General features: G+C 39.2%; 2 protein-coding genes and 1 long non-coding RNA gene across 8 annotated transcripts; 2 read left to right on the top strand and 1 right to left on the bottom strand.

Annotated features, from left to right (window-relative positions):
- Positions 1-12,319: 12,319 nt before the first annotated feature.
- LOC130917465 (kinase suppressor of Ras 1-like) lies at positions 12,320-89,034 on the top strand. 6 transcript variants are annotated; one of them, XM_057838907.1, is made up of 20 exons: positions 12,320-12,587; positions 14,452-14,516; positions 17,935-18,071; positions 40,823-40,970; positions 44,367-44,697; positions 52,002-52,144; positions 52,223-52,289; positions 60,351-60,434; positions 60,506-60,567; positions 61,130-61,242; positions 63,479-63,644; positions 64,015-64,072; positions 64,149-64,203; positions 65,801-66,025; positions 67,871-68,067; positions 68,135-68,231; positions 70,124-70,257; positions 70,329-70,460; positions 73,344-73,479; positions 78,782-89,034. In XM_057838907.1, exons 4-20 carry the CDS (start codon positions 40,862-40,864, stop codon positions 78,902-78,904), a joined length of 2,232 nt encoding a protein of 743 aa, XP_057694890.1. In that variant the 5' UTR covers positions 12,320-12,587; positions 14,452-14,516; positions 17,935-18,071; positions 40,823-40,861; the 3' UTR covers positions 78,905-89,034. The 6 variants fall into 6 exon arrangements, with proteins under 6 accessions (XP_057694890.1, XP_057694891.1, XP_057694889.1 ...); XM_057838906.1 differs by lacking the exon at positions 12,320-12,587 and having other exon boundaries at positions 12,639-14,516; XM_057838908.1 differs by lacking the exons at positions 14,452-14,516; positions 17,935-18,071.
- Positions 89,035-95,884: 6,850 nt separating this feature from the next.
- On the top strand, positions 95,885-131,010 carry LOC130917999 (galectin-9-like). The gene is made up of 8 exons (XM_057839831.1): positions 95,885-96,026; positions 106,641-106,729; positions 106,867-107,074; positions 111,123-111,242; positions 111,335-111,478; positions 111,674-111,762; positions 118,441-118,597; positions 130,626-131,010. Exons 1-8 carry the CDS (start codon positions 95,994-95,996, stop codon positions 130,770-130,772), a joined length of 987 nt encoding a protein of 328 aa, XP_057695814.1. The 5' UTR covers positions 95,885-95,993; the 3' UTR covers positions 130,773-131,010.
- Positions 97,697-100,161, bottom strand: LOC130918000 (uncharacterized). The gene is made up of 3 exons (XR_009063546.1): positions 99,966-100,161; positions 97,955-98,049; positions 97,697-97,868 (listed from the first exon to the last, which is right to left on the bottom strand). It is a non-coding gene; the product is annotated as an uncharacterized LOC130918000 (long non-coding RNA).
- Positions 131,011-136,764: the final 5,754 nt, after the last annotated feature.

Below are 136,764 nucleotides of genomic sequence, written 5' to 3' on the forward strand. Positions count from 1 at the left end.
TTTTGGTAAGCGGTGCTCTCAACTCCGCACCGTAGTGTGGAGTGGACCGGGGACAGAAACATATGTCATGCTCGTGCGTTTTCTCCACACAAGGCGTGCACAATGGCAGTACACACACATGCGAGATATTTTACGTGCTACTACTACGAGGCTACTAGGTCCATAATTCTCAGTTTAACACCCCCTTTTCACACCACTAAAATAAATTTCACACGAATATTCAAAAGCGCTCTGCACGGCGGCAGCTCAACAGCAACAATGAACAATAAAATGACTACAATGCAAGCATGTCTTACCTATTTGAAGGCACCAAAGGTAGATACAGTTATAATCATAATAACCTTCATTTTCAACCTCGAATTGAATTTTAGAAAATTTCGCTGTTTTTGTAAAGGAAAAAATTACAAATTCGCTTTTGCGCCTCGTCTGTATACAGTTAACTTTTCCAATAGCGTCTTCTTCAATGTTACCCGGTGGCAAGTCGGGTGTCAGATAGTGACCATGTTATTAACAAAATTAAAAAAAAAAAAAAAAACTTTTCAACATATGGCGGAAAACACAGACAAGACTGAAAAACCAGTTTCTGCTCTTGCATCCCTCTTTAAAATAAACTGCTGTATTTTAAGCCAAAAGATAGATTGATAGATAGATTGATAGAACAATATGTCTTTATGCTGCCATAGGAGATTCATGACACATTAAGCCCCCAAACTATTTTCAATTTGTCTGTTTTACCCTGGCAACCCCAGTTTACAGACATTGCGCAACTGCTTTTGTTTCAAGCCAGCCATAAAAAGGAGATAAATAATCGATCCAAACAAAGAAAAATTGGAAGAAAAAAAAACATTTAAAAGGGTAAATATATGACAAAGAACATCTCGACCACTCCTTGATGTCTGCGATTTCTGCATCACAACCCTTGTTATATTACCATGTTTCACCCAAAAAAATCCCCTAAAAATCTGTCAGATTCACAGCTGTGTCTTCACACTCGTTGATACATGCAAGTTTTTGGATTAAAACAAGGCAAGTACGCGATAATATCTCGTTAAAATCGTGGTGTCTTTAATTATGCTCTCTCATGCTCTCACCTCCAGTTTGGGTTTCGCTGTTTAATTTATCATTTTTTAAAAGGCTCTCCAGTTCAAAATTTTTCTTCCCACAGAAAATCGAGATTTTAAGCTTTCCAATTATGTATCACACGTGCATATCGGACAGTTTTGAAATTTGGCCAAATTGGGGGTCTCAGAGCGGAAGCTCAAATCACCTGAGTGTTTTCCGCCACATATATTCAATCCCCAAAGTTAAATACTTAATTGTTTCAATATGTTTTATTAATTTATTTTCTCCGCAACACCAGAAGGTGCGACAGCACACTCAGCACCCTTCTTCCCACGCCACTGGTAGTACAAGTAACATTTTGAAATGTCACTGTTTTTGTTTTTTGGTTAAAAAAAAAAAAAAAGCAAGTGTTTTTGGTTGAAAGGACATTTTTCGAAATGGAAGAAAAACCTACGTCGCACAAGAATTCCAGTCGATGCTGGTGGGCAAAACGGTTTTGGCTGGGCGGCGCACTGAAGAAACGCAAATGAAAAAAATCCCCAGAACATTATAGATAATTGCTTTAGCATGCAAAGAGTGGAGATTTTTGTTATCATATGTTTGTTAGCTGTACTTGGTACTTTCATTTCTATATCATTTTGTCTTTCTGACTAGATTTCAGCTTCTCTTAAGCAAGGCTTATTCTTTCCCTGATAAATGTATTTATTTTAGGTGATGATTGCATTCTTTTTGTTCTTGATTGTGTGTCGTCATCTCCTGTTTATTAAGAGAATTTTTTAAAACGTGAAAAGAGAAAACCAACTCTTTTCTTCTTCAAAAACTATCATTAATGAAAGAAAAGCCCACAAACACCACATAAATACCAATCATTAATTCGCTGAATTTAATCTTCATTGCATTTCTTTTAAACAACATGTATTTCTTTTTTTAACAAACTTCCAGCAGTCGTATCACATGGTGGTTGTAGCTGTTTTGCTCATGCAGATACCAAAGTTGGAGCGATTTACTAATGATCTGTAAACAGGGTTTGAGAGCCATCTCTGCTATGATCACATGCTTCCACGTGAAAGACATTTAAACAAATACAGGAAATGAGTCATGGCTGTGTTATGAACGATCAATCTGAAGGCCAGGAAGGATAGAGGAGATAGCAGGGCAAAGGTTGACATCCGTTTTTTTTGGAAATACTTCTAATACTTGCCATTTTAAAAGTCGATATTCAGTCCGTTTTAGTTGTTATTGTTTTGAATCTCTGTTTACAATGCACGTTCCACCCACCATCATCAGCCAATTACCAGGTCAGTTCTTTGCAGGGGTGAAAGTTACTAGAACTTCTTGCTGGAACTTCGTGACATAGTGGTTACCATGGAGACAGATTAATGGATAATTTATGATGTAATAGGCTACTACAAAGACGGCGTTCTATTTCACCTACAGTGTGTGTTGGAGTTTTTGTTTTGGAAATAAAAGCACCCATGTGTTATAATGCAAATCCCCGCAACAAGATGGCGCAATGACACACAAACACATTTGAAAACTAAAAGGTCCAATAAGCCTCGGTTTAACACCCCCTTTTCACCACACTCAAATTGCACACTAATATTCAACAGCGCTCTGCACGACGGCACCTCAAGTTTTTGAAGTTATCCATGGTCTAAATCTGCAGCTAACCTTTCCTCGCTGGGCCCTATTATAAACTATAACAATCATCTTCATTTTCAACCTTGAATTTAATTTTTAAAAATTCTCTTTTTGTAAAGAAAAAATCGTTAATTCGTTTTTGCACCATGTTAATGCCTCCTTTGTCAACTTTTAACTTTTCTGTTTCAATATAATGCCTTATCCGACATGACCCAGTAGCAGGCAAATTGTCTGGTGGTGATCCATAGACTTCAAAATATATTAATGGGGCGCGGGGCCAATTAATAGAGGGCCTATCTTCGTCAAAGCTGACCGAGAGAAAACACAGACAAAGAGCTTTTTGCGTTGGAAATTCTTGTGAATAAATGCTTAAATCCCTGAATTAGTTCAAAGCAAAAAAAAAAAAAAAAACCACAAAAAAAAATAACAAAAAAAAAAAAAAAAACGGACAGTTAGCATTTATTTTACGTAAATATGTCGAATGTGCTGCTAGTTCAGTCACAGTGGCAGCCCCCTTGTTACAACAAAGAGCTTTTTGCGTTGAAAATTCATGTGAATAAATGCTTAAATCCCTGAATTATTTATAAATATGAACGTAAAACAATCTTGATTCTTGGTTAAAAGCATAAAAAACCAGGCAGTTAGCATTTATTTTATTTTAATTTTTAATATTGCGAATTATGACGCCAATGCCATAGGGGTTAATTTCTCCCATTGATTTTTTTCACAATGTTTCAAAATGCATGCATTGTACGAAAAATATAATAATTACCTTGAATCCTCGAACAAATCACTCCTGAGACAATCCTTCCTGTTTGGATGTTGTACAGCTTTTGTACTTTTTTAACCTAAATCCGCCGTTGGATCGCTGTATGTGTTTGAAAATAACTGCGATCGACTGAAGCGGAGTGTGGGACGCCTCCCTACTTGAAGGCGTGGCGCAGTTTCTGGGGAATGTGTCCCGTCAATATCATTATGAAGTCTATTGGTGTCCATGTTATTGACAAAAAAAAATTTCAACATACAGTGGGGCAAATAAGTATTTAGTCAACCACTAACTGTGCAAGTTGTCCCACTTGAAAATATTAGAGAGGCCTGTAATTGTCAACATGGGTAAACCTCAACCATGAGAGACAGAATGTGGAAAAAAAACTGAAAATCACAGTATGATTTTTAAAGAATTTATTTGCAAATCATGGTGGAAAATAAGTATTTGGTCAATACCAAAAGTTCATCTCAATACTTTGTTATGTACCCTTTGTTGGCAATAACGGAGCCCAAACGTTTTCTGTAACTCTTCACAAGCTTTTCACACACTGTTGCTAGTATTTTGACCCATTCCTCCATGCAGATCTCCTCTAGAGCAGTGATGTTTTGGGGCTGTCGTTGGGCAACACGGACTTTCAACTCCCTCCACAGATTTTCTATGGGGTTGAGATCTGGAGACTGGTTAGGCCACTCCAGGACCTTGAAATGCTTCTTACGAAGCCACTCCTTTGTTGCCCTGGCTGTGTAATTGGGATCATTGTCATGCTGAAAGACCCAGCCACGTCTCATCTTCAATGCCCTTGCTGATGGAAGGAAATTTTCATTCAAAATCGCTTGATACATGGCCCCAGTCATTCTTTCCTTTACACAGATCAGTCATCCTGGTCCCTATGCAGAAAAACAGCCCCAAAGCATGACGTTTCCACCGCCATGCTTCACAGTGGGTATGGTGCAATTCAGTATTCTTTTTCCTCCAAACACGAGAACCTGTGTTTCTAACGAAAAGTTCTTTTTTGGTTTCATGTGACCATAACACATTCTCCCAGTCTTCTTCTGGATCATCCAAATGCTCTCTAGCGAACCGCAGACGGGACTGGACGTGTACTTTCTTCAGCAGGTGCACACGTCTGGCAGTGCAGGATTTGAGTCCCTGGCAGCGCATTGTGTTACTGATAGTAGCCTTTGCTACTGTGGTCCCAGCTCTGTAGGTCATTCACTAAGTCACCCAGTGTGGTTCTGGGATTTTTGCTCACCTTTCTTGTTATCATTTTGACACCACGGGGTGAGGAGGGAGTTGAAAGTCCGTGTTGCCCAACAACAGCCCCAAAACATCACTGCTCTAGAGGAGATCTGCATGGACAAATGGGACAAAATACCAGCAACAGAGTATGAAAAGCTTGTGAAGAGTTACAGAAAACGTTTGGGCTCCGTTATTGCCAACAAAGAGTACATAACAAAGTATTGAGATGAACTTTGGTATTGACCAAATACTTATTTTCCACCATGATTTGCAAATAATTTCTTTTTAAAATCAAACAATGTGATTTTCTTTTTTTTTTTTTCCACATTCTGTCTCTCATGGTTGAGGTTTAACCATGTCGATAATTACCGGCCTCTCTAATATTTTCAAGTGGGAGAACTTGCACAATTAGTGGTTGACTAAATACTTATTCACCCCACTCTATATATTTAATCCCAAAAGTTATTTACGCCAGTGTTTCAATATTTTATTTTTTTGATATATTAAAAAAAAATTTTTTTAAATAATATGCCAAAACCCTTTTCCCCCCCTCCCTAACAACAGAGGGTGCTGCAGCACCCTAAGCCCCCAACTTAAACCCCCCTCGTTATACCTATAACACACAATAAAACACGACAGGTTTTACATATGCAATAAGGCAACTGCATTACACTTACTGTAACAAGGCATACATGACAAAACTGATTTTTATTCATATTATTATTTTTTTCAATGATGTTCAAAATAACAGTTAACTAAAACACCACACAGTAACCCCAACCTCCATTGCCTCATTAAAAAAAAATGTTTCCCCTCATTTCCTAAATGCAAAACCTCAATTTCACTTACTTAAGAACTTAAATAGGATGTACATTAAAATTGAAGATAATGTAAAAATGGATTTATATATTATTTTTAAAAAAAAAAGTGCAAAAGACTTACATTATGCACAGTGAAATGGAATATATTTTGAAGATATCGCAAACATTGACTTTTTTTTTATATTACAAGGAAATAAATAAGTAACCCAACATAGGTAAATGAACAAAAATAAGTCCGAAGTGCACATTTAACTATATTGCCAACTGTATCACATTTGAGACAAGCAACAATTCTGGACCTCATTGCAGTAAAAACATTTGTTTAAAACCTTATTGTGTTGAATCTCACTTTAGTTATATTTGTTTCACCACAACAACTGCATGTAATGCTTAATGTATCAGTTATTATACAAATCAGAGAACCTATATACATACATATACACTGCTGGCCAAAAGTATTGGCACCCCTGCAATTCTGTAAGATAAAGCTCAATTTCTCCCAGAAAATGATTGCAATTACAAATGCTTTGGTAGCAATATCATCATTTATTTTGCTTGCAATGAAAAAACACAAAAAGAGAATGGGGGGAAAAAAATTAAATCAATATCATTTTACTCAAACTCCAAAAATGGGCCGGACAAAACTATTGGCACCCTTTGAGCAAATCGTGTGATGCTTCTATAATTTGTGTAATTAACAGTGGCACATTACAGGTGGTGGCAATAACTAAATCATACTTGCAGCCAGTTGAAATGGATTAACTTAGACTCAACCTCTGCCCTGTGTCCTTGTGTGTACCACATTGAGTATGGAGAAAAGAAAAAATAGCAAAGAACTGTCTGAGGACTTTAGAAGCGAAATTGTGAGGAAACATGGGTAATCTCAAGGGTACAAGTCCATCTCCAAAGACCTGAATGTTCCTGTGTCTACCGTGCGCAGTGTCATCAATAAGTGTAAAGCCCATGGCACTGTGGCTAACCACCCTAGATGTGGACGGGGAAAAAAATTGACGAGAGATTTCAACAAAAGATTGTGCAAATGGTGGATAAAGAACCTCGACTAACATCCAAACAAGTTCAAGCTGTCCTGCAGTCCGAGGGTACAACAGTGTCAACCCGTACTATCCGTCGGCATCCAAATGAAAAGGGACTCTATGGTAGGATACCCAGGAAGACGCCACTTCTGACCAAGAGACATAAAAAAGCCAGGCTGGAGTTTCCCAAAACTTACCTGAGGAAGCCAAAAACGTTTTGGAAGAATGTTCTCTGGTCAGATGAGACAAGAGTAGAGCTTTATGGGAAAAGGCATCAACATAGAGTTTACAGGGAAAAAAACGAGGCCTTCAAAGAAAAGAACACGGTCCCTGCAGTCAAACATGGCGGAGGTTCCTTGGTGTTTTGGGCTTGCTTCACTGCCTCTGACACTGGACTGCTTGACCGTGTGCATGGCATTATGAAGTCTGAAGACTACCAACAAATTTTGCAGCATAATGTAGGGCCCAGTGTGAGAAAGCTGGGTCTCCCCCAGAGGTCATGGGTCTTCCAGCAGGACAGTGACCCAAAACACACTTCAAAAAGCACTAGAAAATTTTGAGAAATTTTTTTTGGGAGAAAGTTTGAGAAAAAGCACTGGAGACTTCTAACATGGCAGGCAATGAGTCCAGACCTGAATCCCATAGAACACCTGTGGAGAGATCTGAAAATGGCAATTTGGAGAAGGCACCCTTCAAATCTACACCTGGAGCAGTTGGCCAAAGGCGAATGGTTCCAGTTGAGCATTGTGAGAAACTCATTGATGGATACCAGAAGCGGTTGTCCGCAGTTATTTTGTCTAAAGGTTGTGCTACCAAGTATTAGGCCGAGGGTGCCAATACTTTTGTCCGGCCCCTTTTTGGAGTTTTGTGCAAAATGATAAGGATTTAAATTTTTTTCATTCTTTTTTGTGTTTTTTCATTGCAATGCTTTGACTGAAGGAAGGAGGTTGTTCCCCAAAATCTCACAATACAGAGCCCCAGTCATTCTTTCTTTAATACAGTGCACTCGTCCTGTCGCATGCGCAGAAAAACACCCCCAAGGCACGATGCTACCACCCCCATGCGTCACAGTAGGGATGGTGTTCTTGAGATAGTACTCATCATTCTTATTCCTCCAAACACGGTTAGTGGAATTGTAACCAAAAAGTTCTATTTTACTCTCATCCACCCACAAAACTTCCTCCCATGACTCCTCTGCATCGTCCAAGTGCTCATAGGCAAACTGAAGACGGGCTTTGACATGTGCTGGTTTAATCAGGGGAACCTTCCGTGCCATGCATGATTTTAAACCATGACGTCTTTCCAACAGTAACCTTGGAAACGGTGGTCCCAACGGCTTTCAAGTCATTGGCCAACTCCTGTTGTGTAGTTCTGGGTTGATTCCTCACCTTTCTGAGGATCATTGAGACCCCATGAGGTTATATCTTACATGGGGCTCCACTCCGATTGAGATTGACCGTCATGTTTTGCTTCTTCCATTTTCTAATGATTGCTCCAACAGTGGACCTTTTTTCACCAACTGCTTGGCAGTTGCTCCGTAGCCCTTTCCAGCCTTGTGGAGGTGAACAATTTTGTCTCTGATGTCTTTGGACAGCTCTTTGGTCTTGATCATGTTACAAGTTTGAGTTTTACTGATTGTATGGGGTGGACAGGTTTCTTTATGCAGATATTGACCTGAAACAAGTGCATGTGATTCAGGATAATACAGTGGAGGTGGACTATTAATAGGCGGACTAACAGGTCTTTTAGGGTTACAATTCTAGCTGATAGACAGGTGTCTAAATAGGCTACTGTCCCAAATATTAACTTTCATTTTCTCAGGTGTTCAAATACTTATTTGCAGCTGTATCACACAAATATATTGTTAAAAAATCATGCATTGTGATTTCTGGATTTTTCTTTTTAGATTATTCCGCTCGCAGTGAACATTTACCTACGATGAAAATTTCAGACTCCTCCATGATTTCTTAGTGGGAAAACTTGCAAAACAGCGGGGTGTTCAAATACTTATTTTCTCCACTGTACATGACATGTTCTGATGATATATGTCTACTTCACACTATAGGGTGTATACAAATGCTTCTCAAATGGCTCAGAGAGCAGCTAGGTGAAATGTGTTTAGAGGTTTGCCATAATTACATTGGGGAAATTAATTGACCAGAAAAAAGATAATGTAACTGTATTAAAACACACTCTAACTCACATAGAACAAAATATGATATACGTTTCTGTGTTTTGTACATTCCAGTGTCATATGACAAGTCATACTGGTTCTGTGTTTGGTGTAAAACAACTTTTCAACTATGTGAACATATGAGGTTGAGTAACAGGAAGCAGCTTTTCTTGGAAACATAACTTCATGGATCACATGATGGTAACTCGTGTTTGTCTGTCGTGTTATATTCTTATACATACATATGTATAGTCATAAAAAGAGCACTTTGCACCAACCTGGGACATATGGTGAAACTGCAATTTAATATGTTCTATAATTACCAGAATTAATTCATTCATTTAATATGATGATATGAATTACAATACATATACTATTCAATATGTATAGTCCTAAAAAAGACCACTTAGTGCCAACTTGGGACATTAGGTGAAAATCAGCAATATAACACGTGCTATAATCACCATAATTAATTCATTAATTTAATATGACGATATGGATTACAATACATACACTATTCAATATTACTGTATGACGTTTCCAGTGTTTGCAACATACAGTACAATCAGTGCCTCAGCATGGGCCGGCTGGGGTGCCTAGAGCGTCATCTTGTGGAGGGGGTGCCAAATTGCTATGGGAAAAAAATAGTCGGGGGGAAAAATATACTCATGCTACACTCCGTGAACATTTTCTAAAATATATTACAACTATATCTCAATATGCAACATGTAGAAAATATATCAATATATTACCCACAGGTGCTTCATAAAAAAAAAAAAAACACAATTATTGACAGACTGTATATGTCAATAATTGTCTTCATATATATATATATATATATATATATATATATATATATATATATATATATATATATATATATATATATATATATATATATATATATACACTAGTTACACCATCAATCAATCAAAAAAAAATTGACAGTTATGTAAATATGTTTTGAACCAGAGATATCGAGAAAAAAAACACCATATATTCTCATCAGTTTACTACTTTTATTTCTTGCTCAATAGTTTTATTGATTTCAGTGTGCAGTGCAATGCAATGCTGACTGAGAAAAAAAAAATACAAAAATAGTTGTTGTTTTTAAATCACAAACATGGCATAAAGAATTATAAAAATATCATTGTTAAAAATTATTATCACCGTGGTTAGTGTAGAAACATACAGTATAACCTCTTTTAAATTCAAGGTAAAGGAGTCAGTACAATAATGGAAAAAAGGCTTTCCGAGCAGACCTAAATTGTTTTGTTTTCACACATTGTTTCCATATTGTTTCCACAGAAAGAGCACACATCATTAACATTTCATAATGACTTCTGGTCTGAATGCGTGACTGAGTCCAATCATGACCTGGCACCTTGAAACTCTTGTTGCTTACAGCCTTATGTGGGCCTTTTCCATCATGTACAATACACAATACAATAAATCAATACAAGCCATGTAATGTGTAAATAAAAATTATATATATATATATGTATTATATACACTGGTACCTCTATTTACAGATATAATTAGTTCTGGAAGTAGTTTCTTAACTTGAAAATTCTGTAGGTAGAGACGTGTTTTCCATGTAGATGTGATGATGTGCATCATGGCTCGGTCAAAAGAGCTGTCTGAAGGCCTGCAATCAAGGATTGTTAATTTGTATAAAACTGGGAAAGGATACAAAACCATCTCTAAAAGTCTGGATGTTCATCAAACGAGAGTCAGAGAAGTTGTCTACAAATGGAAAGAGTTTGGCACTGTTGCTTCTCCCCCAAAGAGTGGCCGTATACCAAAGATGATGCCAAGAGTTCAGTGCAGAATACTCAGACAGGTAAAAAAAGAACCCTAGAGTGTCTGCGAAAGACTTACACAAATCACTGGCACAGTCCAATATCTCCATGCACACATCAACTATAGGTATGTAAAACTATGGCTAAGAATGGTGTTCATGGGAGGAATCCACGGAGGAAGCCACTGCTGTCTAAAAATCATTGCTGTTCGTTTAATGTTCGCAAAAAGTTACTTGGACACTCCACAGAACCTTTGGCAAAGTAGTTTATGGACTGATGAAACCAAAGTTGAATTGCTTTGGAGTAACACACAATGTCATGCGTGGAGGAAAAATGCAACAGCTCACCAACATCAACACCTCATCCCCACCGTGAAGCATGGTGGAGGGATTATCATGATTTGAGGTTGTTTTGCTGCCTCAGGGCTGGGACAACTTGCAATCATTAATGGAAGAATGAATTCAAAAGTTAATCAGGATGTTTTGAAGGAAAACCTGAGGCCGTCTGTCAGACAGTTGAAGCTAAAAAGAGGATGGATGCTGCAACAAGACAATGATCCAAAACACAGAAGAAAATCAACTTCAGAATAGTTTCAGAAGAATAAAATACACGTTCTGGAGTGGCCAAGTCAAAGTCCAGACTTGAACCCCATTTAGATGCTGTGGCATGACCTAAAGACAGCGTTTTATGCCAGACATCCCAGGAATCTGACTGCTCTACAGCGGTGTTGTAGAGAATAATGGGCCAAGATTAGTATTGATTGATGTGCCAGACTGATCTGCAGCTACAGGAGGCGTCTGGTTGAAGTTATTGCTGCGGAAGTGGGGGCCTCAAAATATTTAAATATGATGGTTAACTTACTTATTTCCCCCCTTCTGTCATTGTTTGAATACTATCCTCATTAAAAGATGACAACCTAGAAATGTTTGGGTTATTTTAGTTAAAGCAGACACTGTTTTAACATCTGTGTGATTTTGACAAAGATCAGATCACATTTGATTGTGATTTTATGCAGAAATGTGAGAAATTCCAAAAGGTTCAGATACTTTTTCAAACCACTGCAAGCTGCCTTTCATGGCTGTGTTGTTTTTAGCAAATACGGCAGCTTTTTCTCCCGAGGCTTTACTGACAGCAAATAAGCATTCTATTACATTCAGCTGGCCTCTCATTATCATCCAAAGGTGCTAAATAAACACGTTACATCATAAACATACTTGTGCAACATGATAGAACACTGACAGTACCAGTACCAACATTTGAGAGTGTTTTACGAACAGGTCAGTACAGACATGGATTTGAAATTCAATATGAAGATGAATCTGACACAGTTTCAGTGTTAAAGTGGATCAAATAATTACTGTCTGTGATTTTATCTCGACTCTATCAATAATAGCTTGCAGCAATAATTGGAGAGAAGTGTTGAGGTGGTTGCAGCTTAACGTTGCATTCGTAGGAATAATTGAAGGAGAATAAGTTTTCTTTCAGCCAAAACTGGGCGTGTTTAATAAAGATGCACCGATACCGATACTAGTATCGGCAGGGGGCGCCGATCCGGCCAAAATGGTGGTATCGGTATCGGCGAGTACCAACAAAGACGGCGCCGATACTATTTACCGGTCCATTATTATAACATTTGACCGCAGCCTTTTTTTTTTCTCCTGGCGCTCACTACACTTTGTCTCTGTGTTGTGTGATGACACGTGAACACCAAACAGCTATCGCTATTGGCCTGCTCCAGACCAATGAGAACGGGCCAATATCCACTTCTGACCAATGACATGGCCGACATGGCGACATGGCCGACATGGCGGCATGGCGGCGGTCGGGAAATATTATAAAATAGAAATCCCGTCAATTAAAATCAATGGCTGCATGCAAGATTTGCGGCCTGAAAGTTTCGAGATGTGGAGTTAAATCAGCCAGTTTCAATACCTCGAACCTGATAAAACATTTGAAGACGAAACGCGAACACAACGAGTTTGAGCCTGCAAGAGCAGGACTGCTATCCAGAGGAAGCAGGGCGCTGGACCGGAGCAACTATCTCTGGTCAGTTCTCTTCGTCTACTTTACTTTTACTGTCTTTTAATGAAAGAAATGCCACAGTAATTTGGGAAGTGTTTCCAAAGTAGGGTTGCCACCTTTCAGAAATAGAAATAAGGGACCCACCCCCTCCCAAAAAAACGAGGCTAATAGAGAGACGGGATGCTGTGGTCAATTATTATTACTTATAATTGTGAGCGTCCGCAAATGCGGAAACAAGGTTGGACCTCGAAGCGGACAACAAGCGGGGGATAAGTAGAAGGGTTTAATGATTGCAAACAAAAAATAACACGCGATCGTGGGATAGTAGAAATAACAAAAGGAGTCCGTGACAGCAGGTCGACGGAGCTCAATACTAAAAACTCGAAGATTAACTAAGACAATAGGCAGCGAGCCAAAAAGCCAAAATAAAAACACTCAAATACCTGCACAGGGTAGAGGTTACAAACGAGTGCAGCACACTAACAGAAAAAACCCAATGCAGGGGCGTAACAAGCAAATGTAGCGAGACTATAGTGCGAGATGTCAAATGGCGATCAGCAAAGCAAATATCTCGGCAGCCTTCTCTGAGCTCACCCGTGCTTAAATGCTGCGTTGATAAGCCCGCATTGGATTCAGGTGCGACGTCAGGAACGCCCCCACTAACAGCCCAGCAACAAAACACAATCTAACCAGCAGCAGAATGTGACAATAATTTCATGAAAGTTGCACTGTTTGGCCTTTGAGAGGTTTAAAAAAAGTTTACTCAGTTCATTCAGAGTTTATTATTATGAACTTATTTTTACTTTGTACTAGTCTTTTTCCTATTTTGCAAAGGTAAGCAACAGCCTGACAAAGGCTTGATAGCAATGATTTCACATCCAATTATGTAGCTCTTTGGGGAAAAAAAAAAAAAAAAAGAATTAAAAAAAAAAAATATATATATATATATAATCGGGTGGTATCGGTACGGTATCGGTATCGGCCGATACTGCACAGCCAGGTATCGGTATCGGGGCCAAAAAATGTTATCGGTGCAACACTAGTGTTTAATTTCCACCGACATGCGGATACATCCTCTCTCATTGCTGTCTTCACAGGCAATCCCACAAATCAAAGTAATCAAAGTCAAACAAAAAAAAGTCATAAAAGTAACACTTTAGACAATTAAGTCCCATCCTGCCATCTTGTGGTGAAAAGATAATATGTCAATAATAACAAGCAATAGGAACATTATTTCAACATCAACTGAGGACACAGTTATGAATACAAAACATTTCTCCCAACATTTCTCTCAACAAGAAGAAAGAACAGACCTACAAAAGTTCATTTTGTGGTGGCCCTTTATTTTGGAACATAATTCATCAACGGAAGTTGTGTGTACGTTTGGCCAAGCGCGTCACCGGCTACGTCACAGTCACGTGACATAGACTTAATAGCCGTGCGCGTTCGGCTGAGTTGAGAGTTCACGAGAGTTCACAGAGAGCAACAGAGTTACAGCGGCAATTCGAGCTAACAAGACTCTCAACATTTCATACCGCCACAATTTATTTATTTTTTCAACCATGAACTTTAGTTCAAAATGTTGCATTATGAATTATGAACTGAACTGTAGAAAATGAACTTTCCCAACACTGGTTAAGAACCACTGGCCTAGAAAAAGGAAGGTTGGAAATGCGGTCGTTGGCCTCTCTCTGTAGTTTCCTCTTTTTAGCAACAGATGTCACTAGTTTCCTGTTTTGTAAGCCTACACCCAAACAGTTGAAGTGTCAGGTAAATTACATTTCTTAACTGTGGCTTATTCGGCCTTGAATCAACAATGACTATTTTATATTACCTTAAGTGATGTCTGTATTTTGTTTTATGTATCTGTTTCATCTGGTCTAATCAGATTGCAATCATTGCACCCACGTTCGCCATCTGCACTTTGAGTCTCAATCAATCAACTACAAATAGGTTGGTTGCTCTTTTCTTCTGTTTCGTGTGTGTAATTATTTTCATAAATGTATTACTGCCAATTTCATTTATTGCCTTTTCCTAATATGCATTTTGAGTCACAGCTGTTTATTTGTTTATTTGTTTTTACCTTTTTAATGCTTGTTCTTTTATGTTCCTATACTAGTAGTTTATGTATTCTGTACATTTTCTTTACAGTAAATCTGTTTGTGTGTTTGTTACAGTATAAGTCAGGCTCATGAAAGTTTTTGGAGTGTTTGTCAAAAAGACTTGTGGTTCTCAAAAGATAAACGTGATTATGAGTTAAAATAATTTTGTATTGAAACCCCTCTTGATGTTTTCATTTTTATACAATTTGTAAAATTAGTAGTAGTAACTAGTAGGTCGCCATTGTTGTTGACGTCGCAGGGCGGTTACATCACATGGTTACGCTGCCGGGCTTCCAAAGTGTGGCTCTAGTGACATAAACATGTCATCTGTTTAACCCATTCAACTTGACCCCGAGACGAATATTAATGAGCATGACAGCACTGTCGAGATTTCACAAAAAGAAGCAAAAGCAAAATGAACAGGAAAGACGCGAATGAACGAGACGACAGTTGGGAAAAAAAAAACATTTTGGTGTTCTGCCAGAATGTGCGACACCAGCGAAACGTCTACAAGAGGCAACTTTGACACCCAAAGTATTACAGTGTGCTTTCGGCTTGTTAGAATAGAATAGAATAGAATAGAATAGAATAGAATAGAATAGAATAGAATAGAATAGAATAGTAATTATACAGTTGTACAATGAAATTGTGGAGCATCTCCCTGAACAGTGCAGGATAAGTTAAAATCTCAAAAGTGACTTGCTAGTATAAAAGTATAAAGTCTAAATAAATATAAAGTGTGTATGAGATAGTCCTATGTTCAGGCGGTGCAAAAAATCGAAGTGAAGTAGCTGCAGCTTGACAGTGAAGGCATAGAATATTGCACATTAATATTGCACGTGAGTAAGTATTGCACATAGAATATTGCATGTAAATGAATATTGGACACTGGGTGATGTGGTGCTACATATTGCAGTTCAGGGTGGAGATGGCTTTAGCAAGAAACTGTTCCTCAGTCTGTTTGTTCTTGCTTTTAAACACCTATAGTGTCTCCCAGAGGGAAGCCGTTTAAACAGCTGGAAACATCTTCTGATTGCCTGTCTTTCTTTGTAATGCTTTGTCACCCCGTCGTGGCGTTTAAGTGTAACTAGTTTGTTAAGCTACAGCTGTTATCACCCAACAACACGAGCTCATAGCAAGCACGGAGACGAGCTATCCAACCAACTACCAGCCATTGCTTGCTATTTCATCTCCCTGTTTGTGTCATGATAAAGCATCGCTCTTAAGTTATGGTTTTTTGTTTTAGATGCACGAGCATTGTTTAGCACATTGTGGTGTCTGTGTATACATTCTTTCTTTACATTTATAGTCAAACGTAGTTGGTGGTGATAGAAATTAGCAGTGGTGGAATGTAACGAAGTAAAAGTACATTTTTGTGTATCTGTACTTGGGTACAAATATGAAGTGGTACTTTTAACTTTTACTGCACTACATTTTAAAGCCGGTATCCGTACATTTTACTCCACTATTTTTCAAATCGTCGCCCACGTTACACGTTACTGTGGTTTGTTTTCTTTTTTTCCTCATTGTCATCTATAGTTTCGTTTTCATGCCTCCGGTGCAATCGATAAGCCTCGTGCGGCTATGCTGTAACTGAGCACTAAAGGCAGCAACACGAGTACAAGAAACTTTAAAATGCCCTCCTGTTCAAAATTTTTCTTCCCCAAGAAAATTAAGATTTTAAGCTTTCCAATGATGCATCACACATGCATATAGGACAATGTTGAAACTTGGCCAAATTGGGGGTCTCAGAGTCATCTGAGTGTTTTTTTAAAAAATTGTTTTAAAGGGCTAAAAAGTAAGAAAAATAATTTGGAAATACAATTGCATTGCCAAAACAAACAAAATATTTACGTTTTGTACTCCGCAACACTCTGGGAACAAGCGGAAGAGGATGTACTATAACAGGATTGTTTGGAACTTTTGCTAAAAAACAAAAAACAAAACAAGCAAAAAAAGACTATATTTATTTTTCAGTATCGGATCCGGTACCGGAATTAGTAGATTCTCAAAATCAGGTGACTTGTGCTCGGGTGCAAAAGTATTCGATCGGGACATCCCAAAGTTATAGTACAGGGTGACCCAAAAAAAAGTTTACACTCAGTTGACTGCTTGTTTAAAAGCCATTGAAACATATCTAAATAGGTTGTCATGCTTAAGTGATTCATTAAGGTCACTCAGTGCAGCTGGTAATCTTTCGTCTCTACAATTCCTGTGCTTCTGCTGAAAATGAAGAAAACTTTAGCTGTACCTGAATTGCTGCGTGCCGGTCTGACAGCTACTGAGATTGCAGCAAATCTGAGAATATCCAGATGTGCAGATGTGCAAAGTTAAAAAGAAGCTGAAAAGATACTGGAACAGCATCACGAAAACCTGGGTCTGGAAGTGCCGATCTGTGCGGACCAAAAAGTTGATTGACAAGGTGATATGTGGCCACCCCAGAGTACAGATCTCAATCCCCTGGATTATAGCATATGGGCAACTGTGGAGGACAGTGCCTGTAAGAAGCCACAAACTTCTGTGGCAGCCTTGGAGAGGTCCATTGTTAGATCTTGGGAAAAGATGACAGCATCCTACATAAAGAAGACCTGTCAAGCGTTTCGCAGGCGCCTGGAGGCTGCTGTGACACTTAAGGGAGGACACATTGAAAAATAGAGTGTACTGTACATGTTCTTTCCAATAATGTATAGTTTGTGATTAAATTCTAATTCTAAGCTGAATAAGCATGGCATTTAAGTTGTATTATGGCAGTGTAAACTTTTTTTTTGGGTCACCCTGTACATTCTAATGATAACAGTTCATATCGATGATGTGCTGAGAAATAAATATATAGTTTTCAAACAATATAAGCACTTACTCATTACTTGAGTATACTTTTTTTACTTGTACTTGAGTAAATTTTGTGGATGACTACTTTTACTTTTTGTAATATTTTGAAGTCACGCTTCTATTACTTGTGTGAAATTTTTGGGTCTGCCGACTGCATGATGTGATGTGACGTGATTCGTGATATGATATGATGTGAGGGGTTGCTTGAAAGAGGATAGTGTGGAATCTCGCCACCAGCATTGCTGTGTGATGAGCACTCAACCAAAGTAGAATGTGTTGAGTCAGCTGCTCTGCAAGCCTCTGTCCCTGCCCTCATTGATATTTATACACACCCAAAACTACCACGCACACTCACACAGAGCTCAGCAGTCTTGACAGCTAGTGCCTTGTAAACAATAGAGCACACAAACACGGAGGGCAAGTTTGAAGTTGTGCTACAGGTTCTTTCCTGACTGCGCACTGAGAAGGAAATGGCAGGTGCTGACTGAGAGAAAGCGAGACTTCGACGGACCATTAGCCGAATGGGAGAAAGTGGGACCATCATCAATTCTCATTTGACTGCCTCCGGGACACTGAGGTAAACTTATTCTAAAGCCACATACTGTATGTAGTCAATGTATGCATGAAGTAGATTAATCATTATGTACTGCAGGAGACAGACATGATTGATTCTTTTTTTGTTTACTAGCATTCAAAATTCTTTATGAATTTGTATTAGCTTTCATTGCCTTAATTTCTGTTGCTGTCAGTGGCACCTTACTGCCCAATAAATTTACCCTAATGACTGTGTTGCCTTAATAATGAAACTGATGGCTAGCCTAGATAGCAACGTCGTTTGGAACTCTGAATGTATGTCTTGTCTTTCCTTTAAAACCTTTTGATTCATGTTAAGGCTGCAACAACTAATCGATTAATGAATTAGTTGCCAACTAACTTGATAACCGATTTTTGCCAGCAGCTACGAGCAGTCCCATTTGGGTCCTTGTCTGTGTGTAATGTGAGGATGTGGTTACACAAAGAGAGAGAGAGTTCACTGCTACACTCAGGTTGGGTTGCTTGAATCCATAATATTAAGAAGTGGCGAGAGTTTGTTTTTTGTGTTGTTAGATCCAGTGTGCCTCCGTCAGAGGGGAGTAAATGAAGCCAATGAGACATTAAGCTAGTTAGCGATTATGCTAATCAGTGTCTTAAGTGTTTGCTTGTATTGTGTTCTGGAGAAGCATATAAGCACTTGAGTTACTGTTAGATAGTAAAGTTGTCTCATTTTCTTTTTTATAAAGAAACTGATGAGAATGGCACCAGCCGCTAGGGGGCAGCGCCTGCCTGTATTAATGTAACTAAGTATGGGGAGAATTAGTGGTTGTAAGAGACTTATGCAGTTGCATTTTATTCGTCGTGCTCCATTTCTGTAAATTTATCTTCTTTTAGTGTCAACTGCGGATCTTTCCTGTATTTTGTCTTATATACAGGAGTGAAAGTGGCCCGGAATGCTGTTCTGCCATGACTTTTCGAGACGGAACGCTGTTCCGGCATACGGTGTTTTGATCCCTAAAATATGACGGCAACTGTCAAAACCCTATGTATAATGGTTTGTTTAAAGTATTGTATTTTGTCAAATGATGCCCTCTGGTGGCGGCGTTGGGTGTGGCTGGACTCTTAGATTTTATGACTGAGAACCAGACGTGTCTGACATGGCTCAGGGACAGCTAAGCTCTAGTTCGGCCCACATGAGGCTGTAAGTTGTTTCAGTTTGGCGAGACTGTTTGTTTAGTTATGTGTAAATATGTTAGCATTCGTAGCATCAAAGCTAACGGACTTTATTTTGCAGATTGGGCTGACATGATTTACTAAATTTACATAATGATTGTACTGGAGGAACGTTTGATTTATATCTTAAAGAAAAAAGGAAATGTAAACGTTTACGTTAGTTTCAATTTTAATGTACATCCAATGTTCTTAAATAGTTAAAATTTAGGTTTTGCATTTACGAAATGTGGGGGAAAATTAGGAGATGGAGGTTGAGGTTACTGCTGTTTTTGCTAAACTTTTATTTTGCAAATCATTGAAAAGAAACAATTTTGAATGAAAAGCATTATTTGTTTGTGTGTGTTATTGGAATAACTTTGCCAAAAGCAGTTTTATCAGCATTTCAGTGGTTCATGGAGGGTTGATGACCCCCGACTTACGACCCCCCCGGAGTTCCGGCAAGAAATTCTAGCTACTTTCACCCCTGGTTATATATGTGTAGAGAGATATAGCGAGATGGTTCTGCTTTCTTGTATTTAGTTAAGTGTTAGTATGTTGTTGATAATTGGTTCATGTTGCAGGTATTTAAGGGCTAAGCAACATTACTCCGTGTGACCCTCTACTTCCAATTTTCTAAAATTGCGACAATCAACTAAAAAAAGTTGACTGTGACGGCTGACGCTTCAAGGATTGGTGGAAATTGGACTATTTCTTCACTAAAATATGCAACAACTGTGTCTTGCCTCATTTGCAAAGAGACAGTTGCTGTTTTTAAAGATTTCAATGTGAGGCGATATTACCAAACAAGACGCTGACATGTACGACAAGATTACAGGGAAGATACGCAGCGAGAAATTGAAGCAACTTGAAGCCAGTTTAATTTCACAGCAGTAGTATTTCGCAAGAGCCCGAGAGTCAAAAGACAACGCCGCAAAGGCTTAGTTGTGAGATTGTTGAAATTATTCATTAAAAAAATAAAGCAAATGTGACACACTGAATGGCTTGCTAAATTTTGCTTAAATATATTTTTCTACGTAAAGGACGTCAGTCAAGGTCGGCCCCCCACATTTTTACCACGCCAAATCTGGCCCCCTTTGCAAAAGGTCTGGACACCCCTGGTTTAGAGTCTCCTTTCAGCACAGACACAGATTTAAACTGTGAATTGTCATACAAGAGAGTGTGCTTTGGAATTGGATTGTATTTATAAACAACTGTTTGATAAAGAAAACTGATTCATTACAGTCTGCCTCCTCCTTTTCAAATTTTGTTCTTTAGTTTGTTTGAAGAAAATAAATGAATCATTGACACAATTTATATTAGTGATTTGGGCATGAGAAAAAAAAATGTCAATCAGCATCTTTTTTTTTATTGGAATGGACAGGACTTCTGAGAAATTCTTTTTATGTTTTATAAATTTATTAAAAAGTTTTATGTACTTAAAACAGTACACTTGTAGACTACAATTAAGTCAGGAAGTTGTAATAAAATATTATTTTTGAAGGAAATAGTCATCTATTTTGTCTTCCTTGTTACTTACAACATTGAAAAAAGTGACATTTATCAGATTAATTGATTAGATTGTAAAAGTAATTGTTTGGTTACAGCCCTAATTCATGTTTATTGGTAGCTGAGAGGACTATAGGGTTTTACTGCAGCTACAATTGAGAGGGGCTAAATATTATCATTATAACCCAAATTACTATTGCTTTAATGTCAGATTAGTTGATATTGCCTCTGGTTGATTGTAGATATCTCCCACTCAAGACTAAAGCACTAAAGAAAAATGATTTAACAAAACTGAGGTATTTAAAAACAATGAACATGACTGAAAGACAATAAGATTTTTTTTTCTTTTGTATTGTACTTAAAACCAGTGACATTTCCCATCTACAACATGACTCAGAGGTTTCAGGTATATGCATAAATTCCCCTTTCTGCTCCAACTGGTGACATTTTTAGTATCACAGTACAACCTCGTGTCACTCATGTCTGTTATTGTTGCTCTTATAATCTCACTTTGTCGTGCAAACCAGAGTATGTGCGTTGTGTGTTTGGACCTCAGCAGAGGCCCCTGTCCTGACTAGAAGCTGTTGTCATGTTTCTGTGGTAGTGGTGACACATTTCAGAGGGTGACTCATTCTGCACAAATGTTTGGTCAGAGCAGAAGAGTGCATAAGGCGACATGGTTCACTGGCACTTGTTGTCAGGTACTTTCTTGAGTGTCTGACTAGACAGACAGACATACAGTTTTCACTACAATGAAAGGTAACCCAATAGAAGATATATGTTAGTTAAGCAACGTTTCAACTAAGTATTTAAGGTATGTGTCACGAAAGCTCTTCTTTTTCATGTATGTTGAGGTCTACAGAGGTGGGTAGTAATGTGTTACATTTACTACATTACATTAACTTGAATAACTTTTTGAGAAAAATGTAATTCAAGAATAGTTTTACCATGCTGTACTTTGTACTTTTACTTGAGTAGATTTATGAAGAAGAAACGCTACTCTTACTGCCGCTACTTTAGGCTACAGTAGAGTCGTTATATTTTTCCTTTTGATTCTACATATTAGATTTGACTTTATTTTTTGCCAGAATGCCCACAGTGGCTCTACCAGTTTCATAAAAGGGATGTCGCAACAATAATCACATGACTCCATTATACCAATTAGACGTAACAATACAGTCATATGACCACACACAAGCCAGCCGTCGAAAGTCATTTGATTACGCCAACCTGTTCAATCATCGGCGTTGTGAAAGCGCTGTAAAAATTATGCTATTTTTAATCAACATGACTCAGTTGTGCGGATTTTAACCTTTCGCCCGGTTTTTATTTGGCACCAATAGACCACGGAAAACTGAATATATAATTGTTTTAATTTCATAACAATAAATATGTTTTCATCACTAGAGGGCACTCATGCTCTTTTGGATGGATGATGTTTCATTTCTGGAGATTTTTCTTGTGGAACATAGATTTTTGTGTCATGGCCTAATATGTTTATGAAATAATGTTATAGCAAGGGTGTTGAACTTGGTGCCTCCAATCCGGGATTTTTTTCTGCCTGACAAGCACCTTGTAGCTCATTCATACTGTATATTGAAACACATGCTTTTATTTTGATATTGGTGCCATAAAACCACAAATATGTGATTTGTGTGATGAAGTGCGTGCACTACTGCACTCTGCTCAGTTTCGTGTCCACAGTCACATTCATACACCCCCCCCCCCACCCCTACAGTCAATGGCAGCAGTTAACAAGGAAATGACACAAAAAATGTCCCCAAACCAACGGAAGATGACCAATGAACATTAAGCAGCCTTGAAAAATCCCCCAAATCAGTAGTAAATTATCAAGTTTACCGGAAGTGACCTTAAAGCGAAAGTTCAGGATTTTTGACATTAGTCTTAATCTTCGAGTTAGCATGGGTTTAGTTAGTTGGTTGAGTTGATTTCAACAAATTCCATTTCTTTTGCAAGTTATTTGTTAGTTTCAGAGCTCCAGATTGGCTAAGCTAGCGCAAGTCAATGGCATCATTATAGCACGCCAATAAAAAACAACTAATGCACACATGAAAATCATCGATGACCCATGCAATCAATAATGATGGCTATGTTTTCAAGATAAGTTTTTAAACCTACCATTGCATGTCAATAATTGCAGTATGATCAGCAACATTTGTAATCCAGAAGCTCTGCGGAGGGGCAGGGCAGAGTGATATTACATCGTTATTTTTTCACTGCTGTTTTTTTATGTCGTAATCAGCAGCAAATGACCAGTTTATATTTTTCCTCGCTCTTCATAGGGAATTTGTGGAAACTTTCTTTTGCCCGTTTGTTCTGTATGTTTCCACAGCCTCTAAATGCACGTTTCGTCATGCTGCCAGCCATCAGTTAATTCAGCAGATTGATGCTGCATTCAAGGAAGGTGAGAAGTCAGAGTTTCTAACCTCTGATCTGGAAAATATCATTAGTACGCCTCCACTATTTGATCGCTTATGAGAAGTCAAGTTTGCTAGAGCTCAAAATGTATTTTGAAGGCCAAAATAAAAAACAACTTGTGGCGATCAGCCATCTTAGCGGTTTACATTCGCTCGGTATGCTTTAAGGTTGCAACTGGTACCCTCCGAGCGGGATAAGTCCGATATCCCACCTTCCTCGAATACAGTGTGAGAACGAGTGACCAAAGCACTCCTCTTCATTGGGGTCGTATTAGGCATCTAAAAAATAGTCCTGCAGAAAGAAATGAATTACGGCAGTTTGGTGTGACATTGTTTTGGCCGCATGGGTGTTTTGAAACAATGATCTGTGTTTGGAATATTTTGACTATGTTGGATCTTTTCGTAGAGCTGTATCGTTTTGTTGTTGTTGTTGTTGTTTTTTGCATGCTCTAACAGTGCCCTGAAACTAACAAATAACTTAACGAAACGGAATTTGTTGAAATCTACTACACCAACTAACTAAACTCCTGCTAACTCCAAGATTAAGCCTAATGTCAAAAATCCTGAACTGCCGCTTTAAGTACCCTAAAGTTATAAGAAAGTGACGCAAAATGAAGTCATTGCACGCCATTAACAACAATGGATGTCCATTTGACTTAAACTGGGAGGATGGGCTGTGAATGCTCATCTATTGGTGCCATTGACGGCGCTAGACATCCAATGAACCTTTAGCGCCGGTGTACTTACAAATGGGTATCCCGGTGTTCTGTCGATTTCTACTTCCCGCAGCGCATGCTTATGGTAAAGTGAATTAGATATTTATATTGATAAAATAACATTTTAAACACCGGACCTACTGTTTTTTTTTTTTTTTTTGCTATGGTTTTTTTTTTTGCTATAAAGAAATACCAGAAAGGCGTCAAATGACCCCGATACCAAACTGACTACTTAACTTGTCAAAAGATAGACCACTCAAGCAAGCAATCAAGCAGCCTAGGTGTGAAGGGGGAGCCCGCCCGCCCCCGCCTGTCTCATCAGACCATAGGACATGGTTCCAGTAATCCCTGTGCTTTGTTGACATGTCATCAGCAAACTGTTTGCGGGCTTTCTTGTGTACCGTCTTGAGAAGAGGCTTCCTCCTGGGGTGACAGCCATGCACACCAATTTGATGTAGAGTGCAGCGTATGGTCTGAGCACTAACAGACTGACCCCCCACCTTTTCAATTTCTGCAGCAATGCTGACAGCACTCCTGCAACGAGTCACATGACAATTTGGAGGGAAAATGACAAGCAGTACTCAATTTGAACATTTAGGGTAGTACGTTTTTTCATAGGGGTGTACTCACTTTTGTTGCCAGGGGTTTAGATATTAATGGCTATATTTTGAGTTATTTTGAGGGGAAAATAAATTAACTCTATTATATTACCTGCACACGGACAACTTTTCATTGTGTCAAGTGTCATTTTGTCAGTGTTGTCCCAAGAAAAGACATACCGTATTGGCCCGAATATAAGACGGCCCTGATTATAAGACGACCCCCTCTTTTTCAAGACCCAAGTTTGAAAAAAGACTTTTTGAACACAAAATTAATTTTCATACGGAAAATAATGACAGTACATCTGAAACAAATGATTATAACAATATATTTGAGAGAAAAATCATGTTATTTTGCCTCATTCAAATCTCGATATCTGAACATTTAAATAGGTAAAGTGCAATCACATTCATACATGAATGGCTTCTGGTTTTTGAAATGTAAATAAACCAGTCTATTGTGATAAAACAACAAAATTGCAATAACTGCATTAACCATCAAAGTAAGTCTAACTGTAACTGTAGTCTTGAAACAAATCTGAATAAGGAAAAACATTGCAATAAAATAATGCGAACTGGTTAACTTGAGAGTAGCTAAGATTCTTCTTCTTCGTGTCAGGGGTTCGCTTTGGCCTGGGGATTCAAGTTCAGCATTCGCTTCAATGATATCTGGCGTCATCTAGCGTCGTGAATGGGTATAATTTCTAGACCCTGAATATAAGACGACCTCCACTTTTTCAGTCTTGTTTCAATGCAAAAAACACTGTCTTATATTCGGGCCAATACGGTACTTAAATATCTGCTGAAATGCGAGGGGTGTACTCACTTTTGTTATACACTGTAGATGACATTGTGCTGAGAAAAAATATATGCAATTTTTTTTTTTAATCAGTCACTGCAAGCAGTTTCATTGTATTCTTTTCACCTAATACTTTTTTACTTGTACTTTAGTCATTTTTTTTTAATTGACTACTTTTACTTGAATAGAATTTTTGGCTCTGATGAGACCTCTGATGAGGCGTAAACATCATTCATATGCACACCTGCTGTATACAGCATAGCAACCTATTACATACACATCATGTTGTAGTGGAAGATGTGTGTGAGTTGAAGGCAGCGAGTTGAGCCGGTGTGTCGTGCGTGTCAGCCACTCGTCCGTATCCTCTCCCTCCCCGGAGAGCGTCCCCTCCGGAACACAACATTCCCCACATTAGTTAAGTGGGTGAATTATGTAGAGAGGACGTAGTGATCACTACAATTTCAACATTTGTGGGCCATTTTACGCACACACGTGACCTAAACATGTTTTCCCTTCGCATACACATGTAATGTAAACATTTGTTGGACTTTTCAGCCACCACGCAGATACCATTTAAACATTTGTCTTTTCATCCATATACTGTACACAAGTAATGTAAACATCAGTCAGAGAGTGCAAAAGATGACAGGTGTGAATCTCGTTGCGGACTTTGGCCTGGTTATCGCAGTTTTTTGGATGCCGTTTCACAATGAAAGCACAAATAAAAATCTACTCCTAACACCATTCTGAAATGCACTAAAGTGGTTTGCACTATACAACAGAGCACTTGTCTTGGTGGGTGCTAGGGCTGACATGCCAGACTTGGGAAAAAAACAAAAACTTTCCAGGGAGAATGACAAAACTGTCAAAAGGATTCATTTACTCTATGTAGACTTCTGTCATGCTCTCATTATCCAAGTCTGCATGTGCATTCCTGTCTTGTAAAACTGTAGGAGAGGTGCGTATACCCCTCAGGGCTTAGGCATGTTCCCACAGCATTTGCATGACTTTGACAGTCCAGTCAAATAATGAAGAGGCAGAGGCAAATAGAGCTTGTAGGATGTTAGCAGAAGCACATATTAAGCATTAGAGTGGAACAGTGTAGTCTATACTGCATTAAGATTTGTAGTTGCTCCAGTTTAAACACTCAGTATTCATAACTGAAGTACGTATGGCACCAAAAAGCATGTTGATTTCATATTTCACGCTGGGTTTTATGCTCCTGAATGAAATGGACTGCTTGGATGTGTGTGGAAGCAATCGTTTTATATATTTAATTTCTGAATCCCGCGCCATGAAAATGAGTGACTTCCGGCTTCAGTCTCAGGTTTAGGACAAATGCGAATGTGACGTCACCCGGGTCAGCATCTCACAATACAGCATTGCTTCATAGCGCGCACATGGACTGCGGATTCAGCTGATTTTGCAGATTAATTTGTTTATTTTTTGCATCACCCCAGCCAAATGGCTGCAGAAAATTGTTACTGCACCAAGGAGAGGCGTGTGAGCCTTTTTGGGTTTCAATAGGTTTCCATTCACCGCGGATACGTGTCAAAACAAGCCCTACTACTGTGGGACCATTGGACTTACGAGGAATGGGTAAACATCGTGTTTTGTATTATGTCAAATACTGGGATCATGGCAGATGTTTAAAACAGAGGTGGCTTGCATTTTGTGGCTGACATCCTCCTTGTCCACTGAGAATGCCACTCGGTCGACGACTGCCGGCTTGTCGCACACATCTCCGCTGGGAGAGCGCTATACTCGGTTTATTGCCCTCTTCGTGTGCCCGGTGTTCTGTCAAATTTTCAACCCCATCAGAAATTGCAACTTCGTATTAAAAATGGCCACGAATACGACGATTACAAAGTATACACTACAAACTTTCTTTAAATAAAGGACTATTTACATACGTTTGATCATGGACGGAAATGTAGAAAAGTTCTCCTCAGACACATCCTGCCATGTCAGCTGCACAACAACTGCACTCCGCTCTCTGTTTACGTCTACGCTGTGTAGTAAAACATTATTTTACGCCATATACGTGTTGACCATGTGGCAGCTACGCGCTCCTCCGACGTCGGCCTGTTTGTCCGGTGGTACTCTCAAGCTGATACCCCGGCGAGCTCTCCTGTCCGCAGCAGGGGGACGAGCTATAACTTGCTTGCCACCGGACGGGTTGCCGATCGGCGAAGACAATCGACAACCCCGCCGCCATGTGAATTGATCCGGGCTAGTTTTGTGTGATTTTTCGCTTCGAAAAGCGAAAATAAGACTTTGAGACGTCACTCGGTTCGGATTAACATGTCGGCTAGCTGTCACGCTTCTTGTTTTGTTTACATTTTCTGAAGCCAGGGCAGGGAAATGACAAAAGCCTGACTAACCACGATGGCATAAAATATCGTTCGGGAGGTGCGACAGTAAAGGTGAAGTTGACAGTTTTGACCATGATGGAGTAATTTTGCCATGTCGTAATGAATAAATGCATTTATATTATTTCATATTCCATTTAGCACAAGACTGTTATTTGTCATGACCATGCCATTTACTTAGCTATTGGGGAAAATACTTAGATAAAAAAATAATATCCTTTAAAAATATTGGAGTAGAGAGACTGAAACAATGACATTTTGCCGCTCTCTTCATCGCATTTTCCTCATTATGAATAATTCCCCCTCAATGTGCTGAATTATAAATTAGATGAAACCATGACCCTGCCAACGCCATCCTCCTGTTGGGGACGCTGGAGCCCTATAAAGGCAAACGTGACTAAACGGCGGATTAAAAGATGAATTTCTCGTCATCTGCGCTTTGCCAAATTTTTGTACATAGTCAAATGGTCTTAAAATATGATTGTAATTCACATAATAATGCTATTTAAGATTTTTTTTTTTTTTTTATCCTGTCGTACGCACTTTAAAGGTGCACAATGTAGGATTTGCACTTCCATTAATCATGAAATGGCTATAATAATAATACGCCCACTTGGTGGGTGGGCGTTAACTAGGCGGGGTTTGAGTTGAGCGAGTCAAGCTGCATTACTCTGGAGTCAAGATCGTGCTCCTTCCTAGCATAGCAGCGATTACTGAGGTTCTGCTGCATGAGCTTTCTCTGGATTTAATAACGCGCATGTAAGACTTAGCAGAACGCGTTGACGCAGGAAATTCGAACCATGAGCACGTGGCTTACAAAACACAGCGGTTTATAGCGAGAGAAAGCTCATGCAGAACCTTAGCAATTGCTGCCATGTTGGGAAAGATGGAGCACTATCTTGACTCGCTCAACTCAAACCCCACCTAGTTCACGCCCGCCCACCGAGTTTGATGAGTCAATGACAGATAAGATTGTTTCATGTGGCCACAAGGGGAACAAGAGTGCAAGGATGAAATATATAAAAAGTGAAATAAATAAATGATTAAATAATTCATTCAATTATTGTCCAAGCCGCTTATCCTTAAGGGGGAGCTGAAGCCAATCCCAGCTAACTATGGGCAGCAGGCAGGGAACACCCTGAATTGGTTGCGAACCAATTGCAGGGCACAACAAGACAAACAACCATTTACACACAAACTCATACCTACGGACAATTTAGAGTGTTCGATCAGCCTGCCATGCATGTTTTTGGGATGTGGGAGTACCCGGAGAAAACCCATTCAGGCAAGGGGAAACCATGCAAACTCCACACCGGAAGGACGGAGCCCGGTATTGAACCCTTGATCTCAGATCTGTGAGACGAACATGCTAACCACTCTGCCACTGTGCCACCTAAATAAGGAAAATAGACTTTATTCCAGTATATATTTATTAATTTCAAATGATAAATATTCAATTTTTATTTATTTATTTAAATAATGAAATAATACCATCTTGGGATAGTAAAACCCCTAGCAAATAGTATGGAATCACCAGTCTCGGACGAGCACTCACTCAGACATTTTATTATGTAGAACAAAAAGAATATATTAAGAATAAAAAACTTGAAAAATTTACAAATTAGTTCAAAAGTTCAACTCCACTGCATTCAGAAACACTAAAATAAATAAATAAAATTCATTGTGGTGGTCAGTAAATGTTACGGTACTTTCATAGAGCAAGTGCAGGGAAATAAATATAGAAGCACTCCATTCTGAAGAAAAAAATATGGAATCACTTCATTTTGAGTAGAAACTACAGACACACGCAGTCAATTTCCTTTCCTAAATTGGGCCCCTGCCTCAGATTAGATCTGCTCGTTAGTCACCAGTTAAAAACAGTGCAGTTATCACACCTTGGAGGGCTGCTGGACCAATTGGATTCACGAGAATCATGGCTCCAACAAGAGAGATGTCTCAGACCAAGGAGAGGATTATCAAACTTCTTGAAGAAGATAACGCTACATGTATGGTTGCCAAAGATGTGGGCTGTTCACAGTCAGCTGTATCAAAAATCTGGACCAAGTACAAACAGCATGGCAAGGTTGTTAAAGTTAAGTGTACTGGTAGACCGAGGAAGACATTCAAACGTCATGACAAACAACTAAAGGCCATATGTCTTGAAAACAGGAGATGTAGAACAAGACAAATGAAGAAGAAATGGGAGGAAGCTGGAGTCAAGGTATGTGACAGAACTGTGCAAAATCGCCTAAAGGAAATTGAATTTTCATACTGGAAAGCTAAAAAGAAACCATCATTGACTCTTAAACAGAAAATAACAAGACTGCAATGGGCTAAGGAGAGGCAATCATGGACTGTGAATGACTGGATAAATGTTATTTTCAGTGATGAGTCAAGAATCTGCATTTGACAAGGTGATGATGCTGGAACTCTTGTTTGGTGCCGTTCCAGTGAGATTTACAAAAATGACTGCCTGAGGAAAAAAATAAAAATTCCCTCAGTCCTTGATGATATGAGGCTGCATATCAGGGTAAGGCACTGGGTAAATCTTCAATAAATGCAAACCTTTACATTGAAATTTTAGACAGCTTTCTTATCCCTTCAATAGAAAATATGTATGTCATTATTCAAGATGACAATGCATCATGCCACAGCGCTAAAACTGTTAAAGCATTCCTTGGAGAAAGACTTATCCAGTCAATGTCATGGCCTGCAAATAGCCCAGATCTCAACCCTATTGAAAACCTGTGGTGGAAATGGAAAAAATGGTCCACAGAAAGGCTCCGACCTGCAAGGATGATCTGGCAACTGCAATCAAAGAGAGTTGCCACCATATTTACTAAATTACCAAATTTACTCATCATTCTTCTCCTTCCAAACACGGTTAGAGGAATTACGACCAAAAAGTTCTATTTTCCTCTCATCTGACCACAAAACTTGCTCCCATTTCACCTCTGCATCATCCAAATGGTCAATGGCAAACTTAGACGGGCCTTGACATGTGCTGGTTTAAGCAGGGAAACCTGCCGTGCCATGCATGATGTCTTAGTGTATTACCAACAGTAACCTTGGAAATGGTGGTCCCAGCTCTTTTCATGTCATTGACTAACTCCTGTCAGGTAGTTCTGGTCTGATTCTATGGCTGAACAATATTGGAAAAAAACTTACATTGCGACTTTTTGGGGGTTTGCGATACATTGCGATATACTGTATATTGCAATATTAAAACTAGAAGAATTTTCACCAGATGACTTGAATAGCTCGGCTGGGGGAGACTTTGGTTGACTCTCTATGACCACAGTGTATTCATTAGAGAGGTCCCAATCCAATCACGTGATCGGAAATCGGGCCGATCCTGCCATTTTTCAGAAGACCGGAATTGGGCGACAACAATCGGGTTTTATGTTTTTCTGCTTAATGCTCGCGCAGCCTATCACCGTCCCTCCTGTTAAACAGTGCGACCAAACTGCTTTTCTTGGTCACCAGTGCAGCTGGTGTTTGGTACTTAAAGTTAACAATGATTGACAGGTTTGTAGCGTTGATCTGGCCAGAGACGCCTCAGTAGCTCACAAACAAAAAAACAAAACAATCTCACATCCTGCTATGGGACTATTGCGCATGTGCATTTTGCGATTGCGATGTTCAAACGATATATTGTGCAGGGCCATATAATACAGTTTACTCCAGGCTAAGGGGCTTCATTTGTGAATTATGAAGAGTGATACATGGCGGAAAACACTCAGGTGAATTGAAGTTCCGTTCTGAGACCCCCAATTTGGCCAACTTTCAAAATTGTCTGATGCATGTGTGATACATAATTGAAAAGCATAAAATCTCAATTTTCTGGGGAAAGAAACATTTTGAACAGGAGGGCATCCCCCCCCCCCCCCCCTCCCAATTTTTTTTAAACAGACAATTTTTTAAACCCTATGTGGAGGTGAGAGCATGAAAAACCAGAATTAAAGACGCCATGACTTTAATGAGATATTATCGACTACTTACTGTACCTTGTTTCGATCCAAAAACTCCGTCAAGCATGAATCACTGAGTGTCAAGTCACAGCTGTGAATGGCCACAGCTGGATGATTTTGGGGGGATTTCATATGTGAAACATGGTAATATAACAAGGGTCGACATGCAGATATCGCAGACATCAAAGAGTGGTCGAGATTTTCTTTTTCATATATTCACCCTTTTAAACGTTTTTTTTTTTTTTTTCCCTCAATTTTTCTTTGTTTGGATCGATTATTTATCATCTAACATATCGGAGAAAATAAGACGGTAACAAAAAAAATACAATTAAGCGATAGTTATGAGATAGATATCCGTGACTTTTTTACAGACACCATTTTTTTCTTTGTGACGTCATTTGTTTAAAAGTTTAAAATATGCGAGTGAATAATTTTTTTAAAGTTGTTTTTTTTAAACAAAATATTAGACATCAATTAATGATTCTAAGCTAAAAATGACAGACATTTATATAATAAATAATGATAATGAATATAATTAATTACCTTCGTTTTATGGCTGGTTGAAACAAAAGTGGTTGCGCGATGACTGTAAATGGGGGTTTCCAGGGTAAAACAGACAAAAATAGTTCGAGGCTTGATGCGCCATGAATCTGCAATGTCAGCATATAGACATATTGTTCTGTCAAATACAACAGTTCTTTTGGCTTAAAATACAGCAGTTTATTTTAAAGAGGAGTGCAAGAGCAGAAACTGCTTTTTCAGTCTTGTCTGTGTTTTCCGCCATATGTAAAAGGGATCCAGGAGGTCTCTGCACACTTGCTGCTTTTATGGAGCAAAACAAAAGTTTCTGTGTTCAAAAATATGAAAAAAAGCAATTTCACATCCTGACATAGGATTATTGCGCATGCACATATTGCGATATATTGTGCATGGGCATAGCTGATTCCTCACCTTTCTTAGGATCATTGAGACCCCACGAGGTGATATCTTATATGGGGCTCCACTCCGACTGAGATTGACCGTCATGTGTAGCTTCTTCCAACAGTGCATCTTTTTTCACCAAGCTACTTGGTAATTGCACTGTAGCCCTTTCCAACCTTGCGGAGGTGTACAATTTTGTCTCTGTTGTCTTTGGACAGCTCTTTGGTCTTGGCCATGTTACAAGTTTGAGTCTTACTGATTGTATGGGGTGGACAGGTGTCTTTATGCAGCTATCGACCTCAAACGGGTGCACCTGATTCAGGATAATACATGGAGTGGAGTTGGATTTTTAATAAGTGGTCTAATAGGTATTTCAGGGTCAAAATTCTAGCAGATAGACAGGTGTTCAAATACTTATTTGCAGCTGTATCACACGAATAAATCATGCATTGTGATTTCTGGATTTTTCTTTTTAGACTCTCTCACAGTGGACATGCACGTACGATGACAATTTCAGACTCGTCCAAGATTTCTAAGTAGGAGAACTTGCAAAGTAGCAGCTTTTTCAAATACTTATTTTCTTCACTGTACACTTTTTCCGAAAAGTTACCCAACTAAGTATAACGCGTTTGCATTCCACCAAATGACAAAGATCTTCATCAGGCGTTTACATTTTATTTTGGCATGGGAGGAAGACTACTGAATGGCTTTACAGACATGCCAAAGGAGTGAATGAGGGAGGGAGGAAGGTAATGAGCAAACAGGGGAGGAGATTGGTAGGAAGGAGGGAATAGGAAGACAGGGAGTGCGATAACAGTGCTGTGAAGGCTGGTTGTGTCAAAGGGTTTCTGTGCAGCTGGCTGCACCCAGGGATTACTTTGGAATAACTCCTGGATTATGAGAGCAGGCTCTCTGACGGGTTTTTCATCCTGTTGAAATGGTAACGTAATTCAAATGCAAGAATCAGTATTGAATTTAACTTGTGGTGTGGGGGTCAAAGAAAGAAATACAGTTGTGTCCTTCCTTTCACCCCTCCTTGTTTTCCTTTTGGAAATACTGTACTAGTAGTTCTATACTTCTATGGGAAAATATGGTCGTTTTTGCGACAAGGGTCTTGTGTGCCCATGTTTTAGCAGATACAATACTCCAAATGGAATGCTAATATCTCATTTGGCTGAGGCATATAGAGTTAAAAACCACGTGTCTGTAACCGTGGACTCTACCCCTCCCATCTAGTCTGTCAGCTTCCCTGTTCTGTTTACCTGGAAGTCTATTTTTATTCATGTGATCTTGAGAGTGACACAGAAATAATGATAATCATGATGAAATGATGTCATTATGTTAGAGGGTGTTTGTTTTTCCACTCTCTCTTGGTGTGTTATATACTATTGTCATTTTACTTTACGTTCTGCTGTGGCTTTGTTAGCTGAATTGTAACGTGATTTACTAGCCAGTAATGCTTTTCTTTATATTTGTTGTTTTCATTTGCCCTCATTTCAATTTCTATGTCAAATTTCACGTTTTGGTGAACACTAAGCAAGAAAGGGGGTGTGGGGGAGACTGACCAACATTAGCTGAGTGAGGAGAGAAATAAAACTTGGAGTCTCCTGCTGTGTTGGGTATTTTACAGCAGGGAAAATGGCAGGAATAATTTAATACTAAAGTTACCTGTAACCCGCCACGCTCAGCTTCAAAGAGTGAGAACTAAAAGTAAGGGTTACAGTATCAACAAGCAACTAAGGCATGCCCAGGCACTGCCCAAGTGTTGGTATGTATCAGCCATCGCTTTGCAGTGTGTAGTGCAAAGTCTGTTTCTCCTTTTCTGTGTTAAATGTATACAGAACATGAAAAAATGCTTTATTGGAATAGGGCTGCAACTAATGTTTTTTATTTTATTTTATTTTTTTTAATTTTAATAATCGATTAATCGGACTATTAATTAAACGATTAATTGGATAAAAGTGCCTTTTTTTCCAATTAACTTCACAATTCAACTTGTTTTAGGCATGTTCATAGACTTCATAATGATATTGACTTCCCGTCAGGGGGCGCGGGGCCGATTAATAGGGGGCATTGTTGGCGTGGCCGTCAAAGCTGACCAAGTGGAATCACAGACAAAGAGCTTTTTTCGTTGAAAATTCTTGTGAAATGAAAAAAAAAAAAAAAAAAAAAAAAAAAATGACGTTTTTTTTTTCTTGTTTCAGCTGTAAAAGACAAGAGAAAATAAAACATAATTAAATGTGTTAAAAAAAAAAAAAAAAGAAAGAAAATTCTAGTGAATGAATGCTTAAATCGAATCAAAATGTTTACGTAAGCAGAGATTTTCCGGTGAAAATGTATGTGAATAAATGCTTAATGCCTAAATTCTTTATAGATATGGACGCAAAACAGTCTCGATTCTTTGTTAAAAGAGCAAAAAAACGGGCAGTTAACATTTATTTTACGTAAATATGTCGAAGTACAATGCTAGACAATGTGGCGGCAGCCTTCCAACAAAAAGGGCTTTTTATGTTGAAAATTCATGTGAAAAAACAAAAAATATAATAATTACCTTGAATCCTCGAACAAATCACTCCTAAGACAATCCTTCCTGTTTGTACGCGGTCCAGCTTTTGTACTTTTTAAACCTAAATCCAACGTTGGATCGCTGCATGTGTCGCTGCAACCAACTGAGAATAACTGAAGCGGATTGTGGGATGCCCCCCTACTTGAAATAGTGGCGCACTTGCACGCAGGTCTGCGCGTGTGAGCGGTGCGTGGAAAAACCTTCCCTCCGATGCCTTCATATTGGTGCGCTGGCGGCCAGGCCGTCAGTTTGAGCTCATGGCCTAGCGGTTAGTGTTTCCTCCTGCTGAGTGGACGCGTCACGCGGCGTGGGTTTGAGTCTTGACCTGAGCGAGGTGGGATCAGAATGTGGTCGGTGTGGCACAGACACACTGGTTATACATTGAAGGTCGAACCTGACCTGTCAGTATCATTACGAAGTCTATGGCATCTAGTAAGTAACAATGAAGACAAGTGGAAGACTTTTTCCTTCAAAATTAATATTTTATTACTGCTTCCTGACTTAACCGTACTTTAGTCTACAACTGAACTGTTCTAAGTACATGAAACTCTTTAAACTTTTTGATAAAGATTCTGTTTATAAAATATATAAAGAACTTCTCAGTACACAAATCAGACAAAGTCCTGTTCATTCAAATAAAAAAAGTGCTGCTGATTGACTTTTTTTTCTTGTGGGCAAAGCGCTGATGTAAATTATGTCAATGACTCATTTATTTTCTTTAAACACACTAAACAACACAATCGAATAAAGAAGGAGTCAGACTGTAATGAATCGGGATTCTTTGTCAAACAGTCGTTCATAAAATACAATCCAATTTTCACTAATAACACTAATTAGCATGATTGCTAACTAGCTAAGCGCTCCATGCTAAGTAGTAACATCTCATCAACAAAAAATACAAACAAGTGACTAATCCAAGTAGAGATTTGTGGATGTCGCCCTCTAGCGGTGGCCGCCATTGCTGGAGTGTTGACAGACCTTAGTAGCAGCCCAGCATCAATCAATGCAGAGGCTTGATTTCTGCAAAGAAACTTGAAGCACATGACGGCAGTCTGCAGAAAATGATTGAATTAAACAAATATGATGTGAAGTAAAGTATGTCAATGGAAAGTGCACCCTTAAAGAACCAGCATCTGGATTAGGCTCCTATTATGAAATCCTAATTGCAATGCAATGTGCAAACAAAACAGATTGTAAATTCCTTGTATGGAGCCCAAATGAATAGGTTATCATAGATGTGCCATACAATCAGAAGTGGACTGAAGACCACATCTGCCATCTGAAGAGGGTTTACTTTGACCACCTGCTACCAGCAACTGGAACCAGAATATTATATGGAGTCATGACAGTGAATGGACTCAAGTGAAGTACCAGTCTGCACTTTAATGAGCATGAATTAAAAAAAAAAAAAAAAAAATCAGGTTAAAGTGTTATTTTATTTGATGCTGTTCACTGTTGAATCATTTATTACATGTCATTGGAAAAAAGTCATTTTTTCATTTTATGTTTGAACTCAAATCTCCTCTGTCATATCCCACAAATGTGCAGCACCTTCTTGCTCATGAATTTCCATTCCCGATTTGTCTCCTTCAGTTTCCTCCCGGATTAACTGAGGTTGCAAATTACGAAACTCTGCATAAATATCTATGGTCTCATCAACATGTTATAACCTACCAGAGATTATTTACTCAAAATAAAAAACCTTTAATCTCCTAATAGCTCTCGCCACATGAATTGTGACATTTGACACATTTGTATAATTTCACGTCTGGAGGCAAACAGTTGTGGTCTGTGAGATCTGGCCACTAGATGCTGGCATCGCACTTCTGCAGATGAATATGTTCCAGGTTGTTGAGATCCTCTTCTGCATTAGATTAGGCAGCACAACTGTTAACCTTCGAGGCGGTGACTGTGTGGGGTTGTGAGACATCTTTGTTTGGGCGGAGCACGGACAGATGTCTCTATCCCCTGTCAAAAGAGACAGAAGAAAACAATATGACATTCTTTTTTAAATGGCCTTTCTTGCTTCTTGCCCAGCTCATAATGTTCCTTCCCTCACTGCGCGAGATAGGAATATGCCAGGAAAAATAATACAATTTACAAAATGATGTTTATATCCCAGGTGAAATACTGGGTATGTGGTGCCCTTTAGTTGGTCTGCCATCAATGAAATGTTTTCTACACACCTTGAACAGAAAATAATAATACAATAGGTAAATACAGTAAGTGAACCCAACAATAAACAATTAATGTGCCTGTGACAGCATTAAAAAAACTCTTAAATAGCATTATTATGTGAATTAGAATCATATTTTGAGAGATAATGAGAAATGAGTCATTTAATCTGTCGTTTAGCCCTGCCTGTCATTATAGCGCTTTAGCGTCCCCAGCTGGAGGATGAGGTCGGCAGGGTCACAATTTCATCTGATTTAGAATTCAGCCCATTGAGGGGGAAGGTTCAGAATGATGAAAATGCGACAAAGATAGCAGCAAAATGTAATGATTGTTTAAATCTCTCTACTCCAATATTTTTACAGGATATTCTTCTTATCTGAGTATTTTTCCCCAATTGTTAAATAAATGTTATGGTCATGACAAATAATAGTCTGGTGCTAAATTGAATACGAAATATTAAAAATGCATTTATTCAGTACAACAGGACAAAATGACTGCATAATGGTCAAAACTGTCGACTTCTTGCACCTCGCGAATGGTATTTTATGCCACCGGAGTTAGTCCGGCTTTTATCATTTCCCTGCCCCGGCTTCGGAGACGGAGGGTAGAGCGTAAACAAAACAGGAGGCGTGACAGCTAGCCGACATGCTAACCCGAACCGAACAGTGTTTCCAAGTCTTATTCTCGCCTTTCGAAAACACAAAATTCACACAAATCTACCCTGGATATGTACACATGGTGGCGGGGTTGATTATCTTCACCGATCGGCCAACCCCCCGGCGGCGAGCAAGTTACAGCTTGTCGTTTCCCTGCTGTGGGCAGGAGTGCTTGTTGCTGGGGAAGCAGCTGGAGAATGATCGCCGAGCGGCTGTTCCAATTTTTTTCGCCTTTTGAAAACGAAAAATGGCACAAAACTACCCCAACTCGTGTCAGCCTTCACTGATCGGCCAGCCTCCGGCGGCGATCAAGTTTCGGCTCGTCGTTCCCCTGCTGCGGGAAGGAGTGCGCATTGCCAGGGAAGAAGCGGGAGAATGACTGCCGGATAAACCGACCGATGTCGGAGGAGCGCGTGGCTGCCCGAACCCAACCCGAAAATAGTGGTGTATTGCCAGGCACACGAAGAAGGTAGAGGGGGCTGGAAGTCTGGACGATATGGAGAACCGCAAGAGGAGGGCTGTACGAGCATAAGCCGAGTAAAGCATGTTCTCGGCATGCACGCGAAGAGGACCGAGGGGGATGTGCGACAAGCCACCGGTCGTCAGCCAAGTGGCCTTCTCGGTGGACAAGGAGCACTGTCAGCCACAAAATGCAAGCCACCTCCTTATTAAAACGTGTGCCATGATCCCAGTATTTAACATAACACAAAACACGTAGTTATTTCACTTCCTCATAAGTCCAATGGTCCCACAGTTGTCGGAGTTGTTTTGGCCAATCTCCGCGGTGAACAGGAACTGTTTGAAACCCACAAAGGCTCACACGCCTCGCCAGGTGCAGCAACAAAAAACAGCAGCACATTTGGCTGGCGTGATGCGAAAAATAAACAAATTAATCCGCAAAATCTGCTGAATCTGCAGTCCATCTGCATGCTATAATGCAATGCTGTATTGTGAGATGCTCACCCCGGTGATGTCACATTCGCATTCTTCCTCAATCCAGGAAGACACTCATTTTCATGGGGCGGTGATTCAAAAAACTGAATATAAAAATCGATCTCTTCCACACACATCTGAGCGGTCCATTTCATTCAGGAGCATAAAATATTGCGTGAAATATGAAATAAACATACTTTTTGCTGTCATAGGCACTTTAGATGCCAATTCCCACTGGCCCAGATAAAAAAAATGATGAAAGATGAAAAATCTCTTTCTGTCAAGATATTTTTTCCCCATTCAAAGGCTTTCTAGGTAACCAGATAAGTTACCAGCAAGAGTGATAGCCCTACTACTGGATATGAAATGTGAATGGCTTCACCTTGCTGGTGTTAAACTGGTATTTTGGACGTCCGTGCAAATTGATCCATTCTTCACATTTTTTCCTCTGAGTTTTTGGCTTCGGGAAATGTATGAAGAAAACGTCCTTCATATGTCGTGATGTCTAGAGTCGTTTCTACAAGTTCCATAGCAGCTGTGTTTACATGTTCTTTTTTGAAAGATTACTGGAGAAAACAACCATAATAACATGGATTGTATGCGATGGCGTGTCCATGTTGACCCACTTCCGGGTTACGATGGCGACGTCACGGTCTAAAAATAGCATTCGTGCGGTATGCTATTGGCTTCATTTACTCACCTCTGATGGAGGCACACTAGATCTAACAACATAAAAGACAATCTATGATGAAAATTAACATTAGATTTAAACTCCAAAGATTTCCCAGATAGAAGATAGCCACTTGAAATAAATAATGAAATAAAATAATAATAATGATAATAATAATAATAATAAAGATAAATGAATACAATTCTGCTAAAAAAACAAACTAATTGCATAAACATGTCACACTGGGGGCCTTTTCTGAATGCTGCTAAGAAGGCATAAACTTTGCTTGGGTAAGAGTAGTGTTACTTAAAAATAAAATTACTCAAGTAGTCATCCAAAAAATGTAGTAGTAAGTAAAGGAATTCGGTGAAAAGAATTCTGAGTAACTACGTACCATGTCTTTTTTTCTTAATTGGTATATTTTTTTCTCAGGGTGTCATGTATGTGAACTGTTAGCATTATACCGTACTTAACCTATTACATGACATTTTTAGGCCAGAAAAATAAACAAGATTCCTACAAAAATGAAACCTCACCTTTCCAAAGGGCATGAGTGCCCTCGAGTGGGGAAAAAAACCTACCATCAAATTAAAACGATCATATCTCCAGTTTTCAAATACAAAATGGCACACAGGTTGGAATCTGCACTTTTGAGTAATGTTAAAGGCAGTGCATGTCAAGTACAAATGAAACCTCACCTTTCCAAAGGGCATGAGTGCCCTCGAGTGGGGAAAAAAACCTACCATCAAATTAAAACGATCATATCTCCAGTTTTCAAATAAAAAATGGCACACAGGTTGGAATCTGCACTTTTGAGTAATGTTAAAGGCAGTGCATGTCAAGTACAGTATTTTTTAAAAAAAATTTCAACGGTGCTTTAAAGACGCCACGTTATTGAACAGGCCGACGTGATGAAAGGACTTCCGACTTGCAAACTTGTGCGTGGTCACGTGACTGTATTGTTACATCTGATTGGTATAGTGCAGTCATGTGATTATTGTTGCGACATCTCATTGGTGAAACTGGTGGAACCACTGTGGGCGTCTCTGGCAAAAAAACAACAACTAATAAGTAGAATAAAGAGGAAAAATGTTGCCCAAAGTAGTGGTGTAAGAGAGCGTTTCTCCTTCACAAATCTACTCTAGTAAAAAGTATGGCATGGTGAAACTACTTTTAAAAGTACATTTTTCTCAAAGTTACTCATGTAAATGTAACACATTATTACCCACCTGACTTTCCTATATCGTATGTGTCTCACAGGCTGCAGGGGAGAAAATCCTAGTAGGCAATGTTCTGCAGATGCCCAGCTCTGATGTGCAGGACACAATGAAGCGCCTGGGCATCAACTCTGAAGATCGTTCACGACTCACTACTGCTCTCTCCTGTCTAAAGAGTCCTACGGAAACAGGTAAACTAAAGGTGCTTTCAGACCGGTCCTTTAGTTCGTTCTGATTCAGGGGCTAAATCGATACTGTTTGCATCGATTTAGAAATGTGTAGTGACCATAAAATACACGTATCCATATTCATAGATAGATTCATATGATTTTGTATCTTTGTAATCCCCAGCAAAGTCGATTTACAGCTCGGCCTTTTCCATTCCAAGATTTACATCAGTGGTGCTCATTATGTCGATAGCAACGCTAGTGTGGGTAGATTACTGCATTTAAAAAAAAAAGGTTTATGGGTTGGGGAGGTCAAAAAATGTACATACCGTTAGTAAATTATGTTGTATGTACACCATGCATCAACTTAGGTTGTAAGAATTCTCAATATATTTCTTAATATGGGTAGATTATTTTGACTTTCAATAGTAGTTCGCAACCAGTGGCGCAGGAGCTGGGGTGCTGCAGCACCCCATGGTGTTGAGGAGGAAAAAAAGCGTGTTGGTACATTCTTTTTTTCTTGTTAAAAATGAATAAATAAAACATATTGAAACAATAGCATGTTTAACTTTGGAGACGCATATATGTTGAAAAAGTTTTTTTTTTTTTTTTTTGTTAATAACATGGTGACCACCTGACACCTGGATTGCTACCGGGTCACATTGAATAAGGTGCTATTGAAACGGAAAGTTACCGTATTTTTCGGACTACAAGTCGCAGTTTTTTTTTTCGTAGTTTATCTGGGGGTGCGACCTATACTCTGGAGAGACTTATGTGTGAAATTATTAACACATTATTATATTATTTCACATGTTATTTCGGTGTTTTGGAGTGACACTGATGGTTTGGTAAACTTGTTAGCCTGTTCTTTATGCTTTCATTATCTGAATAACTCTTAATAGCTGTGTTATGTTGACATACCAGCCACATTCGCATTTCGTTGTTCATCCATCATGTAACATTATCATACTGTACACTTTACTTATTCGGCTTGTTAATTGATCTCTATTGTATTTTTATTTTAAATTATGACATATCTTTTCAATGTGTTGGATTTTATCAAGTAAATGTCCCCCAAAAATGCAACTTATACTCCGGTGTGACTGATATGTTTTTTTTTTTACTTTTCGCTGGGCATTTTACGGCTGGTGCGACTTATAGTCAGGTGCGACATATAGTCCGAAAAATACGGTACCTGTTAGCATGGTGCAAAAATGAATTTGAGATTTTTTTCTTGACAAAAACTGAAATTTTCTAAAACGCAATTCGATGTCGAAAATGAAGATGATTATGATGATAGTTCTATAATAGTGCGCAGTTAGGAAAAATTTGCTGCAGATTTAGACCGTGGAGATGATTCTGGTGAATCACTAGCCCAAGCGGAAGATATTACTGCATCCCCAGCTAAAATGGACCTTAAGCCACTGATGAAAAAGTTCTTTGACAACACACCAGAAAGGAAATCTACCTTAGCTAAAATACAGTGGTATGAAAAAGTATGTGAACTTTTGGAATTTCTTCGATTTCTGCATAAAATCATCATCAAATGTGATCTGAGCTTTGTCAAAATCACAAAGATGAAAAAACTGTCTGCTTTAACTAAAACCATCCAAACATTTATAGGTTTTCATACTTTAATGAGGATAGCATGCAAACAATGACAGAAGGCAAAAAATAAGTAAGTGAACCCTCTGCCGAAAGAGACTTAAAGAGCAATTGAAACCAATTTTTATCAAACAATTTCAGTCAGGTGTGTGTTGAATCACTGATGAGTGGTTTAACGCTGCCCTACCCGCTATAAAAAATACACCTGGTAATAATTGTTTTAATGAGAAGCATTGTCTGATGTGGATCATGGCTCGGTCAAAAGAGCTGTCTGAAGTCCTGCGATCAAGGATTGTTGATTTGTATAAATCTGGGAAAGGATAAAAAACAATCTCTAAAAGTCTGGATGTTCATCAATCGAGTCAGAGAAGTTGTTTACAAATGGAAAGAGTTTGGCAGTGTTGCTTCTCTCCAGAGGAGTGGCTGTCCACCAAAGATGACACCAAGAGTTCAGCGCAGAATACTCAGAGAGGTAAAAAATAACCCTAGAGTGTCTGCTAAAGACTTACAGCAATCACTGGCACAGTCCAATATCTCTGTGCACACATCAACTATATGTAAAACTATGGCCAAGAATGGTGTTCACGGGAGGACTCTAGAGAGGAAGCCACTGCTGTCTAAAAAAACATTGTTGCTCGTTTAATGTTCGCAAAAAGGCACTTGGACACTTCACAGACGTTTCAGCAAAATATTTTGTGGACAGATGAAACCAAAGTTGAATTTTTTGGGAGTAACACACAATCATCATGTATGGAGGAAAAATGGGAACAGCTTACCAACCAACCTTATCCCCACCGTGAAGCATGGTGGAGGGAGCAAGATGATTTGGGGCTGTTTGGCTGCCTCAGGGCCTGGACAACTTGCCATCATTGACTGAATCCAAAGGTTTATCAGGATGTTTTGCAGGAAAACCTGAGGCTGTCTGTCAGACAGTTATAGCTAAAAAGAGGATAGATGCTGCAACAAGACAATGATCCAAAACACAGAAGTAAATCCATTATAGAATAGTTTCAGAAGAACAAAATACGTGTTCTGGAGTGGCCAAGTCAAAGTCCAGACTTCAACTCCATTGAGATGCTGTGGCATGACCTAAGGACGGCGATTCATGCCAGACACCCCAGGAATCTGACTGAACTACAGCAGTTTCGTTGAGAAGAATGGGCCAAGATTAGTTCTGACTGATGTGCCAGACTCATCTGCAGCTACACGAAGCGTCTGGTTGAAGTTATTGCTGCGTAAGGGGGGGGCCACAAAATATTAAATGTCATGGTTCACTGACTTATTTTTCCTCCTTCTGTCATTGTTTGCATACTATCCTCATTAAAATATGAAAACCTATGAATTTATGAGTGGTTTTAGTTAAAGCAGACACTGGTTTTTCATCTGTGTAACTTTGACAAAGATCAGGTCACATTTGATGGTGATTTTATGCAGAAATTTGAAAAATTCCAAAAGGATCAGATACTTTTCCTACCACTGTATGTTGTCAAAACGGCTGCTGCAGCACGTTTGGGTGCTCAAATATATAAAGTCAGATAGTGAACCCCATCCATCAACTGTAAAAAAAAGAACTGGACAAACCGTTGGTGTCGTCACCGATCGATTGTAAAGAACAACTGGGCATGCGTCAGGACAGCCGCCATGTTTTCCTCTGGGAAGCCTATATTTGGATTATTTGGGAGTTACGCGTTCTCTATTTAAGTCTGTGGGCAGGAATCCAAATGCGCATGTCTGAGACATCTTGGAAATGCAAATGCATAATTTAGGCACATTATTTCCATTGCCATCCTGTCTTTTATCTGACGATTTGATTAGGTGAAGCTGTGAGAAATAATCTCCAACATCAGCGCGCTGCCAGCCAACCTGCCGTGACTAAGCCCACAGTTGGCCATGGCCGTTCCATCTCCATATCCGTGGTTCCGTGCTCAGGTGAAAGCCCACCTTACATCCCTCCTGAGGAAATGTCTCCCGCCTTCTCGGAGCCCAACACTCCCTCTAGAATCCGTGCTTCTAAGTTACAAACAGCCAAAACGGCCCATACGCTTCCATCGCCTTCCCGCAAACTGCTGCAGCTCCTGCCGATGTCAAGAAGCAAGAGTCATGACTCTCAACCTGTCAACCACACTGAGGAGCCAGCAAACCACAAGTGAGTTGAAGTGTTGCACATATTACAGTCAGGAATGTGAATCTCCAATTTTATGACCATACAACACCATGTACATTCTTGGACAATATTATGATATTTGGGTCATTTTTTTATAAGGTGCCATTTGAACCTAACACAGGGGGGACAATTTGTGCTAAAGCAGTGCTTCTCAATTATTTTCTGTTACGCCCCCCCGTTTCGTGCCCCTCCCCCCCAACTCCCTGCCGCCACTATAAATAGTATTATTTATATATAAAATATTATCATTATAAATACAACTCCGCATTGTGTCCTTTTTAATATGAAAGAAAAAAATTAAGATACATCAAGGAAAATAAGTATTCGAACACCATGCTATTTTGTAGGGCTGTAGCTATCGATTATTTTAGTAGTCGATTAATCGATGAACTAGTTAGTTCTAGTCATCGAGCAATCAGATAAGGAACATAAAACAAAATACCTGAGCTGAGCCTCAAACGGTATAAAAAAAATTTTTTTTAAAAAAAGAGGATGTATGTACAACAAAAGAACAATTGGCTGACTTACATAGCAAAAGTCTGCTGGCTTAAACGTTATCAAAAACTTTTTTTTTTTTTTTTTTTTTTTTTACAACGCTTTTAACAAATGGTTTAGGCAAGGCAAGGCAAATTTATTTATATAGCACAATTCAACACAAGGCAATTCAAAGTTCTTTACATCACATGAAGGTCATAAAAATCACATTTAAATCAACACAACGTAAAAACCAAGACAAAAGATCGCATTTAATTACAGAATAAAAATAAATAAATAAAAATAAAACAAAAATAAAAATAAAACAAAAACTACTACTACTAATAATAATTGAAATCCGCAGTGGACATAAGCACAAGGGGAATAGAAAGCAGGTAGATTGAAAGATATAGACAGTTATGGATATGCAGTGCTAAACAAAAGCATTTTTAGCCCTGATTTAAAAGAGCTAACAGTTTGAGCATACTTCAGACGTTCGGGTAACTTGTTCCAGAGGTGAGGAGCATAATAACTAAATGCTGCCTCACCCTGCTTGGTTCTTGTTCTTGGAACATGCAGAAGACCGGTTCCAGACGACCTTAGGGTCTAGATGTCTCATAGGAATCTAACAGGTCAAGCATGTATTTTGGTCCAAGGCCATTAAGTGTTTTGTAGACGAGCAGTAGTATTTTATAGTCTATCCTTTGACTCACTGGAAGCCAGTGTAGCGATTTCAAAACCAGTGTAATGTGGTCCAGCTTCCTTGTATTTGTGAGGACTCTGGCTGCAGCATTCTGTACTAGCTGCAGCTTCCTGACTGATTTTTTATCAAGACCTGTAAATATACCATTGCAATAGTCCAATCTGCTGAAAATGAATGCATGCATAAGTTTTTCCATGTCTTGTTGAGTCAGAAGCCCCTTAATTCTGGTTATATTTTTTAGGTGGTAATAAGCGGATATAGTGACGGACTTTAGATGGCTATCAAATTTTAGTTCTGAGTCAATAATTACGCCAAGGTTTCTGACTTGATTTGTAGCTGTAAGTGACATTGTGCTAAGTTGGCTGCTTATCTTTGACCTTTCCTTTTTTGGCCCAAAAATGATCACCTCTGTCTTCTCCACATTTAACTGGAGAAAATTCTGGCATATCCTTTCATTGATTTGATGAATGCATTTACTCAGGGAGACTAAGGGACTATAATCATGTGGGGACACAGAAATGTACAGTTGTGTGTCATCTGAATAGGCGTGATAGGAGATGTCATACTGTTCCATTATCTGAGCTAACGGAAGCATATAGATGTTAAATAAGAGTGGTCCAAGAATTGACCCTTGAGGGACTCCACACGTGAATTTGGTTCGTTCTGACTGATGGTTTCCGATTGACACAAAGAAATCCCTATCATGTAAATAGGATGTGAACCACTGAAGAATAGTGTCAGTAAGCCCTACCCACTGTTCCAATCTGCTGAGTAGTATGTTGTGATCAACCGTGTCAAATGCGGCGCTGAGATCCAATAGTAGCAGAACAGATGATTTGCCTGCATCGGTATTCCGACGAATATCATTTAGGACTTTGATAAGCATGGTCTCGGTGCTGTGTTGTGGCCGAAATCCAGACTGAAATGAGTTAAAAAGATTGTTTTGCATCATAAAAGTTTGGATCTGTTCGAACACAACCCTTTTGATAATTTTCCCCAGGAATGTCAGATTTGATATTGGCCTGTGATTACTAATGGTTGAGGCATCCAGATTAGGTTTTTTTAGGAGAGGTTTTATTACTGCAGTTTTTAAAGTCTGAGGAAACTCTCCTGTTTGGAGAGAAGTATTTATAATCTGAAGTATGTCTGGGGCTATGCAATGAAAAACAGTTTTGAAAAAGTTTGAAGGAAGGATGTCAAGGCAGCATGATGTGGGCTTTAATTTTGACACAATTTCTGTTAAAGTGGCATAGTTCAAGAGGCTAAACTGTCTAAGATTGATGTGTGGGACATTTTGGGAGGCATTTAGTGTAACATTTGTTAATCGGGAGTTGCACACAGTCTGTCTAATCTTTAGGCACATATTCCCACAAAAAATGGCTAAATATACCTAGAAACTACTTCACGAATGCATTAAAAAAACATTAGCCCAAACCAAAAATTAGCTTATGTTGGTCTTAACAGGTAGCAGCTGGATTCAGCCACCTGAAATGAGGCAGACTAAAGGGCAGTGTATCCACCCAAATCAATAAAAGTATACGAACACTTTCAAAACAAACCATTCCATCGCCGCTTTAATCAAATGAATACTGGAAGCAGCAAAATTTAATTCTAATCTTTTTTTCTAATAGAATACTCGAGTTAATCGATTCATCGTTGCAGCACAACTATTTTGCAAGTTCTCATTCTTAGAAGTCATGGAGGGGTCTGAAATTTTCACCGTAGGTGCATGTCCACTGTGAGAGAGATAATCTAAAAAGAAAAGTCCAGAAATCAAGATGTATGATTTTTTTTAAAGGATTTATTTGTGTGATACAGTTGCAAATAAGTATTTGAACACCTGAGAAAAGCAATGTTAATATTTGATGCAGTAGCCTTTGTTTGTAGTTACAGAGCATAAACGTTTCCTTTAGTTTCTCACCAGGTTTGCACACACTGCAGGAGGGATCAAGGCCCACCCATCAGTCAGGTTTCTGGGCTGTCGCTGAGAAACACAGAGTTTGAGCTCCCTCCAAAGGTTTTCCATTGGGTTTACGTCTGGAGACTGGCTAGGCCAGGGGTTGGCACCCCAAAATGTTGAAAGAGCCATATTAAGCCAAATTAACAAAAAACAAATATGTCTCGAGCCGCAAAAATGTAAAAGCCCTATATATGCATTATAATGAAGGGAACACATGTTGTATGTATCTATATTAGACTACTATCAAAATGACTAAGTTGGCTATAAATATATATATATATATCGACCTCAAACAAATGCATGTGATTCAGGATATTACAGTGGATGTGTACTTTTAGGCGCACTAACAGGTCTTTCAGGGTCAGAATTCTAGCTGATGGACAGGTGTTCAAATATTTATTTGCAGCTGTATCACACAAATAAACTCTTAAAAAATCATGCATTGTCATTTCTGGATTTTTCTTTTTAGATTAGCTCTCTCACAGTGGACTTGCACCTACGATGAAAATTTCTGACCCCTCTGTGATTTCTGAGTGGGAGAACATGCAAAATAGTAGGGTGTTCAAATACCGTAACTTTTGCACTATAAGCCAGCACCCACTTGTACTACAAAAATATTAACCGGTAATCCTTTATTTGATAGTGGCATCATACAACTGTCATAAGACCAAATGAACCACCATGAAGTTTTAAACCAATTGGCTGCAAAGCTTCATTGCTTCAGGGAGCGTCATTTGGCCATCACTGCTCCCTTGGGGGAGACAGTCAACCTCTGCTGCCACCTGCTGTCAACACTGTTGTTGTCCAACATGTCTCCTAGCATGCATTGCAGCGCTACTGATGTAAATAACAATCAAAATTCAAATTCTATGCTAAATATTTCTTCAGTTACTGTGCCAGATGTTTCATAAACTACTTGTTATGGTATTTTGTAACACTTTATTTGACAGTGGTGCCATAAGACTGTCATTAGACAATCATAATTATGACATGACACTGTCATGAGCATTAATGAATGCTTATAACACATGTCATGTAATGTTATCCGGCAAATTATCTACCTTTTGAATGGATGTAAAAGATCCAAGCTGGACACAAATGGAGTTTGTGACATTATTTGCCAGATGACACTTAATTACATCCGTCATAAGCATTCAGTACTGCCCATGATAGTGTCATGTCATAGTTATGATGGTCTTATGACAGTCTTATGACACCGCTGTCAAATAAAGTGTTCCTTATTAAACCAAATAAATCAGCAAATAAGCCGCACTGGACTATAAACCGCAGCATTCAAAATGAAAGAAAAAAGTAGCAGCTTATAGTCCGTAAATTACGGTACTTATTTTCTTCACTCTAGATCAACTTACAATAAAGTATAACTCTATCAACATTGTTTTGTTTGTTACAGAAAAGACTTAACGTGCATAAATCTGCCAGAATTAAAAAAAATAAAATAAAAAAATAAGTCACACTGTAAAAATACAATCAAGGTACATTTTTTTGACCATTTGATAATGAAAAATGAGGTTCAGTAAAGTCAATAAATAATAATAAATTTAAATTGATTAGCAACATTAACTCATGAGGACAATATAGCAAAGAATTTGACCGAAAAAAACAAAAATTAAAAAAACAAAAACAACAGTATCATTGGACAGAGGGACAGTTTTTATTTTTGCTGCAGGCAGTATCCCCTCCTTTGCTATGGTGTGGGGTTAATTTGCACTGAGCAACTTGGTATGTCACCTCATATGATGCTAATAGTGTAAACTGGTTTACTGATGTAACACTGACAAAGCGGTACAATTGTTGGCAATATTCGGCACGTTTTCGCTGAAAAAAATCAAGCGACGTGTCAATGTGATTGGGGTCTGATGTCTTTGAATGACTTCTTAATTGATCTGGCTTCCTGCTCTCCACTGCAAACATTTTTGACACTGTGACACTTGTATTAAATGTCAAAGCCAAAAGCTAAACACTACATACACTGCTGTCCAAAAGTATTTTATCCCCTGCAATTCTGTCTGATAATGCTCAATCTCTCCCAGAGAAGGTTTGCAATGACAAATGCTTTGGTAGTAATATCTTCATTTATTTTGCTTGCAATGAAAAAACACAGACGAGAATGGGAAAAAAAAAAAAAAAATCAATATCATTTTACTCAAACTCCAGAAATGGACCGGACAAAAGTATTGGCACCCTTTGAAAAATCATGGGATGCTTCTCTAATTTGTGTAATTAACAGCGCCTATTACTTACCTGTGGCACATAACAGGTGGTGGAAATAACTAAATCACACTTGCAGCCAGTTAAAATGGATTAAAATGACTCAACCTCTGTCCTGTGTCCTTGTGGGTACCACATTGAGCATGGAGAAAAGAAAAAAGACCAAAGAACTGTCTGTGGGCTTAAGAAGCAAAATTGTGAGGAAGCATGGGCAATCTCAAGGCTACAAGTCCATCTCCAAAGACCTGAATGTTCCTGTGTCCACAGTGCGCAGTGTCATCAATAAGTGTAAAGTCCATGGCACTGTGGCTAACCTCCCAAGATTTGGACGGAAAAGAAAAATTCACGAGAGATTTTAACGAAAGATTGTGCGGATGGTTGATAAAGAAACCCGACTAACATCCAAACAAGTTCAAGCTGTCTTGCGGTCCGAGGGTACAACAGTGTCGACCTGTACTATCTGTCGGTTTCTGAATGAAAAGGGACTCTATGGTAAGATACCCAGGAAGACCCCACTTCTGACCTGGAGACATAAAAAAGCCAGGCTGGAGTTTGCCAAAACTTACCTCAGAAAGCCAAAAACGTATTGGAAAAATGTTCTCTGGTCAGATGAGACAAAAGTAGAGCTTTTTGGGTAAAAGCATCAACATAGAGTTCACAGGGGTAAAAAATGAGGCCTTCAAAGAAAAAAACACGGTCCCTACAGTCAAACATGGCGGAGGTTCCCTGATGTTTTGGGGTTGCTTCGCTCCCTCTGGCACTGGACTGCTTGACGGTGTGCATGGCATTGTGAAGGCTGAAGACTACCAACAAATTTTGCAGCATAATGTAGGGCCCAGTGTGAGAAAGCTGGGTCTCCCTCAGAGGTCATGGGTCTTCCAGCAGGACAATGACCCAAAACACACTTCAAAAAGCACTGGAAAATGGTTTGAGAGAAAGCATTGGAGACTTCTGAAGTGCCCAGCAATGAGTCCAGACCTGAATCCCATAGAACACCTGTGGAGAGATCTGAAACTGGCAGTTTGGAGAAGGCACCCTTCAAATCTCAGAGACCTGGAGCAGTTAGCAACAGAAGAACGGTCTAAAATTTCAGCAGAGCATTGTAAGGAACTCATTGATGGATATTGGAAGTAGTTGTTCGCAGTTATTTTGTCTAAAGATTGTGCTGCCAAGTATTAGGCTGAGGGAGCCAATACTTTTGTCCGGCCCATTTTTTAGAGTTTTGTGTAAAATGATCATGATTTTCTTCATTCTCTATTGTGTTTTTTCATTGCAAGCAAAATTAATGAAGATATTACTACCAAAGCATTTGTAATTGCAATCATTTTCTGAGAGAAATTGAGCATTATCCGACAGAATTGCAGGGGTGCCAATACTTCATCAATCAACAATTATTTCAGGACATTTTTCAACTAATATTAGTTAATTTATAGACTGAATTTGAATGAAACAAACTTGAGGATATTTCAAAATTTCATAACAAACTTTTACCAGAAGTAAATTAAATTTAAAAATAAAAATAAGGAGCCTGTACCCTTGAATTTGTAATAGACAGCAATTGATATTTCAAAATTTCATAACAATAAATACAAGAAAATAAGTTGAATGAGTATTTGTTTGTTCATTCAGGGCTGCAGGTCATGATGTGACTCACAGTCACGCATTCAGACCACAATTCATTTTGAAAATAATTAATGAGCCACTGTCTGTTCGTAACACCTTCATCTTTGAGATTCTCAACAAAACTTTGTTTTGTACTAGCTGTATTAAAGGTCTGTACATGAATATTGAACACAAACACAATAGAAAGTCTTTAATAAATGTTCTCACAGCCTGGGATTTTGTCTTTTACAAAGAAAATGAGATTTTTGTTTTCATCAGAAACAACAGCCCTTTTGACAGACTGCACTGTTTTTGTAGGACCAATAAGAAGAACAAGACTCTGGCTGCTATTCAGCTCAACGGAAACAGTTTTGAGGATTTGAACCTTCGTTCACCCTTGCTGTCCGCTGTCCCTGCATCAGCCCCATATACAATAACTGCTGCCCCGACTTTCCTGGACAGTGAGTGCCACAGTTGTGACATCAGGCATCTCTCGTTGTAACGTTAACTCACACAGTGCATGCTGGTGTATTTCACAGACATCGCTTTGCAAAAGAATTCACCGCAGACAGTGAGGCGGGATATTGGCTTGGCTGTTACGCACAGGTCAGTACTTGCCACAAGAGGAGGTGTGGCAAGGAAGTTTTGTGTACAACATTATCTTTAGTCAGTTGATCAAATAATATTTTTGGAGATATTTTAGCTTGTTCCCTGACAACTTTAGTGGGCAAAACCATCTGTTCTCACTGTAATTTATTACTTCTTGTTCATGTGTCTGGACTGCTTCGCTGTACAAATATGTAGCACAATGCATGCGACACAATAAGAATATGATTTGTTTATTATTATAGCAATTTTTTCTTCCCCTTTTCAGTTTGACCTTTATACACCTACTGCATGCTTCTTCAACTTTAGTCAGAATGCCTACATTTAGGACAGACAGCTGCGATGAATGGATGTATATTTTTAGTGAAAGGAGCAATATGTAAGATATGCACTTCAATTATTCATTAAATGGCCCTAATGTTTCAATAGACCATGGGTGTAGGTTTGCATAGGGACAGTAGTAAGGATGCAACAATACTCGGTTTTATATTGAACCATTTGATACGCCCTCTTTGATTCAATATGCAAAACATTTGATCCAAATGAAAAGCTCCTAAAATGTATTTTCTGAATTTATTTTTGTCGTCTCTCTCGCTAAAATGTCCGGCGCAGCTTTCCCTTAAAAAACAAACTCTGCCGCTAGCAACCCCCCTCCTCCACTCCTCTCCCAAACTGCATGAGGGGTGGGAGCTGTGGCGCACGAGGATCATTGCTCGCGAGGTATGACAGAAACTTAAGGAGGCGGCGTGGCGGCTTCAGTATCGTACAGATCCGTAGTTTGGCAGCATTTTGGGTGAGCTAATATGCTATCCCCACTCGTACATATTAAATAAAGACTGACTTTACGGATACGTAAATATATATTGTTGCCGACTTGGCTGCTACGAATAACTTCGCTTTGACAACAGATAGGTTAAGAGCAGTGTTGTTAATCTTACTGAAAAAAAGTAATTAATTATAGTTAGAAATTACTTCTCCCAAAAAGTAATTGCGTTAGTAACTCAATTACCTGAATGTAAGAGTAATTAGTTACTTGGCAAAGTAATTGGTGATAATTACTTCTTTTTTTTTCCCTCCAAAAAAAAAAAAAGAAAACGAAAAAAAAAAAAAAAACATTGGCCACACTATGTGAAGTTTTTTGTGAAGGTTTTTGGTACAATTGGCCCGAGCCCAATTCTTTACCCTAATTTACCCTTTACCCTGAATCAACTGTTAAAAGTTGTTAAAATTGCTCCCATTATTGCATTAGTTCCTTCTCTCTACTTTCGACATATGAAAGTTTTAAAACTGTTTCATCATTTAAAGATAGATTCAAGTCAAGATTTTGCCGATTTAGAAGTATTTTAGATAAAAAGTTACTTAGGTTCGCTAGGAAGGTTCTCTAAAACAGAGCCGTCTTAAAAAGTTAAGATGGCGGCTGTCTCCTAACACATTTAGTGCCATGTCTGTCATTTTGCATCTAGCTATATCTATATACAGTACAAGTGATATCTACCATGTCTACCATATCTAACATAACATGCGGGCGTAGTTTGTAGGCTATCGGCTACAACATGTATTATTGGAGCTACCTAGCATCGCGTTTGCTCCTCGTCACAACTTTCTTGTCTCCTCCTCACTCCTGCTCTGCTCTGTCGTCTCGGTGAGTCCGTCTCCCTCAGACTTTTCGACCAATATAGTAACGCATAGTAACGCATGCCTTTCCGTCCTCAGTAACGGTAACGGCGTTGCCAAGATGAGAAAAGTAATTAATTACATTACCCACTACTGAAAAAAATAACGCCGTTAGTAACGCCGTTATATTGTAATTTGTAACGCCGTTATTAACAACACTGGTTAAGAGTGTGGGTCACAGAGAGCCAACTCACGGTTACATGATGAACAATGAGTGGCAAATTAAGAGCGCTGTACTTCAAACTCGTCGTGTTCATGAAAGTCGATTGTCAAATGCTGGTGTGCAGTAATGAGCAGACGTGACGTCTGTGGCGTTTGTTAACTTTTTTTTAATGCCCGACAACACTCGTGCGCACACACTAGGTATCGTCAAATAGCAACCTAGATGTGCTGCGTTAGATCCCCTAAGTCCCGTGCCATCGGCTGCATTAGCCCCGAGTGATCATGGGACGCGTAGTCAATATACTACATCGATGAATTAAAAACCGCCATGACTGAATGGAAGTTAAGCAGGCCAAATCAATTCATACCAGTGACTATAGATAATACTGCAAATATTGTTAATTCAGTACGTAACACAGATGGACTTGGACCACAAATAGGATGTTTTTCTCATGTGGTAAAGATACATGCTAAGAGAGTAGTAACAATCAACAGTGTGGCCGCCTCACTTTACAAACAGTAAAATTGTTGTCAGCACTTTTATACAAAATTTCTTCAGATCAGTAAGAAGTAAGCACATAAATATTATGCACTATAATGATTGTTTATATGATGGCATTGTTATTTTTGCTTGTTAGCAAAATTTTTAAAAAAAACAAACAAACAGAAAAAAAAGAATAACATTTGTATTTTTTGTTTCAGAGAATTAAATGTATTGAATCGAATCGAAACTCGTGACTCTCATATCAAAAATCGTACCAAACCCTAACTTAACTGTATCGTTGCATCCCTAGACAGTAAGGACATAATACTACCAACCTATCAGGATGCTTAAATTGTCCCGACCAACTTTTAAGCAACCTTATTTTCATTATATAATGAGTTCAGTTATATACATACTTTAGATTGTCTTCCCATATGTTGTAAAGTTAGAATTGACCATACCATTATTAAGTGAATTATTTTCATGATGTTCAGACTTGCATTTACCCCCTTGCACTTACTGAATGTGCCACGTGTTATTGGCTGATGACTCGTATTTATTTAAAATGTATTGATATATATTCTACATTATTTTATTTAAAAATATTTTTCCTTGCAGCCTATCCAGACATGTTTTCAGATAATCATATACATTAATCATAATCGAAGTAAAAACATTTCATTTTTTTGTTGAGTTTGGCTGTGCTTGTGGACAAAAGTGGTAGTGTTTTACATGAAGGAAGGCTCCATCATAGACATCATAATGTATTGATGGGACGCTGGGCGCAGGGCCGATAAATAAGGGGCCGGCATTTTTGGCGACGCCGTCAAAGCTGACTGAGTGGAATCAAAGACCAAGAGCTTTTTTTCGTTAAAAATTTTTGTGAATAAATGCTTAAATCCCTGAATTCTCTATAAATAAAAAAAACAGTCTCGATTCTAGGTTAAAAGCAAAAAAACCAAACAAAAACAAAAAACATGCAGTTAGCATTTATTTTACTTAAATATGTCAAAGTACAATGCTAGTATGTTAGTTAATGTAGCTAGCGGCCGCCATACGTAAACAGAGCTTTTCCGGTGAAAATTCTTGTGAATAAATGCTTCAATTCCTGAATTCTTTATAGATATGGACTTAAAACAGTCTCGAGTCTTGGTTAAAAGCTATAAAAAAAAAAAAAAAGTGCAGTTAGCATATATGTTACTTAAATATGTCAAAGTACAATGCTAGTCTGTTCGTAAATGTAGCTAGCGGCCGCCTGATGTAAACAATTCATTATAGATATGGATGAAAAAGCGTCTCGATTCTTGGTTAAAAGCAAAAAAAAACGTGTAGTTCGCAATTATTTTACGAGAATATGATGAAGTACAATGCTAGTCTATTAGTGAATGTAGCTCGCGGCCGCCTGATGTAAACAATTCATTATAGATATGGATGAAAAAGCGTCTCGATTCTTGGTTAAAAGCAAAAAAAACGTGTAGTTCGCAATTATTTTACGAGAATATGATGAAGTACAATGCTAGTCTATTAGTGAATGTAGCTCGCGGCCGCCTTATGTAAACAGCTTTTCCGGTTAAAATTCTTGTGAATAAATGCGTAAGTCCCTGAATTCTTTATAGATATGGGCATAAAACAGTCTCGATTCTTGGATAAAAGCGGAAAAAAACAAAACAAAACGTGCAGTTAGCGTTTATTTTACGTAAATATGTCAAAGTACAATGCTAGTCTGTTAGTGAATGTAGCTAGCGGCTGCCTGATGTAAACTGAGCTTTTCCGGTGAAAATTCTTGTGACTAAATGCTTAAATCCCCGAATTCTTTATAGATACGGATGTAAAACAGTCTCGATTCTTGGTTACAAGCAACAACAAAAAAAATTATGCAGTTAGCATTTATTTGACGTAAATATTGCAAACTATGATGCCAATGCCATAGCAGCTAATTTCTCCCAATGATTTTTTTCACAACGTTTTAAAATGCATGCATAGTACGAAAAATATAATAATTACCTTGAATCCTCGAACAAATCACTCCTGAGACAATCCTTCATGTTTGTATGCGGCACAGCTTTTATACTTTTTCAACAGAAATCCGGTGTTAGCTCACTGAGTATGTGTGTTTGTGAATAGCTCCTCTTGATGTGGGCGGCCCCTTACTTGAATGCGAGGCACAGTGCATGACCGATCTGACCCGTCAATGCATTATAAAGTCTATGCGTGTATGTTAATATTGTTAAAATTATGTTCAAAAATTGCAATTTAAATTTGTTGATAAAATCCAGACATTTATTCTGTAAGATTTCAAAATGTTTCTTTAGTAGTTTTTGAAAACAAAGGTTTGAATGAGTATCACCTGAACCAGTACACATGAAAGTTAGTATAAAGACTTTGTTCCGCGCCGCCACTTCTCTCTCTTCTTCAGAAATTACGGAGCAAGTTACAAGTAGACACATATATCATACAACATAATATAGGTATGACACAACACACAGGTCATGTGCAGGGATTTTTTTGTACAAAAAAAAAAGGAGAACTACCAGTCATGGCTGGAGGAAGGTGGAGGGGAATCAATGATAATACGAAAAAGGCGGTGGCGGACTGGAGGGGGGGAGGTTGTGTGTGAGTGTGTCTTTGCACAAGTGTATCAGTATTTGTACGTGTCTGTTGACAAAAAAAGAGTTGCAGGGTCCTGTGACCGGCCTTGGGTAGAGTTCAAGGGCAAGAGATAGGGCCATCTGCGCGGCTCTCTCCATGAGAAGGGAGGGGCGGGGTAAGGGTGTTCGGGAAAGGTAAAGGAAAATTATAATCGAATTAAGTCGAATAAGAATTTAATATGTCCAAATTCGGTTGGTCTTCAGTCAAATTCGCGCTCCGCATGGCGTAGGTGTGACTTCAGTTCCCTTAAGTCATTGCCAATAGTCACAGTCTGCCTTGACAGTTCAGTCACCTGCCCCGACAGCTGCCCCTGGCGCAAGGTAGCATCCACTTTTCTCCATCCTTCCTCAGACCAAACCGTGAGTCCATGGAGCCAGTTCTCGATCCGAGCCTCGACGCGGTCTTCCAATGCCTTGAATCGCACCGTTTGATCCGTGGTCAATTTGTTGATTTCCTTGAAAGCTGCCGTCTTGGAAACTTTCCGGTTGAGCAGGGCACCTCCTAAGCCAAGCAGAAGGAGCCCTACAACCGTCACGCCAAACAGACAAACATCCTCGATATCTTCCACAGATAGGACAGTAAGACATGCTGGCTTCCAATGATTCCATAAATCTCTCACATATCCAGCGGCGAAGGTCTTGTCTGGGCAAGACGGCTCTCCTGGTGCACCGTGTTTTGTTGCAAACATCTTGTCAATTGCGCTTAGAGATCAACTACCGTAATTTCTGGACTATTGGGCGCCCCTGATTACAAGCCTCACCCAGTACATTTTTAAAGGAAAAACCATTTTGTACATACATAAGCCTCTCCTGCCTATAAGCCGCGTGTGCCCACTTAGTAACAAGAGACATTGACAAAGAAATACACAGTTTTCAAAATTTTAATAACACACCTTAACTTTTCGTTCCAAACAGCGCCGGCAAACACGGCAGTTATATAGCAGCAGCACGGAAGTTACATAGCATCAGCATGGCGGTGCAGCACTAATTGTGCTGGTTAATAAAAACATAAAAGTCTTTGTTAGCAATCTTCATCTTCCTCCTGTGCATTCAAACCATGAAAGTCTTCACCCTCAGTGTCGGATATGAAGACGCTCAGATGCACTTCGCCACGCACCTACTCAGTCTCTCCTTCGCTGTCGCCTTCAATGTCTCCCATAATGAGGCAAATTCACACCCAGCCTGTGCGGTCCGCCTCGTCACGCAGCAGACTGGCCCCTCGAAACCCCGTTGGTGATGGCGGACTCTTTCACAGCGCTTCACGCTGCCAGGCTCCCCCGGCAAACCTGTGCAAAAGCTGCTCTTCGCATGCGGCGAGTCTTGGCAAACGATCTCTCGCCGCTCGTCATCAAAGCTTCCCATACAACTCGGATGGCCAATTTAATTTCTTCTAGCATTTTCTATGATGCAGGTTCTGCCAATTCTACTCATGCACAAAGACGAGGGTCCGCCACCTCTATTCATGCACAACGCACAAAGTTAAACTACCGGTAATAGTGCAAACTAGCGTCTCCCTCGACATATATATTCCACGTGTCTCACTCCCACATTCCATGCTCGAGCGCCCCTGGAGGCCGTCAGAAAAATACACAAATTGGCTGCATCATTGCACACGCCACAGGACCCAAAATGAGGGGAAAAAGTAGCGGCTTGTAGTCCGGAAATTACGGTAATCAGATCCAATTTCGTTTTGTTTCGTATGAGAGACCAGCACAGTTGATCCAAAGAGGAAATACAAAAAAGCAGACAGACTAGACTGACGAAGATAGCTGCAGCAGCAGGTAGGAAACACGTCCACCCCCGTCGAAGGCAGGAAGAAGTAGTTAGGTTAGGTTAGGTTAGGTTAGGTTAGGTTAGGGTCCTCCCTCCACCAGTCTGCCAATTATGAGATAAGTTATTCGTCTTCTTCCAGGGTTTTAATCCTTTATTTCAGAACTTGTGCAACACAACACACCTACTGTCCGCCGCAGTTGACGCCAACAACAACATTAAAAGAGAAAGTAAAATCTCCACCGCACCTATCTCACTGTCATGCCACCAACACGGTGAGTTCAGGTACAGCACGGAAAACACATCTGCCACATTAGAACCTGATTCGTTACATTATTACAGGTATTATTATTATTATTATTATCATATGATTATTCCGATTTTTATTTATAATTTATTTGTTTTGCTATGTGTAATTGCCATTTGTAATGGTACCAGCAGTATTTATTCAGGATTTGGTATAGGTTTTCAGGCTGTGGAACGAATGAATGGAATTATAATGTATTCTTGTGGGAAAATCATGACATACGACCATTTCGACATGCAAACAAGGTCTTGGAACGAATTCGTATGGAGCGATACCACTGTACTGTATGTCTTGCTCTTGCTCTACAAGTATGTTTACTTAGAGTATTCTACAAGGACATGTACTTAATTATACTCAGCTATGGTTACTTGTACTTGTACGAGCACCTGTACTTGCACTACAAGTACCTGTACTTGCTTGCACTTGTAGTACAAGTACGTGCACTTGCCTGTACTTGTACTCAAAGTACGTGTACATGCGTGTATATGTACTGCAAGTATCTGTACTTGCCTGTACTCGTACTACAAGTACCTGTACTAGCCTGTACTACCACTAGAAGTACATGTTCTTCCTTGTACTTGTACTACAAGTATGTGTACATATGTTTTTATCTGTACTACAAGTACGTGTAGATTTGTATATATGTACTTCAAGCAACTTTACTTGCCTGTACTTGTAATACAAGTACGTGTACTTGCGTGTACTTGTACTGAACACAGCAAAGCTACACACGCAATTTCCCCAGACATCGCATTTTCTATTATATGATGCATCATTGGCATGATAATGAAGTTTGATTCTCCATTGGTAAGCACTTATCTGGCAACCCAAAAGGGAAGGAAGGATATGTGGTGCACTTCAAGAGTTCGATCCTGGTTGCAGTACCATTTTTGGCCACCAGTCTTACATATTGCTCCTTTAATGCCTACAGGAGATAGACCTTCCAGCCTATAATTGACTGTATAGACATTGCATGGTTCTTTCAAAATTAAATGTCATTTTCAATTTCTTTTCAGGTTTTCAACTAAATCATGGCTCTCCCAGACATGCCAAGTCTGTGGCAGGAACATGATCTTTGGTGTAAAGTGTAAACACTGCAAGTAAGACACTCAATATTCAATATTCATGTGTATGATGATTGTGTCACGTTTTGTCATTTTTATACCTACAGATTAAAGTGCCACAACAAATGTACCAAAGAAGCTCCTTCTTGTCGGATTTCATTTCTTACATGTAAGCAATATTCATCATCTGGGAATACATTAATATTGTTAACTCAAACTTCCGTTTTGTCTAAACATGTTCCTTTGTACCACTTAATTTTAGAACCGTCTTGGTGTCAAGATAACATTTTGAAAGCCTTGGTCTTGTTTTAGACTGTCCGGCGATTATCCTTGCATTACTACCCAACTCTTAATATGGGATCAATAAAGCCATCAATGCTTTATCTACACTGCATCCTTGCTGGCATTTTTGTATTAGCTCCGCGTGCCAAGTGTCTGTCGTTTTACTACTTGGGAGCATTTAAGTGTTGTTACATTTGCTCATTAGTCTTTGCCCGGGCATTGCCTTGAGATACTGAGTAATGGCATGATGGCATGATTACTGTTCATAAAGGGAAATTTTGCCCTCCGTTGGAGTCAATGCGAGTTTTCATTTGTGCAATGCAAGCTGTGTGGTTTTTTAAAATTTCTTTTAAAAAGATTTTTTCTTCATTGTACTTTATATTTGCCAAGATTGGTATTGATAAAAAAATTCTGCTGTGTATTCTTGGAAAAACTGTTTTGATTTGCAGTGCCAAAGATACGAAGAGCGGAATCTGTGCCTTCTGATATCAACAATCGAATTGATCACAGAGCGAAGATCCCATTGCAGTTTCGTACGTTACCAAAGGCAGTCACCAAAAGGGTATGTGGAACTTCTATCTACACTTGAAGATTCCTTTGTCTATCTAGCTACATCAGAGTTTTTCAAAACTTTCCCACATACAGAAAAAGTGAAGTATGCAAGGGCCACATTTATAGGTTTTCATATTTTGATGAGGATAGCATGCAAACAATGACAGAGGGGGGAAAAATAAGTAAGTGAACCCTCTGTGTCAGGAGACTTAAAAAGCAATTGAAACCAATTTTTACCAAACAATTTAAGTCATTTGTGTGCCCAATCACTTATGAGTGGTTTAAAGCTGCCCTGCGCACTATAAAACACACACCTGGTAATATTTGTCCTAATGAGAAGCATTGTCTGATGTGCATCATCGCTCAGTCAAAAGGGCTGTCTGAAGACCTGCGATCGAGGATTGTTGTTTTGTATAAAGCTGGGAAAGGAAACAAAACCATCTCTAAAAGTCTGGATTTTCATCAATCAACAGTCAGAGAAGTTGTCTACAAATGGAGAGAGTTTGGCACTGTTGCTTTTCTCCCAAGGAGTGGCCGTCCACCAAACATGACTCCAAGAGTTCAGCGCAGAATACTCAGAGAGGTAAAAATTAGAATTATTTGGGAGTAACAAACAACATCATGTGTGGAGGAAAAATGGAACAGCTCACCAACATCAACACTTCATCCCCACCGAGAAGCATGGAGGTGGAGGGAGTATCATGATTTGGGGTTGTTTTGCTACCTCAGGGCCTGGACAACTTGCAATCATTAATGGAAGAATATATTCGAAAGTTCATCAGGCTGTTTTGCTGGAAAACCTGAGGCGGTCTGTCAGACAGTTAAAGCTAAAAAGAGGATGGGTGCTGCAACAAGACAATGATCCAAAACACTGAAGTAAATCAACTTCAGAATGGTTTCAGAGGAACAAAATACATGTTCTGGAGTGGCCAAGTCAATGTCCAGACTTGAACCCTATTGAGATGCTGTGGCATGACCTAAAGACAGCGATTCATGCCAGACATCCCAGGAATCTGACTGAACTAATGCAGTTTTGTCTCTAAGAATGGGCCAAGATTAGTCCTGATCGATGTGCCAGACTGATCTGTAGCTTCAGGAAGCATCTGGTTGAAGTTATTGCTGCAAAGGGGGGGGCACAAAATATTAAAATTTGATGGTTCACTTACTGTATTGGCCCGAATATAAGACAACCCTGACGATAAGACGACCCCGTCTTTTTCAAGATTCAAGTTTGAAAAAATACTTTTTGAACACCAAATTAATTTTTATACAGAAAATAATTACAGTACATCCGAAACAAATGATTATAACAATATATTTGAGAGAAAAAGCATGTTATTTTGCCTTATTCAAATCTCAATATCTGAACATACAAATATGTATACTAAAGTGCAATCACATTTGTAAATGAATGACTTCTGGTTTTTGAAATGTAAATAAACCAATCTATTGTGATAAAACAACAAAATTGCAATAACTGCATTAACCATCAAAGTGAAGTCTAACTCTAACTGTAGTCTTGAAACAAATATGAATAAGGAAAAACATTGCAATAAAATGATGCAAACTGGTTAAATGTGAGAGTAGCTGAGATCTGTCATGACAGAGCATCGCTTCAATGCTATCTGGCGCCATCTAGCGTCTTAAATGGGTATAACGTCTAGACCGCGAATATAAGACGACCCCCACTTTTTCAGTCTTATTTACATGCAAAAAACACCGTCTTATATTCGGGCCAATACGGTACTTATTTTTCCCCCATCTGTCATGATTTGCATAATCTCCTCATTAAAATATGAAAACCTATAAATGTTTGGGTTTTAGATAAAGCAGACACTGTTTTTTCATCTGTGTGATTTTGACAAAGATTCAATCACATTTGATGGTGATTTTACGCAGAAATGTAGAAATTCCAAAGGTTCAGATACTTTTTCATACCACTGTAATAGTTATAGAGTCAATTGCTTTGGGATACTGGTATTTATTTTCATGATTTTAGTTGGGACTTTTCATAAGAACACTAACTAAAATTGCTACTCCTTTGTTATTCAAGGATGGATCAAAATGAAATTTGCTAGGTATAATCTTGGGTCGTATAGTATGCATTGATCTTTTGAGGCCAAATTTTATTTTATTATATTTTTTATTTTTTATTTCAGGGCTGATCAGGAAACGTTACCTTGAATGTATTCTGTTGTTTTTGTTTTTTTGGGCAGCACTGATCCACATGTATATCCTTCACACAGGAGCCTCGTGTCCAGCTTGACTCAAGCAGTAACCCATCATCAGCCGCCTCCTCCACACCTTCCTCTCCTGCACGTTCCCAGCAGAGCAACCCACCCAGTGTCAGCGCCACGCCCCCACTCAACACACCTCCACAGGGTTTCCAAGATCATAACTTTCGCTTCCCAGGTAAGGCAGGGATGCTCAGCTTGGCCGTATGTGGCCTGCGGATCTGTATTTATTTGGAAGGGACAGGGCATGTTAATAATAAAATTAATAATGATAATGATAATAATGCATTTTATTTCAAAGCGCCTTTCTGAACACCTAAGGGCACTGTACAAGAACTACAAATAAAAGTTGACATACAGTATATAGAGACTTATCAAAAGCAAAATCAGGTAACAGAAAATTAAAAACAGAAGTTTCGAACACCGTTTTTGTTAGACCTGTATTATTGACTGACTGTTTTGGTGCAAGGCATAATGAGGAAGTACTTGACAATTCTAGGGAAATAAAGCGGTTTTCTGAAGTCATTTCTGTTTCCCCCATTCAACAGATGTTCCTGAGTGCAAGAATACTGATAGTCAACAGTCGGACAGCTCCAATGCATCTGGGTAAAATGCTACAGCCAAATTGATGTTTTATAAACTGACTGCGTCAGTTAATGACTATCCCTAACTATTTTCTTAGAGTATCACAGGCAGCCATTACTGAGACGCCGGTGAAAGCAGCTGAGCAAGACCAGGTGTGCCCATGCAGAAATTTGACACTTACACACAAAAGTTACACAAGCAAAGATATTTTTCATTGGTGCGCCTTCTCACATATGAAACCATTGACAAACAGGAGTAAGATAGATAGATTAGATGGATAGATTTATTTATTTATTACCAGACTCAAGGTCCAAGTTACAACCATACAACACAAGGAAAAGATTTAAAGAAATAAAAACAATATAACAAAAGAAATAAACTACAGTGACACAACACTAGGTTTCCTGCGCCCCTTTCACGGATACCTGAACTCCGGTTAAATCACAGGATTTAGGGTAGCCCTTATACAGTATATAAAAGCAATTTCCAGGGTCAACTAACACGGAGATGACACATACATTTACTAGGTCGTGTCCTCGTATAATGTCCAGGACTTACCTGGGACATAGCATGTCTGAACTCAGGCGTTTAATTCCCGGCTCACAGCACTGACTGATGACGTAAATATCATGGCGGGTCACTCGTCATTTCCTCTTTTCTTCGCAGTAAGACAATAAGCGATTAACACACCACGCAATTATCAACATGGCAAACTGGAAAAAGAAAATTTAAACTGGAAACATAACGAAATTAAATTGCTACTGGATTGTACAGCCAAGGAAGAAACAGTCCATCATCCATCTTTGGAAATGTATGGTTTAATTTGTTCCTTATGCCGACCAAAAATGAAGTCATGTCCGCGTAATAAAATAGCGCTAGCCGCCCTCCCCGCACAGAGAGTGTCGAGTCGTCAACACAGGACAAGTCTGAAAGTGTCTAACCCATGTTATTCCCGGGACATCTCTCCATGTGTGAAAGCTATGACACGGGTAAATCGTCACCTTACACGGAATTTTACCGGGATATACAGTAAGTCAGAAAGGGGCGCTAGTGACCCACTTTTAAAAGGCACCTATACTAGTGTTTCCAGAACAGTGACAAGCGGCGTGTAGAACTGTGCAAAATTTTAGTCTGGCCTAAGACAAGCACATTTTTAGAACTCTTCATTCGATTAATAAAATTAAACATCAGCACCCTTTTAACAGACTGGAGAATATTCCCCAAGCAGGTACAAACATTTCAGAAGCACTGCACCATCTGCGCCTTTTCAACAAGATTGTCAGAGAGTCACAGTATGCCACTTGCGGTCTCTGAAAGCTTGTCTTATTATAATTTGACCACAGATGCACAGTGTAGAAGGCTGTGCAATCGGACTTGAACAAGGCGAACTTGACCTCATGAGAGCACTGCCCAAATTTCTGGGAGAGAACATGGGCTTGGACATATAATGAGCAACACTGTCAAAATATGTCCTCATTGTCAGTCAGCATGTCCATGATCATATGATTGAGGTATTTTACATAACAGCAGGACTGTAAAACTTGCCTGAGAACTTAAAATCAGGGAAAACCAAACATTTGTCCTCTTTGGTTCTTAGAATCATAATGACACTCTTTGAATCATTGCATTTTATATCTTGTAACTCCCCATACCTGGAACAGTAACAAAGAAAATAAATTGGTTTTAGAGTGGTAGAAGAAGACAAATATTCACCAGACATTGAAATGTATTTTGCTCTTTAACAATGAGAAGGCAGAGGCGGATCATCCGGCCAGTGATGTCCAAGACAAGTCCTTCTCCAATGAGGACTTTGATGAAGACGGGCTGGAAGATTTGCCCTCTTCCATCTGTCGTCGTAGGACTGGTGGCCGCTGGAGGGGGGGCATCGACCGGAAGGCCAGTCAGACCAGCATCTACCTGCAGGAATGGGATATCCCCTATGAGGAGCTGCAGCTTGGAGAGCTTATAGGAAAGGTGATGGCACCCATGCTTGTATTTTAATTGCGAAAAGATTAAACAATTTAGCTCGACGCAAGACAGAGCAGACATTTACTCCGTTCCATTTACTTGATGGGGTACTGTTGACCTAAACTCGGGACGTCGTGAGTCGGTGGGGAGAATATTTCGAAGCCATCCTGAATTCCAACGATACGCTTTCCTTTGAGGAAGCAGAGTCTGGGGACTCCGAACTGGGCTGTCCTATCTCTGTGGTCGAAGTCACTGATGTGGTTGGAGAGCTCAGCTGGCAAGGGCCCAGAGGTCCGTGAGATCCGCCCGGAGTTCCTAAAGGCTCTGGATGTTGTTGGGCTGTCATGGCAGATACGCCTCTACAACATCGCGTGGACATAGGGGACAGTGCCTCTGGATTGGCAGAACAGGGTGGTGGTCTCCCTTTATAAGATGGGTGTGTTCCAATTATTGAGGGATCACACTCCTCAGCCTCCCCAGTAAAGTCTATTCAGGGGTGCTGGAGAGGAAAGTCCGTCAGGAAGTTGAATCTCGGATTTATGAGGAGCAGTGTGGTTTTCGTCCCGGGCATGGGAGTTCGCTCAACCAGTCTACATGTCTTTTGTGGATTTGGAAAAGGTGTTCGACCATGTGCCTCAGGGAGTCCTGTGAGGGGTGCTCAGGGAGTACGGGGTACCGAGCCCCTTGGTAAGGGATGTTCGGTCCCTGTACGACCGGTGTCAGAGTTTGGTCCGCATTGCAGGCAGTAAGTCAAATTTGTACCCAGTGAGGGTTAGACTCCGCCAAGGCTGCCCTTTGTCATTCTGTTCATAATTTTTATGGACAGAATTTCTACACGCAGCCAAAGCGTTGTGGGTGTCAGGTTTGGTGGCCTCAGCATTGCACCTCTGCTTTTTGCAGATAATGTGGTGCTGTTGGCTTCATCAAGCCGTGTCCTACAACTCTCACTGGAGCGGATCGCAGCCGAGTGTGAAGCGGTCGGGATGAATATAAGTACTTCCAAATCCGAGACCATGGTCCTCAGCCGGAAAAGGGTTGTGTGTCCTCTGGGATGAGATTCTGCCCCAAGTGAAGGAGTTCAACTACCTAGGGGTCTTGTTCACGAGTGAGGGTAAGATGGAGCGGTAGATTGACGGATCGGCGCAGCATCTGCAGTGATGCGGACTCTGCACCGGTCCGTAGTAGTGAAGAAGGAGCTGAAGCTCTCGATTTACCAGGCAATCTACGTTCCTACTCTCACCTCTTGTCACGAGCTGTGGGTCGAAAGAACAAGATCCTGGATACAGGCAGCCGAAATGAGTTTCCTCCGCAAGGTGTCCGGGCTCTCCCTTAGAGATAGGGTGAGGAGCTCTGTCATCCGGGAGAGTCGCTACTATCTTGCGTTGAAAGGAACCAGTTGAGGTGGCTCGGGCATCTGTTTCGGATGCCTCCTGGACGCTTCCCAGGAGAGGTGTTCCGGGCATGTGCAACCGGTGAGAGGCCCTGGGGATGAACCAGGACATGCTGGAGAGACCATGTCTCTCGGCTGGTCTGGGCACGCCTTGGGATCCCACCGGAGGAGCTGGTTGAAGTGGCTGGGGACAGGGACGTCTGGGCTTCCCTGCTAAAGCTGCTGCCCCATGGATGGATGGATGGATGGATGGATGGATGGATGGATGGATGGATGGATGGATGGCTGGCTGGCTGGCTGACTGGATGGATGGATACTTTATACTTTTTATTTGAGTAGATTTATGAAGACGAAAAAACCCCTACTCTTACTCCGCTTCTTTGGATTTCCTAGAATATTATTAGAATGAATATTATGGCTAAAATGTTTTATTTAATTGAATTAATTTTTCGTCTCTCCAGGGTCGTTGGGGGAAAGTGTTCAGGGGTCGCTGGCACGGAGAGGTTGCCATTCGCCTTGTAGAGATCGACGGCAATAATCAGGAGCATCTGAAGCTTTTTAAGAAGGAGGTGATGAACTACAGGCAAACTAGACATGAAAATGTCATTCTGTTTATGGGCGCCTGCATGGCTCCACCGCACCTTGCTATTGTCACCAGGTAGAAGTCACTAATGCTTCATTTCGACTTACTCCAATACACATACACAAATATGTTTGCTTTGCAGTTTCTGTAAAGGGGTGCCTTTATACTCTTTTGTAAGAGAAACCGGTCATTTGTTGGATATGAATAACACCAGACAGATTGCACAGGAAATTGTAAAGGTAAGAAACAGAAATGCAGGGAGTCCTTGGGTTACGACGTCCTCGACCTATGATGTTTTGACTTGACTTGCTTTGACTTTAGTCCCCAGCGCCAGGGGTTAATTTGTGCTGGATCCTGCCGGAACAAGATCCAGCACCTCTTGATTTTGGCCTTCCTGTGTTCTGGGACTTATTTGGGGAGATCCGGCATCTCTTGTGTATAGAAGATAATAATAATAATATAAAAACGTTTTTAAAAAATGTATAAAATAAAATAATAATATGCATGAATTCATTTACAGGACAAATCCCAAGAATTGCATGTTGTTTATGAAAATTTAACGTCATTTGAAAGAATCGGAAAATTGTTGATACACTGAAAAGCTGGACCAACAACTCACGCAACTCATAAAAAAAAAAACTTTGGAAATTTGCGGCATCTGGGGAGCAAGCAGCCAGGATCAAATGGTATTTCAACATGTCTTTTTTCAAAAAGAAGGAAGATGGTTCAAAACGAGTCAGAAAAGCAACAACCGGCGATGAGGGCAGCTGCAGCGATCATGATAACGGGCAGGACCGAGTGCAGCAGGAGGCTAGCGCCGCAGCAGCTGGTCAGGTTTAGCGCCACCCAGAGTGGGGGCCAGCTACAGCGCCAGCAGTCAGCCAGGTGGACCACCAACAGCCGGAGAAACAGCCTTATGGGAAATTCGGGTTTGGGCTGCACAATTTGTTAGGTGGTGGGAACTTTGGGGCCAGAGAAGAGGGGGAAATGATACTTGCAAAAGAATGGGTTTGTGTTATTTATCGTAATCTCTGATTTTTATAACTTATTTTATAACTTAGACCTGTTGAGAAACTAATTGCTGACTGTGTACTGTAAGTCCCACCTGTGGTTATGTGGGCAATTTTCTCTGCTGTGCAGAGTATAGCCTAAATAATTGTAAATTGTTGTCATAACATTTATATTATGGATGTTATCTGAAACTGAGGCTTGTAAGTCCCACGGCACGGCATGGCAAGTGGGTATTTGGATGTTGTTTTCAGCACAATTTTCTGCGTAGGTTCCGGGACCTGTGCCCATCTCGTCATCCGTGCGCTGCCATATGTACTTGTGCGCCAGGAGGATCTTTGGCTTTTTTTGCCCTTTTTTCCCAGAAAGGTATGGCTTCATCTGAAAGAAAAGCAACTGCCATAGAAACGAAGCTTAACATCATAAAAAGAACGGAGAAACAAACACTTGCGAAAACACCTTGCTCGTGGCCAAAAGCAATTTGTGTTGTGTGTCCCGATCCGATCACGTGATCGGAAATCGGGCCGATCGTGCTATATTTCAGAGGATCAGATGAAAAGGATCGGGATTTTAATGTAAAAACATGTTTAGTTTAGGTTTAACGATGATTGACCCATTTGTGCCTTTGATCGTAGAGCTACCAAGCTTTCCTGGCAAGATCAAAGCTATAAACCTGTCAATCATCGTAAACTTAAAGTACCAAACGCAAGCTGCACTGGACAGTTTGGCCGCACTGTTTAGCAAGAGGGAGGGTGAGCGGCTGTGGCACTGTACGAGCACGAAGCAGAAAACATAAATATATTTTAAAAATTAAAAACCCGATCCTTTTCACCCGATTCCAATTCTCTGAACAATGGTGCGATCGGCCTGATTTCCGCTCCTGTGATCGGATCAGGACATCCCAAGTAATGTACTTTATTTTTTTTGTACAAAGTATTTTGGCGAAAATTTTGCGTTTAAAGGTGAAATCCGACTTTCGCGAAATTTCGTGTTTCGTCGCCAGCATAGGAACGGAACTCAAGGACTCCCTGTACAGAATTTTTTTTTTTTCTGACCATTTCAGAAGTCTAGAAGAGTCTAAACTATATAATTAATTACTATTTATACCTTCATCTCTCCAAAGGGAATGGGCTATCTGCATGCCAAAAGCATCGTTCACAAAGATCTGAAGTCTAAGAATGTTTTCTATGACTCCAACCGAGTCGTTATAACAGATTTTGGTCTATTTGGGATGTCTGGTGTGGTACAAGAAGGCAGGTAAGAATAAAATGGATGATACTCATGTTCCTGTATTATTGTCTATATTTAATATTTGTCTGTCTGAATAGAAGAACAAGTGTGTTGAAGATACCCCAAGGATGGATCAACTACTTGTCACCAGAGATTGTTCGCGTGATGAGCCCAGAGGTTGCTGAGGACCAGCTGCCTTTCTCAAAAGCGGCCGATGTTTATGCTTTTGGGTATTGTTGTTAGTTTGATACTCATTTTACATAAAAAGTAAAAGTTCGCTTCATAAAAAAAAAAAAAATATATATATATATATATATATATTTAAAATTATAATTACTCGTCAGTTAGTTAATGGTTTAACATAAAGGGCTTTTCACATACTGCTGTGAAACCATTTGGATTTTGATATCCATGAAAAAATGTCATTTTTGTGTGAAGGATGGTCAAAGCCAGTTCCCACTTGTGCACATTGACATTGTTTCCTGGCCAACACACTTCACCTAACTTGCTTTTGTGAAAGTAGTGTGAGAACGAGTGGTTCATGGTGGTCAGCAGGGCCAGTGGCACAAATTTTCTGCCTCGCTTCTGTCAGTCTGCCCCAGGGCTGCTGTAGATACAATAGTAGTGTATCACCATTTGGTGTGGAGTGAACGGTTAATGCAATTTGAAGTGTCTTTGAGTGTCCTGAGAATGCGCTGTGTAAATCCAATGCATCATTACTATGATTTATAGACTTCACTATCAATTAACGGGACACGTGGCTCGGGGCCGATCTGTAGGGGCCTACAGTATTTTCAAAAACTTCAAATTCAAATATTTTCAAAACCAAAGCTGCTAGTGACCTAAAACCAAAACGTGCACCTCCCTTAGGCATATATGAGTCTCCATGAGCAGCGACATAAAAAAATTCAAAGTCGTTCCCTAATCAAATCCGGATGAATTATTTTTCATACATGTATAACAAAATTTAAAATGGCTATAAAATTCTCACATTTTACGCTAGATGCATAAAAATCACCAAATGCAGAGTTAATAACCTATATCTTTAGGATCAATAACAATATTTAACATGTCATATAAGTTTTTGCCCAAAATAGCAACTGTTTTTTATTGAGTGCAAGTTTTCAACAGCTACAAAATCACTCAAGTTTCACATTAGAAACTTAATACATAAGGAAAGCATGCAGAATCATCTTAATTTTATTCAACAAAAGCAAAATTTGCATTTTTCTGGCGGAAAACACTCAGGTGACTTGAAGTTCCGCTCTGAGACCCCCAATTTGGACAACTTTCAAAATTGTCCGATAATTATGTGTGATACATCATTGGAAAGCTTAAACATTTTGAACAGGAGGGCATTTTAAAAAATTAAAAAAAATAAAATAAAATAAAAAAAAAAGAGAAACCCTCTCTGTAGGTGAGAGCATGAAAGAGCAGAATTAAAGACACCATGACTTTAACGAGATATTATCGCGTACATACCTTGTTTCGATCCAAAAACTCCATGTGTTTTAATGAGTGTCAAGACACAGCTGTGAATGGCCAGCTCAATTTTTGGGGGATTTTATGGGTGAAACATGGTCATATAACAGGGGTCACGATGCAGAAATCACAGACATCAAGGAGTGGTTGAGATGTTCTTTTTCATATATTTACCATTTTAAAAGTTTTATTTTCAATTTTTCTTTGTTTGGATCCATTATTTATCATCTAACATATCATGGAAAATGCGACAGTAACAAAAAAATACAAATAAGCGTTAGTTATGAGGTAGATATCTGTGACATTTTTACAGACACCATTTTTTTTCATTGTGAAGTAATTTGTTTAAAAGTTTAAAAATTGCAAGTGAATAAAATTTTTAAATCGTGGTTTTTTTTTTTTAAACGAAATATTAGACATCAATTAATGATTCTAAGCTAAAAATGACAGACATTTTGAATAATAAATATAATTAATTGCCTTCGTTTTATGGCTGGGTTGAAACAAAAGTGGTTGCGTGACATCTGTAAACGGGGGTTTCCAGGGTAAAACAGACAAATTAAAAATAGTTTGGGGGCCTAATGCGCCATGAATCTGCTATGGCAGCATATAGACATATTGTTCTATCAAACACAACAGTTCTTTTGGCTGAAAATACAGCAGTTTCTTTTAAAAAGGTGTGCAAGAGCAGAAACTGCTTTTTCAGTCTTTCAGTCTGTGTTTTCCACCATATACAATGACAACTTATTTAGGTTGAATTCCAATGTTACTATTGCCTCAGCACGGAGGCACGTCTGGCCCTCGTGTTTTTTTTTTTTTAGATTGAAATGTTACATAAAATAAAGCACGTTTACTTTACTTACCACCAGTAGATCTTAATTGAGACGGGTCATTTTCTTTTGGCCCTTTTCGAGCAGCTAACTAAAGAGATAGCTCCCCAGATGCATCTCTCATCGCGGCACGCACTTGTTGAGAGACCACAGAGTGAAAAAATTGAAAACAAAACTATTGCCGTATATCAGTGCATGTTTCACGGAGGTCTGTTAAATATGTGTATTTAAAAGTGACTTGACCCGATATAAAGAGCATTACTCTGATGTCTTGACTGTGGAAATAAAGAAGCAGCCTTACCGATGCGAGACAGTGTTTCATTCATATTCTCAATGAGCTGAGGAACAGACGTCAGTAGGATAAACCAGACAAGTCACTTTTCATAAAAACTAAATGCATGAATAAATAAATAAATTGCCACTTTACCTCAAGAAGTGAGGTGAAATAAACATCGAATGATGCTAGCTACAGCAACACAACTAATAATTACGCTAGCTAAAATGGATACCTTTGAAGATGGAACATTGTCAGAACTTTTTTGCATTGTCAGCAGGTATCTCAGGGTCTCGGCATTGCTGTATTTCTGCTTCGTGGTCAGAATGGTTCAACTGCATACAACTCTGCCACGAAGCCAGGAGTCTTAATTAAAAAGTATTTTTCAAATCCCCCCAAAATGATTATTGTGGGCCTAAAACAAATATGTCCGATCTGTCGATGTGTAAAATAGTATACTATAGTATATAGTATTGTTTATATTATTGTATAATGTTATTTGATTTGACTTAATTTTGTCTTTTCAGCACAATCTTGTATGAGCTGCATTTCAGAAACTGGCCAATCACCAACCAGCCTGTGGAAGCTAAAATCTGGTTAGTGGGTAGCAATGAGGGCATCAAGAAGGTTCTAGCGGATGGCAGCCTAAGCAAGGAAGTTACAGTAAGTATAATGCACAATTTTCTGCCAGGTATTTATTAATAGACATTTTAATTTGTTGTACATGCATATATTTGAGTCTCTAGGGTTTCAACCCATGAGTGCAAATGAGAAATTCCAAAGAGAAGTAAATTTGAGCTAAAATGCATCTGCAAAAAAGATGTTCTGACTTCATATACATATACAATATGCCTCTACTTACAAAAATAATTGGTTCTGGGAGTAATTTCTTTACTTGAAAATTCTGTAAGTAGAGACACGTTTTCCGTGTATATGCCCTAATCTCTTCCAAACCCCACAAAATTCAAACATAAATCTTAATCTTTTATCATGCATAAAAATGCATCAAAACATGTAACAAATGCATGTTAAAATTAGATTATTGCACAATAAACATAAAATCAGAGTTGTGCATAATGTAAAAAAACAAGAATAGAGTAAAGAATAAAAGATAAGTCATATAAAGCTGTTAGAACATGAAGAGGACGCTGGGATACACACATACACATACAGTAGAGGTCCCTCTTAGCCAATTGGATGCCAGAAATTCTAGGCAATGGCAGAGCAGCTATAAATATGTTACGTTCAGTAAACTCTGGGAGCTGCGAGTACCAGCCATACTGTATTTTGACTTTTGTATCCTGAATTTTCTTTTGTAACAAGAGGCAATATTTTCCCGTTGAGGCGTGGCTTAACCTGAAAATTCTGTATGTAAAGACGTTCGTAAGTAGAGGTACCACTGTAATACTGTCCTTAGCGTCTTGCCAGTAAAATACTGCCATTTAGATTTACTTGACCAGATCTGTACATTAGTTTCACAGTAAGAATACTGATCACAGTTTGAAAATATGATACAGCCAAAACCTGGGAAAAAGTTGTCCACCTCAGTCCTGAAGGTCAAATAAACTTAAAAACTGTTTCGCATATGGGATACAGTTGTAATTGCCATGCCACAGAGGTGGCTAATAACGCCTTAACATATACACCACAATGTTGTTTTTGGCAGCCGTTTTAGTTTTCTTTGTATTTTGGACGATAATACTGACTGGTCTAGTCATATTTTAGTCTTTTCAAAAAAAAAAAAAAAAAAATATATATATATATATGATCTTTATGCAGGCGTCACACAAGGTGTCCATAGCACACAAACCAACAGAAAATTGACATAAGAAAACAGGAACAGAAACTAATGAAGAAAGAACATTAAAAAGGCACAAACTATCTGTGCACGGCAACAGGCTTTTACGCCAATGGCGCCACATGCTTGACCTAAATCTATAAATATTTATAGGGTCCGTTATTTTCATTAAGATACTATTTTCAGACTCATTTATTCGATACATGAACTTTTACATCAGATTTCTTAATAGCACTTTAAAGGTGGGTAATTTGTTTGTCTTTGTCAAGTTTTTGTTGATGAAAACTCATTTTCAAACTAATGTTTAGTTGTAGTCGAAGTTTACTGAAAAGGTTCTCGTCTATAAAATTCTATAATTTTACTCCAAAAATTTATAAATAAGTTTCCAACTATTTAGAATGAACTTGGACGGACGAGCACATATTGTTAGGTCTATAAGGACAATGACAACTTGGTGATAATACACACTCAGCAGAAAAACAGTATACTGTACATACATACATACATACATTTTCTCCCGTTTTTCGGAGATCGGGTCGTGGAGAGAGCAGCATCAGCATGGAAGCCCAGACTTCCCCCTCCCCAGCCACTTCATCCACCTCTTCTTGGGGGATCCCAAGGCTTTCCCAGGCCAGTCGGGAGACATAGTTTCCACAGTTTGTCCTGGGGAGGCCCCGTGGCCTTCTCCCGGTGGGACGTGTCCGGAACACCAGGCAGGCGCCCCAGAGGCATCCTGATCAGATGCCCAAGCCACCTCATCTGACTCCTCTCTATGCGAGAAGCAGCGGCTCTGTAGCCTGGAACTCCAGACTCACAGCTGTTCCAGCTATAGAGTCTGGGACCCAGCTCCTTATTGGCCTCTCGAGCCCGAACAAAATTGTCCGTGCAATCAGATTTGTTTATTTGTGCGACGTGTTCTTAATGAGCAATGTCACTCTTGCACATCGGAAGTTGTCTCTACAACAACACAGATGGCGAACGGGAGAGCTGAGAATATGTTCATACCCGCGTTAAATTCAGTTTTAAATGACCAAAAACACATTGAGTCGCTAAAACCAACAGTCTGTCCGCGCTAGCCATGTTGAATAAACTTCTCCGCTCTCCTCATATGCTTACGTCCTCACGCAAGAGTTTCTTGTCGCTTTACCAACGTCACGGCCGCCCGTCGCTGATTAGTCCACTCCGCTGTCTGTTTGCTGTGGCTTGCTCCGCTCTGGGAATTTGTTCCGCAGAACAGTAGCCAGACCCTATAGCTGGAACAGCAGTGAGTCTGGAGTTCCAGGCTAGCAGCTCTACTTCTAGCCCCTCTCGGATAACCACGCTTCTCATCTTACCTCTAAGGGAGAGCCAATACCTAGTGAGGAAACTCATTTCGGCTGCTTGTATCCGTGATCTTGTTCTCTCGGCACGACCCACAGCTCGTGACCATAGGTGAGGGTAGGAACATAGATCCACTGGTAAACGGAGAGTTTCGCCTTTCCGCTCAGCTCCCTCTTCACCACGACAGACTGATGCAGAGTCCGCATCACTGCAGACGTGGCACCGATCCGCCTATCGATCTCCAGTTCTATTTTTCCGTCACTCGTGAACAAGACCCCGAGATACTTGAACTCCTCCGCTTGGGGAAGGACCTCATCCTTGACCCAGAGAGGGCATTCCACCTTTTCCAGACTGAGGACCATGGTCTCGGATTTGGAGGTGCTGATTCTCATCCCGACCGCTTCACACTTTGCTGCGAACCGTTCCAGTGATAGTTGAAGGTCACAGCTTGATGTAGCCAACAACGTTACCTTATCTGCAAAAAGCTAAAATGGAGTTCGGAGGCCATCGAACCGGACCCCCTCAATGCCTGGGCTGCGCTAAGATATTTTGTCCATAAAAGTTATGACAGAACTGTTGACATAGGACAGCCTTGGCGGAGTCTAACCCTTACTGGAAACTGATCCGACTTACAATTGGCTGCACGGACCAAACTCTGACACCATTCATCAGGGATTCCGATACCCTATACTCCCGGAGCACCCCCCACAGGACTCCCCGGGGTACATGGTCGAACGCCTTCTCCAAGTCCACAAAACACATGTAGACTGGTTGGGCGAACTCCTCTGCTGAGGGTAGAGATGATCCACTGCTCCTTCTGAATCCAAGATTCGACTTTCCAACGGACCCTCCTCTCCAGTACCCCTGAGTAAACCTTCCCAGGGAGGCTGAGGAGTGTCATCCCCCTATAATTAGAACACACCCTCCAGTCCCCCTTTTTAAAAAGAGGGACTACCACCGCAATCTGCCAATCCAAAGGCACTGTCCCCGATGACCACGCAATGTTGCAGAGGCGTGTCAACCAAGACCACCCCACAACATCCAGAGCCTTTAGAAACTATGGTTAGATCTCATCCACCTACGGGGCCTTGCCATGGAGGAGCTTTTTAACCATCTCACTGACTTCAACCCCAGAGATTGGAGGACCCACCTCGGAGTCCCCAGGCTCTGCTTCCTCATGGAAAGGCGTGTCGGTGGAGTTGAGGAGGTCTTCAAAGTATTCAGCCCACTGACTACAACATCCCAGGTCGAGGCCAGCAGCGCCACATCCGCACTGGAAAACATGTTGATGAATGTCTCTGTCATGTACTCGCCATCTGTTTTCCACACTTTGTTATCTCATGAGATGCAACAAAACCTGCAGCAGTAGTGGTGTTTGGCGATGCAGTCAACTTCTTAAATCAATTTTTGCCCTCCTCTAAGTTCTTCAGAAGTAATGCAATGTCACTTTTTCTTTCACTCCCAACTGGGTACTTTATTGCAAATGTAGCATGCCTTCCCTGGAAATGTCTTTGCACGTTACTCTTTTTGTTTTTTGGCAACTTTTCCCCACAGAGAAAACGTTCAGGCAATCCTTCCGCATTGGCCATTAATGCAAATGATTCGGTCCAAGACACGTTGAATCCGCTGTTCTCCTCAGTTATTTTTCTCTTTAAGATCCATGGCACTGTGTGATGACACAGCGCCACTTTGTTTACAATAGCCACCTGCCTGGCATCCCGCCCAGCTAATAGACACGTGTGTCGCAGGCTATGATGCAAATCTTCGTTGACAGAAATTTTATATTTATTCTAGACATTTTTACAGCATTGGAAAATGTTAAAAATGTGTCATTTTTGTCCTCCTACAGACACCATATCAAAACAAAAAATATATTTACCTCCCCCGTCTTTTTCCATTTTAAAACATTTTTGAAAATGCTCCAGAGAGCCACTAGGGCTGCGCTCAAGAGCCGAATGCGGCTCTTAAAACATGGGTTGCCAACCCTTGCACTAGGGTAATGCTAACGGCTTAACTTCTTAAAAATATTACTAAAGTAAAAGTAGTCATCTAGAAATATACTCAAATACAAGTAAAAAGTATTTGTTGAAAGGAATACTCAAGGAATGATTAAAATTGTGAGTGACTACTTACAATGTCTGATACTTTAAAAAAATTGGATGTATTTTTTTTTTCCTTAGCACTTCATCTATATGAACTGTCATTATTATACTGTACTATCACCTTCCATATTAAGACAAAAATAAAATCATTGAATTCAGACCAGAACAAAAGTATGAAAAATCACTTGTCGAAAGAGCATGAGTGCCCTCTAGTGTCGAAAAAACCTTTGTTACCACTGAATGGTATAATGGAGTAATGTGGTTATTGTCGCGGAATCTCATTGGTGAAACTGCTAGCGCTACTGTTGGCATCTCTGGCAAATATAAAGTCACTTTGTAGAAAGAGGAAAAATGTAACAACTTCAGTGTGGCCCTAATTAGCATAGTAAGAGAATTTTGTCCTCTTCACAAATTTACTCAAGTAAAAGTAAAAAGTATTATGTCATAAAGCTACTCTAAGAAGTACATTTTTGTCAAAAAGTTACTCAAATAGATCTAACGGAGTAAAAGTAACGCATTACTACCCACCTCTGCTTGTATTTGTAATTTTTTGGGATGAATTTTTAGTTTTACAACATTATTTTGAAGTTGTGTTACTTGAGTAACATTTCTGGCTACTCTACCCTTCTCTGATGGTTATTGCCCACTATACAAAGAGTAATAATTGGGTGGGAAAAGCTCACTTTATCCATCAATTTCAAATCACTGATCATGGCATATGTATATCAATATTTTGCCACAACAGGAAATCCTTTCTGCCTGCTGGTCTTTTGAAATAGAAGAAAGGCCGACCTTCACCCACCTGGCCGGTATGTTGGATAGGCTACCCAAACTGAACCGCCGACTGTCCCACCCTGGACACTTCTAGAGTTCAACTAATGATGTCACATAGCAAGTCTGAATTCAACCAACACCTTCACTGCTGTGATTGACAAAAGGGAGTATGAAAGAAGGCGGAATTGACTTTTTATGTACAGAAAGAATTAGAACTATAATGGACCTCTATCTCCCTTTATTAATGGTGTACAGTCTGTGACTTTTTAACAGAGCTCTATTTCTCTGGATTGATTGTGTATAGTAAGTGACTTGTAATGAAATTACTGAGTTTGTACCTTACAAAAGTTAAATGTAGTTTTACTATCATCTGATTTTCACTGCTGTAATGTTCTACTTCTTAATACGGACTGATCCACACTACGGCTCCTGATGCACCTGATCTCTATAACTATGATTAAGAATGCCAATACTTCTCTCCATACCATTTGTTTCTGTTATTGTTCTGTTTTTTTATAACTTTTCTTTTTTCCCCTCCTGTTGAGTCCATGAACTCATTATCCTATGTCAATGAACGTGATAAACTTAAATCCATTTAAATTTTAATTGGGAGGGTTAATATACTAAAGCCATAGGGGCAGTTTACATGGCGACTCTGCGACACAAAGACGCAATGACTGAGTAGCGGACTCGCCTCGCGTGCATATGGTGTCGGCGAAGACGGAAGGCGAAGACAAAAAATTCTGAATCCTGCCTCTAAAGTGGAAGAATCCGATTGCAGGGGGTTGAGGGGGGGCTCCCTCGGCATGCATATCAAAGGCTCCTGCGGCGCGAGACCGCGCTGTTTGCGTCAGCACTCGTACATGTCACATTGGGCGTGCGCAGCGGTGCTACTCAACTTTAAAAACCGCAAATATGGCAGAATATCGGCTTTAATTTACTGTTTTAATAATATTTTTTAAATCAAATATGTAGAATGTTTCAATTTTTGTGCCTTTTTGAACAAATGAAAAATGACATTGCTTCGAGTGGGCGGGCATATTTTTTTCCGGGCTGAGGGAGCTTGGTGGGGTCAAAGTGCATCATTGTTGCCCTGTAAATCTGCACTGCTCCCTAGGGCCTGGCATGAATACTACATTGTTTTCATGCGGAATTGCGACATTGTTCAAATGGAGACACAGATGCAAATGCAAATTTGAAATTTTTCATATTCTCGGAGAGTCACCATGTAAACAGCCCCATAGACTTCATAACCTATTGGCATGACACAGGAAACGGGGCCGATTCGTAGGGGGCCTATTTTCAAAAACTTCAATTTCAAATATTTACAAAACCAAAGCTGCTACCGACCTAAAACAAAAACAGGCACCTACCTTAGCCATATATGAGTCTCCATGAGCAGTGGCATAAAAAAATTCAAAGTCTTTCGCTTATAAAATTCCGATTAATTATTTCTATGTAAGTATAACACAACTTAAAATGGCTGTAAAAGTCTCAGATTTTACGCTAGATGCACAAAAATCACCAAATGCAGAGATAATCACCTATATTTTCAGGGTCAATAGCAATATTTAACATATAAGTTTTTGACCAAACTTCGATTTTTTTTTTTTATTTACTTCAAGTTTTCAACAGCTAATAAATCACTTAATTTAACATCAGAAACTTAATACTTGATAATTAATTAATTAACTAGATAATTAATAAATTCTGTATGCAATCACAACTTATTATAGAATAGAATAGCCCTTTAAAATCATTATACACCATATACTCTTAGTGAATGAGGCTAGCGGCCGTCTGGCGTAAAAGGAGCTTTTCTGGCAAAACTTCTTGTGAATAAATGCTTAAATCCCTGAATTCTTCATAGATGTGGACGTAACACAGTCTCAATTCTTGGTTAAAAGCAAAGAAACCATGCAGTTAGCGTTTATTTTACGTATATTGACGAAGTACAATGCTAGTCTGTTAGTGAATGTAGCTAGCGGCCATCTGATGTAAAAGGAGCTTTTCTGGTGAAAATTCTTGTGGATAAATGCTTAAATCCATGAATTCTTTATAGATCTGGACCTAAAACAGTCTCGATTCTTGGTTAAAAGTAAACTATGAGGCTAGTCAGTTACGGAAATTTGCCGCCTCCATGTGTAAAAAAAGAAGAAAATTCCTGCTAATAAATGCAAAATGCATTCAAATGTATGCAATCACGCATGCATGGTACGAAAAATATAATATTTACCTTGAATCCTCGAACTGATCACTCCTGAGACAATCCTTCCTGTTTGTATGCGGTACAGCTTTCGTAGTTAAATCCAATCATAAGTGTATCCAAGCTTAAATCCGACATAAGCGTGTGCCGTCTTCGGCTATTACTAAATGAAGCTCGGCTCCCCCTGTTAAGACGTTACGCAAAGAATGACGAAGTGACACGTCAATAGTAATGAAGTCTATGCTAAAAAGCCCCTTTCACACACTCTGAAACACAGGAAATATCGCGGGACTTAACTGTGCAGCAGTTGTATGTGAAAACAATTTCCCGGGTCGACTGACACGGAGATAACGCGGAAATTTCACGGGTTGCGTCTTAGTATAATGTCCGGGACTTTCCCGGGAAGTGGTGTGCGTGAAAGCAGGCGTTAATTTCCCAGGTCACAGCACAATGGCTGATGACGTAAATATCATAGCGGGCCGATTGTCACTTCCTCTCTCTTCGCAGTAAGATGAAAAGCGGTAAACGAACATCTCAATTATCAACATAGCAAGCTGGAAATAGCTAAATTAAACTGAAAACATAACGAAATTAAATTGCTATAGGATCGTAGAACCGAGGAAGAGAGTCCATCAGCCATCTTTGGAAATGTGTGGTTTATTTTGTTGCCAATGTTAGTGTCCGCTACTGTGGAAACAAGGTTGTAGTTCAAAGCAGAAAATAACGGAGGGAGCCGTTCAAGGGTTTAATAAATACAAACAAAAATACACGCGATCGCAGAAAAGGGGAAATAACACAAGGGTTCGTGACAGTAGGTCAACGGGGATCAATAATACTAACCTGAGCGGTAGGCAGAGAGTCTATAAGACAGCAAAACAGAGCCAGCGGGATTCTTCCTTCAACCCTTTTCTTAGATTGCCTGGGGTTGATAAGCTTCGAATCGGCTGCAGTTATGACGTCGGGAATGCTACCTCCGGAACAAAACCTGATTTGACCATTGTGGTGACAGCAGATGCCGACGAAAAATGACGTAATGTCCGGGTTATAAACTCGCGCCAGCAGCCCTCCCCGCACAGAGAGCGCCAGTGGGCAACACGGGACAAGTCTGTGAAAGTGTCCAACCCACATGGTTCTCGGGACATCTCTACATGCGTGAAAGCAACGACGGGAGTAAATCCCACGTTACCTTACACGGGAATTTCCCTGGATATGTGTGTGAAAAAGGCTTAAGTTATTAGTAAGTAATAGTAATAAGTAGGTTAATATACTATACTAATATAATAACATCTATAGCCGTCAGTGGCAGCGAGTAGGTTAAAGTATTAAACGATGTGTCTTTTTAAAGTTTCATGGCATCCACTTTGATCCTCAAGATGAACCGAGGAGTTATCATGTAATTATTATGAGGATAATTTTGGTGTTCCATGTGGCGTTATCATGACTAGAATAATAAAATGGAACAAGGAAATTGTGAGGCAGACAACATTCCATTGCACATTATGTAACAAGTATGTAGTTTAGTATGTAGTAGTCCTAAGTTAAATGAATAGTTACCCAACCACTAGTACACATAAAGGTCTTCTTGAATGCCTGATCATCTCTAAATAATCAAATCCAGTCACGGATTAAGAAACTAATGTGTGATATACAGTACACTGTGGTATGAAAAAGTATCTGAACCTTTTGGAATTTCTCACATTTCTTCATAAAGTCCCCATCAAATGTGATCTGATCTTTTTCAAAATCAAACAGATGAAAGTACAGTGTCTGCGTTAACTGAAACCACCCAAACATTTATAGGTTTTGTTTGAACATGTTTATTTCGAATACTTAATACATAGGTACCAATAACCGGTGACAATAATAAAAAGATAAACAAAATATGAGTATTCGAAAAGGAGTGAGAAGAAGTAAAACTTACTTACTCCCACCCCTTGTCCTAAATTCCTGACATACCAGTTTCATTCTTTACATTTAAATATATACATTCTTGTTTAACATATAAACAATCTCACCATGTAACCCTGCATATTACCTATACACAAATGTTGCAAGGCCCAGTCCATTAATCAGCCTAGAAAACATAAATAAATTAATAAACAACCACAATGTCCCATATCACAAAAACCACAACACCCTAGTTGTCATCCATATCTCCCTCATCCTTATATTTTTTGAAAATCATATATCTATACAGTTTCTTAAATTGTCCTATATTTATACATTCTTTTAAATCCGCACAAAATATCTTCAGTAGTCTCACCCCACATACTGATACGCAAAAACATTTCCTTGTCGTCCGAAATCGGTACTTTGAAGTCCCTATATCCCCGTAAATTGTAACTTTTTTCATAGTTGGTAAACAACTGCTGAATATTCTGAAGTAATAAATTTCTTATAGCTTTGAACATTATTTGTGCTGTTTGGTATTGTACGATATCCAAAAACGTTTGACTTAAGAAATAGTGTGTTTGTATGATCCTGATAACCAGCTTTGTGTATGATCCATAATGCCCTTTTCTGCAGTACATTTACTGAATATAGCAAAGTTTTGTAATTATTGCCCCATACCTCGGGTTTTCATGTTTTAATGAGGATAGCATGCAAAAAATGACACAAGGGGGAAAAATAAGCAATTAAACCTCTGCCTAAGGAGACTGAAAAAGCAATTGAAACCAATTTTTACCAATCATTTTGAGTCAGGTGTGTGCCCAATCACTGATGAGTGGTTTAAAGCTGCTCTGCCCACTATGAAACACACACCTGGTAAGAATTGTCTTGATGAAAAGCATTGTCTGATGTGTATGGTCAAAAGAGCTGTCTGAAGACCAACGAGCAAGGATTGCTGATTTGTATAAAGCTGGGAAAGGATTCAAAACCATCTCTAAAAGTCTGGATGTTCCTCAATCGACAGTCAGAGAAGTTGTCTACATATGGAGAGAGTATGGCACTGTTGCTTCTCTCCCAAGGAGTGGCCGTCCACCAAAGATGACGTCAAGAGTTCAGCGCAGAATACTCAGAGACGTAAAAAAGAACCCAAGAAATCACTGGCACAGTCCAATATCTCTGTGCACACATCAACTATACACTCACCGGCCACTTTATTAGGTACACCATGCTAGTAACGGGTCGGACCCTCTTTTGCCTACCGAACTGCCTCAATTATTCGTTGCATAGATTCAACAAGGTGCTGGAAGCATTCCTCAGAGAGTTTGGTCCATATTGACATGATGGCATCACACAGGTGGTGCAGATTTGTCGGCTGCACATCCATGATGCGAATCTCCCGTTCCACCACATCCCAAAGATGCTCTATTGGATTGAGATCCGGTGACTGTGTTGGCCATTTGAGTGCAGTGAACTCATTGTCATGTTCAAGAAACCAGTGTGAGATGATTCCAGCTTTATGACATGGCGCATTATCCTGCTGAAAGTAGCCATCAGAAGTTGGATCATAAAGGGATGGACGTGGCCAGCAACAATACTCAGATAGGCTCTGGCATTCCAACGATGCTCAATTGGTACCAAGGGGCCCAAAGAATGCCAAGAAAATATTCCCCACACCTTTACATCACCACCACCACATGCCTGAACCGTTGATACAAGGCAGGATGGATCCATGCTTTCATGTTGTTGACGCCAAATTCTGACCCTACCATCCGAATTTCGCAGCAGAAATCAAGACTCATCAGACCAGGCAACGTTTTTCCAATCTTCTATTGTCCAATTTCGATGAGCTTGTGCAAATTGTAGCCTCAGTTTCCTGTTCTTAGCTGAAAGCAGTGGCACCCGGCGTGGTCTTCTGCCTCAAAGTTCGACGTACTGTGCGTTCAGAGATGCTCTTCTGCCTACCTTGGTTGTAACGGGTGGTTATTTGAGTCACTGTTGCCTTTCTATCAGCCCGAACCAGTCTGGCCATTCTCCTCTGACCTCTGGCATCAACAAGGCATTTCCGCCCACAGAACTGCCGCTCACTGGATATTTTTTCTTTTTCGGACCATTCTCTGTAAACCCTAGAGATGGTTGTGCTTGGAAATCCCAGTAAATCAGCAGTTTCTGAAATACTCAGACCAGCCCTTCTGGCACCAACAACAATGCCACGTTTAAAGTCACTCAAATCACCTTTCTTCCCTATACTGATGCTCGGTTTGAACTGCAGGAGATTGTCTTAAACCATGTCTACATGCCTAAATGCACTGAGTTGCCGCCATGTGATCGGCTGATTAGAAATTAAGTGTTAACGAGCAGTTGGACAGGAGTACCTACTAAAGTGGCCAGTGAGTGTATGTAAAACTATGCCCACTCCTCAGAGGAAGTCACTGTTGTCTAAATAAAAACTTTGTTGCTCATTTAATGTTAGCAAAAAAGCACTTGGAACAGCTCACCAACATCAACACCTCATCCCCACCGTGAAGCATAGTGTAGGGAACATCATGATTTGGGGCTGTTTTGTTGCCTCAGGGCCTGGACAACTTGCAATCATTAATGGAAGAATGAATTCAAAAGTATATCAGATGTTTTGCAGGAAAACCTGACACTGTTTGTCAGACAGTTGAAGCTAAAAAAGACGATGGATGCTGCAACAAGACAATGATCCAAAACACAGAAGTAAATCATCTTCAGAATGGTTTCAAAAGAACAAAATACACACTCTGAAGTGACATCCAACAAAATACACGTTCTGAAGTCAAAGTTCAGACTTCAACCCCATTGAGATGCTGTGGTATGACCTAAAGCAGGGGTGGGCAAACTATTCCACAAAGGGCCGCAGTGGGTGCGGGTTTTTGTTGCAACCCATTAAGAGGACACCTTTTCACCAATGTGCTGTTTTTCAAGTGCAATCAATCAATTGCAGTCAGGTGCTTCTCATTTCTGCTGAAACCTCATTGGTTAAGCTATCTGTGCTGGGTCAGTTGGAACAAAGGACCGGTTTGCCCACCCCTGACCTAAAGACAGCGATTCATGCCAGACATCCCGGTAATCTAACTGAACTAGAGCAGTTTTGTAGAGAAGAATGGGCCAAGATTAGTCCTGATCGGTGTGCCAGACTGATCTGGAGCTACAGGAAGCGTCTGATTGATTGCTTGACTGATGAAATACTAAATGTAATTGTTCACTTACTTATTTTCCCCCCTTCTGTCATTGTTTGCATGGTATCCTCATTAAAATATGAAAACCTATAAATGTTTGGTTGGTTTGAGGTAAAGCAGACTCTGTTTTTCATCTGTGTGATTATGACAAAAATCGGATCAAATTTGATGGTGATTTTATGCAGAAATGTGAGAAATTCCAAAAGGTTCCGATACTTTCTGATACCACTGTAGTATGCACACGCGGTTCACTGTACCAACAATAAATCCAGGCAAATTGGTCAAATTTAAATTTAATTGCTAATTGATATAATTTAATTCCATTATATACTCCTACATCTTTAACATTTACTAGATTATCTTGTTATCCAAATTTCCCTTGGAACATTGTCAGTGAGTTTAATGAGGGGAAAGAAAACATAAATATATGAATTGTTAACACATATACAGCAGAGCGTAAAGTGAGTTTTCCTTTAAATGGTTATATTAAATGTTTACTATGTGTATTTTTAAACAATGTGTAAAAATGAATAAGTCTCATAGTGAAATATACATCGCACTGTCTGCACTTCATACAGTAATTATATCTTTTATACGTGTTAAACTGGTCAGGAAAAGTTCTTACTTGAACCTGTGACTACTTCACTTTTCACAATCCACTATGAATATTGCCGCTGTAACATCCTCTAGTCTATTGAAAAGATTGATTGTTCAGAAGCTGCAGGATTCAGCTAATTTGGCTTTAGTTCCTTTTATTAACATGTGTGCCACGTTGGCTTTGCGAATACTGGAATAGATGGTTTACATTGTTAACGTACGTAATGTAGCTATATACGTATGTGCTGTATGTATGTATATACAAAGATAAAATGAGCTATTGTTTAAAAGTATTTATTATTCCATCTTTATTTTCTGTGTCCTTTTAAAGGAGCAATATGTAAGATTTGCACTTTGATTATTCATGAAATACCAATACTAACAGGGTTCTCAATGGTGAAACCAACATTTTCCAATTTAAGTGGATACTAAGCCCATTTTATTGTTATTGTTTTGATTCTGTGATTACAACGGATTACGAGAAAGTCTATATCTTAGTCCAGGTTGCCACAGCTCTGTAGGCGTCGTAAGGTTCCAGAAATTAGAGAAAGATATGCATATACACCACTGTTCAAAAGTTTGGGGTCGCTTTTACCCCAAACTTTTGAACCGGATTGTACATAATGAAAAATCCCATATGATACACTACGGTTCAAAAGTTTGGGGTCAAAGCGACCCCAAACTTTTGAACGGTAGTGTATATTGTACTGAGAGTAAGCTTACACATATTACAAGAACACATAGACTTCATAATGTATTGACGGGGCACGGGCCGATAAATAGGGGGCCTGCATTGTTGGCGAGGCCGTCAAAGCTGACCGAGTGGTAGACCGATTATAGACAAAGAGCTTTTTTCGTTGAAAATTATTGTGAATAAATACTTAAATCCCCGAATTCTTTATATATATGGACATAAAACAGTCTTGGTTCTTGTTTAAAAGCAAAACAAAACAAAAAAACGTGCAGTTAGCGTTTATTTTATGTAAATATGTCAAACTACAATGGTAGTCTGTAAGTGAATGTAGTTAGCGCCGGCCTAATGTAAACAGAGCTTTTTCGCTGAAAATTCTTGTGAATAAATGCTTAAATCCCCAAATTCTTTACAGATATGGACGTAAAACAGTATCGATTCTTGGTTGAAAGCAAAAAAAAAAAAATGTGGACCTGGCATTTATTTTACGTAAATATGTCGAAGTACAATGCTAGTCTGTTAGTGAATGTACCTAGCGGCCGTATGACGTAAACAGAGCTTTTCTGGTGAAATTTCTTGCGAATAAATGCTTAAATCCCCCAATTCATTATAGATATGGACGTAAAACAGTCTCGATTCTTGGTTAAAAGCAACAAAAAAAAAAAAGCGTGCAGTTAGCATTTATGTTATGTAAAGATGTCGAAGTGCAATGCTAGTTTGTTAGTGAATGTAGCAGTCTCGATTCTTGGTTAAAAGCAAAATAAAACAAAAAAAACGTGCAGTCAGCATTTATTTTACGTAAATATTGTAAACTACGATGCCAACGCAGTAGCGACTAATTTCTCCTACTGATTTTTTTCACAACGTTTCAAAATGCATGCATGGTACGAAAAATATAAGAATTACCTTGAATACTTGAATAATAGGACAAATCAGTCCTGAGACAATCCTTCCTGTTTCAATGTGGTACAGCTTTCGTACTTTTTCATGTTTGCATGTTTGTGAATAGCTCCTCTTGATGTGGGCGGCCCCTTACTTGAATGCGAGGCACAGTGCATGACCGATCTGAGCCGTTAATACATTATGAAGTCTATGCAAGAACATTTACTTAATTTTGCTCAACTATGGTTACTTGTACTACAAGTACGTGTACTTGCGTGGACTAGTACTACAAGTATACCACTGCAAAGCACTTATCAGTCAGCCCAAAGGGCTGGTTGCAGTATCATTTTTGGCCACAAATTTTACATATTGCTCCAAAAGGAAGGCATACTGCGTTGTGGAACATTGACCTTTCCAAATACATGTATGCACAGGGCAAATGTGTCTGGATATACTGTATGTCTGGTGCATGCACTGAATAAACAGCTCCCAACACTTCTGGCCTGACAGTAACACATAGGACAGCATACTGGTGCACTGTCAAGTGTGCAAGAGACTGTCTCGTAAAACCTTATTTCAGCAACTCTCAAAGTAATATGGAAACCTGGAATAATTTGTGTACTTTAAGGTATGTTTGACTAGTTGCTGTATGTTTCGTATGTTTCCTTGTGATTTATTGGGGTGGGATTTTTACAGAGAATTTGTAGAAAACTTCATGAACTTTTGTATCATTAATTAATGTTGTACATTAAAGTTCACTGGACTCAGAAGCCTCTGTCAAGTTTTTTTTAAAAATGTATTTTATTGATTTTCTTTAAATGCAAACATACAAAAGACAAGACCTGACAAAACAAATGAAGGCAAAACAACAATAACATACAGCAACAAAATGAGTAAACTGGGAATAGCAGACAGGTATTCCGTTACGTTGCTAAAAATGCAACCAGCTGGTTAAATGTGAGTGTCAGGCACGCCATTGCAAAGAGGAAGATCATAATTGACCTGTGGCATAATTCATGCTGCATAGAGCGTGTTGCTCTGTTGAACTTTCTGCAGGGTCGAGTGTTAGTAGCAGTGTTGGGTTTACTTTTTTTAGCAATACATTACACATTACTCTCAGAAATTGTAATGCCTTGTATGTACGCATTACGTTATTACTTTCTGAGGAACGTATTTTGTACTAGTTACATTTTTATTTTTTTTAACATTGATTTCAACCAGTATAAACAGGAAAGAGGAACATTTACAGGTTGAAATTGAAAGGGCAGAAGCAGAGCTTGTAAAACCAGGTCCTCACACAATATACAGTGGGGAGCAGAAGTATTTGCACCTGCTGTGATTTTTTCCTTGTTAATATCAAGGGTGTGGGTTTGGTCTCAACATTGGTAGGGGCGCTATAACAGCATAACCTGCATGTACATTTTTGCTGGGGACAGGACATTAATAAGACCATACAGATTAGGTGAATGGGGGTCAGGGCTACATTTCCCACGAACATGTAAAAATGAAAAAAGTTAAAATTATTATTTTCATGGGAGAAAGTCATATTTCAAAATAGGGGAATTCCGCCTTGCTTGGTGGTTGTTTTTTTGTGTTTTTTTGGGAGCTGGAGAATACTAACACTGGAAGTACCGGGGTTTTTTTGGGCTATAAAGAAGGACCAGAAGGGCGTCAGATGACCCCGATGCCAAACTGACTACTTGGCTTTGTCAAACAATAGACCACTCAAACAAGCATTCAAGCAGATCACCCCCCTACACACTCCTGTGGAATCACTGCCGAGGTGTGAAGCGGGGGTTCACTCTGGATAGGTACAATTAGCATCTTGAATATTTGAAAATCCAGGGCTCCCTTGGCTTCGTCAAACACGGAGGAACACGGAGATGGCCAGTGGCCGTGTTCTACAATATGATTGATAAGGCAGCACCAGAGGTTGCGCTAGACATGTTCGTTGTCTGTCATTTTGACAGGGTCATAAAAATCCGGTCATAATCTATTTTTACCCGTCACTTAAATTTTGAAAATGATAATGATGACATATTCAATAGTATTTAGTTTTCATTCATTTTTAATTAATATTGTAACGCTTGCTTGGCGGCGAAAAATTAGACATATTTTTCTCCCTCTTTTTACTCTGCTTACCGGCAACAACACCAACAAAACAACAGCTCCGCCCCCAAAGAAAAAGAGGCAACTATATAGACCCCAATCACCAACGTCACACAATGATCTTAATTGTGGTTGTCAGCCCAAAATCTTCTAAATATATATTAAATGCATCTTACCAGATATAAAATGACTGCTACATAGTCTGTGGTGATCGTTTGGTGCCCAGATTTCTTGTCGAATTACAGCAGTCCATCTCGCTCTCCTCTTCGGGTCTCTCAGAATAAGGTAGAACTTCAAGTCTCTCCGTCTATCTTCTCTGTTACTGCAACCAACCGCCACACACGCCTTCACCATTTTGATTATTAATGTTAACGAGTAGAAAAACACGCTGTAACAGGAGGCATGTACGTAGCGGTAATGTGTAAACACGACGAGCTGACACACAATATGGCGGCTCCAGTCAGGGGGGCGGAGTTGTGACGTCATGTGATTGGGGTCTATACACAGACGGCAATCTAGTCCACCAATTGGATGACGCGCTGGCACACCGGGTGCACCAATAAGAACCTCCCGTTGGTCACGTAATCTCCGAAAATTTCTGAGGAAACCTGATCGCGACATTTGGGGGTTGGTGGTGCGATCCCTGTGGCCATCCCTAAAGGCCAGTTGATGGCCCGGGGGACCACCCTTGATCCCTGGGGGGTGACGATGGCCCCTTTGCTGGGCTGCGGGAGAAGGGATGAGCTGCGCTGGCCCACATTTTCACATTTGAGGCAAGCATTTCTGGACCTCATTGCGGTAAAAAAAAATGTTTACATTCTTATTGTGTTCAACCTCACTTGAGTTGTATTTGTTTTGCCACAAGAACCGCATGAAATTATTAATGTATCATTTATGATACAAATTAGAGAGCATATACACATTTTTTTTAATCAAAATAATTATTATGTTAAAGGACCACATGAAGCTTTCGAATTTAAACAAATTCTGTTCAGTATATATGGGTTCAGGCATTATAACATGGAAGATATTCTGAACCTCCTCATCAGAGCAAATAAAATAAAAGCCTCTTCAACTCTTTACTTTCTCTTAAATATCCGATCAATTTTCCCTTGCATTTCCCTTTTTTTTATCCCATTAATTACACAAGTTTTATTTATTTCTTTATTTTTGTTGTCAGAGAAACATATGCATTTGAACCAATCAGAGCTAACTAGGGTTGTTCCGATCATGTTTTTTTGCTCCCGATCTGATCCCGATCGTTTTAGTTTGAGTATCTGCCGATCCCGATATTTCCTGATCCGATTGCTTTTTTTTTTTTTCTCCCGATTCAATTCCAATCATTCTCGACAATTTTTCCCGATCATATACATTTTGGCAATGTATGAAGAAAAAAATGAATAAAACTCGGACGAATATGTACATTCAACATACAGTACATAAGTACTGTATTTGTTTATTATGATAACAAATCCTCAAGATGGCATTTACATTATTAACATTCTTTCTGTGAGAGGGATCCACGGATAGAAAGACTCGTGACTTTGTATATTGTGACTAAATATTGCCATCTGGTGTATTTGTTGAGCTTTCAGTAAATGATACTGTAACCATGCCCAAATGCATGATGGGAAGTGGAACAATGACTGTGCGTAGTGCTACCAATTGAGATATCTTCTCTGCGTTGGGAAATAACATAAGGTGTTAAGAAAAAGATCAATTGCTAACTTGCTTCACCACATTGCTTCCCATGATATTTCTAATCGTAGGGAGAGGGATTGTATCGCTTTAGCCAATTAAAAAAAGGCTCCAAAGGCTGCCAAAATTCACTCTACTCGTTTTACGCTGCCTTTTATCTCTCTATATAGGTAAAACGGCGCCATTACAGGTTCAACGCGACAATGCGTGAGTGGGTCGTGTCGTGCATGCATTAATTGCGTTAAATATTTTAACGTGATACATTAAAAAAATTAATTAATTACTGCCGTTATTGGGATTAATTTGATAACCCTACCTTAAGCCTAAACTAAAGACTCTGGATGAGTGTAACATATTATGTTTGTAACGTTAAATACAATTAGAAAACGATTTAAAATAAAAAATATGTATATATTAAAAAAGGGCATGGCCGATATTTTTTTGCCGATTCTGATACTTTGAAAATGACATGATCAGACCCGATCGATGCCGATCGATCGGGACATCTCTAGAGCTAACTATCCATAATGATCACACGTCAATACATCAGCCAATTGAATGGACAACTGGAGTCCAGGCAGGGTTGGACACACGTTGGATGAACTCCATGGAATAAATAAATATCGGTAGAAACGGATGACGCTACACAAGCATTTTATTAGACGTAAAACATTATTTCGCCATATTCCTGTTGACCATTTGGCAGCTACATGCTCCTCCAACATCGGGTGGTTTGTCCGGCAGTCAATGTCCAGCTGCTTCGCCGGAAAAGAGCCCTCTGCCCTCAGCAGGGGAACGACGAGGTCTAACTTGCTCGTTGCCGTGCGGGTTGCCGATCGGTGAAGGCAATCGACAAGCCCGCCGTCATGTGAAATAACCCGGGCTCGTTATGTGTGATTTTCCGCTTCGAAGACTTTGAAACATCACTCGGTTCGGGTTAGCAGGTCGGCTAACTGTCACGCCTCTTGGTTTGTTTACATTCTCGGGAAGGGAAATGACAAAAACCCGACATACTACGGTGGCAAAAAATATCGTTGGGGAGGTGCGACAGTAAAGATGAAGTCATCGGTATTGACCATTATGGAGTAATTTTACCATGTCGTACTGAATAAATGCATTTTTTTAGGGCTGTCAAAATTATCGTGTTAATGGGCGGTAATTAATTTTTTAAATTAATCACGTTAAAATATTTCACGCAATTAACGCACATGCCCCGCTCAAACAGATTAAAATGACAGGACAGTGCAATGTCCACTTGTTACTTGCATTTTTTTGGAGTTTTGTCGCCCTCTGCTGGCGCTTGGGTACGACTGATTTTATGGGCTTCAGCACCCATGAGCATTGTGTAATTATTGACATCAACAATGGCGGGCTACTAGTTTATATTTTCATTGAAAATTTTACAAATTTTATTAAAACGAAAACATTAAGAGGGGTTTTAATATAAAAATTTTATAATTTGTACTAACATTTTTCTTTTAAGAACTGCAAGTATTTCTATCCATGGATCGCTTTAACAGAATGTTAATAATGTTAATGCCATCCTGTTGATTTATTGTTATAATAAACAAATACAGTACTTATGTGCCGTATTCTGAATGTATATATCAATCTTGTGTCTTATCTTTCCATTCCAACAATAATTTACAGAAAAATATGGCATATTTTATAGATGGTCTGAATTGCGATCAATTCCGATTAATTAATTTTTAAGCTTTTTAACTCGATTAAAAATTTTAATCGTTTTACAGCCCTAATTTTATTTGTTTCATATTCCTTTTAGCACAAGACTGTTATTTGTCATGACCATACCATTTATTTAGCTATTGGGGAAAAACACTTGGATAAAAAGAATATCCTGTAAAGATATTGGAGTAGAGAGACTGAAACAATGACATTTTTCGGCTCTCTTCTATGAGGTTCATCGCATTTTCCTCATTCTGAATAATTCCTCCTGAATGGGCTGAATAGTAAAACAGATGAGACCATTCTCCTGCCGACGTCATCCACCCAGAGCCAGCATCCACCTATAGACCCCAATCACGTGACGTCACAACTCCACCCCCCTGACTGGTGCCGCCATATTGTCCGTCAGCTCGTCGTGTTTACATATTACCGCTACGTACATTCCTCCTATTACTGCGTTTTTTTCTGCTTGTCTAAGGAATCACCGCTTAGTAAACGAACCCAAAAACCTTCCTGACAATCGTTAACATTGATTAATCAAAATGGTGAAGGCATGTGTGGCGGTTGGTTGCAGTTACAGAGAAGATAAATGGTCATATTAGTAGTTGCTGTGTGCCCATTGTTAAAAGGACAAATCTCTAAAGCAGCACGGTTTGTTTATCTCGGTCCATGATGCGTTTGTGTCAACAGCCAACACGATCGCAGACATCATCAGACGGAGACTACGAAGCTCGTCGCCACGGTCTCGCGGCAAGAAGATGAGCGCAACAACAGGTGTTGTGCCGAAAAATAGCGTGAAATGTCCCCCCTGACGGGAGCGCCCACATGGAAACTACTTTCTTGTACCATGAATATGTATTATTTTACTCTGCTTGAACTAATAAATGTAATACCTGTGTGATTGTCATTGGGATATGGTCATGAAAACCTGTAGACTAATATATTTCTGTTCAAAGATGGTTAAGTGGCCCAGTCCGCGATTTGTCACTAAAATACAGTACTAATATTTTGTGTAATTTAATAATTTAAAACAATCTTACAGTCGTAAATCCATTACTGTAGTGCGTCCATGAAAACATTTAATGTTTTCACGTCAATAAAGCGTTATAAATAAGCGTCTCCGTCAGGGGGGACATTTCACACGGGGTAGCTATTTTTCGACACAACAACACCGGCCGGCCGTTATCGATCAAGTTTCATTTTACAATCGTGACAACGGTGACGCTCAGCTGACCAAATGTCGGTTTATATTCGGGCCGGTGCCGATTTTGGGTACCCGACTCTTCATTGTGACGTAAACTGGAGTATGATTGTAAATTTTTTGGTCTCAGGACGAGATCTGACACATCGGTTCGGGCATCAAATATGGATCTGGCGACTGGATCGACCGAAGCTTTTCCAAATAATGGCTTTTATGCAACTCATCCGATGAGTTTACAGCGTCTGAAAGCACCGGGGCTTCCATAATTTGCAAGTGAATCCACCTTTAGAAACTACGATCATTGACAATACTGACACACAATGACGGACAATATGGCGGCACAATACAGCAAACACGTGATTGTGTGACGTTGGTGATTGGGGTCAATTGGGGACGCTAGAGCCCTATAACGGTAGGCGTGGCCACCGGCAAATTAAAAGACTAATTTCTCATCATATGCGCTTTGCCTAATTGTTGTCTATAGTTGAATCATCTTCAAATATGATTGTAATTCACATAATAATGCAATTTAAGACTTTCTTTTTCTCCTGTCGTACGCACTTTAATATGAGGTGGTTGCCCACAGTCGAAATTTGTGTGATATATTTTGTACTTTTAACATAACAAATACAATGTTAAAAATGACCCCCCCCCCCCCAAAGAAAAATGAACAAAACAGAAAGCAGAACAAACTCACGCACACTTTAATGACAAGAGAGAGTCACGAGACCTTGCGCTTCAATTCTTATTACAGCTGTCAATAAATCACTACATATTGGAATCATTTGTTTAAAGTTATTAGCGCATTCGTATGATCTTTGAACTAAATCCGCCTACGGAAAAAGCGGCGAGTTGACGTAATGCACCCCCCACCCCCTCCCCAAATAATGCCTGTTTGAGTAACGCCCAGAACAAAAAAAACGAAACTTAAAGCAGAAGGGGAACTGTACTGGGATAAATAACATCAGTTCCCGTCCCACACACACAGCTCAACAACTCAGCGCTTCACCTTCTTCCTGAATAATGGCTTTTCCGCAAAACACAATTTATAACCCGGTAGGTAACCGAAATCTGCGTTTATTGAGGGAATTTCTCTGGGATATCCAATTTTGCTTGGCGAGCTGAGAAAAGAGCTGCCGCTATTTGTCCCGTTACTTCATTTTTGCCGCTGCTCGTCGTCTTATCATTTTATCATGAGCTATACATGATACCAAGCGCTTAGGTTTGGTCTCAACAATGGTAGGGACGATTTTACAGCATGTACACTTTTTGCTGGGGACGGGACATTCATAATATGATCAATGCAAAATACATCCGTATTGGTTTATATGTGTATTGGTTCAGCCTACACTGTTCAATTCAAACCTTTGTTTTCAAAAACTACTAAAGAAACATTTGGAAAACTTCCAGAAAAAATGTCCGGATAGTAAGAGCAAATTTAAATTAAATTATTTGAACATAACTTAAATTATATTAGCATACAAAATAAATATAAGCTTACTAATCGTCTCTTGACGATCCAGGAATTTAGAAAAAAATGTAAAATACACATTTTTTAAAAATACATTTTTCACAGTTAATTTAACGTTAACAGTAGAAGATACATACAGGAGCACCCTTCTCTCTAAGCAGCTTCCTACTCAAGTTTTCCTGGTCAGCAAATTCAAACCATTTAATGTTATGCTAACTCTGGGCCAGGGCATAACAGCCAGCCTGAGCAAGGGAAAGAGGGAAAAGAAAGAGGGGTAAAAAGAAAGAAAATGAAAAAAAAAAAAAAAAACTGGACGGATGTCTACGAAAACAGCAGAAAACATGAGAAGAAGTCAATGGGGGGATGAGGGGATGCGTCACCAGCTGGAATCGAACCACCGCTAGCCAGAACAGCGGTGACTTGCAGTGCTTTGTTTTTTTTCCCCCCGACCAAATGTTTAATGCTTAACACAGTATGTCATTACTGTTTTTGCGTTGTGTGTTTGTTTGGGGCTTAAATGTATGTGGTAAGGAGAAATTTTACTTGCAGTTACACTAGAAATACACAATGTATGTTTCTTTGAAGTTGCGATTTTGCAGCTCCAAAAATGTTTACAATGTAACCCTCCAGCATTATGTCATTTCAAACAAATAGCAATTATGCATGTACACAAATATAACAATAATAAAACCTGGAAATTATTCATCAACAAAAAACATTAACATTATGTATTTCAAATTTTTTTTATTACATAAGAAAAAAGTGGAAATTATTCACATCAAAACTATTTACAATATGCAATTTCAAGCAACTATTTAAAATATATAAGAAAAAAAGTGGCAATTATTCACAAGGAGCAAAAATGAACAATATTTAGTTTTTTTTTTTTTTTTTTTTTTTTTTTTTTTTAATGGCAATAATGTTTCCAAATTATATTTACAACGGTAAGCACTTTAATGTGTGTTGGTCCACTCCTCCCTGGTTTGGCCAGAAACAGGAAAATACCATTTCCCTTTTACTTGGCTATGACTAGTGGCGCAGTTTTTTGCCTTTCAACATTTTTGGCACTGGTATCGATGGTCCTTATATCGCCTTTTCTTTGGGGCCTCCCCTCTTGCCTCTCGCTCCTGGTCTTGAAGAGTGGAAGAGTCTGAATAGGCAAGATTGTAGTCAGTATACTGCTATAAGACGAGACACACGCAAATAGACACAAACACTCAGACACAAACCTTTTAGCTGCTTGCTGGCCAGGCAAAGAACCAGGACACATTCGAAAAATTCTCCAGCTCGCAGGTAGGGTTTTCTTTTTGATTTCGATGAATATTTTTGCAAAACCTTGTCAGATGGATGCAGGCAGGAGTACAGCTTCAATATCTGGGAGATGTCATGTGTTGACAATGTAGTCCTTTACGGGCACAGCAATTATGCTGGCGAAAAAGCACACAAAAACATTCTTACAAAACCTATGTTAAAGTAGAGATGAATTCATCAATGTGTCTGTGATCAAGTTTACCGGAGTTGATGTCCGAAGCCCACTTATGTCATCCAACGATTTATTAACAGTGCTGCGGCCGGGCTATAAGAGACACAACTTTCAGATGTGGCCTCCTGGAGGAAGAAATTGAAATTGTTTCAACAATCTATCCTTTACCACCATATGCACTGTCTTTCTATATATTATATCCTAGGGTTGTCTTACGTCTCTGACCGTTTTTAATAATAATAAATAATAATACATTTTATTTCTAGAGTGCTTTTCAAGCCACACAAAGATGCTTCACAAGAGAGATGGAATCACAGTACCAATAAAACATATAAAGATTAAACGCACGATAGAGACGTAAAGATATAACAGAGCTAGGGATCATGGTGGATAAGAAAGAGTGGACAGATGTGTTTTGAGCCTGGATTTGAAAAGTGAAAGGGTAGATATACTGCAAAGATCAGGGTGTAGGGATTTCCAGAGCTGGGGGGCACAGTGACTAAAAGCCCTGCAACCAAAGGTGAAGAGACGGACACAGGGGTCAGAAAGGTGGAGGATAGTGAAAGAGCGAAGTGGACGAGGTGGATTGTTTGAACAGAGTAGATTGCAAAAGTAGGGAGGGGCCAAGCCATGGAGTGCTTTGAAGGTAATGATGAGGATCTTGTAATTGATTCTTTGTTTGACGGGAAGCCAGTGAAGTTGACGGAGGATGGGGGTGATGTGGTGTGTAACCTGGCTCCGAGTGATGAGGCGTGCTGCTTCTGAAAGAGCTGCAGTTTTTGGAGGGATTTGTTTGGGAGACCGAAGAGCAGTGAGTTACAGTAATCGAGCCGGGAGGTTATTAGACTACAGACCAGGGTGGAAGCGGTATGGCGGGTGAGAGAAGGGAAGAGACGAGAAATATTGCGAAGGTGGAACTAGACTGATCTGGTGATGCTGTTGATATGTGACCGGAAGGAGAGCGTGCTGTCGAGGATGACACCCAGACTCTTAACCTGAGTAGAAGGAGAGACTGGTACATTGTTGATGGTAATAAAGAACATGAGAGAGCATTGGGTTTGTTCCAACTTGGAGGACTTCTGATTTTGAGCAGTTGAGTAGGAGGAAGTTAGAGGAGAACCAAGAGTTAATGTCATCCAAGCAGAGGGTGAGGGAGGAAGGTGGAAGGGAGGCGGTTGGATTTGGGGAAATGTAGAGCTGGGTGTCAACCGCGTAACAGCAGGGGTGAAAGTGGGCCGGAACGGTCAGGAACGCAGTTCTGGTATAAGATACAGGGCCAGAACGCAGTTCCGGTATAAGATTCAGGGCCAGAATGCTGTTCCGGTACACGGTGCTTTGATTCCAAAAATATGACGGCAACTGTCAAAACGCTGTGTAAAAAAAAAAATAAATAAAATGCTAAGCTGCCACACATACATTTCATCTCCAAGAAGAAAACAATCTACCAACATCAGATTAATATACACAAGTGTTAACAACAAGCATAATAAAGTGCTTGTGTAGCGTAATCTGTTTCCACAAATATTTATTATTTATTTTATTCCACCAACGGCTTGGAGGTTTCCCCAGCTGCTGCAGTTTTCTGAATCTGACGATAATGAGTCATGTCAATGTGTGGATACTCGCAGCAAAGCAAAATGCCTGGACTCATTTATCCGTTCAATTGGCTGTCATACTGACATTTGATCAGCAGAGATAGTTAGCTCTGATTGGTTGAAATTAAGCTTGAGAACGATAAACCGATACGACTGGATATCCGGTTTTCCAGGTGAGAGATACAGATGTATCGATAGTAAAGTTACCATTCGACAGTAATTAGCCATTAAATATTCAATGAACCGATAGTAGAGAATTTGGCTATCCCGAGCACAAGAATCGGCTTCTAATTCCTAGTTCAATGCATTGCTTAATATGATAATTTAGCTTTTACTTCACATGCTGCGCTTGTGTCTTTCAGTACACAAGTGCGCGTCATTCACCACACAGCGCACACTTAGATCGAGACCGCACGCATGATATAATATGGACAAGCACTACTCACAGTCGTGGTTGCCTCAACTTCCCATGCATTTCGGCAGAACCGCTACTAGTCGCCGTCATTACCCGATCGTCACGGGCGTGTCATAACAAAGGCGAGAGCTAACGAAACCACTGTAACGCACGCTCCATAGCAATTTCTTCACAGTCCAAAACGAAACTAGTAGTGGCAACGAAGCAACATGCTAAAACAATGGACATTGTGATCACCGACGGCAGCGACGTGCTGTGATTGATTTTCAACGCACCCAGGAAAACAAAAGTCGGACTTTGAAGTGATGAAGGCAGCCAGATCTGTTCGCATGGGACAGAGCTTGTGTGAAGTGTGTAGTGGTACAGAAATTGTGAGTTTTAACCCTGAAAAATAACCCACTACAATGGTGGAAAGGGCGGCATATTGTTTCCACGAAACGCTGTCTACTTAAAAAAGAACATGTGGCTTAATTGATCTTTCTCAAGAAAAATCTGCCCTTCAAAAAAGATATGGACCGTGATGAGGAATAAAAAATGAGGAAGCACAGGCATAAGTGAATGAATTTGCTGTGTATTAGGTTAAAGTAATGATTATTGACCTGTCTGTCTAAAATGCCATGTTTTTATTCCCCCAATTATACCAGTCGTAAAGCATAATTTATTATTTATTTATGATAACACTAGCAGGTTTAATTCTTTTTTTTTTTTTTAAGAGCTGCTGCATATAATTAATATTTTATGTTTACGTTGAAAGTTTGCACTTAAATTACTTACCCCTTGTGTTAAAAACACACGGAAATACAGTAATTGAATTACTGTACTTTATTGTTGTCTGTGACTGGAGTTTTATTGTATTATCAATCCCATCCAACAAAATGACGGTCATATAGTAAGCCTTATTTTTTTTCTCATAAAAAAATAAAACAACATTGGTATGAAATTTCGTTGTTTAATTTTGCTATTAAAAAATGTGGTCTTTTTCATATTTTTAAAATACTGTACGAACACACACAACAAATGTTTACTATCGTATCGTTTTCACTCTGTATCGAATCGTATCGAATCGCTCGGCCTTAAAAATGTATCGTTTTTCAATCGGATCGTAACCTGTGTATCTAGATAATCGGCTTCATGCCAGAGATTCCCAACCCTAGTTGAAATGTGCAAGTTTTCTGGAGCAGCAAAAAAAAGGTTGAATTGATGTGACAAAAAAGGGCAATGCAACATAAAATGGATCAAATCTATAAGAGCAATGAAAGACATGAGGAGGCTTACTTATCATATTTAGTTTTATTTGCTCTGATGAGGAGGTTCAGAACATCTGAGCTGTCAATGTGCACTTTGGACTTAAATTTGTTCATTTATGTTAGGCTATTTATTCATTTCTTTATGATTTAAAAAAGTCAATGTTTGCGCAATCTTCAAAATATATTCCATTTCACTCTGCATAATGTCATTTGTACTTACTTTTCTGAATGTATGTTGCTCATATCTTTGTTATTAATAAAAACAACCAAAAAGTAAATGTTTACATTAGGGGTGTGACAAAATATCGAAATGGTGATGTATTGTGATACTTTGCTCCTGCAAGAATCGAGATATCATTTTAAAAAGGTGTCAATGTCTTTTTAAAAAAAAAAAAAGGGGACCAACAAGTTGCTACCATACTCTTCCACCATAATAGTGTCTCAGTTAACTCTAAGGCTGCCTTGACGGTGCTCGACACCCAATCCATATAGACTGGGAACTTTCGTTCATTCGAAACCAGAGCATTCACAGTCATTCTGTCAGCTTTTCAGGGCATTTATAAGTCACTTGCTTTTCAATTTAAGGCATTTCTAGGATAAAAAATGAACAAAATGAACAGGAAGTGACCCATAAAATACCCTAAAATCAACAGGAAGTAACTGAAAATCAACAGGTAAATGACCTTAAATGGCCCAAAATTACCTCATTGCCTGGCATTGGCTGCTACTGACGGCCATAGACGTTCAATCCGTTTGAAGTGGGAGGGATGGCAGCGAATGAACATTCGATCATTCGCTGCCACCCTCCCAGTTCAAATGGATTGGACGTCTACTAGTGATAAACTCATTCCAATTCACAGCAGAAGCTTGTTTTTCTGTTTATTAGTTGTTTTTAGAATATCCTAGAATGATTTCCTGACCAATTTATTGATAATCATTGTATCGCCATATCGTCAGGTCATCGTTATCTTGAGCTTTGTATCGCAAACCATATCGTATCGTGAGGTACCAAGAGGTTCCCACTCCTAGTTTACATTAACTTCAACTTTAGTATACATCCTATGTTCTTAAGTAGTTAAAATTGAGATTTGGTATTTAGTATGTAATGAAATGAGGGAAAATAAAAATTAGGAGCTGGAGGTTGGGGTTATTGCTGTTTTTGTTGGAAAAAAAAAATACAATTTTGAATGAAAATCAGTTTTTGTATGTTTTATAGAAATAACTGCTAAAACAGTTTTCTTTGCATTTCAGCAGTGTATGAGGTTTGAACCCCCCCCCCCAAAAAAAGAAAGAAAAAATATAAATATATAAAATTTCTGGCTCCGTGGCAACCTTCGCGTCGGGGAGTTGTGTCAAGAAATCCTAGCCCCTGCGTAAAAGTGGAAGTGAATGTTGTGTTTGCGGAAGATGGAACTGAGCGGGAGAATGTAAATGATAAAGAGGAACGGCCCCAGGACAGAAACCTGGGGCACGCCAGCGGTAGGTAGGTAGGAAACAGGTAGGGAATTGGATTCATGGGGGCCGAATTTGACAATTGAATTTGTGTGCGGTCGGACAGCTAGGAAGTGAAGCATGAAAGGGGTGTGTGGGTGATACCAAGGGAGGAGAGTCAGTCGAGAAGGATTGTGTGGGAAATGGTGTCGAAGGCGGCAATGAGGTCGAGGAGGACAAGGAAGGATAACTGACCAGAGTTAGATGCTATGAGGAGGTCGTTTTTAATTTATATTAAGGCTGTTTCAGTGCTATGGATGGGGCAGAAACCTGATTGAAACTGCTCGTAAATGTCATTGGTAATTAGGTGGTTATGGAGTTGGGATGCATGCAACAGTTTTTGCAAGAATTTTGGAAATGATAGGTAGGTTGGAGATGGTGCAGAGGTTATTGAAATTGGTGGGATCCAGGTTGGGTTTCTTCAGAATGGGTGTGATGGAAGCAGGTTTGAGAGATAGAGGAACCGTACCGAATATGAGCGAGGAGTGAATGATAGTAGTGATGAGAGGGACAATTGAGGGAAGACAGGTTTTGATGAGGGCAGTGGAAAGGGGACCAAGATGACAGGTAGTGGGTTTGGATTTGGTGATAATGTCAGAGATAGCCGGTATTGAAGGATGGGTATATATGGAGAGGGTGCTGATGAGAGGAAAATGAAAGGAAACAGGGTCAGTTCAAGAAACTGCAGCTCTGTGATGAGTCAGGGATTAGTGAATGTCACTGATTTTTGTGGAGAAGATGTTACAAGCAGACGCAACAACCTAAAACTATAGCCTTCATGAGGGAAGGAGGCAAGGCCCCCAAGACCAACATAGCAACTAAAAGCTTCCCGTGCATCTTGCAGCGTGCTTCTGACTGGGAGATGAGAGTTGACCTGAAGAAAAAGCTTGTTTTCCCGCAGGACGTGGCAGCGACCTCTTTCTGGCCAGACATGGTCCAGAAGCACAAAAACCATTATAGTGGCTGAGCTCACAGTGCCTTGGGAAGAGCGGCTGGACACGTCCCATCACTGAAGAAAGCTAAATACCAAGATCTGATAGACGAAGCAGCTTTAAAAGGCTGGCACACAGCCATCTTCCCCCTGGAAGTAGGTTGTCGAGGGTTTCCAGCAAAGTCCATTTGTTACTTTCTCCAGAGAATGGGATTAGTTGCCAAGCAACTGAAGAAAGCAAGTAAGTAGAGACATTGCAGCAGCAGCAGCTGAGTCCAGTTCAAGATGGCTGTTGCTTGGGAGAGCCCACACCTGGAACCCTTCTGCAGATGAAGCCTAAATAGTCTTTGCTGTCCCACTCTGGCTAGGTGTTCAGGTTAAGAGGCGAAACACCTAAGACCCTGAGACGCCTGCTGATGATGTGGAAGGGTTCCAGAGGAATGGAAGCTTATAAGGATTACCACCACAGACAGCAATCCGCGTTGTTTCAGTGTAGTTCCAGCAGTTGAAACTTGTGGCAAAGCATCTTCGATGTTTACTTCACAGGACATTTCAGAGCAGACACTACTCTTTCTTACAATGAAAGAATCTTGAAAACCCAAAATGAGCAATTGCAGACTGAAAGGAGATCAAATTGAGAAATATTTGTGACTGGCACAGTATAGGATTGCTTGGCTAGATCAGTAAAAGAGGCCGCTTTGGGGTAAGTTTAAAGAGCGTACGACACGAGAAAAAAAGTCTTAAATGGCATTATTATGTAAATTAGAATCATATTTTGAGACGATTCGACTATATACAACAATTTAGCAAAGCACAGATGACGAGAAATTAGTCTTTTAATCTGCCGGTTAGCCACGCCTACCATTATAGGGCTTTAGCGTCCCCAACAGTTGGATGACGTCAGCGGTAGACTGGGCTCATCGGTTTTACTATTCAGCCTATTGAGGGGGAATTATTCAGAACGAGGAAAACGCGACGAAGAGAGCCGCAAAATGTCATTGTTTCAGTCTCTCTACTACAATATTTTTACAAGATATTCTTTTTATCCAAGTATTTTTCCCCAATAGCTATATAAATGGCTTGAGAAGGACCAGTCAGCCCGTCGAGGGGGAACTATTCACAACGAGGAAAACGCGACGAAGAGAGCGGCAAAATGTCATTGTTTCTGCCTCTTTACTTCAATATTTTTACAGGATATTCTTTTTATCCAAGTATTTTCCCCAATTGCTAAATAAATGGCATGGTCATGACAAATAACAGTCTTGTGCTGAATGGAATATGAAATAATAAAAATGCATTTATTCAGGACGACATGGCAAAATTACTCCATAATGGTCAAAACTGTCGACTTCACCTTTACTGTCGCACCTCCCCAACGATATTTTATGACACCTAAATCGGACATATGTAATTTCCCTTCCCTGGCTTCGGAGAATGTAAACAAACCAGAAGGCGTGACAGCTAGCCGACATGCTAACCCGAACCGAGTGATGTTTCAAAGTCTTCGAAGCGGAAAATCACACATAACTATCCTGGATTATTTGACATGACGACCCGGTTGTCGATTGTCTTTGTGGATCGGCAAACCACTCGGCGGAGAGCAATTGGGAGGAGGGTGGCTGGAGTTGTTATGCAGCTAACGTGCTGCTGCTAATGAGCATTAGGAGAGCTTTTTACATGCCTATCAATGATCAAACGTAAGTAGTCCTTCATTTAAAGGAAGTTTGTCGTGTTTACTTTGTAATCGCTGTATTCATATTTGACATAATACAAAACAAGATGTTTACTCACTTCCTCGTAAGTCCAATGGTCCCACAGTAGTCATCGAGCATGTTTTGGCCAATATCCACGGTGAATGGGAACCTTTTGAAACTCCAAAAAGGCGCATACGCCTCTCCCTCATACAGAATGATTTTTCTGCAGCCGTTTGGCTGGCGTGATGCGAAAAATAAACGTATTAATCCGCAAAATCAGCTGAATCCTTCGTCCTCATACACAACAGTACACTGTAGCGTGAAGAGGACTTCTTCTACCGTACACGTCACAGCGCCCTCCTCCTCAATGCAAGACCGAAGCCGGAAGTCACTCATTTTCATGGCGCGGGATTCAAAAAACTAAATAAAAATAGCGATCGCTTCCACACACATCCAAGCGGCCTATATCATTCAGGGGCATAAAATACCACGTGTATTATGAAATAAACATGCTTTTTCGTGTCACAGGCACTTTAAGAAATAAAATACTTTGTGACTCCAAGTAAGGAGATAAAATTGAGACACATTTGAGATCAACACAAGTACTCATAGTTGTCTAATGGTGAGATCTTGAAAGGAGACAACTGTGAGAGTTTATTGAAAAATCGTGCCAGTAGAACTAATCTCAACACCTTCTCATGTAATGCTTAAAACTTACTTCTCATGAAAGAAATTTGATAAAACTGAGAAAACCACCCTGGACTCGATTATTGCTGATTCACTTCTCAGGGATGTAAATGAGACATGAACAAGATCTCATCTTCAATTTTGCTTTGCTATGGGACGGTACACACACACAAAAAAAACTGCACTGTATCCTGCACTGTAAAAATATGATGACAATGTAGAAATCAATACGATAATGTAAATAAATTCCGTATAATTTACGGGAAAATTCCTTCAAGTGTGGCTGCCGACAAGGTTAAAGTATTTAACGGTAACGGGGTGAAAAAAACTATAATTTACATTAAACTACTGAAAACCACAGCTGCTAGCCATAAATTATACCGATTTTTTTCCAGTACTAGTAACTTCTAGTAGAAGCTTTTGCTAGCACCCTGTTGGTTCCTTATTTTTTCAGTGACAACTTTTCAAGCAATGTATCAATTCTTGGCAAGAGCATATCGATAACCCTTTTGGGATACAAAGTATCTCGATACATCACCATTTCGATATAATGTCACACCCCTACAAACCTAGTAAAATGGCATTCAAGGTTATGAAAAATAATGTCAAAAACTTATAAGGGGACCTTTAAAAAACATAAATCTTTTCCTTTGTAGAGAATTCCCTTCATCGGGCCCATAAATGGTGGTATACAGGAAGGCACATCCATCACCATCACTGGAGTGGTCCAACATGGAGTTGAAAGGTCAAACCACTTCTCCTTCTAGTACTGTATCTGTATTTTCAACGATGAAAAAAAGTTGCATTTTTACAATGTGATGTGTAAAACCTTCCTCAACTCTCAATCCAAATTAGTGTGAAACACTTTTTTTTATTTTTTAGGTTTCATGTGAATTTACAGTGTGGCTCCAACCCAAATGCAGATGTTGCTCTCCATTTTAACCCACGGTATGACATTTGCCCGAGCTACGTTGTAACCAATACCTTCCAGCATGGTTGTTGGGGTAGTGAAGAAAGGAAGAAAAACTCTCCTTTGGCCACTGGCACCGACTTCAAGCTGCTCATCACGGTCTCCAAGGATTTCTACCAGGTCTAATAGCTTGATCATCATGTTTTCGCAAAAACTGGTTAATTCATAACGCTAACAGTGACACAAACATACGTTTTGTGAATCGTTTGGATTTACAAGACACAAAAATGTCTCGTAACCTGACTGTTTAATAGGGGTGTAATGATACATCAATCTGGATCGATACAGCAACCATCCAAATACAACAATCTCCAAAAGATACTATGGCATCGTTTAAATAAGCTGTTTTTCATTCAAATGCCTGAAATGTTTCAGCAACTAAACCGTTAAACACATGAAAATTGCTTTATATTGTTTTTGCCTTAGGTGAACTGATATTGATTGTGTTAAATGTGTACTGTACATAATATAAGTTAGGGGCGTCACTACACCTAATACAATACTGGTGCACAGCGGGACACTGGTGAGCGAGTAAAAACATTTTTTTCACTTATCTATCATAAAAAGTCAGTTATAGCACTTTAGACTATGTTTAATCAATTCAAAACCCCTATTTCTGTAAGAAGTGGCGTTTTTTAGTTTTTCAGCCATCAGTATTTATAATCAAAATTGGGACATCCCTTGTTGATAATCAAGTCACCTCTGTTCATGCTCATCAACTTCCATCTCTCCTTTACCTCTTCCTGATCTCTGCTGCTCTACTTTGTCTGGACATACATGGGGATAAATCACTATAATTTTTATGCAATTATGTGATGCATGTTTGGAAAAAGACCTTTGATAGCTCAGTTGGTAGAGCGGAGGACTGTAGGAGGTAAATGTAGTTATCCTTCTGCATTTTGCCTTTCGGATTTGCAAAAACTATTTGTTTAAGTACAGTGGGGCAAATAAGTATTTAGTCAACCACCAATTGTGCAAGTTCTCCTTCTTGAAAAGATTAGAGATGCCTGCAATTGTCAACATGGGTAAACCTCAAACATGAGAGACAGAATGTGGGGAAAAAAAACAGAAAATCACATTGTTTGATTTTTAAAGAATTTATTTCCAAATTAGTGTGGAAAATAAGTATTTGGTCACCTACAAACAAGCAAGATTTCTGGCTATCAAAGAGGTTTAACTTCTTCTAACGAGGTCTAACGAGGCTCCACTCGTTACTCCTATTAATGCCACCTGTTTTAACTCATTATCGGTATAAAAGACACCTGTCCAAAATCTCAGTCAGTCACACTCCAAACTCCACTATGGCCAAGACCAAAGAGCTGTCGAAGGACACCAGAGACAAAATTGTAGACCTGCACCAGGCTGGGAAGACTGAATCTGCAATTGGTAAAACGCTTGGTGTAAAGAACTCAACTGTGGGAGTAATTATTAGAAAATGGAAGACATACAACTGATAACCGCCCTCCATCTGGGGCTCCATGCAAGATCTCACCCTCACGGGGGGACCTAGTGAATGACCTACAGAGAGCTGGGAACACAGTAACAAAGGCTACTATCAGTAACACAATGCGCTGCCAGGGACTCAAATCCTGCACTGCCAGACATGTCCCCCTGCTGAAGCCAGTACACGCCCAGGCCTGTCTGCGGTTCGCTACAGAGCATTTGGATGATCCAGAAGAGAACTGGGAGAATGTGTTATGGTCAGATGAAACCAAAATAGAACTTTTTGGTAGAAACACAGGTTCTCCTTTTTGGAGGAGAAAGAATACTGAATTGCACCATACCCACTGTGAAGCATGGTGGTGGAAACATCATGCTTTGGGGCTGTTTTTCTGCAAAGGGACCAGGACGACTGATCTGTGTAGAGGAAAGAATGAATGGGGCCATGTATCGAGAGATTTTGAGTGAAAATCTCCTTCCATCAGCAAGGGCATTGAAGATGAGACGTGGCTGGGTCTTTCAGCATGACAATGATCCCAAACACACAGCCAGGACAACAAAAGAGTGGCTTCGTAAGAAGCATTTCAAGGTCCTAGAGTGGCCTAGCCATTCTCCAGATCTCAACCCCATAGAAAATCTGTGGAGGGAGTTGAAAGTCTGTGTTGCCCAACGACAGCCCCAAAAAATCACTGCTCTAGAGGAGATCTGCCTGGAGGAACGGGCCAAAATACCAGCAACGGTGTGTGAAAAGCTTGTGAAGAGTTACAGAAAACGTTTGGCCTCCGTTATTGCCAACAAAGGATACATAACAAAGTATTGAGATAAACTTTTGGGATTGACCAAATACTTGTTTTCCACCATGATTTGCAAATAAATTCTTTAAAAATCAAACAATGTGATTTTCTGTTTTTTTTCCACATTCTGTCTCTCGTGGTAGAGGTTTACCCATGTTGACAATTACAGGCCTCTCTAATATTTTCAAGTGGGAGAACTTGCACAATTCGTGGTTGACTAAATACTTATTTGCCCCACTGCATATTGTTGCCCACTGAGATCTTGCCAACAGCCAAAGAGAGCAAATGTTTAAAAATGATCCACTCAGCAGCATATGAACTCACTCACTGCTAATGACAATGCTTGAAATCAAATATCATGAATTCTTCAATTTCGAAAAAATGCTCACATATTTGTCAACAAGTCCTTCGATAGCTCAGTTGGTAGAGTGGAGGACTGGAGGAGTTAAATACTGATTTCCTTAGGTGGTGGCTCGAAGGAATAATTTGTGTTGTTTTGGCTTTGCAAAAATATATTTGTTTGAGTAAATGTCTACCTACAGAGATCTAGACAACAGCCAATCAGAGCGAACGTTTAATCCAGATTTTATAAGATAACATAACATACTAGTCCTTCTCAAAAAATTAGCATATTGTGATGAAGTTCATTATTTTCTGTAGTGTACTGATAAACATTAGACTTTGACATATTTTAGAATCATTACACACAACTGATGTAGTTCAGGCCTTTTATTGTTTTAATATTGATGATTTTGGCAAAAAAGTCAAGAAAAAACAAAAATCTAAAAAAATTAGCATATTTCATCCGACCAATACAAAAAAGTGTTTTTTAACACAAAAAAAGTCAACCTTCAATTAATTATATGAACCAGGCTGGGAGTTTTTAAAAGCCTCAGCAATCTTTCGCAGGTGTTTTGAGTTAATTCGTTGATTCAGATGATTAGGTTAGTAGCTTCTTTAGAGTACCTTTTCATGATATGCAAATTTTTTGAGATAGGGATTTTTGGTTTTTCTTGATTTTTTTTTTTTTTTTTTTTTTTTGCCAAAATCATCAATATTAAAACAATAAAAAGCTTGAACGACTTCAGTTGTGTGTAATGAATCTAAACCATATGAAAGTCTAATATTTATCAGTACATTACAGAAAATAATGAACTTTATCACAATATGCAATTTTTTTTGAGAAGGACTAGTATATCTTAACTGGATGACCTAATTCTCAAATACAACCTAACCTAACCTAACCTGACAACTGAAAGGGAGTCTTATGAATAATAATGGAAAAAAAAAATATGTCTCAAACTAATTTATAAAACACAACAGATAACAGAAAATCTTATCGTTTGTCTTTTTTGGGGGGCGCTTTTTTTCTTTTTTTCCCAAAAATCTCCTTTAATTCCACTTGACAACAAATGTCTCCTACTTCACTTTGCAAAAACTCTCACTCTCATTCATCCATGTCCAAGTTATTTGTTATGGATCTCATGGACAAAGATAATCATTTGTCTTCAGTCTGTCACGTGACGTGGACATTGAATGATGTGTAAATTCCTACAAGACTGGCTCTGAATGCCCTAGTTTCAGTGCCATTGACAGCACTAGACCAGTCAAAATGAAATGAAATGAAATGTCTAGCATGGTCAATGGCAGCTAGTGAGCTAACATAGACATTATTCTGGATTTTGGTAGAAACTTGATGGTTCATTGTTTTTTAACAGTGACAAATTTTTTAAATGATACATCAATTCATGGTGGGAGCATATTATATCCTTTTCGATATATTGTAACACACCTAATGAGTAAGCAATATATTTCTGCTGGGATGCAAATGATACAGTAAATGTGTCTCTGTTTCCCTTTCAGCATAAGCCACTTCTTATTCCCTGATGTAGCAGCTCAGCTTCCGCAAATGACTTCCATATTTTATTCTCTAGCTTTACGTCAATGGCTCTCACTTTATGGAGTATCGGCATCGTATTCCGTTTTCCCGAGTGAACACCATCTCAATTGCTGGGAAAGTAGACATTTCATCCATTACCTTCACAAACTCTATGGTAAACAAACTCAATATTGATCAGTAAGGCGAAAACGTTTTTTGAAAGACACTACTGTATGTTAATGCTAAATATTAACCTATTACTCTTAGTTCTCTGGACAACCGGGATTTCCCGGTCAGCCTGGTTTTCTACCTCAGCCAGGCTTTCCCCCATATGTGACGTATCCAAACCAGGCAATGTTTCCACCATGTCCCGGATTCCCTTCACAACCAGGATTTGCTCCACCAGTCTATGTAAGTGCAGTTGCTTAGACTTAAACACACTTAAATCAAATTTGTAAAATAATTGTATTTTTTCAAGTGAGAAAGCTTTCAAAGTTTTCAACTCATGCAAGGCTTTGTGTACTTAATGTTGTTGTACTCAATGCTGATTCAAAAATTCAATAAGCTTTCACTTGTCTATTGTTGTCTATTTGCATATGTGAATAGGCTGTTCCATACAAGGCCTTTCTCAGTGGAGGAGTTTTGCCTGGAAGGACAATTACTATCCAAGGGGCTGTTCACCCCAATGCAACAAGGTTGGGCATCAATTATTATTAATATATGTATTTTTTTAAATCACCTCTCAAAACAAGTTAAAAGCTGTGAAAGTGTTGCTTTCAATATTTGATTTTAATATAATATTATATTACGTGGCCATATTTGTCCAAAAAATACAGTACAAAATCATCAAATTCTGTCTAGAAACATCTACAAAAATGAAACATCACCCGTCCAAAGGGCATGAGAGTCCTCTAGTGGAGAAAACATATTTTCTAACCTGTTCATATATTCAGTGTCAAATAAAACCTGGGAGAGGGATCGAAATCCGTGCTTTTGAGTAATGCTGACGGGAACACTCTATGTGAAATAATATATTTTTTTAGCTGCTTTAAAGACGCCACTTGATTGAAGAGGACAGAATCATCGAAGGACTTGTGACTGTAAGCTTGTCATGTGACTGTATTAGGCATGATCAAGTGATCGGAAATCGGGCCAATCATGCCATTTTTCAGAGGATCGGAATGGAGTGAAACGAATCTGGTTTTTAATTTTATAAAAAATATTTCTGTTTTTCTGCTTCATGCTCGTACAGCCTCTGACCTTCCCTCCTGCTAGCTAAGCAGTGCGACCAAAATTGTTTTTTTTCTTGTTCACCAGTACAAATGGTGTTTGAGACTTTAAGTTAACAATGATTGACAGGTTTGTAGCTTTAACCTAGCGAGAGAAAGCTCGGTAGCTCAACGATCAAAGGCACAAATGTGTTAATCATCGTTTAGCTTGTTACACACCAGTCTATGTCAACTCATTTAAATGAGAGACTGTTCTCGGCAGCGTGAGCGTCAAAACGTGAGTGAATTTGAGCGTACTCACTCCATGAAGCATTTCATAAAGACAAGCATTTTTGTACGTTATTTCTATTAAAAAATAATTCACATTATGAGTCATTAGTGGGACAGTGGTTAGCACGTCCACCTCACAGTACTGTGCACCTACATTTTGTGTTTGTGCATCTGAAGAAAAATAGTAAGTGCAACCAATGAAAAAAGTTAAGTAACATGTTGGAAATTTTGTTTAAAAAAAAAAAAAAAGACGGGATTCGGTATCGGCAGATTCTTAAAATCAGGTGACGCAGATTAGGTTGCAAAAATATGTTGTTTTCGGGACATTCCTATTTGTAATTGTACCTGCAGTATTAATGAAGGAATTAGCATAGGTTTTTGGCCAGTGGAATGAATTAATCAAATTATAATGTATTCATATGCTCCATTTTTTTATCTGCTCTGCACTTCGATTGGCGTTCTCTGTTGCACTGAGTTTTCCGTCGCGTAGAGTGACGTCACGGACAGCTGCATGTTGTTCATATCGGATATGGAACTACCTCCCGCATGCGGTTTCAATACGTCTCACAGAAATCATATTTCTGTGCTTTGTGACTGTTCAGACTACAAAAAAAACATTCAGTTTCAACCTGGATTGGCTAAACATCGGATTTTGGCAGCCAGTCGGAACAAGGCCTAAGAGTAACCTTCTTCAGAAATCTACTCAAATAAAAAGTATGGTGTGGTAAAAAACTACTGTTAGAAGTACATTTTTCTCAAAAAGTTACTCAATTAAATGTAACGTGTTGCTAATCAGCCTAGAATAGATTATGCATCGACGGCAGCCCAAACACATTTTGAACCCACTACACTGCAAAGTTATAATGTCTTAATAAGATTATTTCCCTAAATCTTGTCAAATAATTTTCTCCATATAGTTTTGAGTGGTAAAGACCAATGTTGTTAATAACGGCGTTAGAATATAACGGCGTTACTAACGCCGTTATTTTCTTCAGTAGTGAGTAATCTAATTAATTACTTTTCCCATCTTGGCAAAGCCGTTACCGTTACTGAGGCGGGAAAGCCGTGCGTTACTATGCTTTACGATGTTGGTTGAGTGACGCGAGAAAAGTCTAAAAAAGACTGACTCACGGAGACGAAAGCGCAGAGCAGGAGTGGGGAGGAGGCAAGGGAGTGTGACGCCGTTGCAAACTACTATGCTAGGTGGCTCCAACAATACCGGACTGTAGCCGATAGCCAACAAACTACGCCCATATGATGCTTCGGTAGATATCACATATATACAGAACTAGATGCAAATGACAGACATGGCGGCATTAGCAACACGTATAATAAAGAACTAGATGCGTTAGTAAACAGTCGCCATCTTAAAGCAGTAGACCTCTCAGGAAGGGTCTGTTGTAGAGAACCTTCCTTGCGAACCTGGGTAAATTTTATCTAAAATGCTCCTAACTCGGCAAAACTTAACTTAAATCTATCTTTAAATGATGAAACAGTTTTAAAACTTACACATGTCAAAAATAGACAGAAGGGAAGTAATGCAATAACAGGAGCAATTTTAACAACCTGAACGGTTGATTACCAACATTAAATGACTTCCACACATGGCAAAGGTTACTATCTAGTTATCGCAATATCCGCAATACCCCTGTGTCTAGATAAGTTTAGGGTAAAGAATTGGACTAGGGCCAATTGTCCCAAAAACCCTTTAAACTTCACATTGTGTGACCTGTTTTTTTGTTGTTGTTGTTTTTTTTTTTTTGAGAAAAAAAAAACATGAAAATGATCACCAGTTACTTTGCCAAGTAACTATTTTCTCTTACGTTTAGGTAACTGAGTTACTAACGCAATTACTTTTTGGGAAAAGTAATTTCTAACAGTAATTAAGTCCTTTTTTAAAGTAAGATTAACAATACTGGTAAAGACTAGTTATGTGTAAGAATACAGTGATCCTTCGTTTTTCACGTTTAATCGGGACAAGAACCCGCCGCGATAAATGATAGAAACACGACATAGCGCCCCCACCCAAATTTTGTTTATTTTGTGTTTATTGTATTTATTCAGATTTATCATTGGAAAGAAATACACATAAGGATGTATAAGTACATGTTTTTTCACCTTTTTCTCCTAAGTATAATTTGAAAAAAAGCTGTTGCTGCTCACTTACACACAGTGAGTTGCCACAGCATTTGTTTAACAAGTTAAACAATGATTAACGCATGCAGCCCTTTAAAGGTCGAGTCTCTGGCAAGATCAAAGCTTAACCGTCTTTCAATCATCGTTTACTTTAAGAAGTAGCTCCAGTTCACTCTCTGACAAACAAAGAGCAGAGAGAGGGAGCGGGATGGAGGGAGAGTTAAACTTATGCAATCGGCTCAGGATTGAAGAGGTGGGGGGTGAGCTTGTAAGTGATTAGACCATACGCCGCACTCTACATTAAATTGGTGTGCATGGCTGTCACCCCAGGAGGAAGACGGTACACAAGAAAGCCCGTCTGTCTCATCAGACCATAGGACATGGTCCCAGTAATCCATGTGCTTTGTTGACATGTCTTGAGCAAACTGTTTGCGGGATTTCTTGTGTACCGTTTTCAGAAGAGGCTTCCCCCTGGGGTGACAGCCATGCAAACCAATCTGATGTAGAGTGCGGCATTTGGTCTGAGCACTAACATGCTTACCCCCCACCTCTTCAATCTCTGCAGCAATGCCGACAGCACTCCTGTTACGAGTCACGTGTTCTGGAGGGAAAATGACAAGCAGTACTCAATTTGGACATTTAAGGATGGACGTCATTCCCATGCGGTGTACTCACTTTTGTTGCCAGGGGTTTGGATATCAATGGAGTTATTTTGAGAGAAAAATAAATAAACTCTATTATATAAGCTGTACACAGACTACTTTTCATTGTGTCAAAATGTCATTTTGTCATTGTTGTCCTATGAAAAGATATACTTAAATATCTGCAGAAATGTGAGGGATGTACTCACTTTTGTGATACACTGTGTTTTGAACAATATCTATTCTTAATTAAGAACATTTCTGACAAACAGCGTTATAAGATTAGATTAATTTATTAGACTAATTTATTGCTTAAAACAAGTCTGTTGAGCTTATTGTCAACTAGCAGCTATTGTTCTTATTTCAAGAAATCTAAGTGAGTAAAATTTACTTGAAGCACTGGCAGATCATTTCACTTATTTCTAGTAAATTTACATTGAAAGCAAAGGAATTTAACTAGTTTTAAGGAGGTGTATTTTTGCAGTGTAGAGCTTACGTTTGGAGACGTTTGTTGAATGACACCAAAGGCTATAATTAGTGTTTTCATTTTTTGCTGTTGTTGTTTAACGTTTTTTTGTTGTTGTTGTTGTTGTTTTTTCACTTTGAATTACCTTTGTTTAATTGTGCTACAACCCCTAGCAAAAAGTATGGAATCACCTTTTCGGATGAGCACTCACTCACTCACACATTTTATTATGTAGAACAAACTCAGATAAAAAGCTTGAAAAAATAATGAATTAGTTCAAAAGTGCAACTCCTTGGCATTCAGAAACACTAAAAGAAATTAATAAAAACATTGTGGTGGTCACTTTTATAGAGCAAGTGCAGGGTAATAAATATAGAATCACTCAGTTCTGAAGAAAAAATATGGAATCACTCCATTTCGAGTAGAAAATACAGACACAGGCAGTCAATTTCCTTTCTTTAATTGGACCCCTGCCTCAGATTAGATCTGCTCGTTAGTCAGTGGTTAAAAAAAGTGCAGTTATCACATCTTGGAGGGCTCCTGGACCAAGTGGATTCACAAGAATCATGGATCCAACAAGAGAGATGAGACCAAGGAGAGGTTTATCAAACTTCTTGAAGAAGGTAACACTTCACGTATCGTTGCCAAAGATGTGGGCTGTTCACAGTCAGCTGTATCAAAAACCTGGACCAAGTGCAAACAGCATGGCAGGGTTTTGTTAAAGTTAAATGTACTGGTAGACCGAGGAGGACATCCAAACGTCATGACAAACAACTAAAGCCCATATGTCTTAAAAACAGAAGATGTATAACAAGACAAATGAAGAAGAAATGGGAGGAAGCTGGAGTCAAGGTATGTGACAGAACTGTGCAAAAATTGCCTGAAGAAAATGGGATTTTCATACAGGAAAACTAAAAGGAAACCATCATAAACTTAAACAGAAAAGAACAAGCCTGCAATGGGCTAAGGAAAGGCAATCATGGACTGTGAATGACTGGATGAAGGTTATTTTCAGTGACGAGTCAAGAATCTGTATTGGACGAGGTGATGATGCTGGAACTCTTGTTTGGTGCCGTTCCAGTGAGATTTACAAAGATGACTGCCTGAAGAAAACATCTAAATTCCCTCGGTCCTTGATGGTAAGGGCTGCATGTCAGGCAAAGGCACTGTGGTTAAATCTTCAATAAATGCACAAGTTTACATTGAAATTATAGATAGCTTTCTTAACCCTTCAATTGAAAATATGTTTGGGGATAATGAAATCATTTTCCAAGATGACAATGCATCATGCCACAAAGCTAGAACTGTTGAAGCATTCCTTGGAGAAAGACTCATCCAGTCAATGTCATGGCCTGCAAATAGCCCAGATCTAAACCCTATTGAAAACCTGTGGTGGAAATTGAAAAAATGGCTCCATCCTGCAAGGATGATCTGGCAACTGCAATCAAAGAGAGTTGGCACCAAATTGATGAAGAATACTCATCAAGTCGATGCCCCATAGACTGCAAGCTGTCATAAAAGCCAGAGGGGGTACAACTAAATACTAGAGATGTGTTTTATTGTTGTTTGTTTGTTTGTTTCTCATGATTCCTTATATTTTTCCTGTGAATGGAGTGATTCTATATTTATTTCCTTGAACTTGCTTTATAAAAGCAACATTTACTGACCACCATAATGTTTTTTATTCATTTCTTTTATTGTTTCTGAAAGCTAAAGACTTGCACTTTTGAACTACTGTATTTCATTATTTTTTAAAGCTTTTTGTCTGAGTTTGTTCAACATGATAAAGTGAGTGCACATCCGAGACTGGTGATTCCATACTTTTTGCAAGCGGTTGTATACAAATTAGGGCTGTCAAACGATGAAAATTTTTAATCGAGTTAATTACAGCTTAAAAATTAATTAATCGTAATTAATCGCAATTCAAACCATCTATAAAATATGCCATATTTTTCTGTAAATTATTGTTGGAATTGAAAGATAAGACACAAGATGGATATATACATTCAACATACGGTACATAAAGACTGTATTTGTTTATTATAACAATAAATCAACAAGATGGCATTAACATTATTAACATTCTGTTAAAGTGATCCATGGATAGAAAGACTTGTAGTTCTTAAAAGAAAAATGTTAGTACAAGTTATAGAAATTTTATATTAAAACCCCTCTTAATGTTTTCGTTTCAATAAAATTTGTAAAATTTTCAATCAAAATATAAACTAGTAGCCCGCCATTGTTGATGTCAATAATTACTTACACAATGCTCATGGGTGCTGAAGCCTATAAAATCAGTCGCACCCAAGCGCCAGCAGAGGGCGGCAAAACTCCATAAAACACAATTAACAAGTGAGCGTTTCACTTTACCGTCATTTAAATCTGTCTGAGCAGGGTATCTGCGTTAATTGCGTCAAATATTTTAACGTGATTAATTAAAAATATTAATTAGCGCCCGTTAACGCGATAATTTTGACAGCCCTAATACAAATGAATATGTCTTGCCTGATGTTCAAATTGTAAGGTATCTGTCTATAAAAATACCACCTCTCAGCAAGCATCCAAGAAGATATTTCAAAATAACAGACCATGTCCACAAGATAATGTGCATTTCCCTGTTTCATACTACAGGTTCCACATCAATATTAACCACCCCACTGGCATTGCTTTACATTATAATCCACGTCTGAATGAGAACATTGTGGTTCGAAACACCAAGCAGGCGGAGAAATGGGGCTCGGAGGAGCGGGATGGCCTGATGCCCTTCAGCAAGGGACAGCCTTTCACAGTATGTGACTCTACTCTTACACATTCATAGGTTTTGTGGTTTCGGGTTGTGATATTCCGTGCAAAGACACATAGTGCAGCCCACTCCTAGAATTACTTTATCCCAGTTATCCACTGTTTGCAGTGGATCCCTGTAATTCAAAAGTGAATAGAGAATAGCTGTGAATAATTAATGCCTATTGTAATTGCAATCTAAAAAAAAAAATCAATTCAAAAATGGAAAGTATTTTCCACAGGTTAGCAGGTCCCCAAAAAATAAAATAATTTTGATTTTTTAATATTTAAAAAACTATTGGGGGAAAAAATGCACAATCAGATGTATCTGTAGGTCCCAAACTGCAAATATGCTGTGGATCCACTGTGATATGTAACATTAATGCCAGCAACAAACAACACAGTAAAATACAAAATACAAAAAACAAGTAAAATAAACCCTGTAAAGTGACCTTGCTTTATTTGAAAGATGCAAAGTAAATGTACACACCACCCAGCTAAAACCGTTTGACCCTCCGACAATTCAATTCAATTCAATTCAATTTATTTGTATAGCCCTCAATCACTACAGATGTCTCAAAGGACTTTACAGAGGCAATATGATACACAATTAGAAATGAAACAACAAAGATGAATAGACACTATTCATACACCAAAATGACCGGAATTCTCATGCGACGCTGGCTCTTCGTTTGACACCCCAAAAATGAATCGTTTGCCCAAAACACGGGTCTTTTTGAAATACGTCAAATTTCAATATACTTACTTTTCCTGTAATTTTTGTCTAATCACATCATTAATTTATCCAAAAAATGGGCAAAAAAGTATTTATTTTTTTTGTCCAGTTTTTGCTAAAAATGTACAGTTCGGCCAAAATTTGCCAAAAACATACCCATTCATTTGTAATGGCCAAAATTTCACATTCATTTCCAGTAGCCCTATTCGCTATTCATGTCAATAGCACAAAAACTTTCATTCATCCAAATTGATTTCCAACACAAGTGATTAAATATCAACAGGAAGTTAGCCCTAAATGCCACAAAATCAACAGGAAGTTACACAATATGAACAGGAAGTGACCCAGAAATGATCTGCAATCAACAGGAAGTGACCCTGAAATATCCCCAAATCAACAGAAAGTGACCTGTTGTCAACAGAAAGAGATCCAAAAACGCCTCCAAATAAACAGGACGTTAGTTACCTACCAAAGCAAAGCTATCATAGCAATTTCTCCAGACATTGTATTTTGTAGTTTTTAATGTATTAGTGATCCCTTTTTTGCGGTTAATTGGGACCAGAACCCAACGCGATAAGTGAAAAACCGCGAAGTAGTGCATGCATATATATATATATATATATCAGGGGTTGCGTTAACCGAATATTTTCCGTCGTTGACCGGTTTTTTAAAACGGTGACGGAAAAAACTGAAGTCCATCCGTCATTTTGACAGGTTGCAATTCACACCCCAGACCACAGGGTGGCGAGTGAGCATATTAATTAGCTATTGTCTCTCTTGATGCATGACGTGTTTGCCTGGCACGGCCAGACTGTTCTCCGTTTTTTTCAAATACTGAGAGAAAAGTCTGGGACACAGCCTCTCGAGTAGGTACAAAATCAATCGACAAATCAGATTTGTTTATTTGCGTGACGTGTTCTTCACGAGCAACGTCACTCTTGCGCGCCGAAAGTCGTCTCTAGAACAACACGGATGGCGAACGGGAGAGCCGAGAATATGTTCCAATCCGCGGTAAATTCAGTTTTAAATGAGCTAAAACACATCGACAAGACACATTGACAACAGTCTGTCTCGCGCTAGCCATGTTGAATAAACTCCGTTCTCCTCGTATGTTTACTTCCGCGCGCAAGTCCCTTGTCCTGCCCTCGTCGCTTTGCTAACGGCACGTCTGCCCGTCGCTGATTGGTGCACTCCGCTGTCTGTTTGCCTCTTGTTAAGCTTGTTCGGACAGAATATTAATTAAAAATGAATGAAAACTAAATACTATTGAATATGTCATTATTATCATTTTAAAAATGTAAGTGACGGGTAAAAATCGATGATGACCGGACTTTTATGACACTGTCAGTCAAAATGACAGACAACGAAAAAGTCTAGCGCAACCTCTGATATATATATATATATATATATATATATATATATGTACAGTGGGGAGAACAAGTATTTGATACACTGCCAATGGGTTTTCCCATTGGCAGTGTATCAAATACTTGTTCTCCCCACTGTATATGAAATGCGTGCTTGTGTGTGTGTATATATATATATATATATATATATATATATATATACATACATACATACGTATATGGCGGAAAATGCTCATGTGACTTGAAGTTCTACTCTGAGACCCCCAACTTGGTCTCCGGGGTAAAACGGACAAATTAAAAATAGTTCAGGGGCTTAATGGGCCATGAAACTACTATGGCAGCAGAAAGACATATTCTTCTATCAAATACAACAGTTCTTATGTCTTGAAAAACAGCAGTTGATTTTAAAGAGAGGTGCAAGAGCAAAAACTGCTTTTTCAGCCTTTTCTGTGTTTTCGGCCAAATATGTTTTAATAAATGTTTTTTAAGCACTTCAAATGTAACCACGATCAGGTTTAAACATAATCACTGTATTAATGGTAGCTTTGTATGTCATGCAAAAGCTACTTTATATAATTTTTTTTTTCAATGTTCAGTGGCGTTTCTTCTCCTGCACAGTTTCAAACACCAAAATGACTGGAATTGTTATGCAACGCAGGCTCTCTTTCATTTAAAAATTACCGTCCACCCAAAAATGTGGGGGTTTGGGGGGGGGGGGTGAAATTGAAAACTAATTGTCCTATAGTTTTGGTCCAACTCTCATAATTTTGGCTAGGTTCATACCGCAGGTCTTCATGCACAAATCTGATTTTTTTTCCGTGGCATTAACATTGATAATATAAGTCCGCATAAAAGAGGACCATTTCAAATCTGGTCTAGGTCACTTTCGTACGTGGTTGAAATTCAACCTTGGCCTCATTTTTCCAGAATGTGGCTGATGTCTGAATTGTCAAGTCTCCCAAATTGGGAAGATGGCAGCAATGGAGCTGTCCATAGCCGTTAGCGCCTAGCTTGAACTTGGATGAACAGTCATTAAAAATTTAAAATGGGGGAGGATAAAGATAGTGCTCGGTTTTCTGTCTGTGCGCCAAATGCATTTTTTTAATAATGCTTACATGGCCGAGATTCGAGGCAAACTGCGTGCATGACGTACACACATGCGGTTTATACATCCATAGAAAGTTTCAATATAAGACTAAACAGGGATTATATGTCTGTTATTTGTGTCCTCTTTTTTGGAAATCAAAATATGATCGCCCTACAATGACGTAGAGCCAGCATGTGTTGTCATTTGTTCCGATGCTTCTACAAATGCGGCTTAGCTCAGCGCATGTCGGACTGCGAGTTGGTGTGCATGAGTAATACGTGAGCGAGCTCAAAGGAAAAAGGCAGTCTGAACAGGCACGCAAAAAAAAAAAACCAGATATGAAGAAATATCGGAATTGTGCATCTGAACCTAGCCCAAGATTATGTAGCACACAGAGCTGTGGCAACCCGGGCGAAAATGAAGAACTGATCCCATATTTGGCTGATGATGGAGGGCCAGACATTCATTGTAAACGCAGAATCAAAACAATAACAACTTTTCGGGGATGACATTCGTCTTTTAAAATGAGAAAGTCTCATCTTGCCCATTGAAAAACGTGTTAGAAGTATTTCCAAAAAACAGGTCTATTGAAATTTGAGATGTGACCAAAAATTCGGAAATAGCTAAAATTACATTTTAAGGTTTAGCACCGAATAGTGTAAAGAACCATAGTCCTCTTGTGATGACGCAATCAAAAGACTGCGAGAAGCAATGTTACTTTTCACCCCGTGTCACTTCGAGTTGAGCCCTTGTGTGAGTAATTTAGAGTTTAATCAAGCAAGCAGTATACAAATAAACATACCGTAATTTTCAGACTATAAACTGCTACTTTTTTCCTTCATTTTGTGTTCTGCGGCTTATAGTCCTGTGTGGCCTATTTATTGATTTGTTTGGGTTGATAGTTAACACCTTATTGGACAGCGGCACTATAAGACTGTCATAAGACCATCATAATTATGACATGTCACTATCACGGGCATTACTAAATGCTTATGACGGATGTTATTCAGTGTCATCTGGCAAATGAAGTCACTAACTCCATGTACGTCCAGTTTGGATCTTTTACATCCACTCAAAGGTGAGGTAATTTGCCGGATGACACTAAATGACGTCTGTTTTAAACATTCACTAATACTCATGAATGCTCATTGATGTCATAATTATGATTGCCTATTGACAGTCATATGGCGCAACTGTCAAATGAAGTGTTACCAAATATCATAACTATTAATAACTGGAGAAATAATTAGCACAGTACATGAATTTTGATTGTTATTTACATCTGCAGTGCTGCAATGCATGCTAGGAGGCATGTTAGACAACAACAGTGTTGCCAAATGAAGCCTCTTAAAACAATGAAGCTTTGCAGACAATTGGTTCAAAGCTTCATAATAAAAAAGGAAACAAAAAATGAATTGTATAAATGTGTGTTATCCGGCCTTTCGGTTTATGGTTTTTCGGCCAAGTGTTTTGCTTTTGTTACATCCCTAATTGAAATATTCGGGCAATTTCATGAATAATTGAAGTACTAATCTTACATATTGCTTTAGGGGTGCACGATATCCATTTTTTGAAACCGATACCAATATCGATAACTTCCTGCTTCTCAAGGCCGATACCGATACGATAACCAATAATATATATACAGTATATGGCGGAAAACACTCAGGTGACTTGAAGTTCCGCTCTGAGACCCCCAATTTGGCCAAATTTAAAAATTTGCACGTGTGATACATCAGTGGAAAGCTTAAAATCTCTATTTTCTGGTGGAAGAAAAATTTTGAGCTGGAGGGCATTGTTTGACACCTGAAAAGTACCTCAAATCAGGAGAGTTAAAAATATACATTTTTGAGACCTTTGACATTTTCTTTAAGTTTCTCACTTAAAAAAGGTTTTGAACACCCATCCTGGTACATTATAATTAACAAACACTTCAATTCAAGTAACATTTTGTAACAGAATTTTTTTTTTAATTAATTTTTTTTTTATATGAATTCCCCCTTCCTTGTCATGCTGTAATCATTGGGTGAAAGGAATACCCATCAGTAAAAGTCTGGAGGCCCTTGTTGGATGATGCCAATGTTGTCCTCCCTGCCGTACATGTACAAGGTCCCCTCCTTCTTCACATATCTCACAGAGAGGCAATTAAATGCATGCACTTCAAGTACCTGTTGGCAAAAAGGGAAGATTTACATTTAGTATACAAAGGAATAGCTCACTGTTAATTTAGGATTAGAAAAAAATGTGTCAAATGAAAAAAATGTGCCATGTATGCAGAGTTGAGGCGATAGAAAGCATCCTTCATCGGTGTTTTTTCTTTCTGATCAGCCGTTGTTATCAACTCTGCCAACTTCTTGGCTCGCTTTTGGGCATAGTCCCTGTTCTTCATCCGCCTCACAGCCACAGATTTTCGAGCTGACCTCTGGCTCCTCGAGTACGCACGCAGAGCATTGCAGTGGACGCTTCTCTTCTCCTCTGGTGTCATCAGCCTAGATAGGATAGTATATACAGTGCCTTGCAAAAGTATTCGGCCCCCTTGAACCTTGCAACCTTTCGCCACATTTCAGGCTTCGAACATAAAGATATAAAATTTTAATTTTTTGTCAAGAATCAACAACAAGTGGGACACAATCGTGCAGTGGAACAAAATTTATTGGATAATTTAAACTTTTTTAACAAATAAAAAACTGAAAAGTGGGGCGTGCAATATTATTCGGCCCCCTTGCGTTAATACTTTGTAGCGCCACCTTTTGCTCCAATTACAGCTGCAAGTCGCTTGGGGTATGTTTCTATCAGTTTTGCACATCGAGAGACTGACATTCTTGCCCATTCTTCCTTGCAAAACAGCTCGAGCTCAGTGAGGTTGGATGGAGAGTGTTTGTGAACAGCAGTCTTCAGCTCTTTCCACAGATTCTCGATTGGATTCAGGTCTGGACTTTGACTTGGCCATTCTAACACCTGGATACGTTTATTTTTGAACCATTCCATTGTAGATTTGGCTTTATGTTTTGGATCGTTGTCCTGTTGGAAGATAAATCTCCGTCCCAGTCTCAGGTCTTGTGCAGATACCACCAGGTTTTCTTCCAGAATGTTCCTGTATTTGGCTGGCAGGAGATAAAGGCCTGGATGAGTGAAAACTTCCTGCAGCTGAACAGCTCCAAAACAGAAGCTATTCACATAGGTACTCCTCACCAGCTCCGTTCCGCCCCCATTTCCTCAGTCTCCTTTTTCGGCCACAAATTTTCCCTCTCCCCTTCTGTGACTAATTTGGGGGTCAGATTTGACCCCCATCTTAGCTTTAACAATCACATCAATTCTATTTGCAAAACCTCCTTCTTTCACCTCCGCAATATTGCCAAACTCCGGCCATCTCTCTCCCGTCCTGCTGCAGAGAGACTCGTCCATGCCTTTATCTCCTCCAGGTTGGACTATTGTAACGCACTCCTCATCGGGATCCCTGGCAAGAGCCCACAAAGGCTTCAGTATGTCCAAAACAGCGCTGCCAGGGTCCTGATGAGGGTGCGTAAACACGAGCACATCACGCCCATCCTTCACACCCTACACTGGCTCCCTGTTAGCCTCCGTATTGAATTCAAAATCCTCCTTCACACCCATCACTGTCTACACGGTGTAGCCCCCACCTACCTCACCGAACTCCTCACATCACATACTTCAGCTAGAACCCGGTCAGGCCAACAGCACTGTCTACTCCCGCCCAGGACTCGGCTCAAGACTATGGGCGACAGGGCCTTTGCAGCTGCTGCTCCGCGTCTGTGGAACGCCCTCCCAGACCACCTCAGAGCCCCGCAGACGGTGGATGCATTTAAAAAAGGACTAAAAACTCAACTTTTTAAAAAAGCTTATTCTAGCTAATTTTATTTGACTATCTTATTTTTATCTGATTGGTATCTGATTTTATCTGTGCTTCTGCCTGTTTTGCTTTTCCTCTTTTATTCTTAGTCTTTTTATTTATTTTTTTTTTTTCTGGCGATGTGCACTTTGAGATTTGTTTTCAAATGTAAAGTGCGTTATAAATAAAATGTATTTTTATTATTATTATCCATCTTCCCGTCAATTTTAACCATCTTCCCTGTCCCTGCTGAAGAAAAGCAGGCCCAAACCATGATGCTGCCACCACCATGTTTGACAGTGGGGATGGTGTGTTCAGGGTGATGAGCTGTGTTGCTTTTACGCCAAACATATCGTTTTGCATTGTGGCCAAAAAGTTCAATTTTGGTTTCATCTGACCAGAGCACCTTCTTCCACATGTTTGGTGTGTCTCCCAGGTGGCGTCTGGCAAACTTTAAACGAGACTTTTTATGGATATCTTTGAGAAATGGCTTTCTTCTTACCACTCTTCCATAAATGCCAGATTTGTGCAGTGTACGACTGATTGTTGTCCTATGGACAGACTCTCCCACCTCAGCTGTAGATCTTCATCCAGAGTGATCATGGGCCTCTTGGCTGCATCTCTGATCAGTTTTCTCCTTGTTTGAGAAGAAAGTTAGGAAGGACGGCCGGGTCTTGGTAGATTTGCAGTGGTCTGATGCTCCTTCCATTTCAATATGATGGCTTGCACAGTGCTCCTTGAGATGTTTAAAGCTTGGGAAATCTTTTTGTATCCAAATCCGGCTTTAAACTTCTCCACAACAGTATCTCGGACCTGCCTGGTGTGTTCCTTGGTTTTCATAATGCTCTCTGCACTTTAAACAGAACCCTGAGACTATCACAGAGCAGGTGCATTTATACGGAGACTTGATTACACACAGTTGGATTCTATTTATCATCATCGGTCATTTAGGACAACATTGGATCATTCAGAGATCCTCACTGAACTTCTGGAGTGAGTTTGCTGCACTGAAAGTAAAGGGGCCGAATAATATTGCACGCCCCACTTTTCAGTTTTTTATTTGTTAAAAAAGTTTAAATTATCCAATAAATGTTGTTCCACTTCACGATTGTGTCCCACTTGTTGTTGATTCTTGACAAAAAAATTAAATTTCATATCTTTATGTTTGAAGCCTGAAATGCGGCGAAAGGTTGCAAGATTCAAGGGGGCCGAATACTTTTGCAAGGCACTGTATACACACTGAAAAACACACCTCCTTACAACTTGTTAAATTCCCTTGTATTCAGCATAAATCTACTAAAAACTAGAAACTGGAATTTCTGAAGAAATTACGATGGGCCTTTGCTGTGGTAGATACAGCTCTATCGGGTCACTTCCTGTTGATTTGGGGACATTTTGTGGACACTTCCGCTTGATATTTTGACGTACATGGCTGTCAATGGCCTCAAGTTACTTGGGTGCCAGTTGAATGTCAATGGGTTGTAGTGGTATGTTTTTGGTAAAAAAAAAAAATACAAAAACAGGTTTTTCTGCAATTGGAAATGAATAGGAAATTTTGGCGTACACGTTCGTCAATAGCATGGACTTTCATGGCTGTCAATTGCCAACTAGTCTAACACTGAAAACAACATGGAGAAAATAATCTGACTAGATTTAAGGAAAATAATCTGAATAAGACGTTATAACATAGCAGTTTAATTATTTTTCATTTGTTAGAAATCGTAATTTACCCAGTGTTCATGTTAAAATCAAATAAAGTAAATCAAGAAATATACTGTGTAGATCAGGGGTCCCCAAACTTTTTCCTGTGAAGGCCACATAACTTTTCCCTTCTTTGATGAGGGGCCAGGTCAGTTTATAACAGAAAAAGTGTGACGATTGCAGGAGTGCCTAGATGTAAAAAATTATTGTTTTTCAGAAAGCCACAATCAAATAACCCTTTCTGGATTCTTCACGGAACAAAAGTAAATAAAATAAAATAAAATATAATAATAATTAATAATAACACTATTAATTAAATAGATAATAACCAAATAACCCTCTCTGTGTTCTTCACAGAAAAAAGCCAGGAAATAAATAACACTATTGAGAAAAAAAAAATGTTCAGGGGGCCGGACTAAATGTGGAGGCGGGCCATATCCGGCCTGTGGTCCGTAGTTTGGGGACCCCTGATGTAGATGCATAACACATACTGTAAATACCTTGGCTTCTTGCTCTGTGAGCATGCATCGCAGCACTTCTTTGGTGGAAGTGGTGTCTCTGCCAAAAGGCTTGTCCTGGTGAGTTGTACACAGCTGTGAATGGCCACAGCCGGACTTAGTTTGGATCTTAACGGCAAAACACAATAATATAGAAAAAAACGTGACGCGAAAGTCACGGACATCAAGGAGTGGTCGAGATTTTATTTTTCAAATATTTACCCCTTTAAACGTTTTTTTTTTCCAATTTTTTTTGTTTGGATCAATTGTTTATCATCTAAAATATCGGGAAAAATGCGACAGTAACAAAAAAAATTTACAATTAAGCCATAGTTATGAGGTAGATATCCGTGACCTATTTACAGACACCATTTTTTTTCATTGTGACGTAATTTGTTTAAAAGTTAAAAAATATGCCAGTGAATAATTTTTTAAAGTCGTTTTTTTTTTTTAACTAAATATTAGACGTCAATTAATGATTCTAAGCTAAAAATGATAGACATTTCGACCAATAAACATGATTGCTTACCTTCTTTTTATGGCTGGGCTGAAACAAAGGCGGTTGCGCGATGTCTGTAAACGGGGGATTTCAGGATAAAACAGACAAATAAAAAATGGTTAGGGGACATCATGTGCCATGAATCTGCTATTGCAGCATATAGACATATTGTTCTATCAAACGCAACAGTTGTTTTGTCTTAAAATACAGGAGTTTATTTTAAAGAGGGGAACAAGAGCAGAAACTGCTTTTTCAGCCTTGTCTGTGTTTTCCGCTATGTGTATATATGCTGTATATGTATGTATGTATATATATATATATATATATGTATACGTATATATATACGTATATATGTATATATATTTATATATATACGTATATATATACACACACGTGTGTATATATATATATATACGTATATATATATGTGTGTGTGTGTGTGTGTGTGTGTGTGTGTGTGTGTGTGTGTGTGTGTGTGTGTGTGTGTGTGTGTGTATATATACAGTGGTACCTCTACATACGAAGTTAATCCGTTCCAGGACCTTGTTTGTAAATCGAAATAGTCGTATGTTGAGCAGGATTTTCCCATAGGAATACATTATAATTCCATTAATTCGTTCCACAGCCCAAAAACCTTCACTAAATCCTTAAAAAATACTGCTGGTACTATTACAAATGGCAATTACACCAAGGAAAACAAATAAATTATAAATCAAAATCGGAATAATAATAATAATAATAATAATTCCTGTATTAATGTAACGAATCGGGTTCTAATGTGGCGGACGTTTTTTGCTGACCCTGAATGCACCGCAGGGCTGACGTGCCAGAGACAGACCGGTGAGCTTGAGTTTCACTTTCACTTTGAATGTTTTCTTGAGAACACCGTCAATTGCGGCAGACATAAGGTGTTTTTGTTTTGAATAAGTTGTGAAATAAATGATAAAAAAGTGGCGAAGTTGGCGATTTCTCTGGAGATGTTACCACAATAAGAATTGTCAGCTTAACTTATAAAGACTGGCGAACGATGGTCGGAGGAGGACCGTGGAGATGTATTGTTGAGCCATTTCACGGATGCCCACCCTACGCTCATATTTTTCTGTCATTTGCATCTTCATTTAGAAGGTAAGCGTCAACTTTTTCCTTGTTTCACCACCTGTACCAACCTTTTCTGAAACCAGTGTTGATTTGTCACACAAGAAAATCCGCCGTGCATTCGTCTGCGGTGCTGCCATTGTCGTCGTATTTCGAGCATGTCGTCGGATGTAGAAACAAATGGCGAGTCAAATTTTACGTCGGATGTCGAAAAGTTCGTGTGTCGAAGCGATCGTATGTAGAGGTACCACTGTATATATATGTGTGTATATATGTGTATATATACGTGTATATATATTTATATATATATATAAATACATATACACGTATATATGTGTGTATATATATGTGTGTATATATACGTATATACATATATACATATATATATACGTATATACATATATATATACATACACATACGTATATAATTTTCCTATGTATATTTACCTGAGTTTTTGAGCACCTGTCAGTCAAAAATACTTGTGGTTGATTCAGCATAGATTTGCCTTTGACCGAACCACAATTTTCATGATGACATGAACATTATTATAATGAACAAAACAAAGACAAGAACAGTTTTGACTTCAAATAAAGTGCCCATATTAAGTTTTTCAAATAAATATAATTTGAGTCAATCACAATCAATCAGTCAATATCATTGACGATGTGTTCCCCTGAACAATGAGCACTGATCTAACAGACATAAACCCAACAGGTATTGTGGTTTGTCAGCAGATGAAACATTTGGTGCAAGAGGAAAGGAGATTTTTGTCGTATTGGTCCATGAAACAACTTTCTTAACCTGGCAATTACAGAACAGCAAGCCTATCAATAACCAAAAGGTCTCTCAAGAACTTGTAAACATAACACTGTAAAATGCAAACATTTGCTAATTGCCATAGTAAGGTTTATAACTCAGTGAAGGAAAAATAAGGCTTCTAGAACAGTAACAAAACTTTGCATACTAGCAAAACACGAGTGCAAACAACCGCACACATCCCAATCCGACACCGTGCCAAAAATATTATTAATAGTCCCGATAACATATTGTTATCGGATTTATTGGGATGATGTTATAATTCCTATTAGCGGACCAATATTTATCGTGCACCTCTAATATTGCTCCTTTAATGTCTAATCATATCTTCAAAATAAAAAAATATACCCTTGAGACTAACTGATAACCAAATTGTTTTCATTTAGCTGAAGATCTATTGTGAGAGTCACTCCTTCAGGATTATGGCCAACGGGATGCATGTGCACGACTACAAGCATCGTTTCACTCAACTGAATCGCATTTCAGAGCTGGAGATTGATGGTGACATCACCATCACCTCAGTTAATGTGTAGAGACTACAACTACATATACTTTCTCACTGCACATAATCATATTATATACCGTGTTAAAGCAATCAGCACATTTAAAAAAAAAAAATAGAAACAAGATGTCTTAGACTTAACAGACTATGTTTGAAATTATACTTGATTTCGCTGTGAATCAGTCAGTTTTGAAAGCTTATTTTCTCATACATTTTTCCACTGTTATATTTTTCATATGTATAATCCTTATAAATGTGTGACAAATATAAATAAATAAAAGTTGGATTTCACTGAGTTGTTGCTGATTATATGATGCTGATTGACAAAGCCAATTACCGTATTTTTCGGAATATAAGTCATAGTTTTTTTTTATAGTTTGGCAGAGGGTGCGTCTTATACTCTGGAGCGACTTATGTGTGATTATTTACGGTCGGGTCCGGCCGACTTCTCTCTCGCTAACTTTTAAAAAAACATATATATATATACACACATATATATATATTAGGGCTGTCAAAATTATCGTGTTAACGGGCGGTAATTAATTTTTTAAATTAATCACGTTAAAATATTTGACGCAATTAACGCACATGTCCCGCTCAGACAGTATTCTGCCTTTTGGTAAGTTTTACAGCAAGGCTTTTTGTGCTGTCTAACAGCGAACTCTTGTGGTCGCTTTGCGACATGGTTTACTGTTTTCTTGCCAGTTCAACGTTGTAATGCTGTGCTTATATGATCCTTGGACAAGATTTGTCCGTAAGTATGGTTGTTGTAAAGAATGTACATATTATGTTAGTAAGCGAAATGTTATATTATTTGTATGAGACGCTTTTTGTTTATCTTTAGTGAACCTGTATAGCGTGCTAAGCTAACTTTGTTGCCAATGCAATGCTTGTGTACATTTTTTGTAGTTTTACGACGGTCTAAAGAGGACAATGGTTTGAGGCCATTTTATTAATAAATCAGATGAAAAAGGAAGAAGTCTGACTATTAAGGCGTCGTTCACTAGCTGTCTAGCTTTGGAAAAAGTAGACGCTTCGGAGCGAGGACAGCATAGACAGATTTAAATGACAGTAGGGTGAAATGCCCACTACAGTACTTTTGTACCGTATGTTGAATGTATATATCCATCTTGTGTCTTATCTTTCCATTCCAACAATTATTTTTACAGAATATATATATATAATTTACAGAAAAATATGGCATATTTTATATACCCTACCCACCGACGTCACAAAACCACGTGCTCGCTGTATGGTTCCGCCCACTTGTCCGTCATTTTGTCTCTGTATTAGCATTGGTTTCAACTGATCGAGGAATTTAAAATGCATTTCATGGAAGACCCGGTGCTTTCTGATGCCGTAAACTCACTTGATGTGTTGCATAAAAGGCGTTATGTGGAAAAGCTTCGTTCTATACAGTCGCCAGATCCATATTTGATGTCTAAATCGATGATTTTTGACCGGCTGCCTTCGCCGTCTCTGCCTGACCCTGATATTTACAACTATCTTGTCCACACAAAATCAGCCTATTCTCACGAAAGTTTGAAAAACTTAAAGAGCTTGGAGGCTTATGAATGCTACGTTGCTGGTTGGGTGAAACAGGTCCTCGTACACGAAAATTCGGCAGGAATCTTGTGCTCGGAAGGTGAGTTACGAAATTTTCAATTCAAAATCTTTTGTTCTTGCTAACATCCACTGTCAAGTCTAATGTATTTCATGTCATTTGTCAATAGAGCTAGGGCTTTAAATGTTTATATGGATTAGCGATAGCACTCTCACTACATACATACGTGTATGTTGTCGGCGATTAGCCTAGCAATGATCTTAATTGTGGTTGTCAGCCCAAAACCCTCTAAATATATATTAAATGCATCTTACCAGATATAAAATGACTACTACATAATCTGTGGTAATCGTTTGGAGCCCAGTTTTCTCGTCGAATTGCAGCAGCCCATCTCGCTCTCTCCTCTCCGTGTCTCTCGGAATCCGGTAGAACTTCAAGTCTCTCCGTCTATCTTCTCTGTTATTGCAACCGACCGCCACACACGCCTTCACCATTTTGATTATTAATGTTAACGAGCAGAAAAACACGCCGTAAATAGGAGGAATGTACGTAGCCGTAACAGGTCAACACGATGTGTTGACGGACAAGTGGGCGGCACCAGTCAGGAGAGCGGAGTTGTGACGTCACGTGGGTAGGGTCTATAGATGGTTTGAATTGCGATAAATTACGATTAATAAATTTTTAAGCTGTAATTCATTCATTCATTCATTTTCCATGCCGCTTTTCCTCACGAGGGTCGCGGAGGTGCTGGAGCCTATCCCAGCCAACTACGGGCAGTAGGCAGGGGACACCCTGAACTGGTTGCCAGCCAATCGCAGGGCACAAGGAGACATACAACCATTCACGCACACATTCATACCTACGGACAATTTAGAGTGTTCAATCAGCCTACCATGCATGTTTTTGGGATGTGGGAGGAAACCGGAGTTCCCGGAGGAAACCCACGCAGGCACGAGGAGAACATGCAAACTCCACACAGGAAGGCCGAAGCCCGGGATTGAACCCTTGATCTCAGAACTGTGAGGCAGATGTGCTAACCACTAAGCCACCGTGCCACCAGCTGTAAATAACTCGATTAAAAATTTAAATCCTTTGACACCCCTAATATATATATATATATATATATATATATATATATATATATATATATATATATATATATATATATATATATATATATATATGCATTAGGGCTGTCAAAATGATCGCGTTAACGGGCGTTAATTAATTTTTAAAATTAATCACGTTAAAATATTTGACGCAATTAATGCAGATGCCCCGCTCAGACAGATTTAAATGACAGTACAGTGAAATGCTCACTTGTTGTGTTTTATGGAGTTTTGCCGCCCTCTGCTGGCGCTTGGGTGCGACTGATTTTATAGGCTTCAGCACCCATGAGCATTGTGTAAGTAATTATTGACATCAACAATGGCGGGCTACTAGTTTATTTTTTGATAGAAAATTTTACAAATTTTATTAAAATGAAAACATTAAGAGGGGTTTTAATATAAAATGTCTTTAACTTGTACTAACATTTTTAACAGAATGTTAATAATGTTAACGCCATCTTGTTGATTTATTGTTATAATAAACAAATACAGTCCTTAAGTACCATATGTTGAATGTATATATCCATCTTGTATCTTATATTTGCATTCCAACAATAATTTACAGAAAAATATGGCCTATTTTATAGATGGTTTGAATTGCACCTAATTGCAATTAATTACGATTAATTGATGTTTAAGCTGTAATTAACTCGATTAAAAATTTTAATCGTTTGACAGCCCTCATATATACATATATATATATATATATATATATATATATATATATATATATATATATATATATATATATATATTTTTTTTTTTTTTTTTATTATTATTATTAAATTTATTAGGATCATGGAAGCTTCCACTTGGGGAAAATATATACATACAGTATATCCTGTATATACATAATATAATAAAAATATACAGTACTGTGCAAAAGTTTTAGGCCTGCCTAAAACTTTTGCACAGTACTGTATATACTGAAATGGTGTATGGATGCCAAATAAAATAGATAATTTGGATAAAACAGAGAAGGCAAGGCAAGGCAAATGTAATTATATAGCACAATTCAACACAAGGCAATTCAAAGTGCTTTACATCACATGAAGATCATAAAAATCACATTTAAATCAATACAACGTAAAAACCAAGACAATCAAAATCAGAAATAAAATTATACATAAAAATCGCATTTAATCACAGATAGAATAAAAATAAATAAATAAAAATAAAACAAAAACTACTACTACTAATAATAATTTAAATCAGCAATGGAGATAAGCACAAGAGGAATAGAAAGCAAGTAGATTGGAATATATAGACAGTTATGGATATGCAGTGCTAAACAAAAGCGTTTTTAGCCCTGATTTAAAAGAGCTAACAGTTTGAGCATACTTCAGACATTCAGGTAACTGGTTCCAGAGGTGAGGAGCATAATAACTAAATGCTGCCTCACCCTGCTTGGTTCTTGTTCTTGGAACATGCAGGAGACCGGTTTCTGACGGCCTTAGGGGTCTAGATGTCTCATAGGAATCTAACAAATCAAGCATGTATTTTGGTCCAAGGCCATTAAGTGTTTTATAGACGAGCAGTAGTATTTTATAGTCTATCCTTTGACTCACTGGAAGCCAGTGTCGCGATTTCAAAACCGGTGTAATGTGGTCCAGCTTCATTGTATTTGTGAGGACTCTGGCTGCAGCATTCTGTACTAGCTGCAGCTTCCTGACTGATTTTTTTTTTTTATCAAGACCCGTAAATATACCGTTTCAATAGTCCAATCTGCTGAAAATAAATGCATGCATACGTTTTTCCATGTCTTGTTAAGTCAGAAGTCCCTTAATTCTGGTTATATTTTTTAGGTGGTAATAAGCAGATTTAGTGACGGACTTTAGATGGCTATCAAATTTTAGGTCTGAGTCAATAATTACGCCAAGGTTTCTGACTTGATTTGTAGCTGTAAGTGACATTGTGTTGCCTTCTTATCTTTGACCTTTCCTTTTTTGGCCCAAAAATGATCACCTCTGTCTTCTCCACATTTAACTGGAGAAAATTCTGGCACATCCATTCATTAATTTGATGAATGCATTTACTCTGGGAGACTAAAGGACTATAATGATGTGGGGACACAGAAATGTACAGTTGTGTGTCATCTGCATAGGCATGATAGGAGATGTCATACTGTTCCATTATCTGAGCTAAGGGAAGCATATAGATGTTAAATAAGAGTGGTCCAAGAATTGACCTTTGAGGGACTCCACACGTGAATTTGGTTCGTTCTGACTGATGGTTTCCGATTGACACAAAGAAATCCCTATCATGTAAATAGGATGTGAACCACTGAAGTTCACGTGCGCTGTGCATGCCTGCGCACGTGAACGCAGGGGCTCTTTTTTCAATCTTCCCCTCCAGCACCCTGGCGCCTTCAACGAGCATCCTGGTATTTCCTTTTCGATATGGAGCAGCTCGGAGTGGAAAACAAACTAAAGACAGGGTAATTGAAAAGCAAGCAACTGCGGTAGGAGTGAGATATGGAAAGGATTCAAATTGATTCTTGAAGATGCTATACAAAAACTGTGTCGGCTTCGCTGAATGTAAACAATTGTGGCGCTTTGGTCTCATACGAGAAATATATTTAACTTTTCCAGCTGTATTTCGCTGTGTAAATGCATTTATAATGATCATAAAATATGTAGACTATTTAAACATTGAGAAAACTTTGGGGGGGGCTCGTGCCTGCAAATTAAACTTAAAATTTCGGGTTTTTTCGGGCTTGGGCAAGCAAATCAAGTTAATTGATCAGGCTCGGGCCGCGTCGGGTTTTAACAGACGCGGGCCGGTTGGGTTGGGCTGGATTTTTTAGGCCCGATCTAACTTCTAGCGACATGTAATATTTGCATACCGTACACCTATTCAGCCTGTTGTTCTCTATTGTATTTTAAACTGCCTTTCAAGATGACATGTCTGTTCTTGGTGCTGGATTCTATCAAATAAATTTCCCCACACCATGCTTGACTGTAGGCATGACACACTTATCTTTGTACTCCTCACTTGGTCGCCACCACACATGCTTGAGAACATCGGAACCAAACAAATTAATATCAAATTAATTAAAATAATCTCATCAGACCATAGGACATGGCTCCAGTAATCCATGAACTTTATTGACATGTCTTCAGCAAACTGTTTGCGGGTTTTCTTGTGTACCGTCTTCAGAAGAGGCTTCCTCCTGGGGTGACAGCCATGCACACCAATTTGATGTAGAGTACAGCGTATGGTCTGATCACTAACAGGCTGACCACTCCACCTCTTCAATCTCTGCAGCAATGCTGACAGCACTGCTGTAACGAGTCACATGACATTTTGGAGGGAAAATGGCAAGCAGTACTCAATTTGAACATTTAGGG

The sequence above is a fragment of the Corythoichthys intestinalis genome, chromosome 6 (genome assembly GCF_030265065.1).
Source record: "Corythoichthys intestinalis isolate RoL2023-P3 chromosome 6, ASM3026506v1, whole genome shotgun sequence".
In the NCBI taxonomy this organism is placed as follows: Eukaryota; Metazoa; Chordata; class Actinopteri; order Syngnathiformes; family Syngnathidae; genus Corythoichthys; species Corythoichthys intestinalis.

Excerpts from the sequence above, each read along its gene's own strand:
- LOC130917999 (XM_057839831.1), top strand. The coding sequence starts at position 95,994 with ATGGCTTTTCCGCAAAACACAATTTATAACCCG. Across the intron at positions 96,027-106,640 it reads AAAACACAATTTATAACCCG|AGAATTCCCTTCATCGGGCC; the intron begins GTAGGTAACCGA and ends TTTCCTTTGTAG. Across the intron at positions 111,763-118,440 it reads GTTCACCCCAATGCAACAAG|GTTCCACATCAATATTAACC; the intron begins GTTGGGCATCAA and ends TTCATACTACAG.
- LOC130917465 (XM_057838903.1), top strand. Across the intron at positions 40,971-44,366 it reads AAAGAGTCCTACGGAAACAG|GTGAAGCTGTGAGAAATAAT; the intron begins GTAAACTAAAGG and ends CGATTTGATTAG. Across the intron at positions 52,145-52,222 it reads TGCCCCGACTTTCCTGGACA|ACATCGCTTTGCAAAAGAAT; the intron begins GTGAGTGCCACA and ends TGTATTTCACAG.